This window comes from Sphaeramia orbicularis, chromosome 8 (assembly GCF_902148855.1).
Source record: "Sphaeramia orbicularis chromosome 8, fSphaOr1.1, whole genome shotgun sequence".
NCBI lineage: Eukaryota > Metazoa > Chordata > Actinopteri > Kurtiformes > Apogonidae > Sphaeramia > Sphaeramia orbicularis.
In genome coordinates this window covers 17,317,099-17,461,277 of record NC_043964.1, presented here as the reverse complement: position 1 = coordinate 17,461,277, position 144,179 = coordinate 17,317,099, and the positions used below count along the sequence as shown (strand labels likewise).

The 144,179-nt window shown below is 35.2% G+C and overlaps 1 protein-coding gene and 1 non-coding gene across 4 annotated transcripts; one reads left to right on the top strand and one right to left on the bottom strand.

The window, feature by feature from the left end:
* Positions 1-36,404: 36,404 nt before the first annotated feature.
* On the bottom strand, positions 36,405-129,006 carry LOC115424779 (axin-1-like). Of its 3 annotated transcripts, XM_030142207.1 has the most exons (14): positions 128,924-129,006; positions 127,404-127,539; positions 126,853-127,034; positions 114,524-114,709; positions 91,421-92,374; positions 75,808-75,948; positions 73,128-73,224; positions 71,354-71,491; positions 63,667-64,202; positions 60,990-61,154; positions 56,930-57,178; positions 55,689-55,796; positions 38,791-38,943; positions 36,405-36,547 (listed from the first exon to the last, which is right to left on the bottom strand). In XM_030142207.1, exons 5-14 carry the CDS (start codon positions 92,296-92,298, stop codon positions 36,409-36,411), a joined length of 2,604 nt encoding a protein of 867 aa, XP_029998067.1. In that variant the 5' UTR covers positions 92,299-92,374; positions 114,524-114,709; positions 126,853-127,034; positions 127,404-127,539; positions 128,924-129,006; the 3' UTR covers positions 36,405-36,408. The 3 variants fall into 3 exon arrangements, with proteins under 3 accessions (XP_029998067.1, XP_029998066.1, XP_029998068.1); XM_030142206.1 differs by lacking the exons at positions 114,524-114,709; positions 126,853-127,034; positions 127,404-127,539; positions 128,924-129,006 and adding an exon at positions 95,518-95,712; XM_030142208.1 differs by lacking the exons at positions 55,689-55,796; positions 114,524-114,709; positions 126,853-127,034; positions 127,404-127,539; positions 128,924-129,006 and adding an exon at positions 95,518-95,712.
* Positions 129,007-129,381: 375 nt separating this feature from the next.
* Positions 129,382-129,453, top strand: trnat-cgu (transfer RNA threonine (anticodon CGU)). The gene has a single exon. It is a non-coding gene; the product is annotated as a tRNA-Thr (tRNA).
* The last annotated feature ends 14,726 nt before the right edge of the window (positions 129,454-144,179 follow it).

Here is a 144,179-nt window from a genome sequence, read left to right as displayed (position 1 = left end):
TCGCTGCCTTCATTCTGGAGGATGGTAAAACGTTGATGCTGCAGGAATTTCTTCGGAATAAGATTAACAAATGCAGCACAACGAAGCAGATCCCCAAGAGATTTCTGTTTCTCTGGGAGGTGAGGGCTGTTATTGAACAGGCAGTGCTGCACTTGAAAAAAATAATGAATAAATTGAGCTCCTGCTGACATTGAAAATGCTCCCGACATGGACGCTAATTTTCAGAAAGATTCCATTGAGACATCTCTGTATACTGCATTTTTGCCCGGTATACAAAAAGCAAAGAATATATATAGCCTACATTATTAGTTCAATTTTACATTATAAAGCATTCTCGTAGAATGCGCTACAATAGGTATACTGATTCACATAATGCAGACATGAGGTAGAAATGAGCAGTAAAAAGCCAGATTAATAAGTGTGGAATAAGAGTAAATATGAACAGTAAGATCTTATTGAATGAAGCTGAAGGAGAAGAGACTCTGTATGTAGAATAGAATAGAATAGAATAGAATAGAATAGAATAGAATAGACTTTATTGTCATTGTGTGTACAATGAAATTAGGAGTACAACTGCAGTCAGTGCAGCAAATAAGAATAGTGCGAATACAGAATTACAAAACTAAAAAATAAGATAAGAAAATTTAGTTTAAAAAAAAAAATTACAATTTAACCCATAAAGACCCAAACAGCCATTGGCAACCAAAGCATCCACTGACCTAAACTGTTTAATACCTGTTGATCCACTAATCCTATCAATACATGTAAATAATTGTTGTAAAATACAGTTATTAACCTTTTCATGGTCATCAGATATGAGCCATTTGGACGTTCAGAGGCTCCGTAGTTACCATGGAAACACCGTCATCTTCTACAACATTGATTCACCAGTAAAACCCAAGGAGTTTGATAAATAACTGTGGATGGACACACTTATTTTATGTTCAGTTAATGACATATTTTGCAGGAAAAAAAACAACATATTTTTCTTTAGTTTTCTGTGTTTGATATAATGACCCTCAACTTTAATCTGAGCTTTAATGAACAGCTACATAATCAGTATATCAAATATAGGAAAATACCTGATTTCCACCAAGAAACACAAAATACAGAGAATAATATAACAGTAAATGGTATTAAATCACTTAAGTTTAAATTGTGGTAAATTCATTTTGGAACTGTTTTTTTTTTTACACAAAAATAGCTCTGGGTCTTTATGGGTTAACAAAGTAACGCAAGAATAGAGTTTAGTAGAATAAAAAATAAAACTGGATAAAATATAGGTGCAATTTACAGGATTAACAGTATTAACAGTATGAGTATCTATTAACAGTATTAACATATGTATATATATATATATATATATATATATATATATATATATATATATATATATATATATATATATATATATAAACATATATAACGTATGTATTTCCTATAAAAACAGTATATATATATATATATATATATATTTATCAATGTAAAACAGTATGTCTACCTATGAACCAGGTGTATATAAAAATAGTCTATATTTATGTTTCCAAGTTATGAATGAAAAAGTGAAAATCCACAAGAACAGTCTGTTATTTTCAGTTTAATTCCAGTCTCATCTGTTTTATCTGAAGAAGTGATCAGGTGGTCCATCTGTTCATTTAATTATTTCCTCCATTAATCAGATCTCAGGTCAGATAGAAGCTGCAATGTGAATGCACTCTTTAGTGCATCTGGATGCACAGACAGATGATTGTAATGCACTTGTAGGAGCGAACCAAATACAAATACACTCAAAAGAGAGCCTTAAAGACCCAATGCTATTTTGGTAGCAGTTCCCAAATTATTTTTTCTCTTTATTTAACCTTTCTTAAGCGATTTATCACTATTATTAATATTATCCTTTGTATTTATAATTTTTTCAGTGTAAATGAGGTATTTTTCTATATTTAATCAGCTGATCATGTTGATGTTCATTAAAGCTCAGAGTAAATTCAAAAGTTATTAAATCAGAAACAGAGAAAACTGAAGAAAAAGTGATATTTTCTACAATTTATCAGTGGCTGAGCATTAAACAAGTGTGTCCATCCACTGTCATTGATCCAACTCCATGGGTTTTACTGGTGAATTCAATGTTGTAGAAGATGATGATGTTTCCACGGTAACTAAGGAGCCTCTGAATGTCCAAACAGGTCATATCTGTTGACCATGAAAAGACGGCCAACATCAATTATTTTATTTAAATGTATAGATAGGATTAGTGGATCAACAGGTATTAAACAGTTTAGATCAGTAGATGGGTTTGGTTGCCAGTGGCTGTTTGGGTCTTTATGGGTTAAACACTCAAAAGGATCTACTAAAGGTTTGCGTGTAAAAACATGTGGAAACTCATTGCACACGCAAAAAAAATTAGGAACTGATTTAGTAACAATGCACACTAAGGGTTGTGTCTTTCAAAGGTGCACAATAGCGCATCTGCATCCAGTTAGTAACCCCACACACACACACACACACACACACACACTCACACACACACACACGTTGCAGGACTTTTCTACTTGATGTGATTAAAAATACGCACCAACATTTGGCTACAGTGTGACAAAATTATGTGCGTCTGACAGTCATTCAATCCAACAACCCCCACAGCGCCCCCCCACCCACCTCTAAAATGAATCTGGCGCCGCTGCCCAATAATGCCATTTTAGAACTTCTAGATGAACTAGGCCAGTGTTTCCCAACCTTTTTGAGCCACGGCACATATTTTACATGAGAAAAATCACAAGGCACACCACCAAACAAAAATGTCACAAAAAGTATATTTATTGAAATGTAATGCAAATCTAGTTCGCTCAATTTACTTCCTCAGTGTGAAACCTGGGCCTGTTTAGTCAGAAACAAAGCTCATATTCTTACAGGAATTGAAGAAAGACACACACAAATCTTCCTCAACAGCTCTGAGTCTCTCTTTTTTTTTTGGGGGGGGGGGGGGGGTCTGGAGGGACAGAGGAAGGGAGGGAGCACAATAGGGGTGCACGGGCGACATTGTCATGGGGCGTTTGGAACAAGAAAGCTGAGAGGGGTGTGTCAGCGACCCCTCGGACGGACCCCCCAGTTTACGGATTGAGGTGCATTGTATAATAGTATGGGAGGCATATCTCCCCAGCCCCAACCCGATGCCTGGAGTTCGTGGGTAAACCGCTAATCCGTGCATCACTAGTGACGGGGGCTGTATCAACAGAATACACTGCATCAGGGCTGGTTCACTTTCACTTTTATTTTGCAAAGGGAAACAGGAGACAATTGTCGTAGAGTGGATTATTGGTGCGTGCAGTCCTATGTATCTATACCACGCCACTCGCTTACAATACCAATCAGGTGAAACTGGATAATTTTCCATGGCACACCTGATGACTTCTCCCGGCACACATATGGGCCGCGGCACACTGGTTGGGAAACACTGAACTAAGGGATGATTTGGTCTCAGTCACAAGGAGGAGTCATTCAATACCTTCTATGACAAAACTCTTCTATGCATAATCAAATATTTTAATGTGCGCTGTTTTTATATTTATTTTTATTTTATTGTATTTCTAATCAAATCTTAATGTATTTTAATATTGTATTTTTTTCAATCAATGTGAAGCACTTTGGGCTACAATTTCTGTATGAAAGGTGCCATACAAATAAAGTTTATTATTATTATTATTATTATTAAAACTCCTCCAACGTTACATTCCCATGCATCTGGATCATTCCAGAGCACTGTTGCCATTAGCGTGGGCGTATCCCAGAGCAGTTTTTCCAGCGTATTGTCTCCATGGCAACAACCAGCAGCACATGCAAAATCCTCATTTAAACAGGGCGGCCTCGAGGACTTTGCACTTGCTGTCATTTGTGCATTCACTCTTAGTAAATCACTGCAGTTCAACGATACATGCAAAATTCTAGACTGCGCACGCAAATTAGCACATGCAAATTGGGATCTTAGTAGATCCAGCCCAAAGAGCGTATTCAGCAAATGGACTTCGTCGTCCATCTACTTCTCTTAGGTCCCTCTTTTTGCTCCGTTTTCAGTTGATTAAAACCCAAATAAAGTGAAGTTTGTAGAAATGGAATAAACAAGTTTGCAATCTGGCTTAAACACTGTGGGTGAACTGTCCACACAGCCCCGTCTCTCAAGAATTCTGGGAAATCTGAAAAGTCCTACCCCACCACTAGGGCTGTGTATTGGTAAGAATCTGGCGATACAATACAAATCGCAATACTAGGATCATGATATGATATATTGCAATATATCACGATACTGTTAACAAGGCAATATTTCTTGGTTGTTTTGTTCCTTTTTTTAAATGATTATTTATTGGAAAATGTAATTACACCAGAAATATGCACAAATACTAAACAAATTCGTATTTGATCAGAATAGGATCTAATGCTATATCATAAAACTTTTCTCTATAAAAACTCAAAACACAGGATTTGGATAAATACAGTTTTAACATTAATTTAATGAGTTACTTTTTTAGTCTACAAACAGAGAAAAATATCCATGTGAATATATAAATAAAAGAACTCACAGGATTCCCAAAAGATATAAAGAAAAAAGAAAAACAAAAAACAAAGAATGAGCCTCTGCCATATCTGCATTTGAAAAAATCCCTAAAAATATCGATACAGTATTGTGAAATGAAATATCACGATATATTGCAGAACCGATATTTTCTTACACCCCTACCCACCACTTGGAATTTTTTATTAATTAATTAATTTATTTTCAGGGAAAGTTGGGGGTTGAGGGAAAGTTTTTACCTGGGTGATTTCAGTGGAAATGTAAACTACAAAATCCTGGGTAAAGTTAAAAGTTCCTAGTAAAGTTCCTGCAGTGGAAAAGGGGCTTCTGGGTAAAATACAGTGACTGAATTTCCCTACAAGGATAATAAAATGAGTTAACCTAAATTTTACTGTGCATGTGATGTTATTTAAATGCAAATCATTCTGTTCTGTTATAAAATCAGTTTTATCAGTGATGTACATTTAGACTCCTACGAGTGTAATCTTGAGTGTATGTAAAGGACGCTATAAAACCTTTTAAATTGCTTTGAGATTACCATTTGCTTACTCATAAACGAATCTCCAATATAATGATTTCATTCCATCTAAGTCAAGGATCACAACACATTTATTTCACACCACAGCAGCTCAGTAAATGTGACTACGACAGCCTTCCACAGACCAACAAACAACAAATAACATGCATCAGGAGCATCCACGTAATCATAAAGGTTACATGTACGATGTTTGGAGCAAAGCTTTTATCATTATGTTATGTAATCTCACATTTTTCTCTTAAATGACTAAAATTGGACCTCAGTGGAGTCGAAGTGAGTGTTTTTTGTGCAGATGTTAGCGGCGTCTGTGATGTCGCTGCGGAAATTAGGACTGTTGGGTCAAGAGTGATTACAGGAAATTTACACACGTACGTCACTGAGAGCCTTGACAGGGTTTGTGGCTGTGCTATTGTTGCCGTGGAAACTACATTACCCTTAATACTAAAGACATGTTTAGGGTAAAGTCGTGTTGCAGGAGGCTAACGATGCAATTTTTTCAGCAGTTTTAGAAATAGATGGTCGAGTTAAAGCTCTGTAAATCAATCAATCACTCAATCAATCAAGGTTAAGAGAAATTAAGTAAAAATCATCTCTGAGGAATTTTGGAAGCAAAGATAACATTTTAAACAAAACTAACCAATGTAATGATATTTATCCCCATATAAAATTATATTATGACATTTGTCATTATTGTTTTGTATTCCAGACCCCTGTTAGAAAAGAAACACCTGAATTCAACATGTCCCAATACTTTTGTCCATTTGTGTATGACTTTATAATGCTATGAGGCTAACGATATCTATAATAATTTTACACCTTTATAGAAAAATGTACTAGTATAGAATGAAGGTTGCAATTTCAGCATCAAACTGACTGAGGAAAAAACAATGATGCTGATTTACTTATACAGTTGTGGAAAAAATTATTAGACCACCCCTTGTTTTCTTCAGTTTCTCGTTCATTTTAATGCCTGGTACAACTAAAGGTACATTTGTTTGGACAAATATAATGATAACAACAAAAATAGCTCATAAGAGTTTAATTTCAGAGCTGATATCTGCAGTTTTTCGACACTTTTAGAGGTAGATGGTCACGTTAAAGCTCTGTACAGTGGCTCGGTTTGCAGTTTCGAATCAAAAGGACAATCCTAGTTAAAGAAAATGGATGGAACAGTTCAAGGACTAAAATGACAGACTCATTAATCTCTTCTATTCCCTTTATATAATTACCTCAAGAGGGCTGTAATACAACTGCCTGCAGCACAGTGCATCGGATGAAGACTGTGGACCTATAATAATGAGAAACAATGAAAATACAAGTAGAACTGTAACAACAGACTCTGTAGAGGCAATTCCAAGAGGCATTTTCTTCCAAGGATAGGTGGAGGCGCAGAAGAAATCAATAAAAGTGAGCAGTTATAGAACAGCGACAAGTGTTGGGAGTCCATTAAGTAAATAAGTGTCCTGTGTATGTAGTGTTTTAAAGAGTCCAACACGTTTCTACTCTTTTTTTTTTTTTTTTTTTTTTAATGTTTTTCTGGTGAAATCATTATGCCCTAGAGGAATGTCTGATCACTGGGGCTGAGCTGCTTTTCATTTATCTGTCTCTAATTACAGACTGAATAGAGAGTGTTTACATGCTTTACGTCTGAATCACAGTTTCATCACGTTTTTACCTTCAAACAGAAACTCCACTGAAAAGAAAAAGGCACTGTTTTCTTCTGTCACGTCCATACGAATGAGGCTCCAATGGAGCTGAATGAATTTATTTAGCTCAAATACAGCAATTAATATAATTTTCTGTGGACAGTTTTTTACCTGCAGTTGATTTTTATCACCTTATGTTCTACTTTCATGGGACTAATATAACCCATGAACTGCTGGTGATTTGGAAATTAATCCTACATGTTTGTGTTTCATGAGGCGCATTCATGTGCGATAAGCAGGGTCTGTTTTGTACTTGAAATTACTGACATTATTCCCTTATTCTGATGGCAAGGACAGGTTCACTGTTTGCAGATAACTGTGGAAACACAGAACATTCCTTACTGTAGCTGTGATGCATACCATCCATTTCATCACCTTAAGATCAAGAATACACATAGAGAGGTACAAAAATGTCACTATCTGCCTGGATTACAATAAAAATAAAGCTATTCTATTCTATTCTATTTTCAGATTCAGAAAACTTTGTCTCCAGGGGATAAGTTAAAGCACATATGAGCAACATGACTTGAAAACAGGATAGTGGGCCAGCTCTATCGAAGGTTTGCATGTATTAAAATGTGTGCAAACTCAGTGCATTAATATTAGGCCTTAAAGTCTCTCATTAGAAATTACTGGGTAAACCTCTGATCCAACATAATTTATGTATCTTTCTTTCTGTTTGTTGTCAAGCTCTCCTCTATAAAGAACTGTTACCACCGAGAATTAAAATATTCTCATCAGCTGTGATGAATGCTACCCGCTGTGTCCAAGCCCTGAAATGAATTTCGAACACCTGTTGTTTGATACAACAGATGCAAACCTTAAGTCGACATGTGTTTCTTACATTTTATCCACAAAGCTCACATCCCAATATTTTAATCCACTTTCATCAACAGAAAAAAAGGACCACATAAATATTTCACCATAAAATGCTGCGGGTTATCTCAACAGGTGCCCAAAACTTATCCACAGCCTTCGACACAAACTGTATTTCACCTTAAAACATCCATAGGGCTGGATCTATTAAAGGTTTGCGTGTATTAAAACATGTGCAAACTCATTGCACACGCAAAAAAAATGTATAAACTGATCTACTAACAGTGCACTCTAAGGGTTGCGTGTTTCTAAGGTGCAAAATAGCACATCTGCATCCAGTTAGTACATTTGCCACTATGAATATGCAATTTGGGGCGTTTACATGCAGTTGTGGGAGGAGAAAATGTAAATATATTAATTTAGTACACGCAAAGTGATTTATCAAACCCAAAAGGAATTTTGCTCATAGAAACTGCGTCTATATTTAACACGTCTCAAAAGGAGGTGCAAACGGTTTGGATGCGTAATTGCGCACACATGTCAGGGTTAGGAGACAAAGAAATGATGAAATGAGATGCAGAGAACGCATTTTTCACTCTCGTTTGAACATTTTCATTCATTCATTTTCACTGTCACCAGTCATAAGTGTTTGCTCCTGGAGGATTCTGTTGGGTTTCTGTAAATTGGCTTAAAATTTGATTTGATCGTTCTCTCCTTTATGTGAAGCACTTTGTAACATATTGTTTTAAAAAGTGCTATATAAATAAAGCTTTACTTACTTACTTACTATTTTTGGAGTGACGGAAGAAAAAATAATTGAGACACATGCCCCCTCCACCCCCGCCACCCCCATATACACACACACACACACACTTTATGGGACTCTTTTCCACTCCTGATGATTGTGACTAAAGAATATGCACCAACATTTGGCTACAGTGTGACAAAATTATGCGCGCGTCACATGACAGTCATTCAATCCAACTAACACCCCCCCACCGCGCGCACGCACACACCCCTTTAAAATGAAAAATAAATGAATGAATGAATGAATGAGTCAAGCAATACCTTCTACGACAAAACTCCTCCAACATTACATTTCCTTGGGTCTGGATCATTCAGTGCCTGTTCCCATTAGTGCTGGTGTATCCCAGAGCAGTTTCTACAGCGTATTGTCTCCAGTAGTGCACACAAAACCCTCATTTAAATAGGGCAGTCTCCAGGACTTGGCACCTTTTGTAATTTGCACAAGCAATCTTTGTAAATTACCCGCAAACCGTGGTCACACCCCACATGCAAAATTCTAAATTGCACACGCAAATTACTACATACAAATTGGGATCTTAGTAGATCCGGCCCAGTGTGTATAAAAACAGGGCACTTATTAAAAAAGATCTACATAGAAAAATAAACAATATATACACAGTATATCCGGTGCAAACAGTGTAATGAAAACAGAACCTATTCTATTCTATTCAGATTGTGCTCCTCTGAATGATTAACGTGTGTGTGACCCTCCTGAATTTACACTCAAAACACTTGTACAACTTTGATTCATCATCACTAGCTGCAGTAAATGGACCTTAAACTGTCACCCTTTTGGGATAAGATGTTACAGCTCATCACAGAGGTCGTCTGATTGTAATGAATTTAACAGTTTTCACAAAGTGGACATTGGTCCAGGGAACTGACAGGACTCCACTGAGACAGATCAGACTCTGGTCTCTCTCCAGAAGAAATCCCCAGATCCCCAGGCTGTGAAATGATTTCATCCCTTCACTGACATCTTTCTTCTTTAGTCCATTGATCTTTGCCTTTACTTCCTTCTCAGCTGTGTCCATCCCCTAAATGCAACTGTGCTGATGTAAAATGTACTTTATTTAGCTTCACCATAGCTGCGCAGATAAATTACAGGCGGTGTTAAGACATGAAACACCTCATGAAAGACATGTTCTGTATTAGGGGAATAAGGATCCAGCCTGTCAGATGTGAAGGGAACCAGCAACAATACAATTATTTTTACTTTACTTTTTATGTGTTTAACCCATAAAGACCCAAACATCCTCCATCTACCAAAATTATCTACCATCATAACCCCAGACCCCCATGGAGTTTAAATCTCTTAATTAAATGGTTGTTATTGTAACTAAGTAGCATTCTTAACTAAAACCAAGGTATTTTTCTAACCTTAAGAAAGTCTTAATTTCACCCAATACTACAATACCAGTCAAAACTTTGGACTCACCTGTTTTTTTCTTTATTTTCATGACTATTTACATTGTAGATTCACACTGAAGGCATCAAAACTATGAATGAACACCTATGGAATTATGTAGTTAAAAAAAGTGTGACATAACTCAAAGCATGTTTTATATTTTAGATTCTTCAAAATAGCCACATTTGCTTTTATTACTGCTTTGCACATTCTTGGCATTCTGTTGATGAGCTTCATCATGAGGTAGTCACCTAAATGTTTTCCAACAGTCTTGAAGGAGTTCCCAGTGATGCTGAGCACTTGTTGGCCATCTGTGGTCCATCTCATGCCATTTAAATGAGAAGGTGAGTCCAAACTTTTGACTGGTAGTGTACATATGTGCTTAACACGGTTTGTTCAAACCAAACTAAAGCCATTTCAGATCATAAAAAATGTGTTGCATTGCACATTAACTCAACACATCTGTTTCAGTGACCATGTTTCATTCACTCACACAGACCAAACTTCTGTATGACTATGAGTATTATATGAGCCTGACTGTGAGATTAATGGTTGTGATGATCACTGACAAGTAATATGTAGAAAGTAAAAGTAAAATGGAGGACTGCGATTACTCTTATCTATTTAAGAGTTGTAATATCATCACATGGAAAGTGGTAGAGTGACAAGTTGATGCATTGCATGGACTCAGGCACACCAGCAGGAAATGATGTCACAGCTTAACATTATGATTAGGGGTGTAAGAAAATATTGGTTCAGTAATATATTGCGATATTTCATTTCACAATACTGTATCGATATTAAAAAGTACTGTATTGATATTTTTAGGTATTTATTCAAGTGCAGATATTGTGGAGGTTCATTGTTGTGTTTTTGTTTTTCTTTTTGGTTTATATTTTATTTATTATTATTTAACATTCTTTTATCAAATAATGTTAGTTCCTTTGTTGGGACTGCACAGAAATAATGTTCTGATGCTAGTTATGAACTAACAGAATGCGAACATTTGAACAGGATCTTAAACTGTAATGTCTGTAAGACGTAATTTAAGTTTTAACACAGGAACATTTTGTGATATAGCATTAAATCCTTTGCTGATCAAATAAAAATGTGTTCTGTATTTGTGCATATTTCTGGTGTAATTCAATTATTCAAACAATTAATAATTTTTAAAAAGAAACAAACAAAAAATTCCCTTTTTAACAGTATCATGATATATTGTGATATATCGTATCATGATCCTAGTATTGGGATTTGTAACGTATCGCCTGATTCTTGCCAATACACACCCCTAATTATGATGATATGAAATATGATGTAATACGGGACCATATCTCAAATCAGCATGAACAGGACATCTTATGAGCTATATCCATGATGTGTCCCAATATTTTTTGTCCATAAAGTCTATATAGACCAATATTTCCTTTTTAATTTTAATGGTAGATTTTTCTTCCTAAGTGATATGTGAAGAAAGCAGATGGTTAGTTGTGGTAGAAAATTATTATTTACATATACGGAAAAAATATATATATATATTTAAATAACAGCAAAGATAACATTTTAAACAAAACTAACCAATGCAATGATATTTATCCCCATATAAAACTATATTATGATAGTTGTCATTATTGTTTTGTATCCCAGACCCCCTGAATTCAACGTGTCCCAATACTTTTGTCCATTTGTGTATGACTTTATTATGCTGTGAGGCTAACAATATCTATAATAATTTTACACCTTTATAGAAAAATGTACTAGTATAGAATGAAGGTTGCGATTTCAGCATCAAACTGACTGAGGAAAAAACAATGATGCTGATTTACTTATACAGTTGTGGAAAAAATTATTAGACCACCCCTTGTTTTCTTCAATTTCTCGTTCATTTTAATGCCTGGTACAACTAAAGGTACATTTGTTTGGACAAATATAATGATAATAACAAAAATAGCTCATAAGAGTTTAATTTCAGAGCTGATATCTAGCCATTTTCCATGGTTTTCTTGATAATAATCAAAATCACTTCAGTTCTTACATCAATATCTATGGCACTGTACCAAGGTTATTAACATTAACGAAAACTAACGAAATGACGAAAACTAGAATTGAAAAAACCTTTTCGTTAACTGAAACAAATAAAAACCATTATTGCAAGAAAAAACTATAACTAACTGAAAGTGTAACTGAAACTGAAACTGAAAATTATGGATAAAATTCCCTTCGTTTTCATCTATGTCAGTGTCGGATTGATACAAAATCGATTTATTTCGCTCTAGCAATTTTAGCTAGCAGCACCATACGACACTTCACGGTCCATCACTTGTCGTTTAGAGTCGTCTTCTCGTCCCCATACTAGCTGGCAACACGGAGGCTAAAGTTGGGAGAAAGCAGCAGAGTCCTGAATGGGATCTAGTTGAATACAACGGCGAAGAAGAGAAAAGATATGAAAAAACTAAAACTAATACTAAAACTATACTAAACCTAAACTAAAACTAAGCATTTAAGAAAAAATGAAAACTTATAAAAACTAGCAAACCTGCTCTAAAAACTAATTAAAACTAACTGAATTAGAGAAAAAAAGTCAAAACTAAATAAAACTAAACTATAATGAAAAATCCAAAACTATTAGAACCTTGCATTGTACTGACAAAAACAGTGCTTTTAGGCATTCCATGTTTTAGTCACATGGTACACACAGGCGTTAGTACTTGATTGCATAACTGTTGTTTTTGATGACTTTTGATGGTCTAATCATTTTTTCCGCGACTGTATGCTTTTATTTAGGTCTGAACTTGGTTTCTCCAACTGCAGGTGATCATCTGATACTGTCTGCTTTGCTTCTGTTGACTGTGATGTTTCCAGTTCACTACCTGTGCTTCCACATGATTGAAGAGGCCACAATTAGCTACAGAATCACAGACCCCCCTGTCATAATTTTTCAACCCACTGGACGCCCCAAAGCCCCAAAGCGTAATCCCCCTAACACAGGAAGGTAGTTCTTCGTCAGACAGGTGTCGCGCCCACAGTGGACCACTACTCAGTCTATCACCCACTCCTCTATGAATCATGGTCCAGACTTCTATGATTCATAGTTTTTTTGCCATTCATTTCCATTTTTTCCATCCCTGAAGTGCACAACCACCAGTCTTGGACGGCCAACGCTGCACACTGACCTGTCAAATTAAAATCTGCTTTAAGCCACAAATACTTAAATCACCTCGTAAAAAAAAATTAGAAGAAAACACATTTGTTACATTTCTGACTCTTGTACTAGTAGCCTATACTTGGGTACTTTAGTGTGTATTATCCTATTTTTATCATCCATTGCTGTCCAATGTGTTGCCAAGGGCAGCTTAGCTTGTCATTGAAAGGGCTGAAGAAGGAGGAAATTATTTTTATATCAGAGGTGTTCGGAACTTCTGACCTGATCATAATTCTGTGCTTTATAAGGGTAAATGAAGCCATAAAGCCTGAGCCGTCATTCACTATTTCCTATGGATTTTCTTAATGGATCATAAATGAGGGAAAGCTGTGTTTATTCAACCCAACAAAACAAAACACAGGTGTTCAAACTGAATATAATACTGAATGTCCATAAACTAATTTTCACAGTGATCAAATACAAATGAAAAAGCCAGTGACAAAATCATCCATATACAGATGCTGTGTACATATTACCGTCTGGTAATCACTCCACTTAGTGTTCATGGCTATATAGCGTATTTTCATAACAGAAGCTGTTGCTGCTGCACTTTGACATCATATTCTCTAATGAAAGACAACAGAAAAGTACTTATGTAAATATGTATATAGAGTTTTAGAGCCTATAGAGGTTATCACTCTACTACTCTTATTACCCCGCCCACCAATGGGGAAGGAAGGGGTATTGTTTTTGGTTTGGTTTGTTTCGTTGTTTAACACTTTAGCAGCAAAAATACTGGTTGAATTCAAGCCAAATTGAATTTATAGATTGCCGGTGACCCAGAATAGATGTGATTACATTTTGGGAAAAGTAAGTCAAAGTCCAACTTTCAAATGTCTATAAAAACGCCAATTTTGTTTCAATTTTCTTCAAACTTGACACATATATAGAGGCAATTGATACAGGCAGACATGATGATATCAGCTGGATTGATGCCAAAACAAGCTACAATACTTGCGAGGGGCGGGTTTTGTTGTGCCTGGCACCACTATTTTGTTTCTTTGTTTGTTAACACTTTAGCAGCAAAACTGTTGATTGAATTCATACAAAATTGAGTTTATAGATTGCCAGTAACCCAGAATAGATGTCATTACATTTTGGAAAAAGGTAGGTCAAAGTAAAAAAAAAAAAAATATGAATTTTTAAAATCTCTTTTTTCCCATGTACTTATAATGTGAAAATTTAAAATCACTATAAAAATGTCAATTTTAACTCAATTTACTTCAAATGTTGCAGAGACATAGAGCTTAGTTTTAGACATCGCTGCAAAAATATCTAAGTGATAGCTTATTGTTGAAATTTTCTGTAACATTTTAAAATCTTTTTCATTTCCCATTTATTTATAATGGCTGATCTATCTATATTTCACAAGTCTATAAAAACACAAATTTTGTTTCAGTTTACTTCAAACTTGGCACATACATAATTATCATATTTAACAACTAGTAAATATGGATGAAAGAGTGGCTCAATGCCAAAATAAGCTACAATACGTGTGAGGGGCGGGGTTTGTTGTGCCTGTCACCACTTCTTTGTTTTTTGCACTACCTTTATGCATGCACATTTTCTTGCACTTTAACTTATTGTTGTCTTAACTGGTGAATTCCCCCATTGTGGGATGAATAATCTATCATCTTAAAATTAATGCAAAAAATGATACATTACCTGACGATGGCCTTGGTAAGTGGATTGATAACGTGGTCACATGATGCCAGCATAAAAGGACAGAAGAGTTGAGTTACCAGACTGTGTTACAGGAAATACACAAGCTGGAACTGTCACTACAAACAGAAAGACGTGACATTAATTAATTAAATGTCTAATTAATTCCGCGTTGAAGATGTTGTGAATTTGTTATAATTACATTTGTCAACAGAACAGGTACCAGAGCCACATTAGGAGGTTCAACACTTCAACAGAGTTTTGACATAAACACTACAACAGCAATTTGGACTGTGACAAAGCGAGAGGTGTAGACTTTCTATGAAGTAATTGCTTTATTTAAACTGTTCACATGCATGTTTATTGCATCTCAGGCTACTTTCACATGCTACAGACTCATGTGTGAACAGTGTACGCTTCTGAAGTGACTCGCATATGCAGAAGAAGACGTGACATCTTATGCATTACACTGTGTTTAAAGAAGTTATGGATTCTGTGATATGACTGTTCAGACTGAAGTCAAAAAACACTGAATATGTATCTGATTTAGGAGCACATATGAAAGTGACCTGGGTCTGATTTAACATAAAAAAAAATCATGTGTGTCTTGCACACAAATTATTAGACCACTGTAGCATCCCCAGTTGAATGATGGTCTTTACTCTCCAACTGATGGTTCCTGAAAGTCTTTATTTATAACACTGTATCTCCTAAACTATGATCTGAACACACCGTAAGAGCAAGGAAGAAAATAAAAAACAAAGACATTATTTTAACATTCTATCCCTTTTGAGACCTAAAATATTCCAGTAACATTTTATCACAAAAGAACAGATTTTACTGTAAATTAAAGCTTAAATCTGAAAATGAATTAACTTTACTATTCAAATGAAGTTATGAAATGACCCTTTTTAACCGATTTTAACAATTAGTGATAATCTCCAATAGTGCTATAATAATACAACATAAATCCTACAAAAAATATGCAAATTACACATCAATTAGTTTCAAAAGCTTTCTCCCACATTCAAATTTACTGCAGTTAGTGTAAAAGAAATCTTACAGCTTATCCAATCCAACTTTATTTGTAAAGTACTTTAAAACAACCACAGCGGTCCAAAGTGCTCTACAGAAAAAAATAAATAAAAAACAAAATAACAGAATAAAATACAAGAATAGATTAAAAGACAGAGAACAACTGTAAATAAATAACTAAATAAATAAATAAAAAGCTTAACCCTCCGGTATCTGGGTGCACCTTTTAGGCACACTTTGCACTTCGTTTTAAAAACTTCATATTATTTTTCACAATTTAAATAAGGTTAGAATTCAGAAGTTGTTCATTTTTGCATGATCTTTAAAATTCTGGCCACCAACTAAAATTTGCACAGTGTAAACAGAAGAAAATTACAAGACTAGCATCTGTGTCCCATGTGTGCCTAAAACGCACTATTTCTTCCATTTGATATGTATGATTGGGGCTGAAAATCAAATTAGAGCAGAAAAACAAATCAATATATAATATTTGATATATATATTTGATGTTATAATATTGTTTGATTTATAGGTGTGCATTTTACACACACTTGGTGACAGATGCTAGTATTTTTGAACATTTGACCTAGCGCCAAAAATAATAATTCAAATTAACCAGTGTTGCTGTTAATCACTGACATATGCCAGGCTGCAAAAATCAAATAATATGTGATCCACTTTTTATGTAGAATATTGAAAAAAAATATATATTTTTTTGTTTTTTGCATCCGAAAAAAATGGTTTGTTTACATTACAAACACGGCATTTAAAGGGATAAAAAATGTGACAATTATTGAGTATTTGGTATTTTTATTTACGGCTCAAGTTGATGAAATAGAAAAAAGTGTAAAAGAATAAAAAACAAAGTGTATGAAAAAATGTTTGACATTATTCCACAAATGTGCGAAAAAGGCACACTTGGTGCTTAGTAAGGGCCTTGCTGGATGGGATACCGGAGGGTTAAACATGAATTTTCTCTTACTACAGTGGAAAAAATACCCCTTTAAAAACAAGTTTTAAAAAAATTAATAAAAGACATTTGTGCTTGAATTATGAAAAAAAAAAAAAATCTGCTAATGGAGCAAATGAAAATCATCTTGGTAAGATTTCTTGAAATATGATTTTCAAGATCTATTGTCTAAAAATAAGTTCTTATAACTCCCTGAAAAGTTACTCTTTAGGTGATTATGTCTTATTTTAATTGTGATGAGATATTTTGACTAGAAATGAGGAAAAATACACTTGGTAAGATTTGGATTTTTTACAGTGTAGTGATCTTAATTTAGCTAATATGACAATTTAGCTAGCTTACACATACAGGCCTGCAAAATACAAAGTCTGAAAAAACTACGAAAAGTGCATTATAAAGTAACTCAGTGTTGCATACAAATGATATAAACACTGACAAACCTTGTGCCTTTTTCGACCAGGTGCTAAGTAAACGAAAAATGACCTTTCCTTCGCCTGGAGGAAATACTCGTTCACGTTTACCGTTACCGCATTTCCGCCGTCAAAATAAAAGCACCTTCAAAATAAGAGTACCCGTTTTTATAATAGAGGCGTACACGTGACGTCACCGCTAGCGGAAGTCACCGTGGTTCCGCCCACTGAGTGGCAGACAGAGGGAGATGAGTGACAGCGTTGGCTTCGATACTGTCTAAACTGAAGAATAATATTTAATTTAAAAAAAAAAAAAAATGAGGAAGAGCCGTTGTGCGATTAATTGTATAAACAGGTTTGAAAAGCAGTCGGAGCTATCGTTTAACAAACACCGAAAGACAAAGAAAAGAGACGTAGATGGATCCGCAAATCCAGGAAACCAAACCTAGATCTGTGGATCCTGTTTGGTGTCAGCTAACTTTAATTTATGCTGTATTTTTGGGTCAAATCAGACTTTAACCCTTTCATGCACGAATTATGAGAACCTTAGTCAATATTTTTTTCTTGAGTGTTTTTGTTCCGTTTGTTGTTGTTTTTTTTGTTTGCTTGTTTGTTTTTTTATGAACGTATTTTTCATGCAGTTACAAAAATGTCCACTCAGCTGGACACCATGTATTTAAGTTTTGAAGCAAAGAAACATTTATTTAAAACTCATTATCAGAAAGTGATATACTGTGTGAAAACTATGAAATAAAAGCATTTTTAATGCCACTAATTGCTAAATTGCTAATGTTTTCTCACATTTTTTCATACTCTAATATTAGTTATTACTCATTTCATGGAGATAATATCCTCCTGAGACCCAGGAAATGGACAGTTTTAGCTTTTTTTACATTAAAAATTGTCTTGATTGGAAAGTGCATCATGCAACAGTTTATTCAGATACATTTTTAAAACTATTTTTATTTATTGAGTGATTTTTTTTTTTTTTTTTAATGGAATGTCCTTTGCAATGCACAGCATTTTTATATAGTAAAACTGCCAAACTTTTGTCCCCTACCAAGGACAAAATGCATCGCTGGGTCTCAGGAGGATATGCAAAAAAAAAATTTGTTTGTTAATTTCAGTCTAATAAGAATTAGCAATTGATTTAAACTAAAACATGTTAGTGCAGATCAGGTTTATGAAGAACAGCAAAGTTACAGTAATTGTATGTATTGCAGTGTTTTGGATGATGCATAAGAGTCCTGATATGGAACTAAAACAACATAAACCCATGAATAAACAATAGAACAGCCATAGAATAGCTGTCCACTGTAGTGACCAGTATGCATGAAAGGGTTAAATGACGTATTGTTTTGGCTAAAGTTACTTCTTAGTAAAGCTCTTGGTTTCATAATCAGATCTTTCATGGTTTTTGTCTTCATTTTGAGATTCTGAACCTTGTGCTCCTACATGATTAGTAAACTAACTTAAACTGAGGCTAACCTAGTTTTTCAAATATCGTCGGCTTCCTGATAAAACCTGCGATGTGACTTTTGGCAAATTTTACAGGAGAAACAAAAAACTGTTTATATAACAGGAAACTGTGAAATATGACAAAAAAATATATATATCTGTTCATTTAATGTTAGTACTTACGATGGAATATAAACAACTTTCACAGGAGACTGAAATTTGAAGCTATAATAGGGGAGATAGCAGGTTTTTATACCCAACCAAAAATGTCACTCAGCAGGTTTTATCAGGAAGCCGACGATATGGGGGAACTGGAGAACAAAGATGGCCACATTAGCGCCACATAAGAAAATAAAAACACTTGTCACTACGAGTATAAAGTCATAAAATATAGATATAAAACCCATAATTTTATGATAATAAAGTCGATTACAAAAAGAATCACAATGTTATGAGAATAAAGTTGTCCTTATGAAAAAAAAAAAAAAACTCATAATTTAACAAAAATGTAATTCGTTTATGAGATTAAAGTCGTCATATTCCGACAAAAAAGCCATAATATTACAAGAATAATGTCGTTATTTAAAAACAGGTGGGAAAAATATCATAATATTACAAAAATAAAGTCATCCCCTGCTGGTCCACAGCAGTAGTATCTGTGTTGCATAAAGTACTTGATCTGAACTAGACTCAGTAAATCTCCTCAGTCCCAGTAGATCATGCATATATTCACTGGGGTCAGTACACGGTCTACTGGAAATGCACTTTGGATCAGCTGGTTCTGGGCCCCAGTTTTGGACCTTGGTTGTCAGTGATGATGAAACCATGTATATTTGTTTCAGGTCAAAATAGCGATGATCCCCTACACCCTGGATGTCAGGATACTCCATTTCTGTCCACATGTCAGTGTTTGTGGACCAGTTGTTCTTTGGTAGCTCATACGAATCCATGTCCAGTCCAATTGTCCTGAATTTAATTTCATATTTCACATTTGCCTGGTCTGGCTGTGTTTACTGCTATACTCCGTCATGTTGAGCAGGTTGGTTTTTGCCACTCAGTCTGACTTAGAGGGGCGTGGCTTAGGGGGGAAGTGACGTATGTGCATACCCTCTATTGAACCCAATGAGACAAAATCAATATAGATCACCAGAAAACCTTAATAAACTGAACAAACATCATATTTTAGGTCCTTTACAACCACCCTTGTTTTCTTCAATTTCTTGCTCATTTTAATATCTGTTACAAAACTACACTAACCTTATTTGACTGCACTTGACTTCCACTTTTATAATTGTACATATATAGGATTTATATGTATATAGAGATTCTACTTTTCTTATTTTACTTTCCTTACATTTTTTATTGTATCTTGTATTTATAATTTACAAGAGAGACCACACAGTTCCTTCTATGTGTTTACGTACTTGGCGAATAAAGATGTAGAAGCCAATAATGTAATAACAACCGATAACGTAATAACAGCCGGTAACATAATAAATTTGCCATTTTTAAAATGTAATAGGCCAATAATGTAATATCTGGCCAATGACGTAATAAAAGTCCTTAAACGATAACATAATAGCTATTGGCCAGTAATGTTAAAACTTATTATGTTATTAGCTCAGTTATTACATTTGCAAAGATTTTTTTTTTTTTACCAGTCCAATAACATAATAACCAGCCAATAAGTTATAACATTACTGACCAAAAGTTATTATGTTATCGGTTCAGGACTTTTGTTATGTTGTTGCCCAGATATTATATTACACTGGGTTACAAAAAAAATATTTTTTGCAAGTTGTCTAGGTTTTTTCAACTGAATTAGGACCATTTTGCACCACTAAATCCAAAAATGACATCTGTTTTTCTCAATCAGGTCAGGTTTTTTTGCTAATTTGATTTGGAAAAATTTGATCTTCTCACAAAATTTTTGTGATTTTATCAGTTGATTTTTTTATATACAGGGTGGGGAAGCAAAATTTACAATATTTTGAGGCAGGGATTGAAAGACAGTGTATGACCAATTAGTTTATTGAAAGTCATGAGAATTTATTTGCCACAAGAAAATTGACATAATAGAAAATGTTTTTATTCTATGTGTCCTCCTTCTTTCTCAATAACTGCCTGCACACTTCCTGAAACTTGCGCAAGTGTTCCTCAAATATTCGGGTGACAACTTCTCCCATTCTTCTTTAATAGTATCTTCCAGACTTTCTCATAATAGTTTTGCTCATAGTCATTCTCTTCTTTCCATTATAAACAGTCTTTATGGACACTCCAACTATTTTTGAAATCTCCTTTGGTGTGACGAGTGCATTCAGCAAATCACACACTCTTTGACGTTTGCTTTCCTGATTACTCATATGGGCAAAAGTTTCTGAAAAGGTATGGATAATAGTGTTAGGTATGATTATGACATCAATATATGTTTGGTTTCAAAACAATTGATGTAGTGCCTGCTGAGAAAAAACAACTAAATGTTCATTGTAAATTTTGCTTCCCCACCCTGTAGTTCTCACCCAAAATAGGTTTTAAGAGAAAAAAAATCATTTTCTAACAGGATTCCTGTTAGGTACAATGGTGTATTCACCGCAGATGTAGCAGAATACGTCAGGCTCATAAATTGGCAAAAGTAAAATCTTCAGAACTCGTTTATTGCAAGAAATAGGAAAGAATTTTGCATCATATGATGTGAAAATGCCCATAAATGTAAGCAAAAATGTTAAAAAGCCAATATGTAGCATAGTTCAGAAAGTTGACCTGACTGAGCAAAATTAATGTGATTTTGGATTCAGCACACCAAAATTATCCTAAATCAGCTCAAAAAACTTAAACAATAAATTTGTTGTTGACCAGTGTTATTGGCTTACTACATTTTAAATATGGCAAACTTATTACATTATCGGCCGTTATTACATTATTGGCTTCTACAAAAGATAATACTGATTCTGAAAATGAACGGGCATAACTATTGCAAACTAAACGCATGTTCTGCTACATTATTAACTTCACATTTAACACCGCCTGTCATGTCCATATTCACACATTGCTTTAGTGATGGAAAATGCACACCCCATCTGTCACGTAGGTTTGACAGATGTTGCCACTACTGTGAATTGTAGGGTATCATCTAGGCTAAAGGAGACACTTAAGGGCATGTCTCTCCTTTGCATTTAGATCATGAGAACAGCTCTTAACACAGCTGACACTCCGATATTTCCCTCCTTCTTGGTCATTTATTCTCCATCAGCCTCCAGCTCTGCACTCTCCTGTTCATCTTCTCTGATCAATAGACCATAGTCGCTGAAAAAATTATTAGACCACCCGTTGTTTTCTTCAGTTTCTTGTTCATTTTAATCCCTGGTACAACTAAAGGTACATTTGTTTGGACAATTATAATGATAACAACAAAAATAGCTCATTAGAGTTTATTTTAAAAGCTGATATCTAGCCATTTTCTATGGTTTTCTTGATAATAACCAAAATCACTTAAGTTTTTACGTCAATATCTATGGCATTGTACTGATAAAAACAGTGCTTTTAGGCATTCCATGTTCTCTTCTCTGTCTGTTTTAGTCACATGATACACACAGGAGTTAGTATTTGATTACACAACCATTGTTTTTGATGGCTTTTGATTGTCTAATTACACTGGTCAACAACAAATTTATTGTTTAAGTTTTTTGAGCTGATTTAGGATAATTTTGGTGTGCTGAATCCAAAAATCACATTAATTTTGCTCAATCAGGTCAACTTTCTGAACTATGCTACATATTGGCTTTTTAACATTTTTGCTTACATTTATGGGCATTTTCACATCATATGATACAAAATTCTTTCATATTTCTTGCAGTAAACGAGTTCTGAAGATTTTACTTTTGCCAATTTATGATTAATGGTTTTTTTTTAATATTACAGGTGAATGAAATGGCTTCGACTAGAAGATCTTGCAAAAATAAGCCTGATGTATTCTGCTACATCTGCGGTGAATACACCATTGTACCTAACAGGAATCAAGTCACAAGTTTCATAAAGTGTGCTTACCAATCTGATTTTGGTATTAAACTTGGTGACCAAGATAAAGTTTGGGCGCCACACATGGTATGCAAGTCATGCACCGAGTATCTGCGTCAGTGGACCAAAGGCAAGAAGAGTTCTCTGAAGTTTGGAATTCCCATGATTTGGAGGGAGCCGACAAACCACGTCACTGACTGCTACTTCTGTGCTATTGATGTGACTGGAATCAACAGAAAGAACCGAAGCAGCCTCAATTCAATTTACATGTACTTACCTTTATCAATATCTATTATTCAGTTTACAGGAATTAAAGTTTGTAACACTTAATAAATGCATCCTGTTAGAAAATGATTTTTTTTCTCTTAAAACCTATTTTGGGTGAGAACTATATAAAAAAATCAACTGATAAAGTCACAAAAATGTAATCAATTTTGTGAGAAGATCAAATTTTTCAACATCAAATTAGCAAAAAAACCTGACCTGATTGAGAAAAACAGATGTCATTTTTGGATTTAGCGGTGCAGAATGGTCCTAATTCAGTTGAAAAAACCTAGACAACTTGCAAAAAACTTTTTTTTGTAACCCAGTGTTATTTTTTCCGTGACTGTATGGGCAAAAAATGTCAGATTTGGGCCACTTTTACCTGCAGTATGAATGCAACCGAAGATGTTTTTACTAATTGTATTCAACCCGAGTGTAACCGTGTCAGTGCAGTTTAACTAATGTCATCTGTGTGAAATTACACAATGTCACATTATTAAAAAAAAAATAAATAAATAAATCCTACCCACAAAAATACAATGAATATGCATAGACATTATTTTGAGCTCCTATGGGTGATGTGTGAATGTGAGCCCACATTTATTACTGCAGTGCATGTCAGCGTGAATAAATAAATAATTAGAAAAGCACTCGGAGAGCACAGACCTCCACTGAGGCAGATCCGTTTTCAGTGAGATATAAGAATCTTTCAAGCAAAAAAATCTGCCAATGGAACAAGTGAAAACGATCTTGGTAAGATTTCTTGAAATAAGATTTTCAGGATCTATTGTCTAAAAATCAGTTCTTATATCTCACTGAAAAGTTACTCTTTAGGTGATTATGTTTTATTTTAAGTGTGATGAGATATTTTGACAAGAAATGAGAAAAATACACTCTGTAAGATTTAGATTTTTTCTAATGTTCCAAACGGGATTCTATAAAACTAGAACCCACGCTTGTATTCTCATCAGTTAGTGCATCCAGTTGGGAGACAACCATCTGGCATTTTAGCCAAATACACCTGGAAAAACAACAGTGGTGGTGGAGCCGTGGAAGAAGCTGTGTTTTGCAGGTGAAAACTATCCATCGATACAATAGACTGACATCTTTTCAAGTCTCCATTAATAGGTTTTTGTTATTTTTGCAAAGTTGCACATAGCTCCTTTAACCAATCAATCAAGCTACAATGAGCCATGTGTTATATCAAATATTTATGCCTTTAACCCATTAACCCCTGACGTGTCTGTACGATTTATTTTAACCCTTTCATGCATAGTGGTCACTCCAGTGGACAGTTACTCTACAGCTGTTCTCTTGTATATTCATGGATTTTGTTGTTTTTGTTCCATATCAGCCAAAATAATGGACACTTATGCATCATCCCAAACACTGCAATTCATACAATTACTGTAACGCTGCTGCTCTTGATAAACCCGATGCAGTACCATGTTTTAGTGTAAATCAATTGCTAATTGTTATTAGACTGTAATTAACAGTTTTCTGAAAGAAAAATTATTATTATTTTTTTTTTTTTTTTGCATATCCTCCTGAAACCCAACAATGCATTTTGTCCTCTGTAGGGGACAAAAGTTTGACAGTTTTACTTTAAAAATTCTGTGCATTGCAAAGGACATTCCATTAAAAAATCAATAAATAAATAAAAATAATTTTAAAAATGTATCTGAAAAAACTGTTGCATTATGCTATTTCCAATCAAGATAATTTTTTAATGTAAAAAAAACTGTAAAAAACTGTCAATTTCCTGGGTCTCAGAGGATATTATCTCCATGAAATGAGTAATAATTAATATTAGAGTATGATAAAATGTGAGAAAACATTAGCAATTTAGTGATTAGCGGCATTAAAAATGTTTTTATTTCATAGTTTTCACACAGTATATCACTTTCTGATGATTATTTTTAAATAAACGTTTGTTTGCTTCAAAACTTAAATGCATGGTGTCCAGCTGAGTGGACATTTTTGTAACTCCACAAAAAACAGGTTCATTAGAAAAAAAAAAAAAAAAAAAAATCAATTGCATTGTTTTTTTTATGCCTAAAGAGGAATAAAAACATTCAAGAAAAAAAATACTAAGGTTCTCATAATTCATGCATGAAAGGGTTAAATATTCATAATAAAAATTCAACCGTTTGCCCAATATGACAAATGTCAAAACATGCTGATAGAATACACCTTGTGCTTTCCACTGACCTCTGAGCATGTTCAGCGCACCCCCAGTTTGGGATTTTTTTCTTTTGTTTACACCATTCTTGTCGTTTTTTTGTTTTTACTGTTGTTTGCAGTGTTGTGGTGATTTTCCTTTATTTTTTTTATTGTGTTTTTACTGAGTTTTGACTGTGTAATTGCTTTTTGGAGTTCAACCAGATGCCAAAAAGCAGCTGGATTGGAAAAAAAAAAGAGCCTTAAAACCAAAACTACTGGGCCAAAATTAAAATCCTTGTTGTTCCGTGTGCTCCAGTTCACAGTTTATGTTCAACATCCTAAATCTCTGTACATTCTGACTGCCTTATTTAGTAAAAACCTGTCACACTTCAATTCCTCTCTTTGTCTTCTTCTGTTATTCCAACTTGTTTTGACCCTAAAACACAAAATAAAGCAAAACCACTGAAGAAAAGGAAAACAAGCACATACAAATACAAATTCACAGCGGCTCATTCACCTGGAATAATGTCTCAGGGGTTAAAAAGGTTAAAATCAATCAGTTTTTGTTTGTAAAACCGATGATATTTGGTTTAACTTGGGTCTGACAACACTCAAATAACTGAAATCTGCATGTGTTTGCAGGGAACGAGCAGATCTTTAATGAAATGTAATTAATGATGCGTACAGTAAGTATCATCAGTCAAGATCCCAAGACGTGTTAATGTGTTTGAACGGTGTGAAGTCGTTGTTAAGACACCTGTGGTGCAGCCGTATGGTTGCGTTCACTGCTGTACAGTCTCAGGTACAGTAATTACCAGAAGGTGTTTCACATCATTGGTTGAACAGCGTGTTCTTTATCACCCAGACCATTTGATAATAAAGCATTAATTCAATAAAAGCCTGTGGGTTTTGTGAACTCACAGCAGCAGTCACGTAATCTGTCTATTTACAAAGTCTTGATTACGACTGAAAATGACCCCTTATGGGAGTTCCATAGTATTAGTTATTATTCCACACTATTACAGAAGCGTACAGACTGTGGATCCAGTGTTCTAATCTTGTTACGTATCATGTAAGTGAGGGTTATTTAACACATACAGTCTGGAACATACTCACATTCCTACTTATTTTCAGAAAACACACACACACTGATACACAATTCATCTTCGGTACGCCATGAGATGTATTTGACTGAATGGTTTGGTTAAGGGATTACATAAACTAGGAGCATCTTGGTTAACTAAGAGTGCCCTCCTCAGTCTGAAGACAAAAACTACAATTATGGCCCCAAGTATGTGTTTTGTACAAGTAAAGGTATAGATCTGGTTAAAAAAAATAAATAAATAATAATAATAATATGACTGTCATCATAGGATTATTACAGGGTGGGGAAGCAAAATTTACAATGAACATTTAGTTGTTTTTTCTCAGCAGGCACTACGTCAATTGTTTTGAAACCAAACATATATTGATGTTATAATCATACCTAACACTATTATCCATACCTTTTCAGAAACTTTTGCCCATATGAGTAATCAGGAAAGCAAACGTCAAAGAGTGTGTGATTTGCTGAATGCACTCGTCACACCAAAGGAGATTTCAAAAATAGTTGGAGTGTCCATAAAGACTGTTTATAATGGAAAGAAGAGAATGACTATGAGCAAAACTATTACGAGAAAGTCTGGAAGATACTATTAAAGAAGAATGGGAGAAGTTGTCACCCCAATATTTGAGGAACACTTGCACAAGTTTCAGGAAGCGTGTGAAGGCAGTTATTGAGAAAGAAGGAGGACACATAGAATAAAAACATTTTCTATTATGTCAATTTTCTTGTGGCAAATAAATTCTCATGACTTTCAATAAACTAATTGGTCATACACTGTCTTTCAATCCCTGCCTCAAAATATTGTAAATTTTGCTTCCCCACCCTGTAACCGTTGTGTGGTGTTCAGAGTTTTGTTATTCAACCAGTGTTCACGGGTCTGGTGGACTCGCTGCTGTTGTGGGTTTTTAATTCAACATAATCCAACAATTTTATGTTAAACGGCTAAAATTTGCTTAGAGGTCTTATTTCTGTCTTTGTGCATAAGAAATCAATATCAGTGAATCCCCAAAGGAACTCTGTGTTGGTAAATGCAAGTTATACAAATTTACAGGATTTCAGTTCTGTTGCAACATGTTGATGCTCATATGAACTATGTTTTCAGCTCAAAAATGACCAATTTCATCACAATTAATGCTATATTTTCATGTCACAAATGGCCAAGTTTGATTTGAACTGAATTTACCTGAAAAACAAATATTCTATTCTTTTAGATTCCCCAGTTTTTCTTACAAGATTCTATCCTACATATCACGTTTTATTTTTACAGGTTCAATATGGAGTATGGTGCTGATCCATCCTGCTTATGTTACGCCAATACATACATTAAGAATGTCACACATCACTTTTTAAATCAACAGTTTTCTAATAACAAGCATTTTTATAAAGAAATAATTCTATATTGTTATTTACTCTTTAGTATGATGATAAACTATATAATAAATAATTCTGATCCTAGTTTTTGCACAGGGATCATTTGTGGAAACGGTGACATGGCTGCCGAGCATCAGTATGATGGGATCTGTAACAACCATGTCACATCCGTCCACTGCCACATTTTGTGTTTTTGTGTCAGCTGTTATTGTTTTAGATCCACAATACTAACATTTATGAATAAGAGGAGAATTAACAATAGTAAGTATATAAGTTTATTACTAATAAAGTACTGGTACTGACCAGATCATCATGGGTAATGTCACGTCCATCCACCAGCAAAAGTTTTCACATACACGTGCTATTCCAAATCCAATATTTCTGAAAATATAGCTTCCACTGTCAAATAATATCAGTAGTCTGTGCACAAATGTATTAGCATTATTTCAACTCAGTTCTATGCATTTCTTACAACTGTTTGGGTTTTTTTTTTGACAAAAATGGCCACTCATTTGACCCCCTAAGTAAATTTTAGCTGATATAGATTTATGAGTTCATCGTCCACAGGCTTTAACCAGGTTCTGAATAGGTCCTCCTCCAATCACTTCTGTTGAAACTTACATTTTCCTATTTTTCCGACATTTGCTGATATTACCTCTGCTCTTTCGCCGTAGCATGAGCACACTCACAGTACACTGCATTCCAAGCATCCGGTGTTGTGACTTTGTGTATCGGCCATAAACAATAGCCAATTAAAGGGTTCTGCCTGTCAATCATCACACTATACTTCCGATCAAACGTATTAAATGTTTATATAATCAAAATGAATTGTGAATAACATTGCTTTATTCCATCAAGTGTATTCAATTTTTTTAATGTCTCTGGACATTGAATTTAATGCTTTTTTAATGCCATTTAAGGCCTTAATTTTCACAAAATCAAATAACTTTTAATGCTTTTTAATGACCAAGAGAAACCCTGAATAAATATTCTTGGGTTTGTGTTCTCACGTTCACATATAAAGGCTGAAAAACGGAAACAAGTAAAAAAAACTCCGAACTCCAGTGCTGGTTTATTGCATGTATTTATTGTCCAGGTACCTTTAAATGGTAACCATGCTAGTTAGTGAACAGAAACAGGTCCAGAATGTGCTGACTGGGCTGCTGGTTGATGTCAATTCAAGTTGTACATATTTACACAGAATAAATGTGGAATAGTGACAATGAGTAAGAAACACTTTGCAAAACATGAAAAAAGTCTAAACAAAACAAAGTAAGGCTAGTCTCTTACATATGTTCCCATATCTGTTTCAAAGTTGCACTGCAGACATCATTAGCATAGTGATAAAGGCACTCGGATGTTTATTATATACATTACATTGATCTTAAATAAGGGAAGTTCGCTTTTAGGGCTTTCACAGTAACAAGCGTAACAAAAAAAAAAAAAAACAATCATAATAAATTGAATATCCTAATAACAGTGAAACTCAAGGTAACACGTACAGAATCGTACTTATGTGCTCAAAAATGTATAATTTAACACAATTCCACTAGAAAAAAAAAAAAAAAAAAATCACATAATATATTAATTTAAAAAAAAAAAATCAGCATCATCACCAAAGGCAGCATCAAATAAATGCATCTCAAATAAACAAATAATCCTTATGCTGAGTTTCTATGCGACAACATACATGATATAACGCTCTGGATTCAAGGTCCACTTATTTTTCTGCTCATTCTTCAGACCAAACAGGCTTTTATTGTACTAGTTTCTTTAAACTTTTGTTCACAATGTATAGTGTGAAGAAAAGGACATGCTAGCCTTGAATGATCCCCCAGCTGTTTGTTCCTTTCAGTTTCATTTTCTATGCAGTTTCTTTACATAAGGTCCAATTTGAGTTTTTCCTATGTTGCAATAATAATGAAAACCTACAATATTCCTGCAAGCTTCATGAATACTTCCGTCAGTGATATATTTATGCATTCATCCCGAGAGGCTTTCTTGCTCTTTGCAAAGAATATAAAACATTCTGTCCTGCACTGCAAGAGACACCACAACATTTGCAGAACAAGGACATTAACCCTTAAAGACCTAAACAGCCACTGGCAACAACAAGCGCTGACTGATGAACCGCTAATCTTTTCAATACATGGAAAAATTCAGGTAAAATGTAGTTTTTCAGCTTTTCAGCAGCATCAGATTTGTCTCTTTCAGACGTTTACGGACTATATAGTGAACATGGAAACATGTATTTTCTACAAAAATTAATCACCAATAAAACCCAGGTAGTTTGATAAATGATAGTGGTTGTAGATGCTAGTTTTTATTTACAATTAACCCATAAAGACCCAAACAGCCACCGTCGACAACAACCATCCACTGATCTTGGACGTTCAGAGGCTCAGTAGTTACCGTGGAAACACCGTCATCTTCTACAACATTGACTCACCAGTAAAACCCATGGAATTGGATCAATGACATTAAGTGGAGATGTTCGATTTTGTTCAGTTAATGATAGATTTTACTGAAAAAGTCATTTTTTTCTCATGTTTTATCTGTTTTTGATGTTAACCCTCAAATGTAACCTCAGTATGATGATTAAAGTACATGATTAGTCAAATAAACATAAGAAAATTCCAGATTTTCACTGAAAAAAGTAAACTGTAGAGGATAATATTATGACAAGTGGCGATAAATCACTTAAGAAAGGTTAAATAGAGAGAAAAATTAATTTGGGAACCGACACAAAAGTAGCACTGGATCTTTATGGGTTGATAATATTCAATAACTTAAACTCGAGTTGAATATTAACCCATAAAGACCCAAACCATCTACTGATCTAAACTGTTTAATACCTGTTGATCCACTAATCCTATCAATACATGTAAATAATTGATGTAAAATGCAGTTTGTCATGTTTTCATGGTCATCAGATGTGACACATTTGGACGTTCAGAGGCTCTGTAGTTATCGTGGAAACACCACCATCTTCTACAACATTGATTCACCATGGAGTTTGATCAATGACAGTGAATGGACACATTTGTTTTTACATTCAGTTAATGATATATTATACTGAAAAAGTCGCATTTTCTTCAGTTTTTCACTATTTTGATGTAATAACCTTTGAATTTAATCTGAGTTTTTATGAACATATACATGATCAGTGAATTAAACATGGGAAAATATATGATTTACACTGAAAAATGCAAAACACAAAGGATAATATTACAATAAATGGTGATAGATCACTTAAAAAATGATTAAATATAAAGAAAAATTCATTTGGGAGCTGACATAAATGTAGCACCGGGTCTTTATGGGTTAATCTGAGCTTTTATGAACATGTGCACATGTTCACTGAAAAATGCAAAATGAAGAGGATAATATTCTATGAAATGATGATAAATCACTTAGTGGAGGTTATGCTTGTTTTATGCTCAGTTAATGATAAATCTTACTGAAAATGTCACCCTTTCTTAATTTTTCTGTTTTGATTTAATAAGCTTTGAATTTACTCTGAGTGTTCATGAACATCTAAATTAAGTATAGGAAAATAAATATATTAAAAATACATGATGTGCAGTGAAAAGTGAAAAAGACAGTAGATAATATTTTTTTTAAAAATTGTGATAAATCACTTAAGAGAAGAAAATTCATTTGGGAACTGACATAAAATTAGCACTGGGTCTTTATGGGTTAATGATATATTTTGCTGAAAAAGTCACCTTTTCTCATTTTTGATATATCCATTGAATTCAGTCCGAGCTTTAATGACCATCTACATCCCTGGTCCTCGAGAATGGTCATAATCAGGCTTTTGCAGAGCTCGATGATACAGTCGCGGAAAAAATTATTAGACCATCAAAAATCATCAAAAATTATGGTTATGCAATCAAGTACTAACTCCTGTGTATATCATGTGACTAAAACAAACAGAAAAGAAAACATGGAATGCATAAAAGCACTGTTTTTGGCAGAACAATGCCATAGATATTGATGTAAGAACTTAAATGTTTTTGGTTATTATCAAGAAAACATGGAAAATGACTAGATATCAGCTCTGAAATTAAACTCTTATGAGCTATTTTTGTTGTTATCATTATATTTGTCCAAATAAATGTACCTTTAGTTATACCAGGCATTAAAATGAACATGAAATTGAAGAAAACAAGCGTGGTCTAATTTTTTTTTTTTCCGCAACTGTGTAGGCTTATCATTTGAATCAGGTGTGTTTGAAGAGGGATACATCTAAAACATGCAGGATAGTGGCTCTTGAGGACCAGGGATTTACACGATCAGTGAATTACATCTAGGAAAATACCTGATTTTCACTGAACAATGCGAAATGCAGATTGTGTTATTATAATATAAACCAGGGGTGTCAAACTCATTTTAGTCCAGGGGCCACATTCAGCGCAAATTGATCTCAAGTGGGCCGGACCAGTAAAACAATAGCATAATAACCTGTTAATAATGACGACTCCAAATTTTTCTCTTTGTTTTAGTGCAATCAAAATTAAATTATAAAAATATGTACATTTGCAAACTATCCAAACAAAAATGATGTGAACAACCTGAAAAAAACCTTAAATTTCTTAAGAAAAATAAGTGCAATTTTAACAGTATTACACCTCAACTTACCATTTACACATGCATATTACGGATTGGATCTACAAAGGCACAAAATATTTAATAACAGGAAGAATAATTAATAATTAAAATTTCACTTTCGAAATTTCAGGTTTTTCGCATTTTATTGTTAACGGTTTGTAAATGTTAATATTTTCATCATTTAATGTAAGTTTTTACACTAAAACAAAGAGAGAAATTTGGAGTTGTCCTTACTTATTCATAGATGTAATGTAATATTATGTTTTTCACATTAAACTAAGACAATTTGGAGTCATTATTTATAGGTTATTATGCTATTATTTTAGTTGAGATCACATTGGTCTGTATGTGGAACCTGAACAAAAACGACTACGACATCCTTGATTGTTAATATCTTAAGTGTAATTTTTGCTGATTTATCCCGCGGGCCAGATTTGGACCCTTTGGCGGGCCGTATTTGGCCCCCGGGCCAAATGTTTGACACCCCTGATATAAACCAATCAGGAAAATTTAAAAATAGCCAAAAATACATTTGGAAGTCGCCACAAAAAATAGCAGTAGGTCTTTAAGGGGTTAAAAGTATAAATTAACTGCCTCCCACAGTATGAAGATGTGTTTCAGTGTGACTTAAGAGCACAGCTAAAGTACCTAGCTTCTTTTTTTTTCTCTTTGGTGTAATGTGATCTAACAGAAAAGTAGATCATTTGTGCTATTAATTCATTCCTGCGAGACACAAGATGAAGCGTTGCTAAGCTAAAGAGCTAATAATTAATAAATTACGCAGTGATTCAGGCTTTCACGTCTTTGCATATCACCGACGGGACGTACATTTACGGGCCTCAAAGTGAAAACCAGCGTTGACATGATTGTCGGATTTCAGTCGGTGGATGTTAGCCCTCGTCGTTTCTCGAAAATGAGAGATAAGCTGAACTCTCTGGGCACTTAACGCTGAAATACGTCATTACAGAGCTCTAACGGGCTTTTCATTCAAATGCTGAGACGACCTGTGACGAACAGGTTTGTGACGGTGGAGGTTTACGGAAAGAAAAGCTTGAAGGCAGAACTCGACTCTGGACACTGAACACTCAGCACTGTCATTGTTTTTAACGGGAATAGTCGCTGTGTTTTCATTCACTCTGGCACTACTTTATCCCTTGTTATTAATACATTTCGTCAATTTAGCTCAATTTAGCTCAACATATATAATTTATTTTTAGCTGTAGTTGCTTTTTTCTGTGGCTTCTAATTATAAAACACGATGCCGATTACATTTAATACAAGCAATTGCATAGATATTCAAATTTCCAATTATGTCATTTACACAAGACTCATCATATTCGCTGTGGTTTTTCAAGGCAGTTTTTTTTACATGTTAAATATGTTGGGCAAGAAACAACGAAGCAAAAAAGACTCAACGTGAATGTAGCTCGAGGCTCATTTATGTAGCGTTTTACACAAAGTGACCAGAAAAACATCTTATATAATATGTTCAATTATTTGTTTATAACTAAGTGACTCTTATTTATATAAAGCTAATTTTTTTGGAGTATTAGCATCACGTTGTCAAGAGCTTCTAATGTTTTGCAGTATTTAGGTAAAAAGGGATTTCATCCAATATAAAAATGTATCAAATGGGACAAGGGAGGAAACTTTGAATGGGATGTTAAAGGTGCACTGTTTAGAATTTAGTGCCATCTAGTGGTAAAGTTGCAGAACTTCAGCCTCCTTTTCCAGGAGAGTAACAGATATCGCCTACGAAACAAAACCAAACCACAGAAAAAGAAAAAGTGACTGGAGAAAAAAGTTTAAAGAGAGGTTTTATTGACAATTTAATCTAAAACCAGCTTTTAAATCGCTTCAACTTGGCTCAGTTTTGCCATCGACACACTGTATTTCCACTGCAGGTATAGTACTACCTCAGCGTTGGCTGGTCGTCATGGCAACGCAACATAAAAATCATTCTGAATGCAAATGAAATTACAAGTAAACAATGGAGGAACAGTAAACCTGAAACTACAAGTTATAATTTCATCACTATACTGTCACTTTAATATGGTACTATAATATATACTTAGGGCTGGGCGATAAAACGATAACAATAGTTGCTTTTCCATTGGACTTCTGTGCAAAACCGATGAAACCGATATTTACTAAATGTCAAAAAAAAAAAAAAATAGGACCAATGGCCCTGTATCTTGCCAGCCAAATTAAAAGCTTTGGGAAATGTATCCAGATGCCATTTATTCTCCCCCAGTTTTAGTGTATTCATTATATTACAGAAATAGCCCATGTTGTGGTCATATTCCAATCAGATCTATAAAAAAATTCAAATTCCAACTTGATATCATTGATACTTACTGATTTATTGGATCAATCTATTTCCTATCTGTTATAATGGGAAAATTTGTCAAAGTGGCACCAAATCCAGAATCAGATCGGGATCGAAATAATGTCAATACCTTGTGTTGACATCATCATACAGAAGCTGTATATCAAGTTTGAAGTCAATCAGAACTGGAGTTTGGGAGAAGAAGATGCCTGAAATTTTTTCCCCTTAAGAGCCCATGTTAAATTTTCCGTAAGTTTCCGGATCCAGAAGAAGATCCTGATCAGCATGTGGACATTATGTTTTGGTCATCTCCCCATCAGGGCTGGACCGTAGAAATTTACACTGGATATCATTTATATTTACTGAGTTATTGCATCGATCCACTTCCTATCTCTTATAATGGGGAAATTTTTCAAAGTCGCACCAAATCCAGAATCCGATCCAGATCCAAATAATTTCACTAACTTTTGTTGACATGATTATAAAGAAGCTGTATACCAAGTTTGAAGTCAATCGGAATCGTAGTTTCAGAGAAGAAGATGATTGAAATTTTTGTAACGGACGATAGACGACGACGACAGACGACGACAGACGACAATAGCTTACAGCCTGTTGGCTGGTAAACTGAAAATGTGTGTTTGGTTTAGTTTACGGGCCACAATAGAACTCCACGGAAGATGATGCCTCATTTTAATGTAAGAAACAGTTTTAGATGATGATAAACCAAAGAAAACCTACAGGGTGGGGAAGCAAAATTTACAATGAACATTTAGTTGTTTTTTCTCAGCAGGCACTACGTCAATTGTTTTGAAACCAAACATATATTGATGTCATAATCATACCTAACACTATTATCCATACCTTTTCAGAAACTTTTGTCCATATGAGTAATCAGGAAAGCAAACGTCAAAGAGTGTGTGATTTGCTGAATGCACTCGTCACACCAAAGGAGATTTCAAAAATAGTTGGAGTGTCCATAAAGACTGTTTATAATGGAAAGAAGAGAATGACTATGAGCAAAACTATTACGAGAAAGTCTGGAAGATACTATTAAAGAAGAATGGGAGAAGTTGTCACCCGAATATTTGAGGAACACTTGCGCAAGTTTCAGGAAGTGTGTGAAGGCAGTTATTGAGAAAGAAGGAGGACACATAGAATAAAAACATTTTCTATTATGTCAATTTTCTTGTGGCAAATAAATTCTCATGACTTTCAATAAACTAACTGGTCATACACTGTCTTTCAATCCCTGCCTCAAAATATTGTAAATTTTGCTTCCCCACCCTGTACTACTAATATTAGAAATTCAGCTAAATCCGAAACACTGCACCTGTAACAGTAGTTCACTGGAGCTTATAAACTTTTAACTGTTTCGATTTTACTGGTCACTCTGTGTTTTTTAGACAATCATTTTACAGCCTACACTGAGACATATTCAGTGGTTTATAAAATACAAATTAAGTGCAAAAAAGTATTGGTACATGAAGTATTAAAAGCACTTAGAAAAGCTAAAACATTTTAGTCCCGAGGGCTCTTACAAAACATGAGACGAGACAAACATAAAACAGCCCTATAGAGGATTTTGATCGTCTTCAACAGGGACAACGATCCTGCTTTAAGAGGATGGAAAATGAGCATTTTAAATACTTAAATAGATATAAAATTTAGTTATCTTTTAACACAAACTGTACACATCTGGTAGCAATACATATAAAAAAATTACAAGTGTGGTTACTTTAGAAAGAACACCTTCTGAAGCGTCATATCAAAAATATGCAGCTGTAATAGCCGTTTTTGTTCTTCATTATCTAGTAAACTTTACAATGCTACATCGCACTTCAAAGAAGTGAATGAAGTCTTTTCCTCTAGTCCACCGTCCCAAGCCTCAGAAGTCTCACGTGGCCGAACCTTTCCTCCTCCTCCATCTGAAAACACTTCCTCTTCACCATCATGCACAGACTATTCTTTTTCAACATGCACTTGAATAAATCTTTTCAACTTTCCCGATAATCTTCTCCTCAAAGATGGGCAAGATAGCGTCATCTTCACGTACCTCTTCGAACACCACCCCACAGTCAAACTCGTCGCTTACCTTCTTGAAATAATACCTAAAGATAAGATAAGATGAGATAAGATAAGATAAGATAAGGTGAGATAAAATAAGATGAGATAAGATGAGAAAAGATAAGATGAGATGAGATTAGAAAAGATAAGGTGAGATAAGATGAGGTGAGGTGAGATGAGATGAGAAAAGATATAAAAAAAGGTAAGGTAAGGTAAAATAAGATAAGATGAGGTGGGATAAGAAAAGGTAAGATAAGATAAGGTGAGATAAAATGAGATAAGATAAAAAACAGTAAGGTAAGGTACAATAAGGTAAGGTGAGATGAGATGAGATGAGATGAGATGAGATGAGATGAGATGAGATGAGATGAGATGAGATGAGATGAGATGAGATGAGATAAGATAAGATAAGATAAGATAAGATAAGATAAGATAAGATAAGGTGAGGTGAGGTGAGGTGAGGTGAGGTGAGATGAGAAAAGATAAAAAAGGTAAGGTAAGGTAAAATAAGATAAGATGAGGTGAGATAAAAAAAAGATAAGATAAGATATGGTGAGATAAGATAAAATAAGATAAAAAAGGTAAGGTAGGGTAAAATAAGATAAGATGAGGTGAGTTAAGAAAAGGTAAGATAAGGTGAGATAAGATGAGATAAGATAAAAAAGGTAAGGTAAGGTAAAATAAGATAAGATGAGGTGAGTTAAGAAAAGGTAAGATAAGATAAGGTGAGAAGATAAGATGAGATAGGATAAAAAACGGTAAGGTAAGGTAAGATAAGATAAGGTGAGGTGAGATAAGAAAAGGTAAGGTAAGATAAGATAAAAAAAAAAAAAGTAAGATAAGATAAGGTAAGATGAATAATGGATCAATAATGTAAAGCGCTTTGGGTGTCTAGAAAAGCACTATATAAAATCCAATCCATTATTATTATTTTTATAAGATAAGGTAAGGTAAGGTGAGGTGAGATAAGATGAAAAAAAAGTATAAGATAAGATATGATAAGACAAGATAAGGTGAGATAAGATGAGGTGAGATAACAAAAGGTGAGGTAAGATGAGATAAAAAAAAATCTAAGACAAAATAAGGTAAGATAAGGTAAGATAAGATAAGATAAGATAAGGTAAGGTAAGGTGAGGTGAGAAATTTCACATTTAACATCAGCAACATACAAGTAAGTGCAGAGAAAAAGACAGGTAGAAAAACCACAAACGAGACACAATTAAATATAGAGAGAAAAATAAGAAATTTGGTATTTACGTGAATATTTACATAAATGTAGAATTAGAATTAAATATTATGTACGTATTAGTTAGGTGTTTTATGCCACTGTTTGACACTAGTGTTTGATATGGATTCTAAAAGCAGAGCATGGGGAATGTAAAACACCTGCAGGGCTCGTGACTGCGACTGAATTACGGTCGCATGCGCCTGAGAATTTCGGTAGTGTGACTGTTTTTGAGATTACGATCGCACGGTGCGCCAATAAAAAAATGAGCGAAAATTAATACGTGCGCCTAGAATAATGGCTGCAGAAGTAACTCGTCAGCTGAAAATAAACAAGCTCCATGCCCCGCTGACTGAAGCGGAAAAACTAGTCCCCGCCCCCTCGCGTGCGCAGGCGGCATAAACAAAGGGATCAAATAACTCCACCGACGTTTGAAACAATCTCCCGCCAAACCCGGTTAGTAGCGCTGGCGTTGTTCCAAGTATTTTCCCATGACGTAATGTAGCCTGCAAGTCAGATGATCATGTTGCGCGAATCAACTTGCTACACGATCAGCTGACCGTAACCAGCGAATCGAGGGGCTAATGAATAAACAACATGCGGTATCCAGACGTGTACATGATTCGTCAAAAGTTTGACTTGACTTCAGGCGTGGTGTAGACCACAGTGACTAAGGGCCTTTAGGCCATGAAATAAAAAAGTTGGTTGTTGCAAATAATGGTGTGATTCGTCTTTCTTCTCCAAGAACCAACTAAAGTATATACCACACATTGACAATTGTTTTGCACCTGTGTCAATGTAAGCTTTTTCTTTCATACTCTATTCAAATACTTTATTCTAGGTTGTTAACATTGCTTAAATACATATAGGAATATTACTTGGTATGGCCAAGAGTTTTGCTTGTTCTCCAAATTTTTTATATAATAGTGGTGCGCCTAGATTTTAGCCTGTGCTCCTAACTTTTTAGGGTTAGGAGCACAGTGCTCCTAGGTCAAAAAGTTAATTTTGAGCCCTGCACCTGTCACACACCTCGCAGACATTAAACCTGACTGTAAATCTCACCTGTAGTTTCCTTTCTTGGTCAGCAGTTCTTTAAACTGGCCCAGCGTAACAACCCTGCCTTTGTCGATGCTCGTCGTGTACGGGATGGGCTCGCCGCAGAAGTAATAGGCCACAGTCATTTTCTCACACGGCTGCTTTTTAGTGGCTTTATGTCTGCAGAAGAAGACGAAAAACAGTATTAAACAAACCGCATGGAACCTGCCTGCGTACAGGAACAAGTGTTTTATCGTCTGAAAAGTACACGGACCATAATATCACATTTAACCACTTTATTACTGATACATTTAACCCTTACAGACCTGGAACTATTTCTGTGGTGACCTCCAAGTGGATTTTTCTCTACATCTAACCTTCATTAAGTGATTTATCATCATTTCATAGAATATTATCCTCTTCATTTTGCATTTTTTACTGAAAATCAGGTATTTTCCTACATTTAATTTACTTATTATGCACATGTTCATAAAAGCTCAGATTAACCCATAAAGACCCCATGCTACATTTGTGTCAGTTCCCAAATGATTTTTTCTTTATATTTAACCCTTTTTTAAGTGATTTAACACCATTTCTGGTAATATTATCGTGTGTGTTTTGCATTTTTCAGTGTAAATCATGTATTTTCCTATATTTAATTCACTGATCATGTAGATGTTCAAAAAAATTCAAAGATTATTACATCAAAATAGAGAAAAACTCAAGAAAAAGTGACTTTTTCAGCAAATATTTCAATAACTGAGCATAAACCAAGTGTCTCCTTCTATGGTTACTCCATGGGTTTTACTGGAAATCAGGTATTTTCTTATATTTAATTCAAAGGTTATTACATCAAAATAGAGAAAAACTGAAGAAAATGTGACTTTTTCAGTACAATATAGTGTCTCTATCTATGGTTCTTCATCAAAGTCCATGGGTTTTGCTGGAAATCATGTATTTTCATATATTTAATTTACTGATCATGTACATGTTCATATTCAGAGTAAATTCAAAAGTTATTACATCAAAATAGAGAAAAACTGAAGAAAATGCGACTTTTTCGGTACAACATATCATTAACTGAATGTAAAAACAAGTGTCTCCATCCACTGTCATTGTTCCAACTCCATGGGTTTTACTGGTGAATCTATGTTGTAGAACATGACGGTGTTTCCACGGTAACTACGGAGCCTCTGAACATCCAAATGGGTCATATGTAATGACATGAAAAGATGAAAAAACTGTATTTTACACCAATTATTTACAAGTTTTGATAGGATTAATCGATCAACAGGTATTAAACAGTTTAGATCAGTAGATGGTTTTGTCAGTTTGGGTTAAAGCTGAGGGTTATTATAAAAAGAAAAAAGCTGACAAAATACAAGAAAAAGTGACTTTTTCAGCAAATATTTCAATAACTGAGCATAAACCAAGTGTCTCCATCTATGGTTATTTATCAAACTCCATGGGTTTTGCTGGAAATCAAGTATTTTCATATATTCAATTCACTGATCATGTACATGTTCATAAAAACTCAGAGTAAATTCAAAGGTTATTACATCAAAACAGAGAAAAACTGAAGAAAAAGTGACTTTTTCAACAAAATATATCATTAACTGAATGTTAAAACAAGTGTCTCCATCCACTCTCATTGATCCAACTCCATGGGTTTTACTGGTGAATCAATGTTGTAGAAGATGACGGTGTTTCCATGGTAACTACAGAGCCTCTGAACGTCCAAATGGGTCATATGTGATGACATGAAAAGATGAAAAACTGCATTTTACACCAATTATTTGTATGTATTGACAGGATTAATGGATCAACAGGTATTAAACAGTTTAGATCAGTAGATGGTTTTGGTCACCAGTGTCTATTTGGGTCTTTATGGGTTAAAGTTGGGTGTTTTTATATAGAAAAGAGAGAAAACTCAAGAAAAAGTGACTTTTTTGGTAAATATTTCAATAACTGAGCCTAAACCAAGTGTCTCCATCTATGGTTATTTATAAAACTCCATGGATTTTACTGTTATTTACAGGTATTTTCCTATATGCAATTCACTGATCATGTAGATGTTCATAAAAACTCAGAGCAAATTCAAAGGATATTATATTAGAACAGAGAAAACTAAAGAAAAAGTGACTTTTTTGGCAAAATACATCACTAAATGAACATAAAACAAGAATCTACAACCACTGCCATTTGTCAAACTGTGGGTTTTACTAGTCAAAGAATATATGGAGAATATAAATCTTAATAAAATCCAGTCTATTAAAACATCAGAGAGGAAAGGGCTTGAGGGGGGGAATCTGGTTGTTTTTCATAGTGGAGCTTTGCCACATATGTGCTGATAATATCTAGTTTAAATATGAATATATGAAGATATTATTACTATATTACTACATAGGACGATATAGAATATTATATGCATTTATATTATATTTGTGTATGTGTTTTTGTTTGTTTTTTGTTTTGTTTTGTTTTTTAGTTTTTATTAACATCTGGTAGGATACGTCGTAAATGGGTATTATCATATTAGTGTATATAGGAAAACAGATGTGTGATATTGCTATACTATTATTATTATTGTTATTGTTGTTATTATTAGTAGTAGTAGTATTAATATTATATTGATATTCATACAAAATAATAATTGCTATATAATGATCATAAGGAATAGAAATTGGGGGTAGGAGTATATAAGTTTTTACTTCTTTCTACTCCTTTTCGAGCACGTATAATTTCATTTCATTTGTTTTATTATTATTATTATTATCATTATCATCATCATCATCATCATCATTATCATTATTATTATTATTATTATTATTAATTTACTATAACTATTATTATTTATTTATTCATTTTGTTGTTTGTTTGCTAATCAATCATTTATGTACCAGTACTTATATTTTGTTGGTTGATTTTTGTTTTGATTTCACTGTTGACATGTTCGAAATAAAGATTTCATTCATTCATTCATTAGTTGCTTTACTGACACAGAATGGTTAGTAACGCTGCAGCTGCCACCATATATTAAGCGTTAACAGCACAACAGCAAGCACACAAAAGATTAGACGGTGACTCAGAAAAAACAGTGAAAGGTGAAAATGATTCTATTTGCATGAAGGATGGAAAATATTATCCTTTTTTTATGGAGGTGAATGAAATGTGCGTGTCTCATTTGTGAATCGAGTTAAACAGTGTCAGTAAAAGATGAATTGCCGAGTGCGACAAGAACTTTTCTGAGGGTTTTCTGTCTGAAAGTGACCTAGTTAAGAAAAAATAAGTGTAAATGTTCACACAAGAGAAAATTATAACGGGTTTTGGGTCAGGTCAGCTGTGAAATAAATGTTACTGATATTATAAACATAAGTGGCTCTCAGCTTCTTTCATTCAGCGGCGTTTTATCGCAATTAAGTTGTATATTTCAGTTTATCGCTCAAAAAACGCGTTCTAGTGTTTAGTATCGAATTCAAGGGAATGAAATGCACTGAGTGACATTATCAGTGTTGACCCAGACTGCTGTATTTTGGATTGAAAGCAGCTCAATAAAACAGAGCGGGAACAAAAACACAGGAAGCGAAGGAAACCGACAGATAAAGCCTCAGCAAGACAGAAGAGGGAAGTGTGTGAATTCTCAAGTGGTGATAGAAAGCAGAAAAGAAAAAAAAAAAAGAATGAAGGGATCAGACTGTGGACAATTACATTTGGAGCAGACACCCTGAGGTTTTGGACTATTTTTGGTGAAAAGGCCCACCGCTGTCGGGTTTTCACACATTTATACACTTCATAAACAAAAAAAGGTCATCGGTAAATATTGATAAAACCATGCAGAGGTGGATCGCAGGAAATAGGACCGATCGATGTGTTTCATGAGTGTTTTCAGTACTTTATAGATGCTTATATGTGCTTTTTATTTAAGTTGTGTTCCAGCAAAGTTTAAGATCATTATTTAACCCATAAAGATCCAGTGCTACTTTTGTGGCAGTTCCAACATTTTTTTTTCTATATTTAACTTTTCTTAAATGATTTATCACCATTTATTACTATATTATCCTCTGTACTTTGCAGTTTTCAGTGAAAATCGGGTAATTTGCTACCAAACTCCATGGGTTTTACTGGTGAATCAATGTTGTAGAAGATGATGGTGTTTGCATGTTCACTACAGAGTCTCTGAACATCCAAATGGGTCATATCTGATGACCATGAAAAGATGACAAACTGCCTTTTACACCAATTATTTCAACATATTGATTGGATTAGTGGATCAACAGGTATTAAACAACTGATTCCACTCAGATGCAGCACTAAACGACAGGAAATCCCTCCTGCCTGTGACCATCAGACTGTTCAACTCCACCTTATAACCACATAATTACAATTACAGACAACAATATTTTTGCACACTTATTATGTATAATTCTTGTCTAGTACATATACTAGGGAACGGCCGTGGCTCAGGAGGTAGAGCGGGTCATCCAATAACTGAAAGGTTGGTGGTTTGAATCCCGCTCTGTCCTAGTCATGTGCTGTTGTGTCCTTGGGCAAGACACTTCACCCTCCTTGCCTCCAGTGCTGCTACTATGAATGCATATGAATGTTTGGTGGGGGTCGGAGGGGCCGTTGACGCAAATTGGCAGCCGTGCTTCCATCAGCTTCCGTGGCTACATATTTATTTAGTTTACCAGCACCAGAGTGTGAATGTGTGAGTAAATGAATAATGGATCCAATGTATGTACTTTGAGTATGTGTTCATGGAAAAGTGCTATATAAATCTAATCTATTATTATTATTATTATTATTATTATTATTGTTATTGTTATTATTATATTGTACAAATTGCTGCTCTAATTGTGTGTCTTTGACTGTTTATATATATATATATATATATATATATATATATATATATATATATACACACACATATATATATATGTATATAATTCAGAGCTATATATATGTTTGTATATTTGATGATATATGATAACGATTCACCTGATTAAAAATTTTAACTCAGTTAACCCATCTGCAGCTCAGAATGACTCTGAACGTCTCTGCCGACACATTTGGGGCAGTTTGTCCAAGTAGAGTTAGCGTCGCTCATGAACAAATGGGCAGTTGATCAGGTAGTGACAGGCAGCAGAACCAACCCATACAGATGGAAGACGCTAAACAGCACGTTGTCCCTCTGAATGGAAATATGAGGACAAAAAAACCCAAGATAGAACAGTTGTTTTAAGATGTTTTGTTGAAACTGTTGAAGGTGTTTAATAAACACGTTAATGCATATATATTCCCTTCTTTCTTGAGTCTGTTTGCTCACACAAGATTACACGCGATTAATATACATTAAAATGTAGATAAAAAATTTATATTTAATCGTGATTTATCGGAATTAATCCACAGCGATGCTGTAATTAATCTGATTAAAAATTGTAATCATTTGACAGCACACACACACACAAACACACACATATATACATATATATATATATATATATATATATATATATATATATATATATATATATAAAAGTGCTGGGCAGCGGGCAGCGATTAAAAATTTTAATCGCAATTAATTGCGTGGATTTCTGCAATTATTCATAATTAATCACATAGTTATATGGGGGGGGGGGGTGCCAGCATCAACAGCGTGTATGGCCTTTAAGTGATATTTCAGACTCGAAGTACTCTGGTGATAAAAAAAAAAAAAAAAAAAAATTCCACATTGCAGTGCTTACAAACAACTTTGTCCTTCTCAACCCCACCATCTGAAGACATTTAAAATGAAAATGTCCATGGAAAAGACCTTTCTCCATGTTTATGTCCCCACCAGTTTATCTCCGGTTTTGGGTGATTGACAGGAGTCTTAAGCCCACTAATAAGGACTAATACTAATAAGCCCAATAATATGTGATGTTCAGTTGTTAAAAGCAAGCAAAGGGGGCCCTCTAGTGGTCGGAATAAGTTGCACTAACATATGTTTTGTCCTTTCGGTGTTCCCGTAGTCAGATGGGACATAAGAGGAACTAACAGACACGTTTCTTTCACTCTGTATGGCCCCAAAAACGTTTGCCTGTGAGTATTTTATGTTCAGTTGTAAGAATGAAAAGTATAAAATTTCTCTGATGTGAACCTTTGTTGCTGGATAAAAAGACGTAAATCTTAAATTAATCTGTAAATGCTAATTGTTAGCATGGCTATGGATTTTCCCATTCAAGTTAGCAGTGATCTTTTTCCCATTCATTTAAATGTATAATACCATGTAAATGTACTAATGAAATGAACAGAACTGAGACATATTTTGTTTGTATGTTGCAGTTTTACAGTGAGTCTCAAGTAAAAGATTTGGACAGAAGTTTTCAGCGTCCGGCTTTTCTTGGGAAACCTGTTGTCTATCTGCCGAGCAAATCACTACACGCACACAAGCAGGGGCAGAATAATAGGAGTTAGAATAAAACGGCATTAACGTGAGATAAAAAAATTCTCGGTGTTATTTAATGAATGTGTTAACACGGTAATAACGCGTTCTTTCCTAATACTTTTTCTTATACTTGAATGGAGCGAATGTAGCACCCAATAATTTCCCCCCAGGATTAAAAAACTATTCTGATTCAGATTTTAGATCAGTAGATGGTTGTGGTCGCCAGTGGAGCTTTGGGTCTTTATGGGTTAAAGTAAATTCAGAAAAATACATTTGAAACTGTTGATAACTGCAGTGATGATGGTGAACATCAGACTGAGTGCAGACTCTCCACATAATCTGGCTTTCATCTGCCTCTTCCACACTCCACCAGTTCTCTCTATTTGTTAAGAGAGGGTAGTCGAACATCAAATAGAAACCTGTCTCTGACTAAACATTAAAACGCCTCCATCTCTGCAGGACTTCAGCTGGTGTGGACTTGGAAAATACACAAGTCTATTTCCTCTGTGATCCTCTCAGTGGGTCTTAAGGGGAAATGACCTGAAAGAGGACTGACACTGAATATAAACTACACATGTACCTGAGGGGTTTCTACAAGTACTGGTGTCAGGATTATTTAAAGATGACCATAATTCTTCAATCTACTGCATTTTAAAGATACATGTGTGGTAGGATATTCTGTGTTCGCTGATTCAGTTTATGACCAATTGGTGTTATTATAAGTATGTCTTTGTATTTAGGTCTCTCCGATGACATTCTTGTGAAAAAATTATTAAAAAAAGTATCCTGACCGGTAGTGACGTATGTCCCGTCACCATAGTAACCTGTGGCCTGTTACTGTTTGTGGTTCATCATAAGATCTGAACACACACCAGAGGCAGGGAGTGTGTTCCAGTGTTCACCACACAGAGGCTTAACAGGACCTCAATGATATCAACAACAGAACAAAGTATATTTAGTTTATGGAGAGTAATAATGACAGTTAGACCTCTACAAATGAGGGCAATTTTAACAATATTCTGCCTGTAACTAAATGTTTTGTGCCTTTGTAGATCAGATCCATTGTGCACATGTATAGTGTATAATATTGCTAAAATTGCACTTATTTTTCTTAAGAAATTTCAGTTTTTTCCAGTTGAGTTGTCAGTATATAGAGGCTCCGCAGTCACCGTGGAAACACCGTCATCTTCTACAACAGTGATTCACCAGTGAAACCCATGGAGTTGGATGAATGACAGTGGATTGCGACACTTGGTTTATGTTCAATTAATTATATATTTTGTTGAAAAAGTCACTTTTTCTTCAGTTTTCTCAGTTTTTGATATAATAACCCTCAGGCTAAATCTCAGCTTGTATGAACATCTACATGATCAGTAAATTAAATATAGGAAAATACCTGCTTTTCACTGAAAAAATGCAAAATATGGAGGATAATTATAATAAATTTTGATAAATCACTTTATAAAGGTTAAATAGAGAGAAAAAGTGACTTGGGAACTGACACAAAAGTAGCACTAGGTCTTTATATGTTAATGTGTATTTTGCAGGTGTTACGTGTCAGTCGGTCACTTTTTTCAGTCTTCTTTGTGTTTTAACATAATAACCCTCCACTTTAATCTGAGCTTCCATAAACATCTATATGATCAGGAAATGAAATACAGAAAAATACATGATTTCCACTGAAAAAATGCAAAATACAGAGGAAAATATTATAATAAATGGTAATACATCTGTTAAATCCAGAGAAAAAAAATCATCTGGGAACTGCCACAGAAGTAACACTGAGTCTTTATGGGTTAATACCTTTTAAAGACTTTAAGATATTAAATGCAGATTTGTAAATTCAAGACTTAAGACTTTTTAAGACCCCGTGGGAACCCTATTAAATCTGAGCTTGGATGAACATCTACATGATTAGTAAATTAAATATAGGGAAATACGTGCTTTTCATTAAAAAGATGCAAAATATGGAGGAAAATATTATAATAAACGGTGATAAATTACTTTAGAAAGGTTAAATAGAGAGAAAATGTGATTTGGGAACTGACACAAAAGTAGTATTGGGTCTTTATGGGTTAATGTGTATTTTGCAGATGTTACATGTCAGTTGGTCACTTTTTTCAGTTTTCTTTGTGTTTTAACCTAATAACCCTCCACTTTAATCTGAGCTTCCACAAACATCTACATGATCAGGAAATTAAATACAGGAAAATACATGATTTTCACTGAAAAAAGTGCAAAATACAGAGGAAAATATTATAATAAATGGTAATAAATCTGTTAAATCCAGAGAAAAAAAATCATCTGGGAACTGCCACAGAAGTAACACTGGGTCTTTATGGGTTAATACCTTTTAAAGACTTGAAGATATTAAATGCAGATTTGTAAATTCAAGACTTAAGACTTTTTAAGACCCCGTGGGAACCTTATTAAATCTGAGCTTGGATGAACATCTACATGATTAGTAAATTAAATATAGGGAAATACGTGCTTTTCATTAAAAAGATGCAAAATATGGAGGAAAATATTATAATAAACGGTGATAAATTACTTTAGAAAGGTTAAATAGAGAGAAAATGTGATTTGGGAACTGACACAAAAGTAGTATTGGGTCTTTATGGGTTAATGTGTATTTTGCAGATGTTACATGTCAGTTGGTCACTTTTTTCAGTTTTCTTTGTGTTTTAACCTAATAACCCTCCACTTTAATCTGAGCTTCCACAAACATCTACATGATCAGGAAATTAAATACAGGAAAATACATGATTTTCACTGAAAAAAGTGCAAAATACAGAGGAAAATATTATAATAAATGGTAATAAATCTGTTAAATCCAGAGAAAAAAATCATCTGGGAACTGCCACAGAAGTAACACTGGGTCTTTATGGGTTACTACCTTTTAAAGACTTGAAGATATTAAATGCAGATTTGTAAATTCAAGACTTAAGACTTTTTAAGACCCCGTGGGAACCTTATTAAATCTGAGCTTGTATGAATATCTACATGATTAGTAAATTAAATATAGAGAAATACCTGCTTTTCATTGAAAAGATGCAAAATATGGGGGAAAATATAATATATGGTGATAATTAAGTTTAGAAAGGTTAAATCGCGAGAAAATGTGACTTGGGGACTGACACAAAAGTAGTATTAGGTCTTTATGGGTTAATGTGGATTTTGCAGATGTTACATGTCAGTTGGTCATTTTTTTCAGTTTTCTTTGTGTTTTAACATAATAAACCTCCACTTTAATCTGACCTTCCATAAACATCTACATGATCAGGAAATTAAATACAGAAAAATATGTGATTTTCACCGAAAAAATGCAAAATACAGAGGAAAATATTACAATAAATGGTAATAAATCAGTTGAAGAAGGTTAAATCCAGAGAAAAAAATCATCTGGGAACTGCCACAGAAGTAACACTGGGTCTTTATGGGTTACTACCTTTTAAAGACTTGAAGATATTAAATGCAGATTTGTAAATTCAAGACTTAAGACTTTTTAAGACCCCGTGGGAACCTTATTAAATCTGAGCTTGTATGAATATCTACATGATTAGTAAATTAAATATAGGGAAATACCTGCTTTTCATTGAAAAGATGCAAAATATGGGGGAAAATATAATATATGGTGATAATTAAGTTTAGAAAGGTTAAATCGCGAGAAAATGTGACTTGGGGACTGACACAAAAGTAGTATTAGGTCTTTATGGGTTAATGTGGATTTTGCAGATGTTACATGTCAGTTGGTCACTTTTTTCAGTTTTCTTTGTGTTTTAACATAATAAACCTCCACTTTAATCTGACCTTCCATAAACATCTACATGATCAGGAAATTAAATACAGAAAAATATGTGATTTTCACCGAAAAAATGCAAAATACAGAGGAAAATATTACAATAAATGGTAATAAATCAGTTGAAGAAGGTTAAATCCAGAGAAAAAAATCATCTGGGAACTGCCACAGAAGTAACACTGGGTCTTTATGGGTTACTACCTTTTAAAGACTTGAAGATATTAAATGCAGATTTGTAAATTTAAGACTTAAGACTCTTTAAGACCCCGCGGGAACCCTGTTAAATCTGAGCTTGGATGAACATCTACATGATTAGTAAATTAAATATAGGGAAATATCTGCTTTTCATTGAAAAGATGCTAAATACAGAGGCTAATATTATAATAAATGGTGACAAATAAGTTTAGAAAGGTTAAATCGCAAGAAAATGTGACTTGGGGACTGACACAAAAGTAGTATTGGGTCTTTATGGGTTAATGTGGATTTGCAGGTGTTAAGTGGAAGTATAATGCATTAAGTTTTGTCATAGATTTACAGCACAGGTGTCAAACATGCGGCCCGGGGGCCAAATCCGGCCCGCCAAAGGGTCCCTTGGGATGAATTTGTGAAATGCAAAAATTACACTAAGATATTAACAATCCTTTTAGTTCAGGTTCCACATTCAGAGCAATTCAATCTCAAGTGGGCAGGACCAGTAAAATACTTTCAAAATGACATATAAATAATGACAACTCCAAATTTTTCTCTTTGTAAATGTAAATATTTTCATGTATTTACACTAAAACAAAGTATAATTTCGCAAAAAATGTGAATAACCTGAACAAATATGAACAACCTGAAATGTCTAAAGAGAAATAAGTACAATTTTAACAACATTCCGCCTGTTATTAAATATTTTGTGTATTTGTTGATCCACTGTGATCTGTAAGTTATAATGTACATGTGTAAATGTAGTTTGTTCATGTTATTCACATCTTTTGAAAGGATAGTTTGTAGATGTAAACCTTTTCATAATGTAAACTTACTTCTTTTCGCTCTAAAACACAGAGAAAAGTTTGGAGTTGACATTGTTTCTATATTATTATGTTATTATTTTACCGGTTCGGCCTACTTCAGATCAAATTCAGCTGAATGTGGCCCCTGAACTAAAATGAGTTTGACATGCCTGATTTACAGGTTTGGACATAACTATAACTATAAAGTTTTAAAAATTCTTCCAAGTCATTGGGTTCAGTGGGAGATCACACCAGAAACTAAACAAAGACAGTGATGAAAAGTATTATCTGGATCACTTTCTGCCCAATCTGATTAATACAAACACAGCCAGTGTAAATGTACAGAAAGTTAGAGTCAACATTAAATCAGCACTGTATATTAGAGTCAGATTATATTGATATTAATTATAGGAAGTGGGGATGCACCGATACCGATACGAGTATCGGCATCGACTCCGATACCACTGGTCTACAATTTTTTAGAAATGATTTGCTTCAGACATTAAATGTGCTAAATGTTATGTATTTTAATAAGATTAATTGGAAAATAAATGACAAAAGTGCCAGTTTGCTGATGTTTTCAAGGTATATGATTAAGTGTTATTACACATGTATATTGGTTTATGTACATTTATATAATAGCTTAATAAATCTTCCACTAACTAGAACCTATAAAGTGAATGTATTCTAATGTGCAGACAGTGTTTTGAAGTAGATCTTGTAGCTCTGAGACAAATATTCCTTTTGAGTCAAACCCATTCTCTCGTTAATTCTTGAGTTTCACATTTTGACCCAAGGCTGTATCTTGGAAAGTTCAGCCAAATAGCATTTTTTACTTGATGTTTCTTTATCAGTGACTCTCATGTGGTAAAATTTCATCACTTTTATTCTGGAAGCATTTTCCTCGTAGACCAGTGTACTCAGTATGTGTACTCATACTCGTACTTGTAAAAGTAATCTGATACAAATGCACCGATACCACTTACGGCCGTGTGACATTCACAGTTCAGTGCAGCAGGTACGAGGAGGAGGAATAATGTGTGGGGAGTGTGAAGAGTGTGGAGATTTTTCCAAATAAATGACGGTGATAAAAGTAACGCTGACTGACAGTAACATTAAAGACACAGACACAGACAGATACGGACGCAGCGTTCTGTCTGTCCTCTGCGTACATTCCATCTGTTTTCCAGGTGCTGGCAGATGCGTACCCAGACAGAGAATACCAGCAGGAGTATGGGGCGGTGCGGACCGCCGCCAGCGGAAGTGAAAACGAAAGTTATCGCTCCTTTCTCTTTTCTCTACCTGCTGAAACTAAACTTTTAAACCTCACCAGTGAAAACGCTCCAATATTAGTATCACATTAGTGTTGCCTCTGTCGTCTCCATGTTTGTTAGTACTGACTTTCTTCTTCTCATAAAACTTTACTCTTCTTCGTGGTATTTGTCCAGTATGGTTAATTCAGAGCGGTGCCCCCTGGTGGATTAATTAAGAAACACTCATTCCAACACATTAAATGTCAGTAACAGCACTTTGTTCCAGTCAGACTAATGACAACGACAATAAAGCACATTTACAGAAGGAACTAAGAACTGGAATGGGATTACTAAAGACTAGTATCAGTACTCGGTATCAGCAAGTACTCAAATGTAAGTACTCGTACTCGGTCTGGAAAAAAGTGGTATCGGTGCATCCCTAATAGGAAGAGCTGAGCGATGCTGTTCAGTCAAAGACAGCAGACTTTATCGAGTTCTGCAATCTACTGGCCTTTGAAAAGAGTACATGATGGATGTTTTGAGGTGAAATACAGTTTGTGTCGAAGGCTGTGGATAAGTTTTGGGCACCTGTTGAGATAACCTGCAGTAGTTTATGATGAAGAACTCGATGTAGTCCTTTTTTTCTGCAGATGAAAGTGGATTAAAATATTGGGATGTGAGCTTTGTGGATAAAATGTAAGAAACACATGTCGACTTAAGGTTTGCGTCTGTTGCATCAAACAACGGGTGTTCGAAATTCATTTCAGGGCTGGGACACAGCGGGTAGCATTCATCACAGCTGAAGAGAATATTGCAATTCTCGATGGTAACAGTTCTTTATAGAGGAGAGCTTGACAAACAGAAAGAAAGATACATAAATTATGTTGGATCAAAGGTTTACCCAGTAATTTCTAATGAAAGACTTTAAGGCTGAATATTAATGCAATTTTAAGACATTATAAGGGCCTGTAGACACGATGGTAACTATGGTAACTACTCATTATTCATATTTTATTAGTTTATGTAGAATAATGCCCCTATGTTGCTTGTATAACTGAGTTGACATTGCCGTGTTCTTTCTGTCTGGGTCTTTCCATGAAACTTGGTTAATTTTGGTATCTGGCACTTTACCAGCTTTTTAGACCCAATAATAAAACAGAAAGTTAGACATATTTATCCCCAGAATGATGACCTCAGATAATGCAAAAAAAATTATACTCTTGCTCTGAGCCATCCCAAAATTAATTGAATAATAATGAATTTTTACCCCACCCCCTAGAAGGAAGGCAAGGGGGATTGTTTTTAGTTTGGTTTGTATGTTTGATTGTTTTTTAGTTTGTTAACGCTCTAGCAGCAAAACTATTGGAGGAATTGGAAATTTTAAACAATTTTTCAAATCTTTTTTCCCCATTTATGTGTAATGGGCAAATATTCAAATGTCTGTAGCAGCAAAACTATTGCTTGAGTTCATACCAAATTTGGTTTATAGATTACCAGTGACCCAGAATAGATGTGGTTACATTTTGGGAAAAGTAGGTCAAAATTCATATTTTTTATGAATTTTTAAAATCTTTTTTCTTCTCCTATTTACTTATAATGGGCGAAATTTCACGTCTATAAAAACATTAATTTTGTTTCAATTTCCTTCAAATTTGGGACAAATATAGCGGCAATTGATATGCTGACATCAACACAAGCATAGAGATTATGACATCAGCTGGACTGATGCCAAAATAAGCAACAATATGTGTAAGGGGCGGAGTTTGTTGTGTCTGGCACCACTTGTTTTAGTCTATGCTTTCACTGACTGTAATAATTGTGGTGGAAAAATTTACTTTTTATATTTTATACTCTTTATATTTTATACTCTTTCAATATGTTATACTGTTAAGTACATGCTGAGTCATTGTTATGTGTGATGTTTACCACTCTGTAACACCCCCGGCTCGGGAACGGAGTTCTTACCTTGAGTTAAAACCCAAACACCTAAATGTCTGGTTATGTGACGGCGCCTGCATGCTAGATATTATTTAAACAAGGTAAGGGGTTAGAGGCCAATATGGCCTCTTCCCCCCCCGGAACCAGAAGGACTGGTATGGAGTGGTATGATTTACATATGGGGTTGTCACTTGGATGTCACCATTGGGGGGGTTGGATTTTTGGTCTATATAATCTTTAATATTTTCATGGTTAATCAGACTTCATTTACCGAGCTTTGTCTGTGATCGATTTCTCAATAAATGCATTTATTATTTTAACTCTAACTTTCTCCCTCTTTGTTTGTGTGGGTCATCAGTTGAACGGTAAATTTCCACGACATAATCTAACTAACTCAAAGTGATCAAGAGTCTAGAATTAAAATAAATATACAATACTGCAAGCAGATACACATACAAGTAATTAGGGGAAGAAGTGACTGAAGCTAAACAGGGTCAAAGTCAAGCACTTTTCAAGCACTTTTAAGGGTCATTTTCAAATTTCTCCAGCGCACACCTTAAAAAACATATTTACAGGAATATATATACTCCTGATTATTTTTTTTTTACTTTTTATCACAATGATGTACATTGTATTACGCTATAAACACCCAAAACTATGTTTTAGATGAAATCGCGAAAAGTTTAGAAATTAAAGGAGAACACAAAGTTTTATCCAAAAAAGGGAAGCTACTTAGCGTTATCTGGGTACACTTACACCGAAACAAAGATTAAGATAAATATGTACCTGGAGTCGACCTGAGAGCGCTGCTAATTTTTTTTTTACATAAATGTTTTCTTTCCAAAGTGTATCATCTCTCTGTAAGTAGCTTTGGTTATAATTTCAAGCACTTTCAAGCACTTTAACTGAAATTCAAGCACTTTTCAGACCTTGAAAACACAACATCGAAATTCAAGCATTTTCAAGGATTTCAAGCACCTGTATGAACCCTGGAATGTGAATCAGTGGATGTGATGTGTTAACCCATAAAGACCCAAACATCCACTTGCAACTAAAAGCATCTACTGATCTAAACTGTTTAATACCTGTAGATCCACTAATCCTATCAATACATGTAAATAATTGGTGTAAAATGCAGTTTATCATCTTTTCATGGTCATCAGATATGACCCATTTGGACGTTCAGACTCCACAGTTACCGTGGACACACCGTCATCTTCTACAACACTGATTCACCAGTAAAACCCATGGAGTTGGATCAGTGACAGTGGATGGAGAAACTTGTTTTTAAAAGTCACTTTTTCTTCAGGGTTTTTTTTTTTTTTTTTAATCTATTTTGATGTAATAACCTTTGAATTTACTTTGAGTTTTATGAACATCTACATGATCATTGAATTAAATACAGGAATATACATGATTTAAACTGGAAAATGCAAAACACACAGGATAATATCATAAATGGTAATAAATCACTTGAAAAAATTGTTAAATATATAGAAAAATTCATTTGGGAAGTGTCACAAATGTAGCACTGGGTTTTTATGGATTATGTGAGTTTTTATGAACATGTACATGATGAGTAAATTTTACGTTTTACAGAAAAAGTCACATTTTCTTCAGTTTTCTCTGTTTCTGATATAATAACCCTCAACTTTAATCTAAATTTGTATGAACATCTACATGATCAGTACATTGCATATAGGAAAATACTTCATTGTCACTTGAAAAAAAATCAATATACAGAGGAGAATATTGTAATAAATGATGATAAATCACTTAAGAAAGGTTAGATAGAGAGAAAAATTCATTTGGGAAGTGCCACAAATGTAGCACTGGGTTTTTATGGATTATCTGAGTTTTTATGAACATGTACATGATGAGTAAATTTTACAGAAAAAGTCACATTTTCTTCAGTTTTCTCTGTTTCTGATATAATAACCCTCAACTTTAATCGGAATTTTTATGAACATCTACATTATCAGTACATTAAATATAGGAAAATACTTCATTGTCAATGGAAAAAAAATCAATATACAAAGGAGAATATTGTAATAAATGATGATAAATTGCTTAAGAAAGGTTAAACAGAGACAAAAATTCATTTGGGAAGTGCCACAAATGTAGCACTGGGTTTTTATGGATTATCTGAGTTTTTATGAACATGTACATGATGAGTAAATTTTACGTTTTACAGAAAAAGTCACATTTTCTTCAGTTTTCCCTGTTTGTAATATAATAACCCTCAACTTTAATCTAAATTTGTATGAACATCTACATGATCAGTACATTGCATATAGGAAAATACTTCATTGTCACTTGAAAAAAAATCAATATACAGAGGAGAATATTGTAATAAATGATGATAAATCACTTAAGAAAGGTTAGATAGAGAGAAAAATTCATTTGGGAAGTGCCACAAAAGTAGCTCTGGGTCTTTATGGGTTAAACTGCTGAGACCTAAGGGGAGTTTGGAGACAGAGGGAGAAGGTACTGAGTGGACACGGTGGACATACTCGGGCTCGGAGAGCTCGCTGTCTGAAACGGCGGGCACCACGCTGAGTGGAGGGAACAGTGCAGGCCTGACTGCAGAACGACCCCTCTGGATCACCTCCATCACATACCTGAAGGACCGAACAACCCCAGCAGTTAGACACACACTGGCCCCGTTTTCTCCTGGATCAAGTTAACCCTTTAATGGGCTAGTTTTGGTCATTTCCACTTACACATTACAAGACATTGACAGTTACAGTGAGGACAGTGAGTCAACAATCTCAGGTCCAATGGGGTCAACAGGGTCTGTCAGGTCCACCTGTGCATGAACAGTGAGTGTACCTGCTCTGTTAGGTACCATGAAGTAATGGTACTAATGTAAGGAATGATGTTCAAAGGGAGAATGTGGATGTGGACAGGAGTCTGGATCAGCACTGATGTTGGTCTAATGTTCTAAAAGAGATGTTCTAATGTTCTAAAATGCATGTTCCTTTCACCTTACATGTGTTTTTCTTGGATTTTATACGTTTATTTCTGGGATTTTTTATTTTTTTTTGCCACTTACAGGTAAGGAATCAAATATGGTAACTTCATTGACCTTGATTTTCTCCATAATAACAAAAAAAAAAAGTTCTAAAATACATGTTCCTTTCACCTTACATGTGTTTTTCTTTTATTCTTATATATACTTCTTGAATTGTGTTTTTTTGCCACTTAAGGGCAGGGAACCAAATATGGTAACTTCACTGACCTTGATTTTACTACATAACAATAACAATAAAATGTTCTAAAATACATGTTCCTTTCACCTTACATGTGTTTTTCTTGGATTTTATACATTTATTTCTAGGATTTTTTTTTGCCACTTACAGGTAAGGAATCAAATATGGTAACTTCACTGACCTTGATTTTCTCCATAATAAAAAAAAAAAAAATGTTCTAAAATACATGTTCCTTTCACCTTACATGTGTTTTTCTTTTATTCTTCTATATACTTCTTGAATTGTTTTTTTTTTTGCCACTTAAGGGCAAGTAACCAAATATGGTAACTTCATTGACCTTGATTTTCTACATGACAATAAAAAATTTAGAAAAAAATCCATAAAAGTAATAAAGTCTTGTTATGTCCTCCAATAACACCCTAAGGTTGAAATTTGGAATTTCTGTGTATTTCTATGAGTGCCCTATAAAGGGTTAAAAAGATTCAGTCCTTATCCACAAGGTCACGGTAACCATGGCAACAGCACATGTCCATTCCGCTCACCTCTGCTTGGGCTGCACCGCTCCAGACTTAATGTTCTCCTCCTCGAGCCGACGGCAGACCTCCTCCAGCTGGATGAGAGGGCTGGGGGCCGGGTTGGGGGGCATGGTGGGATCCTGGATGAACGGGTGAGACGGCTGGACGGCGTTACGCATCTGGGCGCCGACGCACGTATGCACCGACGCCGATCGCTCCGCGGAGCTGAGGCGGGACCCCTCGTGGCCGGTGGTCTTCTTAGATCCGGTCGTACTCCTGCCATGAAAAAAGTCAGGAATTTTATATTAGCAAAGACGACAAATAAGTTAAACCCTTTAACGCCAAATGTATCATATTTGATACATGAGTTTTGAAGCCCTCTACATCACAGGTGTCAAACATGTGGCCCAGGGGCCAAATCTGGCCTACCAAAGGGTCTAATCTGGCCCACAGGATGAAAGTGTAAAAATTAACCTGAACAGTCCAGGTTGTCCAAATGTTTTTGGTTCAGGTTCCACATACAGACAAATGTGATCTCCAGTAAAAATAACAACACAATAACCCATAAATAATGAAACTACAAATTTTCTATTTGAAAATTTATGTGGAAAAAATTGAAGTGAAAAAAAACCCCATTACACTGTGAAAATATTTACATTTACAAAACTGTTCTTTCACAATAAAATGCAAATAAATACATAAACACAAACAAAGATGATCAACCCCAAATGTGCAATTTTAACAATATTCTGCCTGTTACTAAATGTTTTGTGCATTTATGAATCCACTGTGATCTGTAGTTGTGTTAATAATAATAATAATAATAAGAGATGGAATATTGCAGAAATTGTTCAAAGTTTAGTTCCAAACTCCAAAATTGTAACAATATTCTGCCTGTTACCAAATGTTTATGTAACACTGTGTGTAAATGTACTTGTAGAAATAATAATTCGGGGCTTAATATTGTTAAAGTTGCACAAATTTTTCAAATGAAATTTCTTTTTTTTCAGATTATTCACATCTTTTTTTTTTAAATGTAAATATTTTCATAATGTAATTGGGGGTTTTTTGTACTAAAACAAAAAGAAAAACTTGGATTTGTCATTATTTATAGGTTATTAAGTCATTATTTTACTGGTCCGGCCTGCTTTAGAGTACATTAGGCTGTATGTGGCCCCTGAACTAAAATAAGTTTGACAGCCCTGCTCTACATGATCAGTGTGATTTTTTTTTTCTTGAAAAACCTGACGTACAGAATTAGATACATGTAATACAAGGATAATCCACTAGGGGGCAGGAATTCGTTCACCAGAGGCCTTTCCAGTCACACTACAAGACTGTCATTAATGAGGAAGGAGGTAGAACTTTGCCAATTTTGAAAAGAAATTACCAATTTGTTAGACATGTTTGTGTTATATTATGCTTTTGTTTGTTCAAAAATAATAATATTTGAGCATTGAGACCCGATGTATGAAATATGATACAAAATTTAAACTCATACGTGGAAACTGAGATTTGAAAAAAGATTTTTTTGGTTGTTCAGAAGGACCAATAAAGGCTCCAGTTTCAAAGAACTGGAATTTTCTCTAATGGTTCAGGCTTTACAGGGTTGAATATCACCAGGGTCATTCACACTTTCATTTCAAACTTTTCCAGAATCAGATTTCCAGATTAGTCAGGAGAGTTTTCATATAGCGTCATGTTTATTATGAAAATACAGGAAACTGAGGCTACAGCACTTGCACCTGTTTTTCTTAATCTGCTTCTAAATGCTATTTTTACTAACTAGTTATTGTCAGATGTCTGTTAAATGTGTTTAACTGTATAATCTTATAATAAATGTGTATTGTATTTGCTGCCTATGTTGGCCAGGACTCCCTTGTAAAAGAGGTTCTTCATCTCAATGGGATTTTTCCTGGTTAAATAAAGGTTAAATTTAAAAAAAAATCAAAAACAGGGATTTCAATGATTAGATATATGCTTCCCACACTTTTTGGGACTAGTTTGTGTCACATTTTTACTGAATCTTTGACTAAATAAATGCACCTTTTGGAACATCAATCACAGAGAGAAAGATAACATCAACCACCGCTGTCACTAAAAATACTGTCTCTTAAGGTTTCTTCATCATTTTGTTATGTTACTGTTAGAGAATATAATATAATAATAGCCATATTTATCTTGTTTGATATTCTATGTTGCTTTCATGTTATTATGAATTTTTTGTAGCTTTTGTCTCCTTTTATCTTTTGTGCAAATGTTGTCGTTTTCATATCACAACATCTTTTACATTTTTTATGTCTTTATTATTCAGGCCTCTCTGCATTTTACACAGCTTCAATCAATATTAACTTCTTCTAGATAGATAGATAGATAGATAGATAGATGTAGAAATTGTATATAGTTTACTCATGACATTTTGCGGCCCAATATAATAAATAAACATATTAAATATATAAATATATTCACTAAATTTGTGAATATGAGTCCAGTGTTTTTCCTTGAATATCCGATGTTTTTTTATACAAGATAAGATAAGATAAGATAAGATAAGACTTTGTTTATTTCATCATGGGGAAATTTCATGGTTAGCAGCAGCAACAATACAACAAGCAAGTGCAGAGAAAAGGGTAGAAAAAAAACACAAATGAGTGAAAAAATGAAAATATAAAGAGAAAAACAAGAAATTTGGTATTCATATAAATATTTCTATGAATAAAGAATTAGAATTAAAAATGAAATATTATTTACATATTTACATCATCACTGGGATCCGTTATAGTTATAGCTACCTGCCTTTTTCAGTTTAGTCTTTAGTCAACCAGGGTTTATATTTGTGATTGTTGAGCCAATTCTCAGGAAAAAAAATGAATTTACTCTCTGTGAACTGTGAGTTGTACAACATAGAGGTAGTTCTGCGTAGGAGTTTGCTTCACAAGCTGTACTTTTCTTACTTTCAGTGACATCAACCTCAGTCTGACCCACGCGCTGTCACACAGATGTAAACACTTTGACTGCCTACTAAGTCTGAACAGAGGCAATAGTCTGAAAACACAAAGATTTTTCCACATTCTTTGTTTTTTTTATACTTACGCAGCCCTGGAAATGACTGTGACTAAATGACTAAATGCTCGGCTGCTGGGTAATGTCTTTAAATGGTGAATGTGTTTACAGTGTGTTTTGTGTTTTTATGTCTGTGTTTTTTGTTTCTTTTTTTAGATATTTTTACTATTTTTTATTTATCCTATTCTTATCTCATTGCTGGGAGCAGAGTACATATTTTGTTTTTCATGTGCTATGTTGAATGAATGACCACAAACGAGTGAAAAAATGAAAATATAAAGAGAAAAATAAGAAATTTGGTATTCATGTAAATATTTCTATGAATAAAGAATTAGAATTAAAAATGAAATATTATTTACATATTTACATCATCACTGGGATCTGTTATAGAGTTATAGCTACTACTTTTCTTACTTTCTTTACGTACTTTTTCTTACTTTCAGTGACATCAACCTCAGTCTGACCCACACTCTGTCACACAGATGTAAACACTTTGACTGCCTACTAAATCTGAACAGAGGCAATAGTCTGAAAACACAAAGATTTTTCCACATTCTTTGTTTTTTTATACTTACGCAGCCCTGGAAATGACTGTGACTAAATGACTAAATGCTCGGCTGCTGGGGAATGTCTTTAAATGGTGAATGTGTTTACAGTGTGTTTTATTTATGTATGTGTTTTTATGCATCTGTGTTTTATTTATTTATTTATTTATTTTTAGATATTTTTACTATTTTTTATTTTATCCTATTCTTATCTCATTGCTGGGAGCTGAGTACATATTTCGTTTTTCACGTGCTATATTGAATGAATGACCACAAATGAGTGAAAAAATGAAAATATAAAGAGAAAAATAAGAAATTTGGTATTCATGCAAATATTTCTATGAATAAAGAATTAGATTCAAGTGCTATATTGAATGAATGACAGTAAATGAACCTTGAACTAAACTCAGACTCCATACCTCCAATACTGCATCACGTTCATGCTACCAGTACCATGTGTAAATGTCATTATTACGTACCCGTATGGGCTCCTCTTATGTCGAACCATTTCTTTTTGTCCTTCCATTAACCACAAAAGGATCTTCTGGTTTTTCTCCATCTCCTCTGCGGGCCCTGGCATGTCGTACGGCCGTCCTTCCTCACCCTTCTTGAAAGCTCTTTTACACTGAGCGCCACCTTTAGCACTGCACAACAAAAATACAACAAGGGCTTAAATTCCTTCTTTTTGCAAAAAACTTTAGGGGATTTTCATTTTTGAGCTTGACTGAAAATTCAAAGAGCATGATGTCTGTGCAGTTTAACATCGTTTTTGGGTATGAATCTCAGTTTTAGACCACATGTGATGTATTATGCAACTTTTGCCTAAGGCTGTCACTCCACATGCACTCAAACTGGACTCTAAGGTGAGCAGGGATTGAATCGACTTCTGCTTTGAGATGCTTTTAAGGAACATTGTTATACTTTTAATACCTTTTAAAATAATGGTGGTGTTATATATGTATGCTCTTAGTTTAGTGTTTTATGTATGGCATTAGAGCTGACTTTTATTGTGTTTTATGTTTATTTTTAGTGTGGATGTATGGCTGTCAGTTCTATTTTGTGTAACTTTTGCTGCTGCTGTCTTGGCCAGGTCACTGTGGAAAAAGAGATTTTTAATCTCAATGAGCTTTTTTCCTGCTTAAATAAAGGTTATAATAATTATTTTAAAAAATATTACAATTATTGTGGAGAATACTGGATTACTCATATGTCTACTTTTCAACTGAAACATTAAATATAAAAACATAGACAGAAAACAAGGCGTAATTATGTTCATTTTGCCAGTTTTACACAGTGCTTCCCTCTGCTCACTGTCACTGAATCCATTAAACCCAACAGAGTTCATGTTTATTTATTCCCTATTTCTGCTGTTAGATCATCCTACACCCTCCTACATCTGAACCTTTTACAATTATATGAGTGCACATGCAGCTTGCGATTATGACTCATTTATTTGTGTAGCCCTAATAAATTTTTTTGTGTCATAATTACATATTTATTCAATATAGTGTATTTTTACCCCTCCCCAGAAAGGGAGATAAGGGGTATTGTTTTTGGTTTGGTTTGTTTGTTTGTTTGTTTAAAGGTGCAGGAGACTTTCATGACCAATTTTTCATCAAGTCTGTAAAACCTCAGTCATAGCCTAAGTATCATGAATCTGTAAGTCTTTCTGTGATTACTCACCTGAATCTCTTGCATTACAGTGAACAATTACCAAGTGCCATCCACCATAAACAGTCCATGTGTTTACAAATGAGCCAGGAGGTCACTTGGGCATCTTCGGAATTTTGTCGTGACGTGCATTGTGGGAAGCGAAGGCTCACGCAGCCACCTTACAGCGGCGGCTGGAACAGACACGATCGGAAACAGCAGGAACTCCCTTCCTTCTATGCATATTCCTCCAGCCGCTTCCACGTTTCCGTGTGTTTGTTTCATCCATATAACACCAGATGGTCACGCTGCCACTGTCACGTGGCTGTGCAAATCTCCGTTTCCCACAATGCACGTCGCGACAAAATTCCGAAGATGCCCGAGTGACATCCCGGGTTGGTTTGTAAACACACGTTTTGTTTATGGTGGATGGCACTTCGAAATTGTTCACTGTAACGCAAGAGATCCAGTTGAATAATCACAGAAAGACTTACAGATTCATGATACTTAGGCTATGACTGAGGCTTTACAGATCTGATGAAAAATTGGTCACGAAAGTCTCCAGCACCTTAAATACTCCAGCAGCACACCAAATTTGATTTGTAGATTGCCAGTGACCCAGAATACATCTCATTACATTTTGGGAACAGCAGGTCAAAGTGTAATTTTTTATGAATTTTTTAAATCCCCCCCCCCCCCCCCCATTTACTTATAATGGGCGAAATTTCACATGTCTGTAGCCGCAAAACTATTGGTTGAATTCATACCAAGTTGGGTTAATAGATTACTAGTGATCCAGAATAGATGTGATTATATGTAGGGAAAAGTCAGTCAAAGTTCAAATTTTTTTTTTTATGAATTTTTGAAATTTTTTTCTTCTCCCATTTACTTACAATGGGCAAAATTTCACATGTCTGTAAAAACATAAATTTTGTTTCAATTGACTTCAAACTTGGCACATACACTACCAGGCAAAAGTTTGGACTCACCTTCTTATTTAAATGACATGAGATGGACCACAGATGGCCAACAAGTGCTCAGCATCATTTGGAACTCCTTCCAGACTTTTGGAAAACATTTCAGGTGATTACCTCATGAAGCTCATCGAGAGAATGCCAAGAATGCACACAGCAGTAATAAAAGCAAAATGTGGCTATTTTGAAGAATCTAAAATATAAAACATGGTTTGAGTTTTGTCACACCTTTTTAAACTACATAATTCCACATGTGTTCATTCATAGTTTTGATGCCTTCAGTGAGAATCTACAATGGAAATAGTCATAAAAATAAAGAAAAAACAGGTGAGTCCAAACTTTTGCCTGGTAGTGTATATGGAGGTAAATGATATGCTAACATCAGAACACCCATAGACATGATGACATCAGCTGGATCGATGCCAAAATAAGCTACAATACGTGCGAGGGGCAGGGTTTGTTGTGCCTGACACCACTTTTTGTGATATTTTCTGACGTGCCCAAACTGGGTCTCCTTGAGCTGTCCTCGTACCTGTATCCTGTGTGCTCCATGGGGCTAGATCCCATTCCATCTGCATATCGAGACTTTGATCCATAATGACTGGTCTCCATGCCCCAGTGCAGACCGCCGTGCACGCGCGTGGCCGCCTCAGCCTCCACCTGCTCTTTGGGCTTCCCGACACCTGTGTGATGGATGTGGTGCACATGCTTGTGATGGTACAGGTGACTGGGCTCTCCCTTGAGACTGTGTCTGGGTGGATGTTTGCTCTGGCCTGAGGATAAACCCAGTCCAAATCCTTTGCCTGCTGGGAAGCCATCTGGTGAGCGGGACTTAGGAGAATGGCGGCCCGTGCCTGGAGACTGGCAGCCAGGAGTCTTCATGACCCGCTGGACGTGGTCGTCCAGGATGCTTTCAGGGTTCTCTTCATGAGCATCTCTCATGAAGGGGCTGCTGTAGCTGACGTCTGCATAGCGGGAGTTGTAATTCGGCAGATATGCACTAGGGGGGAACCTATAACCAGACAGTGATGTGGATGTGGACGTGTTGACTTCATCCCCTTCTTCCTCCTAGAGCAGAAAAACACAAAATCATCATCAACATTTAGATGGCGACAGTGCAATAGTGAACAAAATCTAAAAACATCTTTTAACTTAAGCCATAAAGACCTAAACATCTACTGTCAACCTAGACCATCTACTGATCTACTCTGTTTAATCCCTGTTGATCCACTAATCCTATCACTACATGTAAATAATTGGAGTTAAAATACAGTTTGTCATCTTTTCGTGGTCATCAGATATGACCCATTTGGACGTTCAGAGGCTCTGTAGTGAACGTGGAAACACTGTCATCTTCTTCAACATTGATTCAACAGTAAAACCCATAAAGTTTGATCAATGACAGTGGATGGAAATGCTTGGTTTATGTTCAGTTATTGATATATTTTTCTGAAAAAGTCACCTTTTTCTTCAGTTTTCTCTGTATTTTGATATAATTACCAACTTTAAACTGAGCTTTAATGAACATCTACATCACAGGTGTCAAACATGCGGCCCGGGGGCCAAAACCGGCCTGTCAAAGGTTCTAATCCGGCCCGCGGGATGAATTTGAAAAGTATAACTTAGGTCATCAAACTCCAAAATAACATCATAATGACATATAAATAATGACAACACCATTTTTTCTCTTTGTTTTAGTGCAAAAAACATTAAATTATGAAAATGTTTACATTAACAAACTATCCTTTAACAATAAAATGTGAATAACCTAAAATGTCTGAAGTAAATTAAGTGCAATTTTAACAATATTCTGCCAGTTACTGAATGTTTTGTGCCTTTGTAGATCTGATCTGTAATGTATAAATGATAAGTCGAGGCAGAATATTTATAAAATTGTACTTATATTTCTTAAAAATTTCATTTTTTTCAAGTTATTCACATCCTTTTTGTTTGGATAGTTTGTAAATGTAAATATTGGTATAATTTAATGTTATGTTTCGCGTTAAAACAATTTGGAGATGTTATTATTTATTAGCTATCATGTTATTATTTTACTGGTCTGGCCCACTTCAGATTAAATTGGGCTGAATGTGGCCCCCGGAAGAAAATGAGTTTAACACCCCTGATCTACATGATCAGTGAATTAAATACAGGAAAATACCGGATTCATACTGATAAAATACAAAATACAGAGAGTAATATTTTGAATAAATGCGGATAAATCACTTAAGGCAAGTTGGATATGGAGAAAATGTCATTTGGGAACTGACATAAAAGTAACGCTGGGTCTTTATGGGTTAATGTGTGTGGTGTGTAAATGTTAAAATCAACCTTGCCACATGAAATATGACCATTTATTCATGTTATCAGACAATAACACTGCTCAGTTTAATGTTTTAATGAATGATTAGTCAAATAAATCATTAATAACTGATTTTTTTCCCACAGAATATCAATTCCCTGATCAAAAAAAAAAAAAAAAAGTTAATTTGGCATCTTCTCCTCCTTCCTCACTGAAAAAATTTGAAATCTACATATGAGGATTTTGTTATTTTCTAAAGTTTAATGTTTCCTGTTTAATCTTTGTGCACTGATTGCTTCAGATTACAGACGTTATTTTATCAGGCTGCAAATGTCATTGCTCTTCTCAACCTGCAGATGGCACATTTTACCCATATACTTTTCCAACATTGTCATATCCTGCTCTCTTCTAGTTCTTACTGCAGAGGTTTGATGATAAACCACAGATAAAAAACCAGGTGAGATCAGTCAGACAAAGCACTCAAAAACAATATCCGTGTGGTTCAATCGATACAGTTTGGGCTCTGTGTGATTCAGAAAAAAAAAAATCTGTCCGTCTGACAGAACCAGATCCAGGGGGAGTCGTGGGGTGGGGTGTTGCAGACATTCATAACAGCAGTGTGGGGTTTGCAGGACATGCAGCGATGAAATAACACAGAGCGGTAGCTGTGCGCCTCAATAAAATACATCCTGACACAAAAGCCGATGCCACGAGCAACGAAAACTTTCAAGTATGGGCTTTTTCAACAGTATTTCCTGAGATTTGAACCCTTTTTGACTGCAGCTGGAGCAGCGAGCGCCATATGGTTGAGCTTTTATCTTTTCATCTGTTCCGTGGTCGAACTTTGAAACACTGGCTGTGAGAGAAGGGAAGCGGAGAACAAAGAGATATAGTGGAAAGACAACAGTAGGTAGGGGTTCCACTGTTAGTTTTCAGCCAGCCAACGCTTTTATGTTAAGAAGTGAATATATTTTCACTTGTGAACTTGCCAGAGTGAATGAGATCTGAATGCTTCTTGCTGCCCTGTGCTCCCTGTCGGTTATTGGTTTTTATAAAAATCAAAAATAGCACAGACTTAACCTTCACTTCTCTGTGTTCTCATATTTAAAAAAAAAAAAAAAAAAAAAAGAAAGAAAATACTGTAAAATATGTTGCATCCAGTTAAATATTTTCTGACACAATTTCAATGATTGATGTGTCTGCAGGGAGAGTAGGATCCAGGTACTGAATCTCTGCGAGCTGAGCCCAATGGAGATTATTCATGAAACTGTGGCATCTTCATCTGAGTACATTTTCCCCAATGTTTATCTCCTTCCAGAGAAAAAAATGAAAATCCTTGGCAAACAATAACGAATGTGTGATGCTCTACAGGTTAGCATAGTTGGTGGTGGAGGAGGCTTCTCTGTAAACACACTACCTCATTTATACAAAACCCTTTCCTGTCCTTGCAGTGATTCGCGGTGCGTACGATTGTCGTGCTGTATTATCTTGTTTTGACCGATTCAGACAAACAACGGCCGTCCTGTTGAAACGAGGCATTGACTTTTGTGAGGATCATGCTGCTGCTCATGTGCATGTGAATGAATTGTGCAGCCGGGCCAAAAGAACCATTGTTCCGGGAAAAAAAAAAAAAAAAAAAAACTGATCTGAGGACAGCTATAATGTTTTCCCACACTTTAAGATGCTCCTATCAAACTGTTGACAAGAATACAATAATTAACCTATAAAGAGCCAGTGCTACTTTTGTCAAAGTTCCCAATTGATTTTTTCTCTATATTTAACCTTTCTGAAGTGATTTATCACCATTTATTGTAATATTATCCTCTGTTTTTTGCATTTTTTGGTGAAAATCTGGTATTTTCCTATATGTACAGTACTGATCATGTAGCTCACAGGTGTCAAACATGCAGCCCGGGGGCCAAAACCGGCCCGCGGGATGAATTTGCAAAGTGCAAATTAGGGCCTCCAACTCAAAAATAATATCATAATAACCTATAAATAATGATAACACCATTTTTTTCTCTTTGATTTAATGCAAAAAACATTAAATTATGAAAATGTTTACATTAACAAACTATCTTTTAACAAAAAAATTGAACATCCTAAACAGATATGAGCAACCTGAAATGTGTAAAGAAAATTAAGTGCAATTTTAACAATTTTCTGCCTGTTACGAAAAGTTTTGTGCCTTTGTAGATCGGATCTGTAATGCATATGTATAAATGATAAGTTGAGGCACAATACTGATAAAATTGTACTTACATTTCTTAACAAATTTCATTTTTTTCAAGTTATTAACATCCTTTTTGTTTGAATAGTTTGTAAACGTAAATACTGGCATAATTGAGTGTCATTTTTTGCACTAAAACAATTTGTAGTTGCCATGATTTATTGGCTATCATGCTATTATTTTATTGGTCCGGCCCACTGGAGATCAAATTGGGCTGAATGTGGCCCCCGGAAGAAAATGAGTTTGACACCCCTGATGTTGATGTTTGTAAGAGCTCAGATTAAGGTTGAAAGTTATTAAATCAGAAACAGAGAAAACTGTGGAAAAAGTGACTCTTTCAGCAAAATATTAATAGCGGAACATATACGCAAGTGTGTCATTGATCCAACTCCATGGGTTTTACTGGTGACTCAACGTTGTAGAAGATGATGGTGTTTCCATGGTAACTACAGAGCCTCTGAACATCCAAATGGGTCATATCTGATGACCGTGAAAAGACGACAAACTGCATTTTACACCAATTATTTACCTGCATTAATGGTTCATTAGTTACTAAATATTTTAGATCAATAGATACTTTTAGTTGCGAGTGGAAGTTTGGGTCTTTACGGGTTAAGGCCACAAGTAATGATTATTTTTACTGTCAGCTGATCTGTTTTTTTGATTAATCCATTAGTTGTCTAGTCTTTAAAATGTTAGAAAATAGTGAAGCTCTATTGTTTTAGCAAAAGTAATTCAGTTTACCTTGAAATTTGAGTATAGAAGCCAAATTGAAATGAATTCAAGTGTTTTTTTTTCCTAATGAAATGACTCAAACTGTACTCCAACAGCAAAACAGCAACTGACTGATTTAATACTTGACAACTAATCGATTAACTGAATAATCTTCACAGCTATTTTAATAATTTCTAACCAGATGATGCACATTTTCTGCCGGAAAAGTCCTCATCTGCTGTACCAGAGCTCCAGCCTCCAGTATATTTGCATATCCTTTTCCAGATGCACAGAGAATCGCTTGATAAAGGCAGTCATTTCATGCTTGCCTCCAGGTTTTAATAAAGGAAACCTGGAGCTGCGTGATGGCAGCTTCTCTCGTCACAGGGCCAAAACACACATAAATTGTCTGCCTTGAGACTTAATACTTGGCTCCGTGTACTGAGGGAGATTTCAGTTGTGGTAGCAGAAACCATTTAATCACTGTTCAAGTGACATCAAGCAGCCGGCCCGCTGTTCCAGGCTTACAAGTGGCCGAGTGTGCAGGTGCTCCATCTGATTTATCCACAAAGCCAGATCGCTGACAGGCCAAGGATGGACCTCTCCAAATGATTCATGTTTTTTTATTCCATACTTAAATGGCTGGCCTCATTAATTTCATTAAGACCAGATGAATTCAAGTGTCCTTTGTTATAAAAACTTTTAGCCCGACAGCCAGGCACACATCATGTTTCTGGCTCTGGAGAGACCTTTTGTGAGTTACTCACACACACTGACACTATCAGATATTTCCCAGCATTCACTCGGCTTTACTGTAACACATCATCCATTGTCATAATTTATTTAATCGTTCTCTATTAACTATTAAACGCCTCAGTCGATTTAAGGATTCTGAGTTCAGTTCAGAGCATCATGTCAGACCAAACCAGAAGCTTTTCTTTATCGTTTGTCTTTCTCACAATAAATGACATGTAACAGGATTGAAGTGTGATACTCCAGTGTAAACTGTTCTGTGCAATGGCTGCTCCATCTATATATCATCTTAATCCGGTGTCACTAGAAGCTAACACCAGGAAATAACATAAACACTGCCTCATTTGACTTGATGTGTGTGTTCTTTGAGTAAAAGCAGGCGAGAAAAGCTCCGTTCTTCAGTGTTTCACTGTTAAGGGTTAGTGATTTTTGATTCTGTGATGTGCTGTCATTTGTGATTCTGTTGTATTTTTGTAGTTTTTCTTTTCTCTTCTGTGTGTGGGTGTGTGTTCTCTGTCTTGCTTCCTAACAGATAGTGGTTAATGGAGGAAGAGCTGCAGGTGTGGTACTGGTCTGCTGGCTGCCACTGATTGCTTCCTCAGAGATGAGCCGGGAAATTTAAAGCAGGAACACCCTACCTCCCAGGAGACTCCTCTTGTCCCATTTCCCTCGTTTGTGACCAGCCTTCTGTAATTTTTGTTGGAACTTTGTAAAGTCTGATGCAAAAGGAGGGAATCTTTTTCTTTAAGTTTTCTCCTGTTTTTCCGTTAGGGTATAGGTAAGATTGATATATTTTGGTTTCCTTGGTTTGTGTTTGTAGATCAGCCTAGTGAGCTTGAAGTATGACTCTGTTTGTTATGTTTGTTACTTTGATTCCCTACCTGATTTAATTTTCTTTTTTGTAAATAAATATCTCAAATTGCAGTGGCGTGATTGCTGGTCATTTGTTTTTTTTTTAGCTTGCTCCTGTTTGTTAAGGGACATGGAGGGAGGGGAGTCTCACATCACGTTGCGTCTCAACAACCCCTAGACCGAATGTAACATTCACCTTTTCTTAAAGATACCACCGATTTACACCAAGAGCCTGTCCACACGACAATGAAATTATGTCAACACGCACAAGTTTAATATCGCACCAGCGTTGTCTGTGCCCTGAAACCGTATTTTTTGAGAACGGGTCCCAGAGCTAAAAAAAAAATCTCCGTGTAGAAAGCCGTGTGGAGAGGCAAAATGCCACTTTTTGGTAACAATGATGCCATACCACGTGACCAGAAGAAGAAAACCCCGGACATAACATTCAGTAACAACAGCAACAATAATAGTGGACTACAGAGTTGTGTTTGTGCTGCAGGCTCTGCTAAGTTTATTAGCACTACTACAACAAAACCTGGTCGTGCTTCTTCTTGTTGTGTTTACGTTTGAAGAAGTACCTCATGCACATGCTCACTGCATTCTTCTGTGATTTTAGCGTATCCTGCTGCTCTGTGTTCTGCCACGTTTCCACTGCATGGTACCAGCTCGACTCGGCTCGGCCTTTTGGCGTTTCCATTACGAAAAAGGACCTGGAATCTGGTACCTGGCACTAGTTTTTTGGTATCACCTCCGCCAAGGTTCCAAGCGATACTAAACCATGACATATAACACTGCAGACCACTGATTGGTCAGACAGTCGTCTCTGTGACCTCGCTGTTTTAAAAAAAACAGATGCAGAAGTGGACAGTAAATAAAGCGGTACATTAATCCACATGATAACAGCCCAAAACTACACCATGGTCGGTCGAGGAGATTCAGTCTTTGGTGGCCGACGTAAAAATTCAGATGAGGCAACATGCAACGAGCGAGTTTTCAGCAACTCTCTGAGCAGACGACACAGAAGTAACACGCCGCATCGCTATGACGACCAGGTACTGTAAAGTCAGTAGCATCCTGTATTGGAAACGGTCTCCAGGAATACCGAGTCGAGCGGGTTCCACGTAGTGGAAACGCGGCATTAGTGTATTCTGCTGCTCCGTGTTTGTGTATAGTGCCACATATAGGTATGGCATACGTATTACACCATTTTACCCCAGTTTTCCCATTTCAATCTGGACGCAGATATTTCTTGAAATAATACATGTATGGAAACGTTTAGAATCCACAAAAGAAAAGTACTATGAGGATGTAGCCCGAATTACCCCAAAGTTGACCTGATTGTGCTTGTGTGTGTGTGTATAAACATACCAGTCGTACTCTTTTCAGACGTTCCTCCAGTTTCTCCTGAGCCTCCCTCTCCCTCAGTACCCCCTCCAGTCGGCTGATCAGCTCTGCGGCGAACCTCTCCGGTTCCACATGTATATCCTTTGGAATCCGGTTTGTGCGCTGAGGAGATGAACGACTCATGGTTAGGGATGTAACGATATGAAAATTTCACATCACGGTTATTGTGACCAAAATTATCACGGTTATCATTATTATCATGGTATTTATACGTATACACACACTGAAATAATGTAACCAAGTTGTATTTTGAAAAAAAACAAAAAAACAAAACAAAACAAAAAAACAAAAAAAATAATAGGCACAATGTACTTCTTGTTGGCAGAAACATTCAAATATTAACATGTAAAAATCAAACATACAAATGTGCATTAAAGATGGCACCTTATGGACACTGTATGACCATTTTCCATATCAAGTTGGAGTTGCTTTAGTTTCTTTTTCATGGACGGACGGACGGACGGACGGACGGACGGACGGACGGACGGACAGACAGACAGACAGACAGACAGACAGACAGACAGACAGACAGATAGATAGATACATAGATGCTGCTTCTCCAGAAAATGTGCAGTACGGTGAGTTTTCAAAGTGCGGTAACCAAACACGGTTATCATGATAATTAGAATTTAAATGGTAATACTAACGGTCGGGAATTTTACCACGGTTTATCATTATACCGGTAATCGTTACATCCCTACTTACGGTAAACATTCATTCATTCATCATCTCAACCTGTTTTATCCCCACTAGGGTCGCGGGGAGTCGTTGGAGCCTATCCCAGCTACATCTGGAAGAAGGCGGGGTACACCCTGGACATGTCACCAGTTCATCGCAGGGCTGACATATAGAGACAAACAACCAACCACTCTCACATTTTACGGTAAACATGTTTTTTTTTTTGTCACAGTTGCATCCCTGTCACCTCTTGACCAGGCCTCATAGGAAAGGAATAAAACATAAGCAGGATACGGTGCATCAAAGTGAATTTTAATGACCCTGCAAGACTTGACACCTGAATACAAATGAAGGGCACACTTGGTGACATGGTAATGACCGTCCTTTGTTTTGTCTCCAGGTGAATGTACTTATATAGTTCTAAATCAAATAGTGATGTCTATTTTTTCGATATGTGATGTCTTTTGCACATTTAAGCACTTTGTTTTTTTTTTTTGTTTTTTTTTATTCTGGGAACAAGGTTAAAAAAAAAACACCTACATGTATTGTCAATCTTTCAGTGCCAACGACGACTGATGATTAATTTGTCGGAGCAGAGAAGCGTTGTGGATATGCTTTGGGGATTTGTGCTCGACTATACAGACAAACCATGCATCCTAATAGGACGCTATGTGTGGAGTTTTAATTTGACTCTTTACTCCCAGGCCTAATTAGGGCTGGGGTTTTCCTACCAAGAGACAGCATAAGCTGCAGAGGGAGGCATCAGGCTGTCACAGGGGAGGATTCATGTCTGCTAGGCTTCAGCACACACAGCTTAGAAAAGCATCAAGCTGCATTTAGACAGCGTTCTCTTTCACCATCAGCTATTCTTATACTCCATCACAGGCCCTGCGACACAGCACGGCTTAAATATGCACATCTCCAACGGTAGAAGTGAAGAAAAATAAGGCAGAAACAGACAGTTAAAGATGGAGAGAGAGAGAGCGAGAGGGAGAGAGAGAGAGAGAGAGGTGTAGAGGCAGAAAGTGGGAAGCATGGAAATAACCCATGAATAACTCACTGGAATATGAGGTAGTGGCACTCGTCCATTTGCTTTGGCACTCTTGTGCATCTCCCGCCGATGCTGTTTTCGGTATCTGTAGGGTGGAACCCCATCTCTGGAATTAACAACAAAGACGTTTTCATAATACATCCTCATGAATAAACAACACAGACAGCTTTGAAGTTGAAAGTTTTCCACTGCATTTTTTTGCCTAAAAACCAACACCTACTAAGTCCTGATTAATCAAATAGAGAAGGACAGGTATTCTCAAAGGCTTATTATGTCCCTTCTGCACCACGAGTGGTCTGGCAGATTACAGGTACATGTTAACACAACCATGATTCTTTAATTCCACGTGGTATTTGGTCATGCTGAGTTTCACACTCTCCTGTGCTCGAAGCTCTGGACTAATTAGCTCCTAACAGCCTCTAATCCAGGCGTCCGCAAACACATTTTTGTCCAGTTGTGAACGCTTTTAAGTTCCTCTGGCATAATTCCCCAGTGCCATCTCTGCAACTTGAAAATATTTTGTTTCTAGTTTTTTACCAACACATGCCTGATCTGCAGACTCAAGTGGAACAGATGCCCTGTTTGTAAGTGACCGAAGATGGTTAAAAAAAAAAAAAAAAAAAAATAAATAATAATACTGGCTTTGGTTCTCATGCTGGTGAAAATCTAACAAAGTTAAGTGTGAAGAAGAAGCACACATTCTGCTTTCGTCGCCAATAATTAAAAGCTGGGACTAAATGAATGAGTCTGGAAACATTTCAAACCAGCTCTTGAGTAATGTTTGTTTAGGAGGTCAGTTAGTTTTTATTTATCTACAACATATCTGTCATGAATTAAAGGAGCTTTATATTGTATTTGTACTTAGTAATATTACAAAAATGACATGAAATAAAGACCTCTGAAGTTAAGCCAAAAACATCAGTGTATTGGTTTGTAGAGATATGAACTGAATCTATTCAGATCCATAGATTTATGTGACTACTGGAGGAAGTAGTGGGTCAGCCTGTCGGTCTCCCACGGTTAACAAAACTAACACTACGGAGCCTTTGACCAAAGCATCATAAAGTGACCAGTGATATTGTTTTTTTTAGGGTGCCTATTGTCAGGGGTGCCGCTACCAATTGTAAACGTTGTGGACCCTTCATAAAATTCAGTATCTTGTCAATCTGTCAGAGCAGGGGAGTGTGTGGGGGGGTGCATGTAGATGGGGCTGTGGTCCACACATACAGTCACTTACGCTTAGGGATGGGAATCGTGAAGAATTTAACGATTCCGATTCCATTATCGATTTTGCTTGTTGATTCGATTCCTTATCGATTCTCATTGGGTGATGGAATAAAAAAGTACAAACGGGTGTGTTTGTATTAACTGTATTTTACATTTCCATCTGCACAGAAAATATAACATATACAGTATGCACAAATAATAACAGATGTTTAATTTTACTTTTTTCACTGTAAAATATAGAGTAAAGTTTGGAGTTGACATTATTTATATATTTATGTTATTATTTCTCTGGTCCGGCCCACTGCAGATCAAATTTAGCTGAATGTGGCCCCTGAACTAAAATGAGTTTGACACCCCCGGACTAGACCTTGTTCTTTCCACAGACATCTGAGCATGCTCAGTGAATCTCCTACCACCTGTGGTGTTTTACTGTTGTTTGCAGTGTTGTCATGATTTTCTTTTTTTTTTTTTAAACTGTGTTTTTACTACTTTTGACTGTGTAACTGCTTTTTGGAGTTCAACCAGGTGCCAAAAAACAGCTGGACTGATTTAGAAAAAACAAAGAGCCTAAAACAAAAACTACTGGACCCAAATTCAAATACTTGTTGTTCAGTGTGTTCCAGTTCACAGTCCATGTTTAACATCCTAAACCTCTTATTGATGTACATTCTGAGTAAAACCTGTAGTATTTCAAATCCTCTCTTTGGTTTTTTTCTATTATTCCACCCTGTTTTGAAGCTAAAACACGCAGTCAAGCAAAACCACTGAAGAAAATGAACACAAACATACAGGATGGGGAAGCAAAATTTACAATGAACATTTAGTTGTTTTTTCTCAGCAGGCACTACGTCAATTGTTTTGAAACCAAACATATATTATGTCATAATCATACCTAACACTATTATCCATACCTTTTCAGAAACTTTTGCCCATATGAGTAATCAGGAAAGTAAACGTCAAAGAGTGTGTGATTTGCTGAATGCACTCGTCACACCAAAGGAGATTTCAAAAATAGTTGGAGTGTCCATAAAGACTGTTTATAATGGAAAGAAGAGAATGACTATGTGCAAAACTATTACGAGAAAGTCTGGAAGATACTATTAAAGAAGAATGGGAGAAGTTGTCACCCGAATATTTGAGGAACACTTGCGCAAGTTTCAGCAAGCGTGTGAAGGCAGTTATTGAGAAAGAAGGAGGACACATAGAATAAAAACATTTTCTATTATGTAAATTTTCTTGTGGCAAATAAATTCTCATGACTTTCAATAAACTAATTGGTCATACACTGTCTTTCAATCCCTGCCTCAAAATATTGTAAATTTTGCTTCCCCACCCTGTACACTCACAGCAGCTTTTATGACACTGAAACAGATACAAATTCAGCTGTTTCACTGAAATAAAGTCAAATGTTAAAGGGTTAATGTAAGATGGGAAAAGGTGTTCTTGACGAGAAAATACATACACGCTGCTGTCGGTTAGAGAAAGCGTATCTGTGTCGCTGGACATACTCTGCTGCTCACTACCATTGGCGCTGGCGGCCGGAGCCAAAGCATAACCAGTGTTGACATAGTACGGGTTGATTGGCTCCCGACATGGTGCATGCCTGGAAGAAAATCAAGAAACACAAGACATGCTGAGAAAAAAAAAAAGCTGCTACTGCTGCTGCTGAGGTACAGAAATCATTACACAAACATGAAATGCTGAAAACACGTTGTCTATACTGTGTGTATGATTGCCTGCTATAGTTATCCAAAAAAAAAACCTCCATGCGACCTCATTCCTGAGCGCCAAATGGGCTCGGTTACCTTTGGTGGGTAAGATTAAGAAACAGAAATTGAGCTGGGGTAAAGGAACTGATGTTTTTATGTGTTGCTATGCTGCATTTGGTAGAGCTTTGCCTGCCTTTGTGAACAAACCCAAACAGAAACAGCTGCAGAGCATAGAACCGCTGTCCTTACACTGCATATCCTTCAGAGAGCAGCAGCAGAAAGTCACGGAGGCTTCACTTGACACCATTTACATTCTCAGTCATTGACTTTAGCCAACATATTTCTAACAAGCCTTCGTACACATGAATTATAGATGTTAGGCATCATCTCTTTTTATTCAAATTGGAATTCCCCGAAGCGTTTATATCCCATGCATTCTCCGTTTTTGGAATGCAGAAGCAACCAGAGTTCAAAATGAAACCTTTATGACCAACACGTTTTCATTAGCATCTAAATTCAATAGTGGCGCATAATTACGCCGAAGAGATGGGACGAGTGCAGTAAACGGGAAATGATTTGAAGGGTTACAGTTTGACGTTTTACAGCTGGAGACTGTTTCACCATCGTACTGCGGTTTGCCTATCTGATGAAGCAAAATATGATGCAAAACATTAAAAAAAAAAAAAAAAAAAAATGGGAAGGAGACATAATTGAATCTAACTCTAACCAAAACCCTATTTGATCAGATTAACAGATAAGAAACAGGGGTGTTATTGTCTGGAAATGTTGCTCAGAATTGAGTTGGCGAATGAGATACAAGCGTCAAACTCAAAACCACAGTAATTTCTGAAGGAGCAGGAGAGTTATGAGCATTATCTGTGGAAAAAAAAAAAAGCAAAACCTTGACTTCCAGTTGAGAGATTGTTCCATCTGTTATCACGCTTATTTATTCGAGCCATATGCGTTTCCAAAGTATCAACTCTTATTTATAGAGAAAGCTACGACAGTAATGTCAGTTTAATGCAGTGTCCTCAGTTGCCCTCCATCTATTTTCCTTCCTTTAGAATGAATAATTTTATTTCCTATATATGTTTATATATACAGAACAAAGATTATTTCTACAGATGTCTTTGTTTCAGTCAATAATAAGCTGAGGCAAAGGCGAATTTTTCCTTATCCTGTTTTTCTCCCTTGAATTACCCAGAATACCAGCAATGCAAAGAAATAAACATGCATGAATAAGTCAAAGTAGGGCTGGGCAATAAAACGATAACAGTTTATATCACAAAATATCTTTTCCTTGATAGAAATGAGACATGTTTGATACAATTTCGATACAATTCATTCGTCCATGTTGTGACAGACGTAAGAACAGCCAATCATAATTAAGTAGCGCTGCACCGAACCAATCACACTACAGCCACGCTAGTCAAGATAGGTTGATGCGCACAGCACAGTAACACACAGGCTAATGTTTGGGCTGCAGCGGGAGGTAATGAGGGTTCCCTCAGGAGAAAATTTGACCGAGAACTCAGGTGACCGGGTTAGTGAAAAGTAGGGTGCAGCATAGAAGCCGGGAGTCAGACAGTCAAAGCGCAAGTTTCATTTTTGGTTTACGCCAGTTAAGGAATGCACCCCCACGTGTATACCCCCGGCATTGTGTGGTGAAGATGGTCAGTTTTGTTTGTGTTCTATTTTAAAACTTCAAAGCTTTTGCCTGCTGGTCAGACTTTTAGTTTCATTTTGAATATATGTACCTGTTTTATATCTCTGAAACAGTTGGATAATGTTCTTCAACACATCTGTTATGTTCAACCTCTGACACAAAATAAATCAACAATAGCCTTCTGAAATCTTCACAATTAACTTATCAGCTAAAATTTACTTAGGGGGTCAAGAGTGGCCATTTTTGTAAAAAAAAAAAAAAAAAAAAAAAAAAAAAGTTGTAAGAAATGCATAGAACTGTGTTGAATTAATGCTAATACATTTGTGCACAGACTACTGATATTATTTGACAGTGGAAGCTATATTTTCAGAAATATTGGATTTTGAATAGCACGTGTATGTGAAAACTTTTGCTGGTGGACGGACGTGACATTACCTATGATGATCTGGTCAGTACCAGTATTTTATTAGTAATAAACTTATATACTTACTATTGCTAATTCTCCTCTTATTCATAAATGTTAGTATTGTGGATCTAAAACAATAACAGCTGACACAGAAACACAAAATGTGGCAGTGGACGGATGTGACATGGTTGTTACAGATCCCATCATACTGATGCTCGGCAGCCATGTCACCGTTTCCACAAATGATCCCTGTGCAAAAACTAGGATCAGAATTATTTATTGTATAGTTTATCATCATACTAAAGAGTAAATAACAATATAGAATTGTTATTTCTTTAAAAAAATGCTAATTATTAGAAAATTGTTGATTTCAAAAGTGACGTGTGACATTCTTAATGTATGTATTGGCGTAACATAAGCAGGATGGATCAGCACCATACTCCATATTGCAACCTGTAAAAATAAAACGTGATATGTAGGATAGAATCTTGTAAGAAAAATTGGGGAATCTAAAAGAATAGAATATTTGTTTTTCAGGTAAATTCAGTTCAAATATAACTTGGCCATTTGTGACATGAAAATATAGCATTAATTGTGATGAAATTGGACATTTTTGAGCTGAAAACATAGTTCATATGACCATCAACATGTTGCAACAGAACTGAAATCCTGTAAATTTGAACAACTTGCATTTACCAACACAGAGTTCCTTTGGGGATTCACTTAGATTGATTTCTTATGCACAAAGACAGAAATAAGACCTCTAAGCAAATTTTAGTCGATATGAGTAACGGTAAATTTAAGCTTGACAAAAATAGTGATTTGATTTATATCGTGATACATATCGATATCATCTGATATGAAAAAAAACATTGTGATATGATTTTTTTCCATATCACCCAGCCTTAAGTCAAAGATTATTTTTTTCCTCAATTATGTGACATTGAAGTCATTTTGTATTGTGATTTATTAAAATGTATTAAAAGTATTTTATATTTTTAGACTTTTGACACTAAATAGAACATCAACTCATCATTAGGTTTAAATCCTAGAACAGAAATACACCTATAATTTACATTTGTTCACATTTTCTGTGTTTCTCTCTTAATTTACAAAATCTATGTATAGAAACAAGAATATTTTAGCTTTTAATTCAAAAAAGTATGTGCAATGTTTTTAAACACACAATACCTACGAATTTCAGGGTATAACATTAAAAAAGTCAATTATTAGGGCTTGCAACATCCAACTTTATTTATTATTCTAATAACTCTTATTTAAGGTTTATTTATAGAGTGTAGGTTTGTTTTAGATCCATTTCCCCAAACTTCAATTCAGTACAGTGCTTTTCTGAACTGAACAAAAAAACCTTCACTTAAAAGCAGTATTACAGTTTAGGAAGAGACATATCGGTTTTTCATCCATATGATCATTTGATGTTGCAGATCATTATAATCCTGTGATTTCATTACAATCCCAAAAGCCGTAAGTTTCGTCTGACTCGAATGACAACAAAACTAGGCCGTTCATGTTTTAAAAAGCCTTCTGACAACATTAATGAATGTGTAGGTCATTCTCTTTCAAGTCCTTTGCTTTCTTAAACATGATCTGAGAGACTATCTAATGTCTTTTGTTGTAAGTCTGCAAGGAGATCAGACAGAACTGATGTAAAATTTAGCTTTACAAAAACCCAAAGGGTAACGCTAAAAGGCTTTTTAAAAATGAAGCGTGTCTTTCTGTAATTCTAGCCAAATGCTTGATTGCTGAAATAATGATGTGAAAATAAGCTCAGAGCTGCGTTTTGCTCACCAATTAAATCTCATCACATGTGGGAGCGCTGTGATGAAGTTTTGGGGTTGTTTTTTTTTTTTTTTTTTTTCTATGCATATCCGCACACGCACATGGCTCGGCTCATGTTGAAGCGTTTGGTGCATTTCTACACTCTGATCTCAAGCGAGCACTGATCTCCAACAAACTTGCCAATGGTGATGTTTATAAAAAAAAAATAAAAATAAAAAAAAAAAAACAGAAAAAAGTGGTTCTACACAAACAAGTTTTGGGTTCATCTTGCAGAAACCGACAAGAAAAGCTGCACAGTGATGAGATGTGACAAGACCAGACGGTAAAAGGAGGCAGAGAATCGCAGCTGCTCAATCTATGGCTCAGTTGCCATGTTTCATTTGGCTGAAGCCTTATCTGTCTCAGCAATGTGTTCAGTGATTATCAAGACAGCAATGTTTGTCTGTCAGCTGATGTGAATTCCTGACCTTGGTAGCAGTCGCTGCAGCTGGAGCAATAGAGGTCACAGTATTAGGAAGTGTCTTTTGTGCCTGGTAATGATGTGGTTTTTGTGTCGTATTGTAAACAAAACCGCATTCACACTGAGGTTTTGAAGCCGCTGGTTTTGTCGAATCTGTCACAAAGACGAGGAAGCTTCCGCCGACTTTCTAAACACGACATCTGGCATGTGGTCTTTTACGGTTTTACTGGTTTGTCTCCTCTGTTTAAGATGAAAAAGGATGACTCACACCATTATATTACTGTAATGAGTATCTACGTGGGCCTTAGATCATAATCGTGATCATGATCTTCACTGTATGATCTGCTTTTCAGAGGGATACTGCAGATTATGTTATTAAAAACTCTGCTTTTAAACAACCTTTTACCGGTGCAATTACTGCGTTTTACACAGAGCATCGCACAATAGCAGGGGTGTCATATTCAGTTTAGTTCCACATAGAGCTCAATATGATCTCAAGTGGGTGGGACCAGTAAAATAACGAGTTTTACACTGTGGGGGCCGACAGCAAGTGTACGTACCTGAAATCCCCTCAATCATCTGCTGTATATAAATCCATCCACAATAATTGTTAGACAATCGATATGAACTCAATTTGAGCTGCATCGACCTGATAGTGGCAGAATAATGGTCAGAGAAACAATTTTTCCCCACAAATCTCCACCTAGTGAATGAAAATGACACCATCTGGATGGTAGCAAGAAAATGGACATTTGTAAGGCGATCAATATGAACCAAATTTTTTCTCAATTGGCCTATTATTGCTTGATTTGTGTCCAAAAAAATTATTTTTAACTAAAGCGTCCCCATTTGGATGACTTATAATACTCATAGCGGCTAAAATTTGCTTAGAGGTCTTATTTCTGTCTTTGTGCATACGAAATCGATATAAGTGAATCCCCAAAGGAACTTTGTGTTGGTAAATGCAAGTTATGCAAATTTACAGGATTTCAGTTCTATTGCAACATGTTGATGCTCATATGAACTATGTTTTCAGCTCATAAATGTCCAATTTCATCACAATTAATGCTATATTTTCATGTCACAAATGGCCAAGTTATATTTGAACTGAATTTGCCTGAAAAACAAATATTCTATTCTTTTAGATTCCCCAGTTTTTCTTACAAGATTCTATCCTACATATCACGTTTTATTTTTACAGGTTGCAGTATGGAGTATGGTGCTGATCCATCCTGCTTATGTTTCAACAATACATACATTAAGAATGTCACACGTCACTTTTTAAATCAACAGTTTTCTAATAATAAGCATTTTTATAAAGAAATAACAATTCTATATTGTTATTTACTCTTTAGTATGATGATAAACTATACAATAAATAATTCTGATCCTAGTTTTTGCACAGGGATCATGTGTGGAAATGGTGACATGGCTGCCGAGCATCAGTATGATGGGATCTGTAACAACCATGTCACATCCGTCCACTGCCACATTTTGTGTTTTTGTGTCAGCTGTTATTGTTTTAGATCCACAATACTAACATTTATGAATAAGAGGAGAATTAGCAATAGTAAGTCTATAAGTTTATTACTAATAAAGTACTGGTACTGACCAGAGCATCATGGGTAATGTCACGTCCGTCCACCAGCAAAAGTTTTAACATACACGTGCTATTCAAAATCCAATATTTCTGAAAATATAGCTTCCACTGTCAAATAATATCAGTAGTCTGTGTACAAATGTATTAGCATTATTTCAACACAGTTCTATGCATTTCTTACAACTTTTTTTTTGACAAAAATGGCCACTCATTTGACCCCCTAAGTAAATTTTAGCCGAAGACAATCAATATGAACCAAATTTTATCTCAATTGGCCTATTATTGCTTGATTTGTGTCCAAAAAAATTATTTTTAACTAAAGCACCCCCATTTGGATGACTTATAATACTCATAGAGAAGCTGAAATCAATAGGGTTCTTCCACTAGAGGTCCACTACGTTGGTTATCAAGGGAAAAGAAATCCAACCAAATCTGTCCTAGTTATCACATTCACACGAAGGATATCCAGTGGTGGAGGTCGGGGTAAGACCATTTACAGCACAGGTGTCAAACATGTGGCCCGGGGGCCAAATCTGGCCCCCTAAAGGGTCCAGTCCGGTCCGTGGGATGAATTTGTGAACAGCAAAAATTACACTAAAATATTACCAATCCTTTTAGTTCAGGTTCCACATTCAGAACAATTCAGTCTCAAGTGGGTCAGACCAGTAAAATACAATCATAATAACATATAAATAATGACAACTTCAGAAGTTTCTCTTTGTAAATATAAATATTTTCATGTATTTACACTAAAACAAAGTATAATTTTGCAAAAAATGTGAATAACCTGAAATGTCTTAAGAGAAGTAAGTACAATTTAACAATATTCTGTCTGTTATTAAATGTTTCTGTGCATTTGTAGATCCACTGTGATCTGTAAGTTATAATGTACATGTGTGAATGATAAACTGAGGCAGAATATTGTTAAAATTACACTTATTTTTTCAGTTTGTTCATGTTATTCAGATCTTTTGAAAGGATAGTTTGTAGATGTAAACCTTTTCATAATGTAAATTAACTTTTTTCACTCTAAAACATAGAGGAAAGTTTGGAGTTGACATTATTTATATATTATTATGTTATTATTTTACTGGTTCAGCCCACTGCAGATAAAATTTAGCTGAATCTGGCCCGTGAACTAAAATGAGTTTGACACCTCTGACTTAGAGTATGCACTGATGGAAAAGTGCTACATAAATTTAATCCATTATTATTATTAAAACCATTATATCCATTATACCATTATATATAAATTTGATTTTGGGGAATATAATTACAGTTAAAAACATCAAATTAAATTAACAAAATGTTTGCATCTACAAAAGTGAATAACATGAACAACAACAAACAACCTGAAATTGAAAAAGAAAAAGTAAGTCCAGTTTAACAATATTACGCCTCAGTTTATCATTTACACAGATCACAGTGGATGTAAAAAGGCATAAAACATTCAGTAACAGGCAGAATATTGATAAAATTGCATTTACTTCTCTTAAGATATTTCAAAATGCTCGTATTTGTTCAAGTTACTGACATTTTTTGTTTGTAAATGTGAACACTTTCACGCAATTTCACTTTTTTGCAATAAAAGAGGAATAATTTGGAGTTGTCATTATTTATAGGTTATTATGAGTGTTACTGATCTGACCCACTTTAGATCACACTGGTCTGAATGTAGCCCCTGAACTAAAATGATTTTGACACCCTTTATGTTTAAAATCTTTCATGTAATTTTTGCATTTCACAAATTCAACCCACAGGATGGATTGGACCTTTTGGTGGGCCAGTTTTGGCTGTATATTTGACACCCCTGCCATACATAAACTTACAGTATTAATGCTAGCATGAGCTGCTAGGTTAGTCAGTTTATTACCATCTGTTTATTGTGATCCTTTAGCATCTCTGTTGCACTAAAGGGTTCAGTTTTAGTCGTATTTAAGTTGCACTTGAGTTTGCATAGCGACATTCTTTCTGCCGATGAAGAAATAATGATTGACAGGATGACGACCTCAGAAAGCAAACAATTACTGTGACTCCATGAGCTGCTACATTAGATTCTGAACACAGCAGTAAGTCTGATTTACGCTGATGCTTCAGGATACATTAGAGTCTAAAAACATTTTCAGTCATTATAATTCTGGCCAGACTAATATGGCCAAAGTGTATGTAATGAATGGAAACACTGCAGCGACACAGACATATGTACAGTTTGAAATATGTCGACTACTGTTTACTTCATCTGGATAATGTGATAATATTGTAATAATGCTGGTGCAAAACCAACATGATGCAAAACAACAGAGTTTCTAGTCAGATAACAACAAAAAGCCCATTAGGCATTTGATCTTTGGCCAGATCACCCAGCCCACACCTGCATCTTAAGCATACAGTCATGGAAAAAAATTATTAGATCATCAAAAGCATCAAAAACAATGGTTATGCAATCAAGTACTAACTCCTATGTGTATCATGTGACTAAAACAGAAAAGAAAACATGAAATGCTTAAAAGCACTGTTTTTGGCAGTACAGTGCCATAGATATTGATGTAGAAACCTAAGTGATTTTGGTTATTATCAAGAAGACATGGAAACTGGCAAGATATCAGCCGTTAACTTAAACCAGGCGTCACCAATCCTGGTCTTTGAGGGCCGGTATCCTGCATGTTTTAGATGTTTCCCTCTTCCAGCACACCTGACGGTCATTATCAGGCTTCTGCAGAGCTTGATGATAGGCTTATCATTTGAATCAGGTGTGTTGGAAGAGGGATACATCTAAAACATGCAGGATTCCGGCCCTCGAGGACCAGGATTGGTGACCCCTGACTTAAACTCTTATGAGCTATTTTTGTTATCATTATATTTGTCCAAACAAATGTACCTTTAGTTGTACCAGGCATTAAAATGAACAAGAAATTGAAGAAAACAAGGGGTGGTCTAATAATTTTTTCAGCGACTGTATGTACAGTTTGAAATACGTCGACTACTATTTACTTCATCTGGATAATGTAATAATAATGTAATAATGCTGGTGTGAAACCAACATGATGCAAAACAGTAGAGTTTCTAGTCAGATAACAACAAAAAAACCCATTAGGCACTTGATTTTTTGGCCAGATCACCCAGCCCACACCTGCATCATAAGCATACAGTCACCGAAAAAAAAATTATTAAATCATCAAAAGCATCAAAAACAACGGTTATGCAATCAAGTACTAACTCCTATGTGTCTCATGCGACTAAAACAGACAGAGAAGAAAACATGAAATGCTTAAAAGTGCTGTTTTTGGCAGTACAATGCCATAGATATTGATGTAAGAACTGAAGTGATTCTGGTTATTATCAAGAAAACATGGCAAATTGCTAGGTATCAGCTCTGAAATTAAACTCTTATGAGCTATTTTTGTTGTTATCATTATATTTGTCCAAACAAATGTACCTTTAGTTGTACCAGGCATTATTGTAATAATGCTGGTACAAAACCAACATGATGTAAAACAGCCGAGTTTCTAGTCAGATAACAACCAAAAAACCCATTAGCTATTTGATCTTTTGGCCAGATCACCCAGCCCACACCTGCATCATAAGCATATTTCTGACAGTCAGCCTCCACATTTCTAACAGCCAACAATCTGATTATTCTGTCCCTAACCTCACTGACATCAGAGACCTCTACAGCCTGTTTTTTTCTATCAACGGACTTGCGGTTATGAATAAAGCATATTAAAGATTCAAAGCACAAAAATATCACTTACATGTCCAAGTCTGGTTTTCTCCCATCTAGTACAATCTGTTTTTGTTAGGTTTGTTCACTATCAAGGTAATAATGACCTACAAGATTTGCACCATAACACACACTCAAGGGCTGAGATATGCAAAGTACAGCTGCAGCTCTATCAAATTTCACTGCTTCTAAAATTCAGTAAATATGGCTAAATCGTCGAATTATGAATCGCATAAAAAAAAAAAAAAAAACTGCCAGCGTTAGAGAGAAAAAAAAAAAACAGCATAATTTAAACTAAACCACTTATTGTTACAATCTGTTGCAACAGAGTCAGCAAAGGGGTAATTTATGCAAAACACAATTAGGTGGAAGACAAGGAAAAGCGAGATACAAACACATGCACAAAATGCAGACAACTCAGTCATCACTGCAGACAAAACAGTTAAAGAGCAGAATAGCTGGCTCTGCATCAAACAAACAACAGAACAGTGGATCTAATGTGAGTACTGCCCTCTAAATATGAATTTAGAGGCATAAAAACTGTCTAAAAGCTGCCTTTTCTGAGAATTAGCAAACAGTAGCACAGCAGTAGAACATCTGGCTCCATCCTACTTGACCTATGAGACTAAAAATAAAAGCACAGTGTGACAGATTTAAAGGTGGAGGAGAGATACTGCTGATATCTGAACTCGACGGTCAGACAAACAGACGTCTCCTGCAGAACCTCCGCTCCCTAAATTCAAGGGAGCATCTGGAGAGGTAACTTCTGATTCAACCCTAGAGTTTCAGCTAGTAATGTATCCTGAATACCTGATCTGGTCTGGATGGGGTTATGTTCAAAGACAGCAGATCAATGGCAAATAACAGATTCAATGGACCCTATATAAAAGGAATTAAAAGGGTGTGAAAATCTGGTTTCTCTTGTATAACAATAAGGATAAAATTTACTTAGGGGGTCAAATGAGTGGCCATTTTCGTCAAAAAAAGAAAAAAAAAAAAACAGTTGTAAGAAATGCATAGAACTGTGTTGAAATAATGCTAATACATTTGTGCACAGACTACTGATATTATTTGACAGTGGAAGCTATATTTTCAGAAATATTGGATTTTGAATAGCACGTGTATGTGAAAACTTTTGCTGGTGGACGGACGTGACATTACCCATGATGCTCTGGTCAGTACCAGTACTTTATTAGTAATAAACTTATAGACTTACTATTGCTAATTCTCCTCTTATTCATAAATGTTAGTATTGTGGATCTAAAACAATAACAGCTGACACAGAAACACAAAATGTGGCAGCTGACGGATGTGACATGGTCGTTACAGATCCCATCATACTGATGCTCGGCAGCCATGTCACCGTTTCCACAAATGATCCCTGTGCAAAAACTAGGATCAGAATTATTTATTGTATAGTTTATCATCATACTAAAGAGTAAATAACAATATAGAATTGTTATTTCTTTATAAAAATGCTTATTATTAGAAAACTGTTGATTTAAAAAGTGACGTGTGACATTCTTAATGTATGTATTGGCGTAACAAGCAGGATGGATCAGCACCATACTCCATATTGAACCTGTAAAAATAAAACATGTGATATGTAGGATAGAATCTTGTAAGAAAAATTGGGGAATCTAAAAGAATAGAATATTTGTTTTTCAGGTAAATTCAGTTCAAATATAACTTGGCCATTTGTGACATGAAAATATAGCATTAATTGTGATGAAATTGGACATTTTTGACCTTAAAACATAGTTCATATGACCATCAATGTGTTGCAACAGAACTGAAATCCTGTAAATTTGCATAACTTGCATTTACCAACACAAACTTCCATTGGGGATTCACTTATATTGATTTCTTATGTAATATAACATCTTTAAATGGACACTGGTAGACTTGTCCTTACATTATCTGACAGTAAATGTATTAATTCTGCTTCTTAAACTGCCCTCAGATTGTTTAACAGTGACAAGATTTAAGCTGAAGAAGAAGAAGAATGCTTGAATCGTCCTTAACGCTATGAAAAATACATCAATAACACATCAAAGCTGGAAAAAAAATTCTTAAAACTACCTCTCAGCATATTGTATTTGAAGGGGCCTCTGAGGACGTGAGAATTCTACATCTATTTTTTCTTGTGTTTTCCGGCTGTAGAACATCTAACCTGTGATACAGACTTTGTTTAATCAGGTGTTTTCAGACCTGTAGGAGGGTTAAATGCATGATTGACAGCTGTGATTACCAATCAATGATACGATTCTGTCTGCAGGACATGATGTCAGGTTTATTTGTACTTATTTAGGTGTTTTATTTGGACTTAGAGGAGAGAGCTGCAAGGAGACAGTGGGTACGGTTACATAATGTTTTTTAAATCCGATTTATTTTTCCAGAAGAAATTATTCCGGAACTAAAGTACTTTCTCTTCTGTTTACATGGAAATGTTAAACCCGAATAAAGGTTTACATGAGAAACGTTTATTCGGTTCTGGCAGCCCTTCTGTTAGCTTAGCTTAGCATAGTCACTGCATTTCCATGGTCACATGCAGCCAGTTTTTTAAAGGTGATTTGTTGTCTTTTGTAAGTGATTTTGTGAAATCCGATTCTCTCTCATTATTTCTTTAGATCCGCGACTTACTGCACTCATACAATCTTGGGACTGTTGTGTTGACAGAAGTTGGAAAATCTTTTTGTTGGAAGGGATGTGTGCGCTAAATTAGCTTTGCTTTACCAGTTTAGCTTTGCATTAATTTTTATTTCCCAAGATTTTCTTACTGCAGTAAGTCACATCGCCATGATTTGAGCCTCAATTTGTGATCATATTGACCCCAGTGGACTAAAGGAATGATTCGGGAGAATTGAATTTCACAAAATCACTCATAAAATACAACAAATCACCTATAAAAGTCTGGCTACGTCTGACCATAGGAATGAAGTGATTATGCTAAGCTAGGCTAAGCTAAGCTAACGGAAGGGCTGCGAGAACAAGGCAATCGGTGCACTGCAGTGCAAACTGATTTGCCCACTTATCGAACTCATTAGTGCATGACAAATGAATGAATAAAAAACAGGTGGTGAACTCTTCCTTCAGGGTTTTAGAGGCTGGTAGATCCCATCAGAATAGCCCACTGGAACGGTTTGGGTTGACTAGACTGCATTGCATATTCTTCCGCCAGGGCAGAATGTATGCGTCATCATGACAAGAAAAGACAAGACAACAAGCATGTGCAGAATGGCAGGAATAAAGTCCAAACGGAATAAAGGGTTTACATGTCCGAGGAATAATTTAGACCGGATTCAAAAGTGGATTAAACCAGTGACTTTAATCAGGTTTAAATTTAATCCGAACTTTTCTTTTTCAACTGGAATAAGGTGTTTACATGGGCATCTGAAATAGGATCTAACCTTTAATCAGTTTAAACCAGGAATAAAAGTTGTCATGTAAACGCACGGAATGTGTATTTTCCTGATTTCAGCCCCTGAACAAAATACTCAGTTGGAATTATAAGCAGATCCACTTTGATGATGCTTATCAGAATGAAGATCCAGGAAAAGTAGGTGATGCTTTCAGCCTGTATATTGTTAAATTCCTCATATCAGTTTGAAATTATATCTTATTCATCTTTGAAATACGTAGCTGACATAGACTTGTCCACCTGATGCCAACTCCACCCCTTTATCACGAATACAGAGAGATCCAGATCTGCCAGATGTGGTTCCTGATACACGTCTCTGTTGCTTTAATTCCATTGTGTGGACTGATCTGAGATATAATTCCCCATTTACGGGTCTAGGACTGTGTACAAACACCAGATTATCTTACATTGCATACAGCATCAACGACCGGCACACTGTGAAGAATTATTCACAGAATTTTGGATTAGAATGACTAACCCCACCTTCCATACATGCATGTGTTGCCAAAAACACACACCCACTGCACTGCAGCAAAAAAAAAGGAAATATTAAGAAGTGAGTTATGCCAAATTTGCTTAAGTAGATATAGATATCCAGGGAAATGTTGTGAATCAGCTGAGAAGAAAACAAAAAAGGATACTGTACTGCTTTGATGAAGGAGTAGGATAGAAATGGTTTCACCTTCAAGAAGCGTATTGTATTTGTGAATGCTGCAGCATAATCTTATCTCACAGTGTCCATTTCACTGTAGCAACATCTACAGCAAAAAAAATCTATCTATCTATCTATCTATCTATCTATCTATCTATCTATCTATCTATCTATCTATCTATCTATCTATCTATCTATCTATCTATCTATCTATCTATCTATCTATCTATCTATCTATCTATCTATCTATCTAAAATGCTTAATAACTTTTCAACCATTAATCCAATCAATACATTTTATGCAGTTTCTCAACAGTTCACTCATAACAACTGTGATCCATTTGGACGTTCAGAGGTTCCGTAGTGAACATGGAAACACCATCATTGTCTTCAACTTTCATCCACTAGTAAAATCCATGTATTCTGACAAATGACAGCGGTCGTAGATGTTTGTTTTTACGTTCAGATACTGATATATTTTGCTAAACAAGTCACTTTTTTCAGTTTTCCTTTTTGATCTGATAATTTTTGAATTGACTGAATTCTTTGTAAAATTCGACATGATCAATACATTAAAAAGAGGAAAATACTTGTTTTTGCCTGAAAAATGCAAAATGCTGAGGATAACATTATAATAAATCACTTAGAAAAGGGTTAAATGTAGAGAAAAAAATCATTTTGAATGGTTGATCTTGCTATGTATCTATGTATCTATCTATCTATTGATCTAAAATGCTTAATACCTTAACTTTTCAACCATTAATCCAATCAATACCTTTTATGCAGTTTCTCAACTGTTCACTCATATCAACTGTGATCCATTTGGACGTTCAGAGGTTCCGTAGTGAACATGGAAACACCATCACGGTCTTCAACTTTCATCCACTAGTAAAATCCATGTATTTTGACAAATGATAGCGGTCGTAGATGCTTGTTTTTACGTTCAGTTACTGATATATTTTGCTAAACAAGTCACTTTTTTTTAGTTTTCTCTGTTTTGATCTGATCATTTTTGAATTGACTAAAATTAAGAAGAGGAAAATACTTGTTTTTGCCTGAAAAATGTAAAATGCTGAGGATAACATTATAATAAATCACTTAGAAAAGGGTTAAATGTAGAGAAAAAAATCATTTTGAATGGATCTATCTATCTATCTATCTATCTATCTAGTCAAACATAAGGTTAATGGTACAGACATGAATAATTAGGAGGATATATTGAGAGTGGCAGCAATTAATATTTCAGGGACTGGAGGTAGTTTTGGAAAGCTCAGCTGTGTTATAATCTTTCACTACAAAACCCTCTCAAATAAGAGCAGTGTTAACCACAATCCCTGCACAAGAAAAAAAAACACAAGAACTCAGCCTCAACCTTCAAACAACAAGTAAAGCAGCTCCAAAAGCCTCTGACATTCCTCGACACCACAGGTGTAAACACTCAGAACCACTTCACACACCACCTCCCTTTTATCTCACCTGTCTCTTGAGCCACACTCTCACTCTCTTTTCGTATCAAACTTTCGGCAGCCCTCAAGTTGGTGTGGGGTTTCAGGGTTATTTCTAATTCAGCAGTTTGCAGAGAAAAAAGCTGAGTAGATACTGCTGAAGTGAGGTTTTCTAGATTGCTGGAGGATGCTTTACCTGAACTCGTGACTGTCCTGGAATCTGGAACTGTTGGCAACACGCTGCGACGCCGTCTCCATTAGCAGCTTCTGCGTAAGCCGGTTGCTCGGTGTGGGGTCGGACTCGGGCGGCTCCTCTGGCTCCTGGTCGCACCTCCACTCCTCGTCTTCGTTTAAAGTCGGTAAATAACCTGACAGCCCCTCTCCATTCCCAGAACCGGAGCCGTGATCGCTGTATGGCTTTGGGCTCTCTCCTCCTGTCCGTGTATATTCCAAGTATATGTCAGACTTAAGGAATAAAGGGTATGTGTTTTCCTCCATCATAGTCTGGATTTCAGTTTGAGCCTGGTCAAACATGGCGGGGTCGATGTGAAGCTTCAGGACACAGTCTTTGATGAAGGACTTAGTAGCCGGTTTGATCTGCCTGGACACGATCCCATTGTTGTCCAGGATGTACTTCTTATAAATAGCTTTTGCTAGTTTCACCTTCTTCTCCTCGTAACCCTCGTTCGCTTCAAGTTTGCGAAAGCCGCTGCAAGCAAACCAGAAGTCCAGCATGTCTGCGCACTCCTCCTGCTTGAGGAACATCCTGAACAGGAGGATGCCATCCTGGTCATCCAGCAGGGAGTGAAGAGATTCTGCCCACTTTAAGTAAGGCGGCGTCGGGGAAGCGCTTCCCTCCGGCTCGTAACCCAGGTCCAAGTCAGGCCGCCTGGGCGTCGCCACAGAGGCCTCGCTTTTAAGGCTGAGGTTGTTTTGCTGGCGTCCATCGCTGCACACCAGCTCACCTTCTTCCCCAGGGACTGGAGGTCTGGGAGCGTCCTCAGTGAAGCTGCCTCCTAGGTCCACTAAGTAGCCCCGTTTGTCGCTTATGCTCATAGTCACAGCAGCATCCATAAACCACGTCCCCGTAGAGCCCACACAGCACAACTATCAGATCCAGACCTCTACTTACGACACGGCAAAAAAACTCCTGCAAGGAGGGAAAATATAGTATGAGATGCAGTGTCATATCATCCATTAAACAGAGGCTGGGTGCACTTAAGATTTTAAGACCGAAATGGTTAAGACACTGTGGAGTAAAAATATCTTGTTTCATACTGAACTACAATAAAACTCATCAGCGTCACATACGGCTTCTACTTTCATATTATGTGAACAGAAAACTTCAAGTTGTGTTAAATAGGTTTATTTTTTATGTTGTGCTGCTTTGAAAAGACAAATGGGAATTGCTGAAACAAATACTTAACCCTTTCATGCATGAACTGTGAGAACCTTTATCAAGATTTATTTTCCTCGAGTGTTTTTATTCCTCTTTAGGCATCAAAAAAAAAAAAACAATGCGATTGAAACTTTTCTTATGAATCTATTTTTCATGGAGCTCCAAAAATGTCCACTCATCTTTGACAACAAGCATTTAGTTTCTGAAGTAAAGAAACATGTATTTACTGACATATCATGTGAAAAGTATGAAATAACAACACTTTTAATGCAGCTAATCTGATGTTTTCTCACATTTTAACACACTCTAATATTAGTCATTACTCACTTCATGGAGATAAAATGCAAAAAAACCAAAAAACCTTTATGTAAAAAAACAACAATAACAAAACTGTTTAATAATAATGACAAGCAATTGATTTACACTCAAACATGTTACTGCAGATCAGGATTATCAAGAACAGCAGAGTTACAGTAATGGTATCAATTGCAGTGTATGGGATGATGCATAAGTGTCTGCTGTGTTGGCTGATATGAAACTAAAACAACAAAACCCATGAATATATATGAAAACAGCTGTAGAATAGCTGTCCGCTGTAGAGACCACTATGCATGAAAGGGTTAAATGTAAAAAATACATTTATATACTGTATGTTATAAAGCTACTTTGAATGCATAAAAATACAGATGTGAAATGTTACTTTCTTTTTGTTAAACTGATAAATTAGCATTACAAAAAGCAGCATTAAGGAAGTAATATCAAAGCCGCAGTTCCATTATTAGTACCTATCAAAAAAATGTCTGACCGACACCCAGCCCGATGAATAAATAAAGGTCAAACATGACTAAAATACTGCTTATAAAAAGGTCAATCAGTTATGCACCATTCTGAGACTCTTGGTCAATTTCTAATTCTGCACAGCTTAGTATTTTCTGTCAGATTTTCATACGAAGTCGGATGTGGCCGGCATTCATCCGAAGACTAGCATTAATGAATTCTGCTGAAAATCCAGAGGGTTTCAAAGCGATAACAGCTTTTTTCCAAGGATACGGCTAAAACACAGCCGGTGGTTCATCTTTAAATACAGCGCATTACAGACGAGGCGGGTGATGAAGGCTGTTTACACTCTGTATGTAGGAATGTACTGCACTTGTACTTAGTCTAGGGGTCAAAGATTCTACATCGCATATGCAAATTCGTTTTTTTACAGAGATAAATATGTAGATCTTAAGCCAGTAATCAAATCTGATCTGTATAATAATACAACGTGGTCTGATTATCTTTAACTGAACATTTACAGGTAACATTCAGAATAATGTTTATAGATAAACCAGGCCATGAATAAGGGATAATCTGCCTTACGTGTGACATTGTTACGCATACAATATTGTATTTATGACTCCTTTATACGCCTCAGATTGTCATTAATTCACCCGATTCTTCAGTTTCATCTAAATTATTATCAGTGCATCATCACGGTCACTCGAGATGGTAATGAATGAGCCTATCTCTCTTTACTGGGACATAACATGATCAGTGCTGTCAGTGATTCTACATTGATTTTTCAGTCTTTTTTTTATTACATCCCCTTCCTGCCACAGCACGGGGGTCAGCAGCAGAAACAGCCTAGCACATGATTTTAGGGGTTTCAATGTCTCGTTCAAGGACACATCCTTGAGCCTTCTTCATCTCCACAGACATATAGGTTACTGCATATTTAAGCTTTGCAGTGGTGTCAGTTGCCATATTAGTGCTGATATGTGAATGGAACTGCAGTGGAGGGAAGGGAAGGAGGAAAAAAAAAAAGCCTTTCTCACACAGATAGGGTTCTAACCCAAAAAAAAAAAAAAAAAAAAAAACATTTACATTTTTAAGGAAATTTCTACTATATGTGTCAGTTTTGTTTTTTTTTTATGTGTGTCGTTTTAGAAGCGGTATTCCTGTAATTTAACAAAAAATACTTCTTATTTTAATGGTTGCCATCAGTCGCTTAAGGGTACACCCACTCGCTGTCTTATTCAATACTGACACCACAAAAAAAAAAAAAAAAAAAAAAAATCTGATTTAACAAAGACAGTGCTGGCAATCAGAGGATTATTATGTGCACACCCCTGAAGTGTGAGCAGCACGTGCAAGTGTGCAAAAAAGGCCAGGTGTGCAAAGATTGTGTGTAAAATGCTTTAAAAAAAAAATACACTGATGTACCTGTGATGATGATGATGATGATGATGCACTGGCAAGAGAAAGGAGCTGATAGCGCATTAATATGAATGTGGTAATATGGTTGTGCGCTCACAGGTGTGTGCGTCTTGACAGGAATATTCCAACGCCAAAGGTTTGTGGCGTCACAGTTCACGCCATGCATGTTTGATAGCAGCTTTAATGGTCCCGGTTCTGTCTTTTTTTTTTTTTTTTTTTTTTTTTTTTTTTTTTGGTGCTTTGAAGTGAGCCTCTCATCACATTCATGTCTTGGCCTTTTCCAGAATGAGCAGAACAGAACAGCAGCGGCGAATGGGGGAGGGGAGCCAGAAACAAACTCCGTACACACACATTTACACACATTTACACACACACACATAGCTAGGGCCTTTCAGCAGCCGACCGACAAGTGCACAACTTTGTCACACTATTAATATTCCCACTGTATCGAAACGCAGAACGCACGGAACGCACGGAACGCACGACGCGCATTAACCCAAGGACGCACAGAGGGAATCCCGTCTCCAAACCCCAAAATCTGAATATATTTACAACCAGCAAAGCGATGGCACATATCTACCGACTACCGCAATCCCAATCTCTTGAGCTGACACACACACACATATATACACACACACACACACACACACAGAGAGAGAGAGAGAGAGAGAAGGAAAAAGTGTCATATACTTAACCGGTGGAAATCTTCTCGCTGTTTTGCGCTGCGTCGGGCGTACGAAGGCGCACAAGTCATCGCCGACACTGTCATAGCTACGACCTGCAACACTTTAAAAATAACAAAGAAAACAGTCCGCTCTCCACCTCTCCATGGCTGTCTGTCTCTTTACTGTCTGTGCGGAGCCGAGTGCTTCCACGGAGCGGATGATGAACAGCGCCTCACCCGTTCACTACACACAACTACCAGTGTTTAGTTTGGGTACATGTGGTACAGTCCTTCTCCCACTCTCTGTCTCCCTCTCTCTCTCTCTCTCCTTCTCTCTCTCTCTCTTTGCTTCTGACACATCATCCTCCTTTTGATTTATAACCCAAACACAGAAAACATCCTGTAGGTATCTGCCTCTGGGATCTGATTTCAACACCTTCAACAAAACACTGGAGGCTGTTATCAGTAAAGCAGCAGCATTTGTCAGCATCTTTATGTGTGTGTGTGTGTGTGTGTGTGTGTGTTTGGGATGTAGCAATTACCGGTATAACGATAAACCATGATAAAACTGCAGACAGTTACTATTACCGTTTACAGGGTGGGGAAGAAAAATTTACAATATTTTGAGACAGGGATTGAAAGACAGTGTATGACCAATTAGTTTATTGAAAATCATGAGAATTTATTTGCCACAAGAAAATTGACATCATAGAAAATGTTTTTATTCTATGTGTCCTCCTTCTTTCTCAATAACTGCCTTCACACGCTTCCTGAAACTTGCGCAAGTGTTCCTAAAATATTCGGGTGACAACTTCTCCCATTCTTCTTTAATAGTATCTTCCAGACTTTCTCGTAATAGTTTTGCTCATAGTCATTCTCTTCTTTCCATTATAAACAGTCTTTATGGACACTCCGACTATTTTTGAAATCTCCTTTGGTGTGACGAGTGCATTCAGCAAATCACACACTCTTTGACGTTTGCTTTCCTGATTACTCATATGGGCAAAAGTTTCTGAAAAGGTATGGATAATAGTGTTAGGTATGATTATGACATCAATATATGTTTGGTTTCAAAACAATTGACGTAGTGCCTGCTGAGAAAAAAACAACTAAATGTTCATTGTAAATTTTGCTTCCCCACCCTGTAAATTCTAATTATTAGGCCTGTAACGGTACACAAAATTTTCAGTTCGGTACATTTTCGGTTTTCAAAGCCACGCTTCATTTTTTTTTTCGGTTCGGTACAGGAAAAAGGAAAATCCATCAAAATGTCTTTAACCCTCCAGTATCCGGGTGCGCTTTTCAGGCACACTTTGCACTTCGTTTTAAAAAACTTCATGTTATTTTTCACAATTTAAATAAGGTTAGAATTCAAAAGTTGTTCATTTTTGCATGATCTTTAAAATTATGGCCACCAACTAAAATGTGCACCTTGTAAACAAAAGAAAATTACCAGACTAGCATCTGTCTCCCAAGTGTGCCTAAAACGCACTATTTGATATTTGATTTGTATGACCATTTGATATGTATGATTAGGGCTGACCTTGATTTGCAAAAATAAAATCAAATTAGAGCAGAAAAATAAATCAATATATAATATTTAATAGTTTGATTCATAGGTGTGCATTTTACGCACACTTGGTGACAGATGCTAGTATTTTTGAACATTTGACCTAGCGCCAAAAATAATAATGCACATTAACCAATGTTGGAGTTAATCACTGACATATGCCAGGATGCAAAAATCAAATATGTGATCCACTTTTTATGTAGTATATTGAAAAAAAATATTTTTTGTGTTTTTTGCATCCAAAAAAATGGTTTGTTTACATTACAACCAAGGCATTTAAAGGCTTAAAAAATGTGAAAATTACTGAGTATTTGGTATTTTTATTTACAGCTCAAGTTCATGAAATAGAAAAAAGTGTAAAAGAATTAAAAACATACTGTATGAAATTTTTTGACATTATTCCACAAGTGTGCCAAAGAGGCACACTTGGTGCTTAGTAAGGGCCTTGCTGGATAGGATACCGGAGGGTTAATACATTTATGAATTTCTGAACATTTTTGGACACAATAGAATATAGAAAAACAGGAATAATTTAATTCTGCTGCTACAAATCAAATAGAAAATAAAATAAATTATTCATATTACTAAATGTATTTTAAACATTAGTATTGCACTTTTCCCTGACAGGTAGTTTTGAACAAACAACAAAAATCTAATTACAGTTCTGTCAGTTCACATTCTGCATAAAAATAACAACAAAAAAATTCCACATGAAGTGCAACATTAACAAGAGGACAAACTGGTATTCTGTTTAAACAAACTGAAGAGCAACACTGACAACACAATCAACCACATTATTTATATCAGAACAGCTAACAGACTGTTTAGGCCACTTTGTGTATGTGTGTGTGCAGGGTGCGATTTGTCAAAACGGAGGGGGCACAGTTATATACCTGGAGATGCAGGCCATAACTAACGTAACTAACGCTGGTGTGAAACAAAAGTGAAACTTTACATACTTTCAACACCCAACTCCGGGTTCTATTCCTCTGTTATACAGCGTGTGTGTGTGAGAGAGAGAGAGAGAGAAAGAGAGAGAGAGAGAGAAACAGACAGAGCTAGTGTGAGTGTTTTAGAACTACTGTAGTTCATAGGCGGCAAACAATGTTCATCTTATCATCTCTTTCCCTGTTGTTGTTTTCACCGGGACCTGATGTGATCCCAAACTGGACTGTAATGATGGTGGAGGGTCTTCAGTCTCTTCCTTCCAGGTTCACATCATATTTGTTGTTTTTTTATAACCTTGTATCAGCTGCTATTTCGTATTTCAGGTCCATGTGCACTCCTTCAATATGTCTGTGTGGAACTTGTGTGGATTTAAAGTTCTGCATCGAATGACGTCTTTCGTTCCTTTTTCTTTTTCTCAACATACTGTGCCGTTTCGGTACAGCTGTGTACCGAACCAAACAGGTGTGTTCCGAAACGGTTCGGTTCAGTACGTGTACCGTTACAGGCCTAATAATTATCATGATAACTGTGTTTGATTACCGCACTTTTCCAGAGAAAACGCCTATGTGAAGATCTGCTTTTATGTCAAACTAGCGGCATTGTACCCGTGGTGCCATTGTGTGTGAAAAGTGCCTATATATTATTGTAAATGATAGATTTTAAATGAGAGTCCACCAGCAACTATCAGTTGGCACTTGATCTGTCTATCTGTTGATAAATAAACATACATTGCTTACTCAAGTGTCAGCATCGCATGGTAAGCAGAAAAGGGACAAAATATCAGCAGAGATTGGCTTGTTTACAATGGTAAGGGTGTTGGCAACCAGGTTATGAAAATCTCATGTACGATAGAATGACAAGTAGAACTTGTCTGCCACCACTATCCATTTGTAAACTACCATTTAATCATGCATTGTGCAGGTAATGATGTGAGTCAACATGTGAGGCATGAAGGGAAGAACATGTATTTGTTTGGCCTGTCATACATGATTAAATTCACACAGCGGTAGTGAACTGCAGCCTTCACACTGCGGCATCGTCTGCTAGCAGTAGAAATTTCATGAACGGCAGCATAACCACTTCCGAAAATGGAGTATGGCGGTAGGAATGAAGAATTCAAAGTAGAGAGAGGCTAAAATCGCTCAGCATACCTCACAACATTTGAATACGGACATAAAATTGGGCTTATTAGTGACTTAAACTTAGTAAAGGTTCACTACATTTATTCTGGAGACATTTCACTTTAGACCAGTGTTATTAATAAGAGGTTTTTTTTTAAGTTTGAGGGATGATAAGACATCAAAATGATAAAAATCATGTTAAATATTCTGTATCTAACAGAGTAAAGATCATTTCTTTTCAACAACTGCTCCAAACTATCATTATTACATCAGCATTTAACTTACAGTCTATAGTGTTTGCATATAATTTATAATTTACAATTTAATTTTTTTTTTTTTTTTTGTAAATTATCTGCTTCATAGATAAAACTGAGCTAATTCTTGCACATTTTGATAAGATGAACAGTAAAATAAATGAAAAATGTGCTGCTTTTGATATGTTTTTAAGATATATGATTAAGTATTAATACATACAGTACAGGCCAAAAGTTTGGACACACCTTCTCATTCTTCGCATTTTCTTTATTTTCATGACTATTTACATTGTAGATTCTCACTGAAGGCATCAAAACTATGAATGAACACATGTGGAATTATGTACTTAACAAAAAAGTGTGAAATAACTGAAAACATCTCTTATATTCTAGTTTCTTCAAAGTAGCCACCCTTAGCTCTGATGACTGCTTTGCACACTCTTGCCATTCTCTTGATGAGCTTCAAGAGGTAGTCACCTGAAATGGTTTCCTAACAGTCTTGAAGAAGTTCCCAGAGATGCTTAGCACTTGTTGGCCCTTTTGCCTTCACTCTGCGGTCCAGCTCACCCCAAACCATCTCGATTGCGTTCAGGTCCGGTGACTGTGGAGGCCAGGTCATCTGGCGCAGCACTCCATCACTCTCCTTCTTGGTCAAATATCCCTCACACAGCCTGGAGGTGTGTTTGGGGTCATTGTCCTGTTGAAACATAAATGATGGTCCAACTAAACGCAAACCGGATGGAATGGCATGTCACTTCAGGATGCTGTGGTAGCCATGCTGATTCCGGTTGCCTTCAATCTTGAATAAATCCCCAACAGCGTCACCAGCAAAGCACCCCCACACCATCACACCTCCCCCTCCATGCTTCACGGTGGGAACCAGGCATGTAGCATCCATCCGTTCACCTTTTCTGCGTCGAACAAAGACACGGCGGTTGGATCCAAAGATCTCAAATTTGGACTCATCAGACCAAAGCACAGATTTCCACTGGTCTAATGTCCATTCCTTGGGTTTCTTGGCCCAAATAAATCTCTTCTGTTTGTTGCCTCTCCTGAGCAGTGGTTTCCTAGCAGCTATTTGACCATGAAGGCCTGATTCACGCAGTCTCCTCTTAACAGTTGTTGTAGAGATGTGTCTGCTGCTAGAGCTCTGTGTGGTATTCATATGGTCTCTAATCTGAGCTGCTGTTAATTTGCGATTTCTGAGGCTGGTGACTCAGATGAACTTATCTTCAGCATCAGAGGTGACTCTTGGTCTTCCTTTCCTGGGGCGGTACTCATGTGAGCCAGTTTCGTTGGAGCGCTTGATGGTTTTTGCGACTGCACTTGGGGACACATTCAAAGTTTTTGAAATTTTCTAGACTGACTGACCTTCATTTCTTAAAGTAATGATGGCCACTCGTTTGTCTTTACTTAGCTGATTGGTTCTCGCCATAATATGTATTCTAACAGTTGTCCAATAGGGCTGTCAGCTGTGCATCAACCTGACTTCTGCACAACACAACTGATGGTCCCAACCCCATCAATAAGGCAAGAAATTCCACTAAGTAACCCTGACAAGGCACACCTATAAAGTGAAAACCATTTCAGGTGACTACCTCTTGATGCTCATCAAGAGAATGCCAAGGGTGTGCAAGGCAGTCATCAGAGCTAAGGGTGGCTACTTTGAAGAAACTAGAATATAAGAGATGTTTTCAGTTATTTCACACTTTTTTGTTAAGTACATAATTCCACATGTGTTCATTCATAGTTTTGATGACTTCAGTGAGAATCTACAATGTAAATAGTCATGAAAATAAAGAAAATGCGAAGAATGAGAAGGTGTGTCCCAACTTTTGGCCTGTACTGTATATACAAAAGTTTACATACACTGTTGCCCATAATGTTGCAAAAATTTTGTTTTCAGACAGATTCCTCTTTTTATTCCTATTTATACACATCAATAATCACCTTTGACCAGGTTCAATGAGTCCCAGTTAGACTTTATCTATCAAGAATAAACCAGTGTCACAATCAATGTTTTATTCCAACTTCATGGGACACAGTGTATATTTACATAATCGATTTATAAATCTTACATTTACATTTACATTTACATTTTACATTTAAAGGAATCTGAAAAGTGAATGGATTCTAATGTGAAGACAGTGTTTTGAAGTAGATCTGGGAGCTCTGTGACAAACATTTCTTTAGAGCAGGGGTGTCCAAACTTTTTTTAAAGAGGGCCAGATCTGATAATGTGGAGATTGCCAGGGGCCAGTGGTCCCTTCGGATGTTTTGTTAAACAGTAAAAATTACATATAAAAGCACTGTTCTACAACAATTTTATTTTCATTGTCACAATATCATTTTTTTAAATGGCAATGTAACCAAATCTAAGCCACTCAGGTGTGAACAAGTTTTAAAAAAAAGACATTTCTGCCTTCCTTTCACACTGGAGTCAGATAACATAGAACAAACTGTGTGGAGTATCTTAAACGCCCAAGAAGTTGATAAAAATCTTAACCCCACATTCATTTTAAACATGACTTATATGAGTAATCATTACTCATATATTACTCAGTAATGCAAAGTCTGTTAACGTTTAAGATGAAAACATATGACTCTTACTCTTGTCTTTCACAAAATCATTCAGAAAGTAATATTTGTGTCACATCTACAAGTACATAACACCAGCAGTTACAGGCAACTAACCTGGCAACTTGGTAGCCTGCCTTGGTGGTGAATTCATTGAACTCACTGGTTCACATGAAGAGTCACTGTTGTGAGTTTAAAGCAGCTTGAATTTGCTTCACTTTTTCAGAACGCTCACTCCCTGCTAGCTTGTCGTATGCGTTAGCACGTTTTGTCTGCTCGTGTCTCTTTACATTGAATTCCTCAAACAAGACAACAGTCTCTTGACAGATTAGGCAAACACAATCGCCTCGATTTTCAGGGGAAAAAAATTGTAATTCCCATCTCTCCTGGAAGCGGCGGCCCTCACTGTCAACTTTCGTTTTTTTATTTACAGACGCCATGGTTAGAAATTAGCGAAAAGGGTTCACGGCGAGGTCACAGAGGCAGATAGAGTTAGAGTGGTGCTGCCACCATGAGGTGAAAGGAGAAACTGCATTTTGAACCTTTTATGATTCATGTACTCGGTTCAACAGTCCAAGCGGGCCATAAATAATACATTATAAAACCGAAGCTGCGGGCTGTATAAAATCTGACCACGGGCCGTGATTGGCCCCCGGGCCGGACTTTGGACATGCCTGCTTTAGAGTATTCTCTCATTAATTCATAGAATTTCAATTTTTGACCCAATACTGTATCTTTCAAAAATAAGAACAGTTTTTACCCAATAGCAGTCACCACATTCAATACTGAAAAACACATCTGATGTGCAAAATATTTTAAAAGGGATCAGTGCAATAACAAAACATACGTTTATGTGTGTGTAATAGGTTTACGCTTGTTTTTTTACCTGTTTATTTTAGCTGCTTTTATTAGTATGGTTAAAGTAGATATTACAGTCGCCGGAAAAATTATTAGACCACCCCTTGTTTTCTTCAATTTCTTGTTCATTTTAATCCCTGGTACAACTAAAGGTACATTTGTTTGGACAAATATAATGATAACAAAAGAAAAACAGCTCATAAGAGTTTAATTTCAGAGCTGATATCTATCCATTTTCAGTGGTTTTCTTGATAATAACCAAAATTACTTCAGTTCTTACGTCAATATCTATGGCATTGTACTGATAAAAACAGTGCTTTTAACCATTCCATGTTTTCTTTTCTGTCTGTTTTAGTCACATGATACACACAGGAGTTCGTACGTGATTGCATAACCATTGTTTTTGAGGACTTTTGATGGTCTAATAATTTTTTCCGTGACTGTATGAGCAAAAAACGTCAGATTTGGGCCACTTTTACCTGCAGTGTGAATGCATCCAAAGGTGTTTTTACTAATTGTTTTCAACCTGAGTGTAATCGTGTCAGTGCAGTTTAACGAATGTCATCTGTCTGGAATTACACAATGTCACATTATTAAAAAAAATAAAATAAAATCCTACTCACAAAAATACAATGAATATGCACAGACGTTATGGGCGATGTGTGAATGTGAGCCCACATGTATTACTGCAATGCATGTCAGTATGAATAAATAAATAATTAGATAATTAAAATAATCTAATAATTAAAATAATAAAATAAAATAATCTAAAAATAATCAAATAATTTTTTTTTCCGCGACTGTATATACAATCGCACATACAAAATACATACAATAAAATAAATTATATAAAAAAATTAAATCCTTAGTTACAATTCATGCTACCTTTTTTAACTACTTCGTCATGTACTCTAATCAGTGTCTCAAATCAATCGCTCCATTTAGACAAATAAGTATAAATGTATTAAGTTGTAATAACCACTAGCACTTTAACCCTTTCATGCACAAATTATGAGAGCCCTAATCAAAAATTTTTTTCCTGTGTATTTTTATTCCTCTTTAGGCATGAAAAAAACAATGCGATTGAAAATTTTCATCTGAAAAATAAATAAAAATAAATAAATAAAATAAAAATAATGAAAAAATTTTTAGAAAAATACATTAAAAAAAATAATGGAGAAAAAAAAAAAAATTCTTATGAACCTATTTTTCATGAAGTTGCAAAAATGTCCACTCAGCTGGACACCACATGTTTAATTTTTGATGCACAGAAACATGTATTTACTGATAAATTGTATATAAAAATATGGGGAGGGCTTGTGATTCTGGGGGTTTATGCTCAGAAGAGATCTACATAATGTTACCAATTCATGTCAGAAAAGATATGTAGTGTCTTAAAACTTTAATAAAGATGTGTTAAAAAAAAAAAAAAAAAAACAACAACGAAAAGAACAACAAAATCCATGAATATACAAGAGATCAGCTGTAAAATAGCTGTCCACTGTAGTGACCAGTACGCATGAAAGGGTTAAACACTACAACCTAGATCTTATGTTTACCTTTAGAGTGTAGCTACCAGTTGAAGGACTTTCAAAGCCATTGTTTTTTGTTTGTTTTTTTTACTTTTTTTTATTTAGTGCTCGACAAATATTGTGACGGGGTAACGAAACCAAACAAACAGACCACAAAAAAAAAAAAAAATTCATAAGACACGGACAAAGACGGGTGCAAACAGAGGGCTTTTTACAGGTGTGTTTGTGTGCATGCGTGTGTATATATGTGTGATTATTTATGGTTATTTTGTGCGAATTGGACATATTCAGGTGGAGATCAAAGAGGGAATGAAAACAAAATTGACAATCTAGTAAGTACGAGGGTCAAAAGCGAGAAATCAGTAAAGGGTTTTAAATAATGGTATAGAAAGAAGCTTAAGGGAAAAAAGAGGATAGAAAGAAAGGAAAGAAAAAGAAGCCCCTTTTTTGCTCAAATACTGAGTAACAGGAACTTTCCATTGGCTATTCAACTATTGCAAACGCATTCTTCTTTTCAGGGCAAACAGTGTGAAGAGCAAGAAAAGCCACATTGTGATTTGGAGGCACAAAGTCTGCACATTTTCATGCCAACCAGCTCACAGCAGCAGATGACTTGGCTGATTACTACCTCGTTTGCAGACATTGTAATCAGTTCAACTTCCTTATCGCCGCACGAGTTTCACCTTCCCTTTTATGTGGTGCATCTGGCGTTAGAAAAGTGTGTTTACCTCCAGGATGTTGTATTCAAAACAACACAATGAGAGATAAATACCAGTAGAAAACCAGCAGCAAGTTGTTTATGACATATCAACACATGAGTTATGACACTTTACTGCAGACCCACAAGTCCAATGTACATATTTCACTTTTAATCTTTAACAATACAGGGTGGGGAAGCAAAATTTACAATATTTTGAGGCAGGGATTGAAAGACAGTGTATGACCAATTAGTTTATTGAAAGTCATGAGAATTTATTTGCCACAAGAAAATTGACATCATAGAAAATGTTTTTATTCTATGTGTCCTCCTTCTTTCTCAATAACTGCCTTCACACGCTTCCTGAAACTTGCGCAAGTGTTCCTCAAATATTCGGGTGACAACTTCTCGCATTCTTCTTTAATAGTATCTTTAAGAAAGTCGACATTGCTGTGTGATGTTCTACTGGTAGCATGTTCTAAAACGCCCCAAATAGCAGAATCCAGAGGGTTTAGATCTGGGCTAGAAGGCGGCCATAAACATGATTCCCAAAAATTGCTAAAGTTGGATTTGTTGCTGTTGTCAACAAGTGTTTTGGTGTTCTTGTGTAAGATTTTAACTTCAAATCACATTTTACTGCATTTCTAACGGTCTTGTTGTCTACCTCAAGTTCAATTGCCATTTTTCTCATGGATTTGGTTGGATCCTTTAGGATTTTGGATTTGAGAGCTTTAATAAAAGCTTTGGTACGTTTTTTGTTGCTTCCTCCACTTCCAGACTTTCTCGTAATAGTTTTGCTCATAGTCATTCTCTTCTTTACATTCTAAACAGTCTTTATGGACACTCCAACTATTTTTGAAATCTCCTTTGGTGTGACGAGTGCATTCAGCAAATCACACACTCTTTGACGTTTGCTTTCCTGATTACTCATATGGGCAAAAGTTTCTGAAAAGGTATGGATAATAGTGTTAGGTATGATTATGACATCAATATATGTTTGGTTTCAAAACAATTGACGTAGTGCTTGCTGAGAAAAAACAACTAAATGTTCATTGTAAATTTTGCTTCCCCACCCTGCATGTATGAGATGGTGTAGAAATGACATCATTACCAGGTTGACAACAATTAAAATGTCATAGTTGGTGCCATATTTACAAGGGAAGCTCTGTTAAAAACACAACAGATCGTTATTTTTGCTGTTTTACATGTGCTAAGACACTCCGAGGACTACCTTTCAATTTGTAGCATTAACCCGGGGATGTCAAATTCATTTTAGTTCACGGGCCAGATTCAGTTAAATTTGATCTGAAGTGGGCCGAACCAGTAAAATAATAACATAATAATATATAAATAATGTCAACTCCAAACTTTTCTCTATGTTTTAGAGCGAAAAAAGTTAATTTACATTATGAACAGGTTTACATCTACAAACTATCCTTTCCAAAGATGTGAATAACATGAACAAACTGAAAAAAATATGTGCAATTTTAACAATATTCTGCCTCAGTTTATCGTTTACACATGTTCATTATAACTTAGAGATCACAGTGGATCTACAAACACACAAAACATTGAGTAACAGGCAGAATTTTGGAAAAATTGTACTTACTTCTCTTCAGACATTTCAGGTTGTTCATATTTTTTTGCAAAATTATACTTTGTTTTAGTGTAAATACATAAAAAATATTGACATTTACAAAGAGAAACATTTGAAGTTGTCATTATTTATATGTTATTATGATAGTATTTTACTGAATCCTGCCCACTTGAGATTGAATTGGTCTGAATGTGGAACCTGAACTAAAAGGATTGTTAATATTTTAATGTAATTTTTCCATTTCACAAATTCATCCAAAGGGCCGGAGTGGACCCTTTGGCGGGCCGGATTTGGTCCCCGGGCCGCATGTTTGACACCTGTGCATTAACCCATAAAGATCCAGTGTGACTTTTGTGGTAGTTTTCAAATGAATTTTTCTTTATATTATGTTTCTTAAGTGATTTCTCACCGTTTATTATGTTATTATCCTGTTTATTTTGCATTTCTTCAGTAAAAAACAGGTATTTTTGTATATTTAATGTACCAATTATGTAGACGTTCACAAATCTCAGCATAAATTCAAAGGTTATTATATCAGAAATGGAGAAAACTGACTTTTTCAGCAAAGATATCATTAACTGAACATAATCCAAGTGTCTCCATCCACTATCATTGATCCAACTCCATGGGTTTTACTGGTGAATCAATGTTGTAGAAGATGACAGTGTTTCCACGCTAACTATGGAGCCTATCTGATGATCATGAAAACACAACAAACTGCATTTTACATCAATAACTTACATGGATTGATAGAATTAATGGATCAACGGGTATAAAACAGTTTAGATCAGTAGATGTTTTTGGATGATGGTAATTGTTTGGGTCTTTATGGGTTAAAATGGGATCTAGATGCACGCGGTACACACCCCGTTTCTAGCTGGATACGCTTTGACTATCATCTAAATCTCAGATAGGTGTAGTATCAGTGTGGTCTGTCCAGTCCAGCACAACCACATTCTTCAAAGATGGGAAAAAAAAAAAAAAAAAAAAAAAAAAAAACTTGAAAGCTTATCCACCTCCTGCATGACCTGATCAAAGGCCACAGTCAAGATAAGAGCAAAGTTTTTTCCCCTAAATGCCACTGATCACACATCCTTAACCAGAGAGAGATCACATGTTAACCCATAAAGACACAAACTTCCATCATCGACCAAAAGCATCTACTGATCTAAAATGTTAAAGAACTGTTGAACCTTTAACTCTTTATAGGGAACTCGTTGAAATACTGTGGTGTGTTATTGGACATCGTCATCTACCTACAGTCGTGGAAAAAATTATTAGACCACCCCTTGTTTTCTTCAACTTCTTGTTCATTTTAACGCCTGGTACAACTAAAGGCGCATTTGTTTGGACAAATATAATGATAACAACAAAAATAGCTCATAAGAGTTTAATTTCAGAGCTGATATCTATCCATTTTCCATGGTTTTCTTGATAATAATCAAAATCCCTTCAGTTCTTACATCAATATCTATGGCATTGTACTGCCTAAAACAGTGCTTTTAGGCATTTCATGTTTTCTTTTCTGTTTGTTTTAGTCACATGACACACACAGGAGTTAGTACTGGATTATATAACCATTGTTTTTGATTTTATTTTATTTATTTATTTATTAATTTCGAACATGCAAAGAAACAATAAAACAAAACCAAATAAAACAAAATAAAACATTTAAATGGACAGAATCTATCTTCAAGCACATACAAGTCGGAATTTTGCATGGTCGAAAAGGAGTAGGAAGAAGTATAAACTTATTTAACCCTTTCATGCATGAATTATGAGAACCTTAATCAAGATTTTTTTTCTTTAGTGTTTTTATTCCTCTTTAGGCATGAAAAAGACAATGCCATTGAAATTTTTCTTATGAACCAATTTTTCATAGAGTTCCAAAAATGTCCACTCAGCTGGACACCATTTGTTTAATTTTTGAAGCAAAAAAACATGTGTTTGATATACAGGGTGGGGAAGCAAAATTTACAATCAACATTTAGTTGCTTTTTCTCAGCAGGCACTACGTCAGTTGTTTTGAAACCAAACATATATTGATGTCATAATCATACCTAACACTATTATCCATACCTTTTCAGAAACTTTTGCCCATATGAGTAATCAGGAAAGCAAACGTCAAAGAGTGTGTGTTTTGCTGAATGCACTCGTCACACCAAAGGAGATTTCAAAAATAGTTGGAGTGTCCATAAAGACTGTTTATAATGGAAAGAAGAGAATGACTATGAGCAAAACTATTACGAGAAAGTCTGGAAGATACTATTAAAGAGGAATGGGAGAAGTTGTCACCCGAATATTTGAGGAACACTTGCGCAAGTTTCAGGAAGCGTGTGAAGGCAGTTATTGAGAAAGAAGGAGGACACATAGAATAAAAACATTTTCTATTATGTCAATTTTCTTGTGGCAAATAAATTCTCATGACTTTCAATAAACTAACTGGTCATACACTGTCTTTCAATCCCTGCCTCAAAATATTGTAAATTTTGCTTCCCCACCCTGTATTGTGTGAACACTATGAAATAAAAACATTTTTAATGCTGCTAATTTGATGTTTTCTCACATTTTAACATATTCTAATACTGGTTACTACTCACTTCATGGAGATAACATGCAAAAATAAACCTTTTTGTTTAAAAAAAAAAAAAAAAGCAAAAAACTGTTAATTACAGTACAGTAACAATAACAAGCAATTGATTTACACTCAGACATCTTACTGTAGGTTAGTTTTATCAAGAACAGCAAAGTTACAGTAATGGTATGAATGTCAGTGTATGGGATGATGCATAAGCGTCCACTGTGTTGGCTGATATGGAACTAAAATGACAAAATCCATGAATATACAAGAGAACAGCTGGAGAAGAACTGTCCACTGGCGTGACCACTATGCATGAAAGGGTTAATCCTACCCCTCAGTGCTTTTACACCTTTATCACTAACTTGATACAAGAATCAAACAATACAATTTTCCTAATTTTAGCATCGAACCACAACAAATACATAATGCAGTAACTGAATTACACACAACAATATGATCATGGCAGTACAGTCATACAAACAGACTCAACAATTCAGCCATTTTCTTCAATAATTACAGCATATTTATCAATACAACGTCATCCATAAACAAACAGGTGTCATTGTCATTATTAAACACTGTATCTCTCAAGAATAATTTCTTTATATCTTTTTTTAAACTGAATTATGTTTGATATTTGTTTTATTGCCACACACAATTTTTTGATGACTTTTGATAGTCTAATAGTTTTTTCTGTGACTTTACTTGCTAAAAAGTAAACACATGCCATAAAACAACTTTTGTAAGTTCATAAACTGACCAAAAAACCCCCAAAAAACTCATATTCATTATTTACAGCTTCAAAATTTCTATAAAATCTCTCTGAATCGCTGTATAGTGTTATAAAAACCCATATTTAATGTTTGTGGAAATTACCAAAAATAGTCACTTGCCTGATAAAGGGTTAATCCTATTAATACATGTAAATAATTAGTGTAAAATACAGTTTGTCATCAGATATGACTCATCAGATGCGCAATAGTGAACACAGAAACACTGTCATCGTCTCTAACATTAATTCACTAATAAAACCCATGTAGTTTGATTTAAAAAAAAACAATGGATGGAGATGCTAGTTTTTATATTCGGTTATTGATATATTTGCTAAAAAAAGTCACTTTTTCCACAATTTAATCGGTTTTGATATAACAACCTTTAAATTAACCCTGAGTTTTTATGAACATCTAAAGTAAATATAGGAAATTAAATATGAAAAATGCAAAATCTAGAGGATAATATTATAATAAATAGTGACAAATCACTTAAGTAAAGGTTAAGCAGAGAGAAAAGTTCATTTGGGAACTGCCACAGAAGCAGCACTGGGTCTTTCCGGGTTAACAGATAGAAAGATAGATGTGTTTATTTGTCCTTCACACAACAGTTGTTTCCCCATTCCGTACAGCCACAAGAATAAAGACCATCAATCACTAAAGTATGACATGACCTGAACAGCAGTTTCACAGCCATATCGCAGATGGTGGAAGGAAAAGGGACGTAAAAAAAAAAGCAGATTCAGGTTGAAGTAGAAGTACTGATTTACCTTCTTTACTCAGCTCTTAAATGTACTAAAAGTATAACCCTGAAAAATAGCCCGTGTTGTCTTTTTTATCTCATTACTTTGCTCTTTCTTCTTTTATCTTTCACACTATTCTCAACATGTTATCTTATCTTGTTTCCTTCATCTTACATCTTTTACATATTTTGTTTTTATCGTGTTTTCTTCTTTCATCTTTTCTATTTCCGCCATGTGTCTCAGTCTTTCACACCATGTGAATTTGTTTCCTTCTTTTGTCCTTTACTCTGTTTGATGATTCTGTTATCTAGCTCTTTGGTTATTGCACAATACGTTTTCCTTTTTGGTTTTACATGTTGCATTGTTTTCTTCCTTTAGTTTTTATCAAACTAATGGCATGTGACCTTTTGTTCTTTTGTCCTTTTTTACACTGTTTTTATCATATCACAGTGTTTTCAGATTCAGATTTTTCGACAAGCTAAGTTTCGTTCGCCAATTATACTGTATTTTTCATGTTTCATCATTTTCGCATTTTCAACATGTTACATAGAATAGAATAGAATAGAATAGAATAGAATAGAATAGAATAGAATAGAATAGAGTAAAAATGAACAGAATAGAAGAGAATAAAAATGAATAGAATAGAATAGTACAGAATAGAATAGAGTAGAAAAGAGTAGAATAGAATAGAATAGAATAGAATAGAATAGAATAGAATAGGCATTATTGTCATTCCACCAGTTGCGCAACAAAAATTGCACAATTCTTCCTCTTAAGTTTTTAGTACATTGTTTTACTTGAACATTATTTTTATTTTGTTACATTTGTTGTTTGTGACATACAGTATACCCCAAAGGGATTGTTTTTTTCCATGCATTCCTGTTGAAACTGGCCTCAATATTTAGAGGGTGTGCAATGGTGCAGAATAAAATCACAAAGAAAGCAAAATCATCAACATTTTCCGTAAAATGCCTTAAAATTAAAGCCTGTTTTGAAAATGTAAGAATTATAAATATGGATATTTGTGTTCAAATATAGGGAGTAGAAGTAAAAAGTTGTCAGAAAGTACCGATACCTGAACACTTCAAGTATTTGTACTTAGTTACTTCTCACCTCTGGCTAATACACATGTAAAAGGGTTTATAATAAACTGTAAATGAGAGGACAGCCTTTTATATCTGCAGCCATTTACCTCCTTTAGCTCCAGCTGACAGGACTCGATCACATCTCCATTTTCTGACCCAGTGACAGTAACAAATGGACTAAAGGCTGTAGTCAATGTGCTGCTGCCAATCACGGAGCAGTGACACTGTTTTACTATATCTAACATGAAAGGCCTGTGAAGAACCACACATATGACTATGTAATGAGATGAACGCATTGGAGAGCCCCAGATTAAACAGGAATATGTATTTCACACTCTGTCTCATTATGTCACATAGATTGCATGCTCACAACCCAGAAACCTGCTTAAGTGTGAACTGTTCGCACTGCTTTCAAAATTCATAGCAGGAACATAAAAGATGAAAAGTCCTGAATAGATTTGAGCTTCCAGGGCTACACATATTTATCTTGGACTGTAAAATGTAATGTACTAATGTGGTTTAATCTTTATTGTATCCAACAGAATCCATGTATTCATTGTATCCATGTGTTCATTTGTTATTCTATTTCAAAATAAATTCAGAAAAAAAAAATATTTGGGTTTTATTTTTGTTTTTTCCTTTTCTAAACTTGGGTAGAAAAAAAATGTATCATCTAATGTTTTAACATACCTGTATGTAATTTTGCTAATTCAAAAGAAAAACATGAAGTTATTATTTTGGTTTTATTATTATTGCGACACCAGAAGTGTGAAGTGGAAGTGCGAGGTGATGAGTTTCATCAAAGTCACTTAAAGTATCTCTGGTTTTATCTATGATGGCTGCAGATTTCATTATGGACAGAGGTCTATAACTAAAAAACGGTCTGATGTTTCATTTTAAGTTTAAAAGAGTGATATTTTACTTCTTTTTTTAAACTGGAATTATGCATTTTAAAACATTTCCTGTGGTCTACATAAACTGTAAATGCTATGCTTGGGTCTGAATTCTTCATTAATTCAAATCCACAGGTTCATCTTTAACCCTATTTCTGAGTAATGACACCAGAAAGGTGGTTTTGAGCGCTGGCCCTTTAAATGCAAATGAGCTACTTCAGGCCCCACCCCCTCCAGGTTATTGGCTGTGCTGCTCTGTCCCGTTCAACCTACAACTGAACATTTTAGGTAATCGGCTCGAAGTCTGGACATATTTTCAGTATGGACTACAACCGCTGCTGCTGCTAAACAATTATGTCATACTTGGAGAAATGTTTGTCGGAAGTCTTGACCTTATATGTGCAAGTGTTATGACGTAACTAGTTATAGACGTAACAAATTAAGAAGGAATTAAAACACATTGTAGAAATCCACACAATTTTTACCAAAATGAATATAAAATAGCTTTGCAGCACCTGGAGGTTTCAAATTCAAACTGTATGAACTGTTAGGGTCCAAATACACAAATAAATGGACCAAAGACTAATAAAAGTGGGTATCGCAAAATATGACCCCTTTAAGGTTTTTCCAATTTTGTTTAAAAAAGAAAACCTTTTATAAAAAGAGCCAGAAATGTAGTTTTTCCTGATTTTATTTCGAAATGAAATAACCAATGAATGGACAGTACACGGTCAATAACATATATTTATTCAAAATATTTTGTTTTTCAGTTAATGGTGGATTTTCCGTGACAGAAAAACTTGTACATCTGTAGATATAAAACGCATTTAAACGTTATCAGTGTGTTCATGTAAAGTTATTAGCAAGAATCAATAAGGAAGCTTGACATGTTTGCATCTATGTAGTCAGAAAGTTAAGTGCGCTGTCTTATTCCTAACCTAACAACAGGTCTTGAGGCTAGAAATAAACCCAACCAGCTTGGTTTGGTGGTTTTCTCGTGTTTTTTAACAACTGAACATTTTAGGTAATCGGTTCGAAGTTTGGACATATTCTCAGTTTTTACTACAACTGCTGATAAACAATTATGTCGTACTCGGAGAAATGTTCATCGTAAGTCTGGACCTTATATGTGCAAATGTCGTGACGTAACTAGTAATTAAGCAGGAATTAAAACGGGTTGTAGAAATCCACTCAGTTTTTGCCAAATTGAATATAAAATAGCTTTGCAGCACCTGGAGCGTTCAAATTCAAACTTTTGGAACTATTAGGGTCCAAATACACAAATAAATGAAGCAAAGACTAATAAAAGTAGGAATAGCAAAATATGACTGCTTTAAGGTTTTTCCGATTTTGTTTAAAAAACAAAAAAAATTTAAAAAGAGACAGAAATGTAGTTTTTCTGATTTTATTTTGCAACAAAATAACCAATGGTCAACAACATATACTTACTTCAAATATTTTGTTTTTCAGCTAATGGTGGATTTTCCATGACAGGAAAACTTGTACATCTTAAGATATAAAACGCATTTAAACAATAATCAGTGTGTTCATGTAAAGTTATTACCAAAAATCAATGAAGAAGCTTGACATGTTTGCATCTATGTAGTCAGAAAGTAAAGTGCGCTGTCTTATTCCAAACCTAACAACAGGTCTTGAGGCTAGAAATCAACCCAACCAGCTTGGTTTGGTGGGTTTCTTGTGTTTTTCTGGAAAGCTACAAGACTGGTTTGTCTGCATTTTGTGTTGGTGTGCACTTACGCATGTGGTCGATAAAGAAGATTCAGATTTACATGCAAATTAGTATGATTTACCTCGAATTTGAGCGCTGTCCTCATGCGTCCTCCACCAGTACATCCATTTACTGAGGATCCCATTGCACGGTTATTTAACACGTCAGGCTGCAGCGATAGTGACATCCCTCTCATCTCCACAAAAAGGGTCGGCTTGGCAAAGGCGGAGTGTTGGAATAATAAACTGTCCTTTATGTCCATTTGTTCCTGAAATTGAAACACGTGTTCAGTCTACATGGATAATAAAACACACAGATAAAATAGACCGGTCTGGTATGTGGAAGAATTACAACAAAAGGCAGATAGAGTTCAGGTTTTTCAGCACCTTCGTCTATCTATTCCAACTCATCTGTTAGTGTTGCTGAACCTAAACTACGATTATTCACATTTTAACCCATAAAGACCCAGCGCTACTTCCAAATGAGTTTTTCTTTCTAGTGTAACCTTTCTGAAGTGATTTATCACCATTTATTATAATATTACACTGGGTTACAAAAAAATGTTTTTTGCAAGTTGTCTAGGTTTTTTCAACTGAATTCGGACCATTTTGCACTGCTAAATCCAAAAATGACATCTGTTTTTCTCAATCAGGTCAGGTTTTTTTGCTAATTTGATTTTGGAAAATTTGATCTCACAAAATTGATTACATTTTTGTGACTTTATCAGTTGATTTTTTATATAGTTCTCACCCAAAATAGGTTTTAAGAGAAAAAAAAATCATTTCACCATCGTACCTGTTAGGTACAATGGTGTATTCACCGCAGATGTAGCAGAATACGTCAGGCTTATTTTTGCAAGATGTTCTAGTCAAAGCCATTTCATTCACCTGTAACATTAAAAAAACCATTAATCATAAATTGGCAAAAGTAAAATCTTCAGAACTCGTTTATTGCAAGAAATATGAAAGAATTTTGTATCGTATGATGTGAAAATGCCCATAAATGTAAGCAAAAATGTTAAAAAGCCAATATGTAGCATAGTTCAGAAAGTTGACCTGATTGAGCAAAATTAATGTGATTTTTGGATTCAGCACACCAAAATTATCCTAAATCAGCTCAAAAAACTTAAACAATAAATGTGTTGTTGACCAGTGTTATCATCTGTATTTTGTAATTTTTCAGTGAAAATCCTGTATTTTCCTATATTTAATTCATTGATCATTTAGATCAGGGGTGTCAAACATGTGGCTCGTGGACCAAAACTGGCCCCCCAAAGGTTCCAATCTGGCCCGCAGGATGAATTTGTGAAATAAAAAAATGACACTGAAGATGTTAACAATCAAAGATGTTAAAATCATTTTAGTTCCAAACTCCAAACATGAAATAATATTACGTTTTTGTAATAAATGTATATTTGTAGATCCACTGTGATTTGTAAGTTGTAATGCAAGTGTTAATGATAAGCTGAGGCATACTATTATTAAAAAATAGAGTTTATTTTTGTGTTTGATATGTGTATTATTGTGATGAAGGAGGTTATGTTTTTGCTGGCATTGGTCTGTCTATCTGTCTGTGTGCAAGATAACTCAAAAAGTTATGGACGGATTTTGATGAAAATTTCAGGAAATGTTGATACTGGCACAAGGAACAAATGATTAAATTTTGGTGGTGATCGGGGGGGGGCACTGATCTGCCTTGGCGTTGGTCTGCGCTCTCCGAGTGCTTTTCTAGTTACCTCCGCCAAGGAGGTTATGTTTTTGCCAGGGTTTGTTTGTTTGTTTGTTTGTCTGTCCGTTAGTGTGCAACATAACTCAAAAAGTTATGGACAGATTTGGATGAAATTTTCAGGGTTTGTTGGAAATGTAATAAGGAAGAAATGATTAAATTTTGGTGGTGATCGGGGGGCCACGGGGGGGGGGGCACTGATCGTTAGTGTGCAACATAACTCAAAAAGTTATGGACAGATTTGGATGAAATTTTCAGGGTTTGTTGGAAATGGGAAAAGGAAGAAATGATTAAATTTTGGTGGTGATCGGGGGTGGGGGGGCCCACGGGGGGGCCCACTGATCAGCCTTGGCGGAGGTCTGCGCTCTCCGAGTGCTTCTAGTTTTTATATGTATATTACTGCTAGGAAATGAATAATTTATTTTGATTTTTGTATTACTGTTATGAAATGAACAGAGTTTATTTTTGTTTTGATATGGGTATTATTACTGCTACGAAAGGGACAGAGTTTATTTTGATGTGAAATGCTGTTGCAAAATAAACAGAGTCTATCCTTGATATGTACAGCACTTCTGTGTTTTGTGCTTAGTCAAAATTTAGTCTGATATGTGTAGGATTTTTGAATTACTTCTGGGATCTGACATGGGAATTTAGGTTAAGTAGAAGGATGGGGTAAGGGGGCGGGAGATTACAAGTTAAAATTCATCCCACTCCTTTTCGAATGTTTTCCTTTCTTTTTGTATAAATCTTTCTGTGGTTTGGTTTTAATGTTATATTCAAAATAAATAAACAAACAAAGAAGAAGGGGTGGGAGTTTAAAAGTTATACTTCTCCCTCCTTTGTGAATATGTATGATGTGTCTTGTGTTTAAGTGTTTTGTTAATTTATTTTCTTAAATATTATGTATTATATATTATTATATATTAATTATTATATATATTGCAACTGTTTGTGCAATTATAGATATAAATCCCAATAAAATTATCTAAATAACTCTAGATTTAGTACTTTTCTCATGACTAGTGAGTTACAAGAAAAGTATTTAATCAAAGTAGTTGGACAGACTTCAGGGGTTATTTGTAGTTCTGATTTATTGTATCAGAATAGACCTGCTTTTCCCAAACTTAGGATTTGGACCCAAACTGGGAGCTGGTTTTCACTACGTGGCTGGCTTTCTTAATTAACCCTTTCATGCTCAGTGGTCACTCCAGTGGACAGTTCTTCTCCAGCTGTTCTCTTGTATATTCATGGATTTTGTTGTTTGTTTTGTTGTTTGTGGACACTTATGCACCATCCCATACGCTGACATTCATACTATTACTGTAACTTTGCTGTTCTTGATAAACCTGATCTAGAGTAACATGTTTAAGTGTAAATCAAGTGCTTGTTATTGTTATAAGTCTGTAATTAATGGTTTGTTTTTTGTTGTTTTTTTAAAGTTGTCTTTTTTTTTTTTTTCATGTAGAAATGAAAAGTTACTACTCAAAAATCACCAAATTCACCCAAAAATTACCCTACAACCATCTAAAAATGTCTAAAAAACCACCTATAAATCACCCAAAAATGACCCCAAAACCACCTAAAAATTACTCAAAAAAACCACCTAAAAAGCACCCAAAAATTACCCAAAAAACACCTAAAAACCACGTAAAACACCACCTAAAAATCATGCAATAAACCACCTAAAAATCACCCAAAAACTACCCAAAAACCACCTAAAAATTACTCCAAAATGACCCGAAAACCACCTAAAAATTACTCAAAAAACCACCTAAAAACCACCCAAAAATCATCCAAAAAACACCTAAAAACCATGTAAACACCACCTAAAAATCATGCAATAAACCACCTAAAAATCACCCAAAAATTACCCCAAAACCGCCTAAAAATCACTCCAAAATGACCCCAAAACCACCTAAAAATTACTCAAAAAAAAACCCACCTAAAAACCACCCAAAAATTACCCAAAAAACACCTAAAAACCACATAAACACCACCTAAAAATCATGCAATAAACCACCTAAAAATCACCCAAAAATTACCCCAAAACCACCTAAAAATTACTCCAAAATGACCCCAAAACCACCTAAAAATTACTCCAAAATGACCCCAAAACCACCTAAAAATTACTCAAAAAAACCACCTAAAAACCACCTAAAAATTACCCAAAAAACACCTAAAAACCACGTAAACACCACCTAAAAATCATGCAATAAACCACCTAAAAATCACCAAAAATTACCCCAAAACCACCTAAAAATTACTCCAAAATGACCCCAAAACCACCTAAAAATTTTTCAAAAAAACACCTTTTTTTGCATATTATCTCCATGAAGTGAGTACTGACTGGTATTAGCATGTTCAAATGTGAGAAAACTTCAGATTAGTAGCATTAAAAATGTCTGCTAAAGGTTCATACTGTCTTCCACAAATAATTCTTGTAGATAATTCATTTATCAGACAAACTAGTAAAGCAGGTAAACAAACAACTACCCCTGTCTGAGAAATGAATGACCTAGAATAAGCGTTCAAAATGTTTTTATTTCATAGTTTTCACACGGTATATCAGTAAATACACATTTCTTTGCTTCAACAATGAAGTGCATGGTGTCCAGCTGAGTGGAGATTTTTGCAACTCCATGAAAAAAAAGGTTCATAAGAAAATTTTCTTTAGGCATGTTTTTTTTTCATGCCTAAATAGGAATAAAAAGACTCAGGAAAAAAATCTTGATTAAGGTTCTCATAATTCATGCATGAAAGAGTTAAACATAATGTAAAATTATATTGTAGGCCTCACCAAAGCTATGTGAAATATACAGGGGAAATAAGTGATGTAATGGGGAAAAGAAAGATAAAAAATAATGTAAAACATACAACAAGACGTACCAAGATGAACCACGAAGAACCAATCGTAAAAGATGCAATAAAATGTAAAAGACAAAAATGAGAGACAAGATGATAATTATGTAAAAAACATGCAGACGCTTTGGTTCGATTCATAACATATTTAGTTAATTTTGGTCCAGACGGTTCAAAATAGACTGTAATGCATGTGTACTTACTATTAATAAGCAGTAATTAGGCGGAATAAGGCATTAATAAGTGCTTCATAATAAGTGATAAAGAGCCAGCATGATTCTAATACGTATAACAAGCATCTGGTCAATGGTGAATTCTCTACATGTTCTACTATGTAAAAACTCTAATGCATTCAGGCTTTTTCTGGCACCCCACTCAAAAACCTACTGTACTTTTTACAAACAGTTGTAAGTCTAGAAACAGCAGGGTGGGGAAGGTGAATAAAAAATATTCCTCCGTAAGTATTCTTCCACAGTAACTACAAACAAGAAGCCCTTGAGCAAGTGGCCCAGCGGAGCTAGCGAGCAGACAGAGGAACAATAGAAGACGTTTCTGTGTTGGGCTCGGAGACGTGAATGTATTAAACCTGCTTATTGCTGAATTCAGCAAAGTTGATGCTTTTTGTGGCAGAATGAGAGACGGGAAGAGAAATGAAGCAGCGGAAAAGCCAGTTATTCCAATGACATTTCAGAGAGGGTTATTTAATGTTTGAAATGTGTTTCTTAATCAGTTACTTCTAATTAGTTAGTTTTGTTTTATTTCGAGCAAGTAGAATTACACTGGGTTACAAAAAATATGTTTTTTGCAAGTTGTCTAGGTTTTTTCAACTGAATTAGGACCATTTTGCACCGCTAAATCCAAAAATGACATCTGTTTTTCTCAATCAGGTCAGGTTTTTTTGCTAATTTGATTTTGAAACAGTAAGTGTATGAAGGTGCAAAAAAAAAAAAAAAAAAAAAAAAAAGGACTGATTGATTGTGCAAGATACAAATGTAATAATAATCTATTTCTGAAGCAAAAGCAGAGTTATATCCAGCTCATTTGCAGAACACCACGTTATATTAAGTACAACATAGATAAACTGCATGAGAATATGAAGGGATAAGCAGCACTTGTGAGTGAAATGTAATTTTGCACATATACAGTCCTGGAAAAAATTATTAGACCATCAAAAGTCATCAAAAACAATGGTTATGCAATCAAGTACTAACTCCTGCGTGCATCATGTGATTAAAACAGACGGAAAAGAAAACATGGAATGCCTAAAAGCACTGTTTTTGTCAGTACAATGCCATAGATACTGATGTAAGAACTGAAGTGATTTCGGTTATTATCAAGAAAACCACTGAAAATGGATACATATCAGCTCTGAAATTAAACTCTCATGAGCTATTGTTGTTGTTATCATTATATTTGTCCAAACAAACGTACCTTTAGTTGTACCAGGCATTAAAATGAACAAGAAATTGAAGAAAACAAGGTTGGTCTAATAACACTGGGTTACAAAAAAATGTTTTTGCAAGTTGTCTAGGTTTTTTCAACTGAATTAGGACCATTTTGCACCGCTAAATCCAAAAATGACATCTGTTTTTCTCAGTCAGGTCAGGTTTTTTTGCTAATTTGATTTTGGAAAATTTGATCTTCTCACAAAATTGATTACATTTTTGTGACTTTATCAGTTGATTTTTTTATATAGTTCTCACCCAAAATAGGTTTTAAGAGAAAAAAAAATCATTTTCTAACAGGATTCCTGTTAGGTACAATGGCGTATTCACCGCAGATGTAGCAGAATACGTCAGGCTTATTTTTGCAAGATCTTCTAGTCGAAGCCATTTCATTCGCCTGTAATATTAAAAAAAACATTAAACATAAATTGGCTAAAGTAAAATCTTCAGAACTCGTTTACTGCAAGAAATATGAAAGAATTTTGTATTATATGATGTGAAAATGCCCATAAATGTAAGCAAAAATGTTAAAAAGCCAATATGTAGCATAGTTCAGAAAGTTGACCTGATTGAGCAAAATTAATGTGATTTTTGGATTCAGCACACCAAAATTATCCTAAATCAGCTCAAAAAAACTTAAACAATAAATTTGTTGTTGACCAGTGTCATCAGATAAAGAACCATACAACATGGTCAAACTAAATTTTTCGGCACTCAAAAAGGAAAGAAGGAATTAGAACAGATAAGGGTTAGGATTCTGTTGGGTTTCTGTAAATTGGCTTAGAGTCTGGTTTTGACCAACTCTATATATAAAGTGTCGTGAGACAACTTTTTTGTTGTGATCTGGTGCTATATAAATAGAATTTGATTGACTGAGTGATTTGACTGGTTTTCCCCTGTAAGTCGCTTTGGAAAAAAGCGTCTGCCAAATGCATAAACATAAACATAAAACCGGCCCACCAAAGTGTCCAAACAGGCCCAGGGGATGAGTTTTTGACATGAAAAAATTACACTGATGATATTAACAATTATAGTAGTCAAACTTAATGTAGTTCAGGTTCCACTTACAAACCAATATGATCTAAAGTGGATCAGACCAGTCCAGGGGTGTCAAACTCATTTTAGTTCAGGGGCCACATTCAGCTAAATTTGATCTGAAGTGGCCCGGGCCAGTAAAATAATAACATAATGATATATAAATAATGTCAACTCTAAATTTTTCTCTATGTTTTAGAGCGAAAAAAAGTACATTTACATTACGTAAAGGTTTACATCTACCAACTATCCTTTCAAAAGATATGAACAACCTGAAAAAAATAAGTGTAATTTTAACAATATTCTGCTTTAGTTTATTGTTTACACATGTACATTATAACTTACTGATCACAGTGGATCTACAAACACACAAAACATTTAGAAACAGGCAGAATCTTGTTAAAACTGTACTTACTTCTCTTAAGACATTTCAGGTTGTTCGTATTTTTTGCGAAATTATACTTTGTTTCAGTGTAAATACATGAAAATGTTTACATTTGCAAAGAGAAACATTTGCAGTTGTCATTACTTATATGTTATTATGATAGTATTTGACTGGTCTGACCCACTTGAGATTGAATTGGTCTGAATGTGGAACCTGAACTAAAAGGATTGTTAATATCTTAGTGTAATTTTTGCATTTCACAAATTCATCCCGAGGGCCGGACTGGACCCTTTGGCGAGCCAGATTTGGCCCCCGGGCCACATGTTTGACACCTGTGGACCAGTCACATACTACCACAATAACCTATAAATAATGACAACTAAACATTTTTTGTCTTTGTTGTAATGTAAAAAGTAAAAAATGTTGACATTTATAAACTATCCTTTCACACAAAATGCATATAACCTGAACAAATATCAACAACCTGAAATGTCTTAATAAAAGTAAGAGTAATTTTCACAGTATTCTGCCTGTTATTAAATGTTTTGTGTATTGTAGATCCACTGTGATCTGTAACTTGTAATGTGTAAATGATAAACTGAGGCAGAATATTGTTAAAATTACACCTATTTCGCTTAAGAAATTTCAGGATGTTCGTGGCCGTTTGTGTTATTCTCATTTTTTAAAGGAAAGTTTAAAGATCTAAATATTTTCAAAATGAATTTAACTTTTTTTTTTTACTGTTATTATTTTACTGGTCCAACCTATTTGGACTCATCTTGATCTGTATATGGTCCCTAAACTAAAATAAGTTTGACACCACTGATCTGAAGTTTCCCTACTTTTATTCTCTTAACTACACATTTTTCTCTTTGTTGTAGTGTAAAAAGTAAAAAAAAATGTTGACATTTATAAACTATCCTTTCACACAAAATGTGAATAACCTGAACAAATATCAACAACCTGAAATGTCTTAATAAAAGTAAGAGTAATTTTCACAATATTCTGCCTGTTATTAAATGTTTTGTGTATTGTAGATCCACTGTGATCTGTAACTTGTAATGTGTAAATGATGAACTGAGGCAGAATATTGTTAAAATTCACCTATTTCGCTTAAGAAATTTCAGGATGTTGGTGGCTGTTTGTGTTATTCTCATTTTTTAAAGGATAGTTTAAAGATCTAAATATTTTCATAATAAATTGAACTTTTTTTACTGTTATTATTTTACTGGTCCAGCCTGTTTGGGATCATCTTGATCTGTATATGGTCCCTAAACTAAAATAAGTTTGACACCACTGATCTGAAGTTTCCCTACTTTTATTCTCTTAACTACACATTTTTCTCTTTGTTGTAGTGTAAAAAGTAAAAAAAAATGTTGACATTTATAAACTATCCTTTCACACAAAATGTGAATAACCTGAACAAATATCAACAACATGAAATGTCTTAATAAAAGTGTAATTTTAACAATATTCTGCCTGTTATTAAATGTTTTGTGTATTGTAGATCCACTGTGATCTGTAACTTGTAAAGTGTAAACGATAAACTGAAGCAGAACATTGTTAAAATTACACCTATTTCGCTTAAGAAATTTCAGGATGTTCGTGGCCCTTTGTGTTATACTCATTTTTTAAAGGAAAGTCTAAAGATCTAAATATTTTCAAAATGAATTTAACTTTTTTTTTTTTTTACTGTTATTATTTTACTGGTCCAGCCTGTTTGGGATCATCCTGATCTGTATATGGTCCCTAAACTAAAATAAGTTTGACACCACTGATCTGAAGTTTCCCTACTTTTATTCTCTTAACTACACATTTTTCTCTTTGTTGTAGTGTAAAAAGTAAAAAAAAAAAAAGTTGACATTTATAAACTATCCTTTCACACAAAATGTGAATAACCTGAACCAATATCAACAACATGAAATGTCTTAATAAAAGTAAGTGTAATTTTAACAATATTCTGCCTGTTATTAAATGTTTTGTGTATTTGTAGATCCACTGTGATCTGTAACTTGTAATGTGTAAATGATAAACTGAAGCAGAACATTGTTAAAATTACACCTATTTCGCTTAAGAAATTTCAGGATGTTCGTGGCTGTTTGTGTTATACTCATTTTTTAAAGGAAAGTTTAAAAATCTAAATATTTTCAAAATGAATTTAACTTTTTTTTTACTGTTATTATTTTACTGGTCCGGCTTGTTTGGGATCATACTGATCTGTATATGGTCCCTAAACTAAAATAAGTTTGACACCACTGATGTAAAGTTTCTCTACTTTTATTCTCTTAATGTGTAAATGATAAATTGAGGCATAATATTGTAAAAATTACACTTATTTTGCTTAAGACATTTCAGGTTGTTCGTGGCTCTTTGTGTTATTCTCATTTTTTAAAGGATAGCTGGTAGATGTCAACATTTTCATCAGTGTTTTGACTTTTTTCCACTGTTATTTTAGTGGTTCAGCTCATTTGGGATTATATTGGTCTGTATGTGGCCCCTGAACTAAAATGACATAAATAATAAACTGAGCTATAATATTGTTAAAAGTGCACTTAATTTTCTTAAAAACATGACTAACCTGAAATCTCTTACAGAAACTTTATACTTTCATGATGTAATTTTACTTTTTTCATTATTATTTTGCCCGGCCCAGTTCAAATCATATTGGGAGGAATGTGGTCCCTGAACTAAAATTATGTAATGCGATAAACTGAGCCATAATATTGTTAAAAGTGCACTTAATTTTCTTAAAAACATGAATAACCTGAAATCTCTTAAGGAAACTTTGTACTTTCATGATATAATTTTACTTTTTTCATCATTAGTTCATCCGGCCCACTTCAGATCATATTGGGCTGAACGTGGCCCCTGAATTAACCCCTGGATAAGAGGAAACATTCAGAGACACTTACATGTGTTTTGTCGGTGTACACATAGTTCAGATTAATTAAAATGTTTACTCAAAGCAGTACAATACGTCCAACTGCTCGGATTTACTGTGAAGTTTGGACACATTTTTCATTCTTGACCATCCTGCTGCCGTTAAGACAACTTCATGTTTCCTACTTCAGCCCTTTCATTCGTCTTTTGTTCCACCTGTCAGTGTGGATTTAGACTCCGTTGTAGGCCTTGACTGAAATAGGCTTATCTCTGTTGAAGACCCTCTGATGAACAAAAGCCCATTAAGACGTTTAAATGAATGCTCCTATTCTGAGAGCGCACAATAGGGATCTCTTTTTTTCTAATTCGTTGTCTGCGAGTAATTCACTTTATGTTAAAAGTACAAAACAGTGCAATGGACAAAAAAAAAGAAAAAAATCTCATGTTTCAAAGCTGATAAAATGAAAAACATACAGAAGGGTGGACGATTACAATGAGACACTCAAATGGATGATTCAAATTTGTTCGATAATGCTAGGATATTAAAAGTATTTGGTGTTTGTTTTAACTTCGGAAGATTATTCACAAGTAATATCAAAAGACAGTCTGAAAATGTATTCTGGAGTCCTGCTGATGTCCTTTGTCCAGATGAATATATCATGACTAACACGCCATGGAGTGGATTAGGCACAGAGGATTGAACAATTTGCAGGTTTGAGTTTATTTTCCTGGATATTCGAACAGTTGGATCAAGATATTCCCCCAAGAATGACCAAATCTTATTAAAAGGCCCATATTTCCTATGGTGACATAATACCACGGACAAACATCCCCAACCACGTACCAAATGGCGAAACTACATTGTCAGGCGTCTGCTGGCTTGAGGAAATTCAAATTCATTTTGGAAATCAGTCCATCGTGGGCTTCAATAGTCTGGCCATGGGATGCACATTCAGCGGTCAAATCAAATGATGTGCTTTGCTTTTGATGAGTGGGAAGACACAACAAAACCAGCATGGCACTGACATGACAAGCGATAACAGACATAAAAGAGCGATAAACAGTACAATGGAAAGTTGCTGGTAATCGTCGTTTTTACCCTCGTAGATGGAAAAGCAGACGTCATACCTGCTGATTTACCTTACTGTGTTGTTCTTGGTTTTGTTGTGCTGAAACGTAGACTACTCCCACCGCTTTTCTATGGATCGAGTGTAGTCCTTCGTAGTCTGCAGTAAAGACTGCCGCCATCTTTAATCACAACAGAGTCCATCTGTCGATGGTTCTTCCCTTTCTACCCTCTCTTTCTCTGTTCCAGTCTCTCTGTTCCAGCCCTCTCTGTTTGTTGTGGGGGGTTCTTATTTTCCATCCAACATCAAACCACCATATCGACAGGCTCATGGGCCGCCCAGTAGGGGGGCAGCTTGAACATGCTGCATTGGCTGTTGTCCTTTTCCAAGCCGCAGATTAACTGACCACATTTATTTTTCTCAGAATGATATGGAGAGCCTGGAAAAATTATTTTAGCTCTCAGGCCTTTGATTTCAACAAGCCTGGCCTCAAAGCTCCTCCATGATAGTCCCAGAATCCATCGTGTCCTTAGATGTTGTGACCGATGGGATTTGGAGTACTCTTTGATTTAGGGCCACATCTGTAAAACTACTTGCAAATACGTAAATTCATTTACAATATATTATAATAATTTAAAACCTAAAAGAAAGAAACATGTCTTGATGTTTTTTCCTTTTCTAAATGTTTTATCAGACGCTCTGCAAAAGGACAATCTTCATTTCAAGCTAGAGCTTTGTTCATATTCTTTGATCGAACCAACTGAAACTAAATTTGACCTGAGCAGCCTCGGACCACATCCATAAGTATAAGCAGAGTCTTTCTGTCTGCTTCCCTTCAACTAATGCATTTCATTTAAAGTGACACCTCCTTTTTGTTCATCCTGTTCTTTTTTTTTTTTGGCGTTCAAAGCCTGAATGCTTAGGCGTATCTTGTTTACTGTCACAGTTTTGTTCTGCCAAACTCTTCTAGTGAACAATAAGAGGAGTTGAATTTCAAAATGGTAGATGCTCTCACCTTCGTCTCCTGCTGTGCGGCTCGTCGGATCTTGTTTCTGTGGTCCGCCATGACTGGGCGCAGTCCCCTGCCTGCCACTCTGCAATAGTTTCTCGTACTCATGAACCTGTTTCTGATTCTTACCAGGGTATTGCTGAAAGATGAGCATCTTTACTTTATATTGCAGCTCCAGCCGTGCAACCCTATTGGAGGAAACAAGGACCAGATGATTGTCTGCACTGTCGTATTGTAGCTATGGTAACAGACCCAACAGGCATGAGTGATATGCATCTAATTGTTTTGTACACATTAAACAGAAACAAAGGGCAAATTAAGTTCTAACAAATCAAGCTGACTTTTTTTTAAAGATACATAATTTTTGCCCCCTTTTAAATAAACTGCATCAAAAATGCATGTTTTATTTTTAAACTAACATTCATCCACGGTATGAAGTTGTAAAAACAGCCGAGTTAATGAGCAGAAAAAAAGGAGACGAGACTTAGATGGGAAAAAAAATGTATAAGGGAGAGAAATGATATTGCTTTTGTTGTGTAGCTTTATCAGCTGCTTACCTTTCAAATGAATTTCACACTTCCACGTCTTCTTGTAGCCAGGGTCAGATCCAGCAAACCCTTCTCACAATGACCAATTTTCTCCTCACACTGCAGCAGCAAAAGACCCACAGTGTCGGCTGCCACATGCATTTGCCTGGATTGTGAGGCAGTGAAAACATTTCATTTTCTGAACTTGAGATGTTTGCGCGGCTGAACTTTTGTCAAAAATTATAATTTAGGAAAAAAAAAACATCAAGCTGCGTGACACAAACAGGGAAAGATTATTTTAAAAGTTAACACAGATGTACAGCTACACAATAGCTTACTGTAAAACAAGTAAATTTAGCCATAAAAGTTGGAACTGAAACTCTGAAACTGACTGAAAGTTGTGTGATGTTTTACTGCACACCAAGAAGACAACAAGAGCTGAAATAAATATTTTAAAAATAAATAAATGTACCCAATCTGCAGCTCATAATACCCTCTCTGTGCTATTAACACTCAAAAATCACATTAATTTAGAGCTCACGGAGACAGAGCAGACAATGGAGGCTTTTACTTGCGCTGGATATCATTTTCTTGGTCATTTATCATATTTCAAGCACCCTGCAGCAAATGCATTTCAATCTCTTCTTGTTTACATGAAAAAATAACTAACTCCGGGATGTCTCCTCAGCAAAAAATAAATATTCTCACAGATTCAGCGAGTTGAGTTTTCCACCAGAAGCGCAACAAAAATAAAGTAGACTAATAAATAATTGAACAGATAGTGATTGTCATTCTTTATTCTCACAAATATGCCCCAGATCCTTGTGATCTCTTACTGGAACATATTTCCCCCAGGTTAAGAAGTAGGAATTGAGTGTATATTTAATAGCAGAGGTATTTGAAGAACTATGACATGAAATAAACAATATAGCATCACTATTAAGGTAGTTATATATTATGTTTAACAGAGAAATTAATTCAAAACTGATTTCCTCAACCACAAGAAGCCAATCAACAAAATGCAAATATTACCAATGCATGTGTAATGTTTTTCTAGAAATGTTCACACAAGAGTAAGACTCAACTTTGAGGCTTTCTGAAATATATCCATCTATATGTGCTTTGTCTTTGTGTTTAAGACTTGCTATAAGCAGGTCAAGGTGAATACTCCACATCTGTGATTTTCTGTGCTAACTCATTCCCAATGGAAATGAGTCTTATTCATTTTTCACACAGCCTCTAGGATATCTGATCCCAAAAAGGGGGGTAGAAAAAAGAGAGCCCCTCAGGCGAGCATTCATCTTTGATGTTTTGAAAAGAAAGACAGTGAAAAGCTGCAGTCTGGCTTCATGCATATTGTATTGCTGAGAAAAGAATTACAAGCAGTCTACTGGTTCTCATAGCCTAGTTATTATTAGATATGCAAGCTCAATCTCATGATGCTAATACTTATTTATAAGCACACGGCCAGTATATTTTTGTTTGGATATCATTAGGCCTCAGATGATGAACCCCATCCCAACACTTCATTATAGTATAAGTGTAATCACTGTAGCATGATGCTAGCTAGCTAGCTAGTTAGTTAGCAAGCTAGCACTCACTACTCCTTGTTTGTTTGTCACTGGAAATCGTCGAAACCCATTTTTTTTTTACACAAAAAAAGGAAAACTGAGAGGCAAAGAGGACTCTCACCTGCTTCGTTTTTGACTGCTAACTCGGAGACCTCTGCTTGCTGACATATGCAACTGACTGGAGATGATGCATTTTTGCTACACGTGGATGTTAGCTAACAGCCTCCCCTTGTGGATGAATTACAGCAATACATGCCGGCTAACAGGTTTTAGCTTAGCGATTCGCGGTCTCTGTGTTTGTTAGAGGAAGGAACTGGAACCTCGGGTACTTGTAAGAGAAAAAGGTTGTTAAATATATACAGAATACAGGATGATATTTGTGGTGTAGTGACAAATGTGTATCGGATAAAATGAAAAGTGGGGACAGCTGGAGCGCAGGCGCGGTGGCCAAGTGGTAAGGCGTCGGTCTCGTAAACCGAAGATCGCGGGTTCGAACCCCGTCCGTGCCTTTTGCACCGATTTAGAACGTGCAGAGATTGGATTTGAGGGTGGAGGTGCATTTCAGTGAAGTTTACTATAGATGGTGAAAGATGTTATAACACTAAATCAACTAGAACATCTGTCCAAGCCATCTGTAGGTCCCACTTTTTTTTCGTCTCTGTTTTTATGGTTTTTTATTACTTTACTGCACTCAAACTACATACAAAATACATTTTTTGGTCATGTAAACATACACTATGGCAGTGTTTCTTAAACTGTGTGGTGGGCCCCTGTGGGGGAGGCGCAAGGGCTTGTTAGGGGGGTATGAGATCACTCCTAGGTGTTTTTGGTTTTAGTTTTTATTAGAACATGTAGCAGGTGGAACTAATGTTTTATTGTTGGTGCACCCTGGAATCATTTTAGGGACGTACAACAAACAAATCTGTTGCCATGGTGATCTGTTACTAGACTACACCAAGAGGTTAGGCTTAGAGAATGGGCAAGGATTTGACTGGAAAAGAAACAGGTGCAATGTTTCTGTTTTTGCACAGTTTGTAGAGTTTGCACTTAAATGTTATGAGATGTGCAAAGTAAACAAGCTCATTACAGCCACTGATATTGTTAAAATAATAATAATAATAATAATAATAATAATAATAATAATAATAATAATAACTTTATTTGTATAGCACCTTTAAAAACAAAGTTTGCAAAGTGCTTTGGCAGAGGGCACAACAGCAGGATACACGAAGCAAGTAAAAACACTAAAACAGAAGCAACACAATTAGAGAGATATATGAACAAGTTAATAATCAAACAGGATCAAATTTAAAAATTAAAATTGATGGAAAATGACCCGGTCACCTTTTGATTTGAGCCTTGACTTTGGAACAGCCAGGAGCCCTCTGCCCGAGGATCTAAGGCTGCATGCTGGCTTGTAGTCAACTAGCATTTCTTCTATATAAGTTGGGGCCAGGCCCATTCGGGCTTTAAAAGTGATCAGTAAAATCTTAAAATCAATTCTAAAACATACAGGGAGCCAGTGGAGGGATGCAAGGATAGGAGTGATATGATGTTGTCTGTTAAAACCAGTGAGAAGTGAAAATGTTCATCTTTTGTTACGAAAAATGGGTTTGCAGTTCTTAAAAAAGGAACTTTATTGTCATAGTTGTGAGATAACTGCGCATATCCTATTTTTATTTGGAAAAATATAATAATAATAATAATAGTAATAATAATAATAATAAGAGCTTTATTTATATAGCACCTTTCGCTATATAAGTGCTTTTGACAGACAAAGCCGAGGGCACAACAGCAGGATACAAGATGCAAGTAAAAACACTAAAACAGAAGCAACACAATAAGAGAGATGTGTACAACAAATGCAGAAACATGACACTTCGAATAAATTAAGTGAATCGAAATAAAGGGGGCAGGGATAACGTAACATGATGCTGTCAAATCAATGTAAAAATAAAGGTCACCCTTAGATTTAAGCCACGACTTTGGAACAGCCAGGAGCCCTCTGCCCCACTGAGGATCTAAGGCTGCGTACTGGCTCATAGTCAACAAGCATCTCATTTATATAGGTAGGGGCCAGACCCATTTGGGCTTTAAAAGTGATCAGTAAAATCTTAAAATCAATTCTAAAACACACAGGGAGCCAGTGGAGGGATGCCAGGAAAGGGGTTATGTAATGTCGCCTGTCAAAACCAGTGATATTGTCTCAGGGGGCAGTCTTGTTGAGTTTATTTGTATTATTCGAGCAAAAATATAAGTTATTTTTAATTTGCACAACAAATATTTCAAGGAAAAGCTAAAAGTATTGACACAATACAGATGTTTCTTTCAATAAAAGTTATAATTGCGCCACTGTTACAATGTTGTTGGGGTTTAGGGGGGCCTGGAGATTTTTCGTCCTCCAAAGGGGGGCGCGAGAGAAAAAGATTGAGAACCACTGCACTATGGAAACATTACGCATTAAGAAAGAATAAAAGAATTCCCACTTTACAGGCAGCAGTGTAATAACACCACAATGATACTAAATCTGACCCCCCCCCCCCCCCCCCATCTCCATAGTGTGGTCACTAGTTAAATCCTTCAGAATAATTATACAGCAACATGTGACAATAAATTAACAATTCAATAAAATCAAAATAGGTGCACTACAAAATAATTAAGCCAATTATAGTCAATCAACAAAATCAGAGCCCAGATGGTTTTCCTCGAACACACATTTGAGTATTTTCTCCGCCAGTTCTTAAGAATGCTTTTTTGCTGCAATATTTTTATTCAAGATAAAATACTTTCTATACTTGTCATGTTTAGGAAGCTAACATGACCATGTATTCAAAATTTAATATCTAAGTCAATATGAGTTCTAAATATTTCAGAAACTGTTGAAATAATCCTATTCTTAAGAACCAGTGTACGGTTAAATCAGGGATGTCAAACTCATTTTAGTTCAGGGGCCACATTCAGCCCAAATTGATCTCAAGTGAGCCGGACCAGTAAAACAATAGCATAATAACCTGTAAATAATGCCGACTCAAATTTTTTCTCTTTGTTTTAGTGCAATCAAAATTAACCCTTTCATGCATAGTGGTCACTACAGTAGACAGCTACTCTCCAGCTGTTCTCTTGAATATTCATGGATTTTGTTGTTTTAGTTCCATATCAGCCAACAGAGTGGACGCTTATGCACCATCCCAAACACTGCAATTCATACAATTACTATAACTTTGTGTTCTAGATAAACTTAATCTGCAGTAACATGTCTGAGTGTAAATCAATTGCTAATTATTAGGCTATTAGACCGTAATTAACAGTTTTCTTGGACAAAAAGGTTTTTTTGGTTTTTTTTTTGCATATTATCTCCATGAATTGAGTAACAACTAGTATTAGAGTATGCTAAAATGTGAGAAAATGGCATTAGCGGCATTAAAAATGTTTTTATTTCAATATTTTTCCACACAGTATATCACTTTCTGATGATGGGTTTTAACTACATGTATCTTCGCTTCAAAAATTAAACGCATGGTGTCCAACTGAGTGGACATTTTTGCTCCAAGAAAAACAGGGTCGTAAAAAAAAAAAAAATGCAATTGCATTGTGTTTTTTCACGCCTAAAGAGGGGAAAAAAATCACTCAAGAAAAAAATATTGACTAAGGTCCTCATAATTGATGCATGAAAAGGTTAAATTATAAAAATATGTACATTTGCAAACTATCCAAACAAAAATGATGTGAACAACCTGAAAAAAAAAGAAATTTCTTGAGAAAAATAAGTGCAATTTTAACAATATTACACTTCAACTTACCATTTACACATGCATATTACGGATTGGATCTACAAAGGCACAAAATATTAAATAACAGGAAGAATAATTAATAATTAAAATTTCACTTTCAAAATTTCAGGTTTTCGCATTTTATTGTTAAAGGATAGTTTGTAAATGTTAATATTTTTATCATTTAATGTAAGTTTTTACACTAAAAAAAAGAGAAAAATTTGGAGTTGTCCTTACTTATTTATAGATGTAATGTAATGTTATGTTTTTCACATTAAACTAAGAAAATTTGGAGTCATTATTTATAGGTTATTATGCTATTATTTTAGTTGAGATCACATTGGTCTGTATGTGGAACCTGAACAAAAACAACTACGACATCCTTGATTGTTAATATCTTAAGTGTAATTTTTGCTGATTTATCCCGCGGGCCGGATTTGGCCCCCGGGCCGCATGTTTGACTCCTGGGTTAAATGATATCACAGAGGCTGCGTGGGCCTCAGTAACCTCACGTCAAAACTGTACAAAAACCAGACGTGCATTTAGATAGTGAAGGAGAAAAAATGCTTCTTGTAGGGCTCAGTAGCTTAGATTCAGTGAATTTATTAAACAAAACCGAGGCTTAAAGGCAGGAAAATGGGTTGAAAACCAGGAAGTCAACAGAGGTCACAAGTAACAAACAAGTAAAGTCCAGGATCGAAATAAAACGCGAGGAAAAAAGATTGTTAAAACCAGGCTTGGATTCAACTTGGGGCTAAAACACACATATAATCAGGGAAATAGCTGGTGTCTATGCTGAGGCTGAAGCCAGAGAGAAAAAACAGGCATTTGTGGAGACTGTGATAAGAAACTATAGCCTGAAATACTGACTATTTTAGAGGCAGAGGCAGTGACCTTGATTCAAATGTGCCCTGCTGTATCTACATTTTCTTCATAGATATTGAAAGTAGTATCTGGAAACATCCGTGGTTGTGTTTTGAACAAATAACAGATAGAGGAGGAGTGAAAAAGCCTCTTATTTGCCACATTTCTGGAAATTATTGCAGTATGTATCTAGTATATTACAATGTGACTTAATAACCAGGATGTGTCTAAAACAAAAGAAGACAAAATGCACATATATTCTGAAATGGCACAGCTCTGTCTACAATGTGCAACACAAAAATCTATGTTTTTTTTTTCCATTTTATGCCATGTTATAAAAGTTTCTCAGGTCAGTAACATTAAAGGCTAAATGGGTGCTTCTATAAAACTGGGTTCTTTTTGGTACCAGCTTTTTAGACCCAATAATAAAAGAGAAATTTAGACATATTTCCCCCTAGGATGTACCTAATGATGACCTCAGATAAATGCAAAAAAAAATTATACATTTGCTCCGAGCCATCCCAAAATTAATGAATCTTTAATCAAATATTTGGGCCAAAAATAGGACCAAAATTGGGACAGTAAAAGCTACTTAGGTGTCAGTGCATTTGATCTGGAACACATGGCTTTAAATGGTCTTATGTACCGCTATAAATAAAGACACTGTGTTAATTTGAGGATCCTAGTGGTTTTTCTAATCCAGACATGCAGGTTTTTCATGACTCGGCAGTCTCATTCCAGGTTTTATGTGTAACCTGTTTTGTCCACTTGCGTTACACGCGGAACCTGCCCATTTAAACACCTATAAATTGCGAGTGATTTTGCAACAGTGGTCATTTTTGTGAAACACTCTGCCTTGCATATTTACTTAGATTCTCAAAATGTACCTGTGAGAGAATAAAAAGATATTCCAAAAAATAGTAGCGCGTAATTTTCATGTCCTTTTTACTGTGTTACATGCAGATTTTTGTATAAAAATAATAGAAAAATGTGTTTTATCTGAAAAATAGTCTCTCTTCCAGTTATATTTCAAAGAATGCATTGAGGATTCTAATCCTGCAAATAAGTTCTGTTACTGCACAATTTATGCCTTGTTTATCAATCGTTTCTTTAAGAAAATTACACAAGATTTGATTGAAATGGCACAAATATAGTTGATTTACACCATATTATCCGATCCAATCCAAACCAACTTTATTTATAAAGCACTTTTAAACAACCACAGTGGACAAAAGTGCTGTACAGAAGACTAAAAGCACAATAAAAATTAATAAAAGCAAAAAAAAAACATTAAAATCAAAGAAAAATAGATAAATAAAACAATTACAATAAATATTATACAAAAATACAAATTGTCAATTTGTAAATTATCCAAAAATATTATAATATTTTTGATGAGCACACACGTCATACATACATCCCAATGAAAAAAACCTAGCAAGATTTTTTTTTTCTTTCAGCTCTCTTTATTAGATTTTCACACATTTAAAACACATTCAACAGATAATGTCAACATCACATGTTCTACACTTACATACCTACACTGCTCATCATCCTTCACACAAATTTAAGTTGAATATCTTGATTAAAGTATACTAACATGTATGTTATATTCACACATATATAAACCTATGCTTTACAACACAGGTGTCAAACATGCGGCCCGGGGGCCAAATTCAGCCCTTGGGATGAATTTGTGAAATGTGAAAAATACACTAAGATATTAACAATCCTTTTAGTTCAGGTTCCACATTCAGACCAATTCAATCTCAAGTGGGTCAGACCAGTAAAATACTATCATAATAATACAGAAATAATGACAACTCCAAATTTTTGTCTTTGTAAATGTAAATATTTTCATGTATTTACACTAAAACAAAGTATAATTTCATAAAAAATGTGAATAACCTGAACAAATATGAATGACCTGAAATGTCTTAAGAGAAGTAAGTACAATTTTAACAATATTCTGCCTGTTACTAAATATTGTGTAAAATTGTGTATTTGTAGATCCACTGCAATCTGTAAGTTATAATGTACATGTGTAAATGATACACTGAGGCATAATATTGATAAAATTACACTTATTTTTTCAGTTTGTTCAGGTTATTCACATCTTTTGAAAGGATAGTTTGTAGATGTAAACCTTTTCAAAATGTAAATGTACTTTTTTCGCTCTAAAATATAGAGAAAAGTTTGGAGTTGACATTATTTCTATATTATTATGTTATTATTTTACTGGTTCGGCCCACCGCAGATCAAATTTAGCTGAATATGGCCCCTGGACTAAATTGAGTTTGACACCCCTGCCTTACAACCGTAGGGCAAAAGACAAGAATATTTTATTTCTAACATACTGTTTTGCGTCAAAGTACCCACCTTTTTTCACAAAACAAGCTATAATGCAATTAAATTACATGACAGCTTATGTTCACCCACAGTTTTATTGACGCTGCTTTGTTTCACATTAGCCTACATCACATTTATTCAACAGTGATCACATTTGCATGCATTCATTTGACCTTTTTTGTCATATTGCTCTTAGAATTTCAGCTAACATCATTAACCCTTTCATGCATACTGGTCACTACAGTGGACAGCTTTTCTACAGCTGTTCTCCTGTATATTCTTGGATTTTGTTGTTCTTTTCATTGTTTGTTTGTTTTACACATATTTTTATTAAAATTTTAAGACACTACATATCTTTTCTGACATGAATTGGAAACATTATGTAGATCTCTCCTGAGCATAAACCCCGAGAATCACAAGCCCTCCCCATAGTTTTCACACAATTTATCAGTAAATACATGTTTCTGTGCATCAAAAATTAAACGCATGGTGTCCAGTTGAGTGGACGTTTTTGCAACTTCATGAAAAATCGGTTCATAAGATTTTTTTTTTTTCTTTCATTATTATTTTTGGAATGTATTTTTAAATTATTTTTATTTTATTATTATTTTTCAAATTTATTTTTCTGAAGAACATTTTCAATCGCATGTTTTTTTTTCATGCCTAAAGAGGAATAAAAACACTCAGGAAAAATTTTTGATTCAGGTTCTCATAATTCGTGCATGAAAGGGTTAGATATCAGAAATTCCTTTACAATAATACATTCAGAGCATGATCTGCAGAGACATGTCATATTGGGACTGACATGAGATTCCACTATATAGCCATGTATTTTTTATTCATGCAAATCCAGCTCTGTACCGTTTCCCAGGTAACGCTCCTCGGCGAAGCATCAGTCATTACCATATCTCATACCTGATCTATGTTGCTGTGTATCATCATTTTCCATCTGCTGAAGTGACCCTTTGTAAACTGACACATGGAGAGCGTGGAAGGAAAAATGTGGAAGCAGATGCAAAAAAAAAAAAAAAAAAACAGAGTCAGCAGTGCTTTCTTTCTACCACATCATCGTGACTATCATCTAACCAGTGGAAATCACAATGGGATGGAATTCTGCATTTAGCACATAAATCACCAGCTTGGTTATTTAAAATAAAACTCAGTATGTTTTGCATCGTGCAGTGACATTTCCAGCAGCTCTTGAAAAGATATGAAGCAGGTTATTTTAAGAATTTCACCCTCAGACGGTCTATAACAATTTTTCTTCAGAGCCCTAAAGCATAAAACAGCCAAGGTCGCTGGAATTGACATCTATTATTGAGGTTTTGCCTCGTTGGCTGCACCTTGTTTCCACGGTAACCTATGTGAATTTTTAAGAGCGTCAACAATAATATCAAACATTGATCCAAAGGCCAGTGGAAGCATTATGAGAAAAATAACAGCGCTAGATCTTTACCTCCGCCAAGGAGGTTATGTTTTTGCCAGGGTTTGTTTGTTTGTTTGTCTGTTTGTTTGTTTGTTTGTTTGTCTGTCCGTTAGTGTGCAACATAACTCAAAAAGTTATGGACAGATTTGGATGAAATTTTCAGGGTTTGTTGGAAATGGGATAAGGAAGAAATGATTAAATTTTGGTGGTGATCGGGGGTGGGGGGGCCCACGGGGGGGGCCACTGATCAGCCTTGGCGGAGGTCTGCGCTCTCCGAGTGCTTCTAGTTATTATTTTTTTTATCCTCAAGAGGATTTTTTCCCCCAACGATTCAATGAGATGACAGATTCTTAAATAAAAATCTGGCTTAAACCCTTCCACATCCCACCTTTAGTGATTTCCTTTCCACTCTATCAGCTGCCTGAGAGAGTTTCAATTAAAAGAACGTCATTGAAAAGGACTGTTTACTTTAAAGATATACGTATAATGACTCAGTCTCACATCAGTGGAAACTCATGCACCCGTAACGTTTCCTCTAACAAAATTGAAAAAGCAATTATCAGGTTCCTTCTAAATACTTTTGACTTTCACGGCTTCTGTTCAGAAACCAGATATAGCAACGCAGTACGTGTTGGCTATTTTTACCCTTTAATTATCTTACTTTTACGGCATTTTTCTGTTTATTCTAAAGGCACATTTTTTACATGTTTTGTGAATGAGACTCTTCTCAGAAAGCAGAGCCGTCCGTCCAATTACTGAACAACACCCTCCAAAAAAAACAAGCTATACCTGGAAAACTGGAGCTAATTATCCACATAACTGTCTGGTAGAGTTTGAAAAAATAGTGGCAACCCTTCGTATTTTATCTTCCTGCCTCTACACCCCTCAGAGGAATTTTCTTGGCCATGTCCTTGTATTCATTTACACTGTAAGCCCAGATAAGTTAAGTTGACTTAAAAAAAATGAGAAAAGTGGTTGCTTTAAAAAAAATTAAGTAATGATTAATGAACTTTTAATTTAAAATCTTAGTTAAATGTCTGTTAAATGTAAGATAAAATAAGATAAGATAAGATATTCTTTTATTGATCCCACAATGGGGAAATTCACAGTGTTATCAGCAGCAAACATACACATAAACATACACATATGCGTAAAACAAACAGTCATATAAATTTGAATAAAAAAAGGGTTTAAAAGGAGAGTGCAAATACGATTTGATATGAATGTAGTGCAAATGGTTATAAATATAAAAAATATATATATAAATACGGATTTGAATATACAGGGTGGGGAAGCAAAATTTACAATATTTTGAGGCAGGGACTGAAAGACAGTGTATGACCAATTAGTTTATTGAAAGTCATGAGAATTTATTTGCCACAAGAAAACTGACATAATAGAAAATGTTTAAATGTTTTTATTCTATGTGTCCTCCTTCTTTCTCAATAACTGCCTTCATATGCTTCCTGAAACTTGTGCAAGTGTTCCTCAAATATTCGGGTGACAACTTCTCCCATTCTTCTTTAATAGTATCTTCCAGATTTTCTCGTAATAGTTTTGCTCATAGTCATTCTCTTCTTTACATTATAAACAGTCTTTATGGACACTCCAACTATTTTTGAAATCTCCTTTGGTGTGACGAGTGCATTCAGCAAATCACACACTCTTTGACGTTTGCTTTCCTGATTATTCATATGGGCAAAAGTTTCTGAAAAGGTATGGATAATAGTGTTAGGTATGATTATGACATCAATATATGTTTGGTTTCAAAACAATTGACGTAGTGCCTGCTGAGAAAAAACAACTAAATGTTCATTGTAAATTTTGCTTCCCCACCCTGTAATATCGTACTGTATTATACCGTATTGCATTATATCGTATGGCATTGCATCACATCATATAGTATTGCATCGTATCATATCATATCGCATGGTAACATATATTGTATCATATCACATCATAGCACATTGTAACATATTATGAAGTATCGTATCGTATTGTATGGCATCGCATTTCATCGTATCATATCATATTGTATGACATCGCAACCTATCGTATCATATCGTAGCATATTGTATCATATAATATCATACTGTATTGTACCGTATCGCATTATATTGTATGGCATTGCATCACATCATATAGTATTGCATCATATCGTATCATATTGCATAGTAACATATTATATTGTATCATATCATATCATAGCATATTGTAACGTATTATGAAGTATCGTATTGTATTGTATGGCATCGCATTTCATCGTATCATATCATATTGTATGACATCGCAACATATCGTATCATATCGTAGCATATTGTATCATATAATATCATACTGTATTGTACCGTATCGCATTATATCGTATGGCATTGCATCACATCATATAGTATTGCATCATATCGTATCATATCGCATAGTAACATATCATATTGTATCATATCATATCGTAGCACATTGTAACATATTATGAAGTATCGTATCGTATTGTATGGCATCGCATTTCATCGTATCATATCATATTGTATGACATCGCAACATATCGTATCATATCGTAGCATATTGTTTCATATAATATCATACTGTATTGTACCGTATCGCATTATATTGTATGGCATTGCATCACATCATATAGTATTGCATCGTATCATATCATATCGCATAGTAACATATCGTATTGTATCATATCATATCGTAGCATATTGTAACGTATTATGAAGTATCGTATTGTATAGCATTGCATTTCATCGTATCATATCATATTGTATGACATCGCAACATATTGTATCATATCGTAGCATATTGTATCATATAGTATCATACTGTATTGTACTGTATCACATTATATCGTATGGCATTGCATCACATCATATAGTATTGCATCATATCGTATCATATCGCATAGTAACATATTATATTGTATCATATCATATCATAGCATATTGTAACGTATTATGAAGTATCGTATTGTATTGTATGGCATCGCATTTCATCGTATCATATCATATTGTATGACATCGCAACATATCGTATCATATCGTAGCATATTGTATCATATAATATCATACTGTATTGTACCGTGTCGCATTATATCATATGGCATTGCATCACATCATATAGTATTGCATCATATCGTATCATATGGCATGGCATCGTATCATATTGTATTGTATCGCGTCATATCGTATCGTATTGTATTGTATTGCATTGTTTCGTATCTTATTGTATGACATCGCAACATATCGTATCATATCGTAGCATAATGTATCATATAATATCATATTGTATTGTACCGCATCACATTATATGGTATGGCATTGCATCACATCATATAGTATTGCATCATATCGTATCATATGGCATCGCATCGTATCATTTTGTATTGTATCGCATCGTATCATATTGTATTGTATCGCGTCATATCGTATTGTATTGTATTGCATCATATCGTATCTTATTGTATGGTATCGCATCATATCGTATTGTATCGTATTGTATCATATTGTATGGCATTGTATCGTATCATAGTGTTTGTATTGTATCGTATCTCATCGTATTGTATCTTCTTATAAATACATCTTTGAATAAATGTGATGTTCACTTGGATTCAAAGATAATATGATCTTGGTGATCAAAGGTCAAAGGTCAAGGTTGTTGCGACCCCATAAAACCCATTTTTGACCACTGTTAAAAACTGAGAAAACTGCACGAAGACAATATGGTGCAAGTATAGTGGACATGACAGGTTTTCCTAATGTCATTGCGATACTTGAGTAAACTAAATGTTGGAGGAACGCTGCTGGTCTATCTTACATATGCATGACAGCAGGATTGTCACAGTCACTGAGTGCGTTCTTTAATCCCTGCTGGGTGATCTGTCAGAACCTGCTCTGTGCTAATTGCGTTCTTTAATCAACTGTTTGGCTCTCCAGCAGAAAGCCAGATGGTCCACAATGAAGTCTTGGCTTAAGTCAAACATAAACACTAACAACCATGCAGAAATACATGTCCATATTTGCACGGACACATTACGGATTATTAATCAGTATTTATATGATCTATTTTCAATTAGAACTGCGTATTTACTCGCAACTGGTGACTAAAACAAATGCTTGCATGGTTTAGATTGGTTGCAGCCTCAGGATAATTATTGTGTAATATCCTCCTTTGAATTGAGGAAAGCACTGCCCACACAAAACGCTGGAATCAATGGTTCTAGAGCCCACAGCAGACCTGGACATGCTGCCAATAAACTGTGTGTTACACACTCATTTGTCCTCCTCCATCCTTTTTCATTGTGTTTTTCTGTGTTTCTTTTTCTTTGAAGGCTCCTTTGTTTGCCAGGTGGAAATGAAAGGAGACAGAAAGTCATGTGGTTCAGTCACAAAGGTAGAAAAATATCAGGGTAAATCCAGGTTTTACAGGTAAGGGAGTGACATGGAAATGCACATATACAGGGTGGGGAAGCAAAATGTACAATATTTTGAGGCAGGAATTGAAAGACAGTGTATGACCAATTAGTTTATTGAAAGTCATGAGAATTTATTTGCCACAAGAAAATTGACATAATAGAAAATGTTTTTATTCTATGTGTCCTCCTTCTTTCTCAATAACTGCCTTCACACGCTTCCTGAAACTTGCGCAAGTGTTCCTCAAATATTCGGGTGACAACTTCTCCCATTCTTCTTTAATATTATCTTCCAGACTTTCTCGTAATAGTTTTGCTCATAGTCATTCTCTTCTTTCCATTATAAACAGTCTTTATGGACACTCCAACTATTTTTGAAATCTCCTTTGGTGTGACGAGTGCATTCAGCAAATCACACACTCTTTGACGTTTGCTTTCCTGATTACTCATATGGGCAAAAGTTTCTGAAAAGGTATGGATAATAGTGTTAGGTATTTTATTATGACATCAATATATGTTTGGTTTCAAAACAATTGACGTAGTGCCTGCTGAGAAAAAACAACTAAATGTTCATTGTAAATTTTGCTTCCCCACCCTGTATATGATACAGTGTGCTACGATATGATATGATATGTTGCGATGTAATACAATATGATATGATACGACGCAATGTGATGCCATACAATACGATACTTCATAATACGTTACAATATGCTACGATATGATATGGTACAATATGATATGTTACTATGCGATATGATATGATACGATGCAATACTATATGATGTGATGCAATGCCATACGATATAATGTGATACGGTACAATACAATACGATATTATATGATACAATATGCTACGATATGATACGATATGTTGTGATGTCATACAATATGATATGATATGATGCAATGTGATGCCATACAATATGATACTATACTTCATAATACGTTACAATATGCTATGATATGATACAATAAGATGTGTTACAATGTGATATGATGCGATATGATGCAACACTTTATGATGTGATGTAATGCTATACAATATAATGCGATGCGGTACGATACAATGCGATATTACATGATACAATATGCTACGATATGCTACGATATGATACAATATGTTGCGATGTCATACAATATGATATGATATGATGAAATGCGATGCCATACAATACAATACGATACTTCATAATACGTTACAATATGTTACGATATGATATGATACAATACGATATGTCACTATACGATATGATACGATATGATGCAATACTATATGATGTGATGCAATGCCATACGATATAATGCGATACGGTACAATACAGTACGATATTATATGATACAATGTGCTACGATATGATACGATATGTTGTGAAGGCATACAATATGATATGATACGACGCAATGTGATGCCATACAATACGATACGATACTTCATAATACGTTACAATATGCTACGATATGATATGGTACAATACAATATGTTACTATGCAATATGACACGATACCATGCCATGTGATGCCATACAATACAATACAATACAATACAATACAATATGATACATTACAATATGCTATGATATGATATGATACAATATAATATGTTGCAATGCAGTGCCATACAATATGATACAATACATGACAATTTGATTTGATATGATATGATACGATACAATACGATACAGTATGATACAATATGATTTGATATGATATGATACGATATGAAATGATATGATATGATACGATGCGATGCAATGCGATACGATACAATACAATACGATGTGATACGATACAATATGATATGATGTGATATGATATGATATGATATGATATGATATGATATGATACGATACGATAAGATACGATGCGATGCGATATGATACAATACAATATGATATATGATATGATATGATATGATATGATATATGATATGATATGATATGATATGATATGATATGATATGATATGATACGATACGATATGATACGATATGATACATTACGATACGATATGCTATGCTATGATATGATACGATGCGATATGATACGATATGATGGAAAAATAATATTATACAAATGCACCATGGAATAGATACATCTACAAAAACCGAAAGTTAAACCTATATAAACTATAAAATATAACAGATTTTATCCTTTTAAGTGCTGTAAAAAAGATCAGTATATAATAGAATCAAATTAAAAGCTTAAAACATGGAAAGTTCTGCAAGTACTACAAAAAAATGCAGTAAATTATGTACATTAAATACCACCATATACTTCCTTTAATGATGTTTAGGCCCTTGAAAGTATTTGTCTAATAAATTTACAGTAACTTAGAAACAGTATAACCAAGAAAAACAACTATTACCCATGATCCTTGGACATTGGATAATAAATAAAACTTGACTCTGTTACTCCT

What these genes read in the sequence shown, in the direction of transcription:
- LOC115424779 (XM_030142207.1), bottom strand. Translation starts at nt 92,298, where the DNA reads ATGGATGCTGCTGTGACTATGAGCATAAGCGACAAACGGGGCTACTTA. An exon ending in CAGGACAGTCACGAGTTCAG is followed by an intron (nt 75,949 to 91,420) that starts GTAAAGCATCCT and finishes ATTTTCTTCCAG; the next exon opens with GCATGCACCATGTCGGGAGC. An exon ending in GCGGTGCAGCCCAAGCAGAG is followed by an intron (nt 55,797 to 56,929) that starts GTGAGCGGAATG and finishes TCGGTCCTTCAG; the next exon opens with GTATGTGATGGAGGTGATCC.